Consider the following 144,179-nt stretch of genomic DNA (forward strand, 5'->3'; position numbering starts at 1 on the left):
ATCCATCGTTAATATATTGATGCAAAAACTTAATTACTTTGTGATAAGAAACTTCAGATAATTGAATTCATTACTAAAATTCAATTTTTGAACACATTTTTCAGGTGCAGGAGTATTTGGTCATCTATCAGACTCAAAACTGGGAAGAAAAGGTTCATTAACAGCAGTTTGCATCTTAAATGCCATCTTTGGTTTCCTCACATCATTAGCCCCAGGCTACTTCACATATCTCCTGCTGCGATTCCTGACAGGATTCAGCACCGGAGGCGTTGGCCTCTGCTCCTTTGTCTTGGCCACTGAACCTGTTGGCCCAACAAAACGTGGTGTTGCTGGAATGTCCACATTCTATTTCTTTTCAACTGGAATAGCATTACTCTCAGGCATAGCTTACATTTTTCGTTCATGGCGAGCGCTTTATATTGCTTCATCCATTCCCTCTATCCTTTTCCTTGTTCTGGTCATTCCTTTTATCTCTGAGTCCCCACGGTGGTACCTTGTTCGTGGGAAAATGAACGAAGCAATGAAAATTATGCGAACCATAGCTAAATCTAACGGAAATCACCTTCCTGATGACGTTATCCTTGCACTGGATGATGAATCCAATGATGTTTCAAAAGCAACAGTAGAAAAAGAAGCAATCAGTGGTTCTATTATAGATGTAGTTCGATCACCAATCACTCGAATTCGACTATTTCTAGCAGTTGGAATCAACTTCACCTGTTCTGTTGTGTACTATGGCCTCAGCCTAAATGTTGTCAACCTTGAGACAAACCTTTACCTCAATGTGTTCCTTAATGCAGTAGCTGAAATGCCAGCATTCACAATAACAGCACTTCTGTTGGATAAATTTGGGAGGAAACCAATGGCCATTGGGACACAATGGTTCAGTGCAATCTTTTGCTTTATGGGAAGCCTGATGGGAAATGTAGGAATATGGAAAGTAATGAGAATGTGTTGCGGGATTCTGGGGATATTTGGCATGGCTGGAACTTATAATCTGTTGTTTATCTACACAGCAGAGCTGTTTCCTACAGTGGTGAGAAATGCAGCCCTTGGATGTGCAACTCAGGCAGCCCAAATGGGAGCCATTTTGGCACCATTTGTGGTGGTTTTGGGCGGTGGCTTTCCATTTGTAGTGTTTGGGGTATGTGGATTGATTGGAGGGATGCTTGCATATTACTTGCCAGAGACAGTGAACAAGCCATTGTATGACACAATGACAGGAATGGAAGAGCGGGAGAGTTATAGGGAAGTTGCTTGAAAGTATATTACTTGCCAGAGTTCATTACATTATTGAGCATCTAAAATTCACGTAATGGGATTTTCACAGCTTTTTTTTTTCTTTTTAATCATAGAAGAACTGCTACAGAAATCAGACTGACCAAGACATTGTTCAAGCAGAAACAGAATGTTTTTCCTGTAATTCTTGAATAATAGACCTCAGTTCATCACATGCCTATTGCATTTAAATTCATTTCTAATATTACAAAATTCATAATCAATTTCTTTTTTCTTGCCAGAGATGATAGGCTGCCCCCATTGTAAATCCATCCCTGATCAAGATAAAAAAAATGACAAAGCACGTTCCTGAACTATTCCAGTCATTTACGGCCATAGGAATTATAGCCATTTGAATTACACATGTTCTGTTGATTAGTTCGTTCTGGCCGAGGTCTTACATACTGCAAATATAACCCAACCATCGAGGAACTGAAACGATACGAAGAAAATAACAGTAAAGCATGGTTCAATGATCTAAAGGCAACCATTGCCCTTTCAATCTTAATCTAATCTTAACACTTCAAATCAAAACAGAGAGCCTTGGAAATTGTATAAAAAATTATTAAAATTGTATTAATGGTCATTAAAATTATATCATAAGTTACTAAATTAATAATAAAGTTTACTAAAATTTTATCAAAGTTATTAAAATCAAAATTATATCAAAAGTTATTAAATTTTATTTATATTATACTAAAATCAAAGTTAAATTATTAGTGATTTATTATTATTATTATTATTATTATTATTATTATTATTATTATTATATAAAATTATTTATTGAAATAAAATTTTAAAACTAAAAATTATACTTACAACATGTATGCGCCAAAAATTAATATTAAAATAAAAATTAATTAAAATTAAAAAAATAACCAGTTGTTGAGTTAAAAAATTTAACTGAAAAATATAAAAAATGAATTAAGTGATAAATACCAAAATTGAAATATTAATGAATACCAAACTGATTAATTAAAAAAATAAACGCTTTTAAGATTTTATGCAAACCTAAAGGATACAGTGTAGTTAATGTTAATTGCTTTCAAGAGCTCTAAGTTCTTTCTAACAGCCTATAAATGATTCTTTTGGTTGGCAGTGAATTCTTGCAGCAGCACCAAAGTCTTCTGCCAACCAAAATAAGAGAAACCATTATTCTTGTCCTTAAGGCTATTATGGCAAGTTTGAATGTTTATGTTGCTGTAGGAGTTCTAGCTATTATGGCAATTAGTGGAGCAGTCATGGCACGAGATGTTGATCCAATCAAGGCATATGACTGTGAAAACAAAAGAAAGATGACATGGAATTGTATTAATGAAGTTTTTGCAAGCATATTCAAAACTGGAACTGTCAGTGATGAATGTTGTCATCAACTGGTCAATCTTGGCCTAACATGCCATGAAGCATTGGTGAAGAGAACACTTCAAAATCCTTTGTTCAAAAATAATGATAAATTGGTGATCTTTTCAAAGACTGCACAAATATGGAACAATTGTAGTTTAGTTGGTGATGTTTCACCTAGTCCTTCTCCTCGAGGAATTTAGTACTAATTAATTATGTCAACAAAAGTTATAGTAAAAAATAATCACCATGGCATGTATCAATTATAAAGAAAAAAACGGTTTCTCACTTGTTCTTGATATTAATGAAATTAATTACTTTTAATTAAATGAGTGAAAGATATTGCTTATAAATTTCTTGGTTCTTTTTACCGCTTTCAACATTTTTTTTTTAGTAATACAATTATAAACATCTCTCAAGTTTTGCTTGAATCTAATCTCCTCAATAAGGGATCTTCAAGGCACGTTCTCCACGTCATCTTTATTACGTAAATCTTGAAATATCAAGCAGAATTTCATTGATTTTAGTAATTTTTTAAAATGCATCTATATTTGAAAATAAACTTTTATCGGCTATCACATTTTTTGTTTTCCTGAGATAGATATCACAGAAACTCAAAGAAATTATGTGAAGTATAAAGGCTGCCACTAAATAAAACAATGGCCAATCGGGAATATTAAAATTGTTTCCAAGATAATAATGAGTGAAACAATGTAAAGAAAAAAAAAAATACAATTATAACTCAAAAGCTTTATCTTTTTTTGTAGAGAAAAAAAACTTTTATTTTCTCTTTATTTGTCCTTTTAAAACTTTTGACCCCATAGTTATCTATTAATTAGTCTTTGATGGTCGTTTGTGAAAATTTTTTCGGTAACCGACAGCCTTATTGTTTATTATTAGAGTGTTAAATTTTTTATTTTAGTAATCAAAGTTCAATTGTTAATAATTTCAAATATAAAAAAAAATATTTTTCGTAATTTCTCATTTGCTAGTGAAAATTGTTGTTCCTTTGCATATTTTGTTCTTACAGTAAAATTTATAAATCTTTCAATCAGTCAATTTTGATAATCAAATTAAAAAGTATAGCCATCTTTAAGCAAAAATTTTCATATATTGAACTCTTTGATTTCCACTCCACCATGGTTGAACGCATAATATAATAAGAAATGTATTGGTTAACATCTTAATTTTAAAATTTTGAAGTTAGGAAATTTTATTTCTTATTTGAATTTATATACTAATATAAATCAGCGTTTAATGTGTTAATGGAACAATATTTTTTTGAATTTTTCCTATTACTCATACAATTAATCAAGCATATGCAAAATGTAACTTTACAGTCTCAAAAAAAAAATTTTAAAGTATATATTAATTGTTTAATTGCAAAAAGTGTGCAACTAACATAAGTTTTCAATAACAATAAAAAAATAACCCCAGCTACATAAGTAAATTAGTTTGAATCAATCGAAAAAAAAAGTTGTATTGGTATAAAGCCCAAGAACTCTTTGTCTCTTAAAAAAAAAGTAATCCTAGTATATATAAATATATATAGGTATAAGTGTAGGTATGAGAAAGATGTTATATTATCTATTTTTATCTTCATCATAATAAAAAATTTAAAATCATATACATCTTAATTCTCAAAATTTTAATATCTCATCCACATTCGGATAAAAATAATTAAATTTCCCATCGAATATGAGTAAAATTAACATCCTTATTTATGTATGTCCTCTTGATAATCTATAGGACACATTATTGAATTCTTATGCTTACAAGTTGGAAGTGTGATAAATTAATAGCTAATAAGGAAAAAAGTTATTAATATTGATTGTTTCCAAAAATATATATTATAGGCACTCGTTAATTAAAACCATCTTATATACGTAGTTTTTGTACTTTTTTAATTAAAAAATTATTTTTTATGATTTTTTTAATATCTAAGATGTCATAACTTGAAAATAAAAGAAAGAATTGTAAGTATTAGAATTTAAATTTGTTAAATATCGCTTTTTAAAAATGACTATCAATCTCTATATTTCATGTAATTTCTCAATCTCATTGGTGGGTCCTAAAAGCTTTGTGTTTCTTAGCTTTCTCTACATTAGTTTCCATAAAAATTAATGCCTATCCATTTAAACACCTTCACCCGTGGGAGAAAAACAACATTGGAGCCACTTTTGCCTTAATGTTTCTTCTTCAATTATCAACTATATTATTAAACTTTACTATTAAAATAACTAAACACTGTTTTATTTTATACAAATCTTGGGAATTCTATAACCTACCCTTTCCCAATCTACACCAAAGATAAAGCTATAGCTTCACCAATGTCAATTGTCACAATATAAAAAATATAAATTATTCTATCATAATTCATGTCAACATACGAAACACGAAATATTTTTTTTTTCAAATTAACAGATTGTTTCAAAATTTTAAATTGTGTGATTTTTATATTTTTTTGATATCATTTTAATATTTAAAACTAGCAAATTATGTGTAAATTGAGTTTTGGAATAATGTGTATTGAATTTAAAAATAGGATGATTGAAAGGAATATATATATATATATATATATATATATTTATAGCATTGATTATTCTATTTAGTTGATATTCACAATGTTATTTTCATTTAAACATTAAGGAATTTTTTTTCTTGAACCTCGTTGTATATGTTAATGTATTAATGAATGGCATATTCAAAACTGGAATTGTTAGTGATGAATTTTGTCATCAACTTGTCAATCTCGGCCTAATATGCCATGAAGCATTTGTGAAGAAAACACTTCAAAATCCTTTGTTTAAAAATAATGATACATCAGTGATTTTTTCAGAGACTGCACAAATATGGAACAAGTGTAGTTTAGTTGGTGATGTTTCACCTAGTCGTTCTCCTTGAGGAATATCATATTAATTAATTGTGTCAACAAAAGTTAAAGTAAAAAATAATCACCATAACATGTATCAATTATAAAGAAAAAAATGGTTTCTCACTTATTCTTGATATCAATGAAATTAATTACTTTTGATTAAATGAGTGAAAGATATTGCTTATAAATTTCTTGGTTCTTTTTACTACTTTTAAGATTTTCTTTTTTTGGTAATACGATCATAAGCATTTCTCAAATTTTGCTTGAATCTAATCTCCTCACTAAGGGATCTTAAAGGCACATTCTCCATGTCAACTTTATTACTTAAATCTTGAAATATCAAGTAGAATTTCATTGATTTTAGTAATTTTTGTGAATGCGTCTGTATTTGGAAAGAAACTTTTGCTGGCCATTGCATTTTTTGTTTTCCATAATAATTGAGAGATATATGTCATAAAAAATCAAAGAAATCATGTGAGGTATAAAGGTTGCCACTAAATAAAACAATGACCAATGGGGAATATTAAAATTGTTTCTGAGATAAAAATGAATAAAATGATGTAGAGAAAAAAATATAGTTATAAATCAAAAGCTTTATCTTCTTTTGTAAAGAAAAAAAAAATTTTATTTTCTCTTCGTTTGTCTCCTTAAAACTTTTGACCACACGGTTATGTATTATTTAGTCTTTGATGGTAGGTTGTGAAAATCCTTTTAGTAACCGATAGCCATATGGTTTATTTTTAGAGAATTAAATTTTTAATTTTAGTGATAAAGTTCAATTGTTAATAATTTCAAATATAAAAAAAATATTTTTGATAATTTCTCATTTGCCAACTAAAATTGATGTTCCTTTACATGTTTTGTTCTTATAGTAAAATTTATAAATATTTCAATAAATTAATTAATTTTGATATTCGAATCAAATGGTATAGCAATCTTTAAGCAAAAATTTTCATATATTGAACTCTTTGATTTCCATTTCACCATGGTTGGAAGCATAATAATAATGAGAAACATAACAGTTAACTTCTCAATTTTAAAATATTCAAGTTAAGAAATTTTATTTCTTATTTGAATTTATACACTAGAATAAATTAGGATTTATTATGTTTATGGAACAATATTTTTTTTGAAATTTTCCCATTATTCATATAATTATTCAAGCATATGCGAGATGTAACTTTACAGTAACTAAGAAAATTTTTGAAGTTTATATTAATTGTTTAATTGCAAAAAGTGTATAACTAACATAAGTTTTCAATAATAATAATAAAAAAAATGATCCGCGGCATAAATAAATTAACTTGAATCGATCTAGGAAAAAGATGTATGGCTATAAAGCCCAAAAACTCATTGTCTCTTAAAAAAGTAATCCTAGTATATATAAATATATATAGGATATGAGTAAGGGTACAAAATTAGTGCTATGTTATTCATCATTGTCTTTATATCTGATAAAAAATTTAATCATATGCATTTCAATCCTGAAAATTTAATATCCCATTCATATTTGGATAAAAAAATTAAGTTTTTCATCGAATATGAGTAAAAATAACATTCTTAATTAGGTATGTCCTCTTGATAATCCATAAGTCACATGATTGAATTCTTACACTTACAAGTTGGGACTATGATAAATTAATAGCTAATAAGGGAAAAAAAGTTATTAATATTGATTGTTTCAAAGTATATATAAAAATGTATATATATATATATATATTTATATATATATAAATTATAGGCACCCATTAATCAAAGCCATCTTATATATGTCATTTGTGTACACATTTTTAAGTAAAAAATTATTTTGTGTTTTTTTTAATGCATAAGAGGTCACAACTTGAAAATGTGAGAAAGAATTGTAGGTATTGAAATTCGAATTTGTTGAATATCACATTTTAAAATTGATTATCAATCTAATTGAGTTAAATTTTGAGTTTGATGTATTTAATCTTTATATTTCATATAATTTCTTGATCTTATCGGTGGGACCTAATGCTTCGTGTTTATTAGCTTTCGTTAGCCTATCCATTTAAACACATTCACCTATAAGAGAAAAACAACATCAAAGTTGTTTTTTTCTTAATATTTCTTCTTCAACTATCAAGTATATTCTTAAACTCTACTATTAAGATAACTAAACATTGTTTCCTTCTATACAAATCCTGTGAATTCTATAACTTACCCTCTCCCAAGCTACTTTAGAGATATAGCAATTGCTTCACCAATTTCAAAACACGAAATTATTTTATTATAATTTATATCAACATGCAAAACATGAAATTTTTTTTTTTCAAATCAACAGTTTGTGTCAATTTTAAATTATGTAATTTTTATATTTTTTTTGTATCATTTTAATATTTAAAACTATCAAATTTTGTGTAAATTAAGTTTCGAAATAATGTATATTGAATTTAAAAATAAGATGATTGAAAGGGAAAAAAAAAAATATATATATATATATATAGCATTGATTATTCCATTTAGTTGATATTTGCAATGTTATTTTTACTAAAACATTAATGAATTCATTTTTTTTCTTGAACCTTATTGTATATGTTAATATTTTAGATTTCATTTGGATGGACAGTTGCTATTAATGAGGTGCAATTTTTCTTTTTTACCGAATTAGCCATCCATTCGGGTAACAGAAAATGAAAAATTTTTACTACCCCATAATAAATTTTTTTATTGGACCATAAAGTTCCAATGAAAAAACTCACCACTCATTGCACATTTTCTTTCAAATAGGTTTAATGAAAAATGAATTAAAATTTAAAAAATAACTGCTTATTGAGTTTTAAAAAATTAACTGATAATGTATAAAAAACAAACTTAGTGATAAATACGAAAATTGAAATCTTAATGAATACTTGACTAATTAATTAAAAAAGAGAACGCTGTTAAGATTTTATGCAAACCGATAAATAAAGTGTACTTAATGTTTGTTGTAGCTGAAATGTTATTAATTTCTTTCAAAAGCTTTGAATTCTATCTGATAGCCTATAAATGATCGTTTTGGTTGACTTTGAATTCTTGTAGCAGCACCAAATTCTTTTGCCAACCAAAATAAAAGAAACCATTATTCTTTTCCTCAAGGTTGCTATGGCAAGTTTGAATGTTTATGAGTTCTGGCCATTATGGCAATTAGTGGGGCAGTCATGGCAGGAGATGTTGATCCGATCAAGGCAAATGATTGTGAAAACAAAAGTAAGATGATATGGCATTGTATTAATGAAGTTTTTGCAAGCATATTCAAAACTGGAACTGTCAGTGATGAATGTTGTCATCAACTTGTCAATCTCAGCCTAATATGCCATGAAGCATTGATGAAGAAAACACTTCAAGATCCTTTGTTCAAAAATAATGATATATCGGTGATCTTTTCAAAAACTACACAAATATAGAACAAGTGTAGTTTAGTTGGTGATGTTTCACCTAATCCTTTTCCTTGAGGAATTCCATATTAATTAATTGTGTCAACAAAAGTTATAGTAAAAATTAATCACTATGACATGTATCAATTATGAAGAGAAAAACGGTTTCTCACTTATGCTTGATATTAATGAAATTAATTACTTTTGATTAAATGAGTGAAAGATATTGGTTATAAATTTCTTGGTTCTTTTTACTACATTCAAGAACTTTTTTTTTTTTGGTAATACGGTCATAAGCATCGTTTTCCTTGAATCTGATCTCCTCACTAAGGGATCTTCAAGGCACATTCTCCATGTCAGCTTTATTACTTAAATCTTGAAATATCAAGTAGAATTTTATTGATTTTAGTAATTTTTGTGAATGCGTCTATAATTGGAAAGAAACATTTATTAGCCATCGCATTTTTTGTTTTCCTTAATAATTGAGAGATAGATATCATAGAAAATCAAAAAAATCATGTGAAGTATAAAGGCTGCCACTAAATAAAACAATGGCCAATGGGGAATATCAAAATTGTTTCCCAGATAAGTGAAACAATGTAGAGAAAAAAATTGCAGTTATAAATTAAAAGCTTTATCTTTTTTTGTAGAGAAAAAAAATTTTTTTTTCCTCTTTGTTTGTCTCTTTAAAACTTTTGATCCCACGGTTATGTAGTAATTGGTCTTTGATGGTAGCTTGTGAAAATCCTTTTGGTAACCGACAGCTATATAGTTTATTGTTAGTGTTAAATTTTTAATTTTAGTGAATAAAGTTCAATTGTTAATAATTTCAAATATAATAAAACTTTTTTGGTAATTTCTCATTTGCCAACTAAAATTGTTGTTCCATTACATGTTTTGTTCTTATAGTAAAATTTATAAATCTTTCAGTCAATCAATTTTGATATTTTGAATTAAAAAGCATAACCATCTTTAAGCAATAATTTTCATATATTGAACTCTTTAAGTTCCACTCAATCATGGTTGTAAGCATAATATAATAAGAAATGTATCAGTTAACTTTTTTTGTTTTTTTTTTTCTTTTTGAGTAAGTATTGGTTAACTTCTTAAGTTTAAAATATTAAAGTTAGGAAATTTTATTTCTTATTGGAATTTATACACTAGCATAAATCAAGGTTTAATGTGTTTATGGAACAATATGTTTTTGAATATTTCCTATTATTCATATAATTAATCAAGCATGTGCGAAATGTAACTATACAGTAACTAAAATTTTTTATTAATTGTTTAATTGCAAAAGGTGTACAACTAACATAAGTTTTCAATAATAATAAAAGAATAATCGTAACGACATAGATATATTAGCTTGAATCGATATGAGAAAAAGATGTACTAGTATAAAGCCTAAAAACTCATTGTCTGTTAAAAAAAGTAATCTTAATATATATAAATATATATAGAGTATGAGTACGAATACTAAATGGGTGCTATATTATTCTTTGTCTATATACCTGATAAAAAATTTAATCATATTTATCTCAATCCTCAAAATTTAATATCCCATCCATATTTAGATAAAAAAATTAGGTTTTTCATCGAATATTAATATCCTTAATTATATGTCTTCTTGATTACCCATAGGTCATGTGATTGAATTTTTATGCTTATAGGTTGTAAGTATGATAAATTAATAGCTAACGAGGAAAAAAAGTTATTAACATTCATTGTTTTAAAAATATATATATTATACGCACCCATTAATCAAAGCTATCTTATATATGTCATTTTTATATACATTTCTAATTAAAAATTTATTTTTTGTGTATTTTTTTAATACGTAAGAGGTCGCAATATGAAAGTATAAAAAAAAATTATAAGTGTTGAAATTCAAATTTATTGAATGCCATAACGACTATCAATCTAATTAAGCTAAATTTAAGGTTCAATGTATTTAATATCTATACTTCATGTAATTTCTTTGTCTCTTTGGTAGGTCCTAAAAGCCTTCTGACCATTAACTGTCTTTATATTAGCTTTCATAAAAAACTTCACTAGGCAACATTAGCCTATCCATTTAAAAACCTTCACTTGGAGGAGAAAAACAACATTGGATTCACTTTTGCCTTACTATTTCTTCTTCAACTATCAACTATATTTTTAAACTCTACGATTAAGATAACTAATCATTGTTTCCTTTTATACAAATCTTAGGAATTCTATAACCTACCATTTCCCAAGCTATTCTAGTAATATAGCAATAGCTTCAAAATGTTAATTATCACAAAATAAAAAATATAAATTATTTTATCATGATTCATGTCAACATACTAAACATGAAATTTTTTTTATCAAATCAACAGTTTTTATGAAATTGTGTCATTTGCATATATTTTTCATATCATTTTAATATTTAAAACTATCAAATTATGTGTAAATTGAGTTTCAAATCCTTTGTTAAAAAATAATGATACATTGGTAATTTTTCTAAAGATTGCACAAATATGAAAAATGTGCAGTTTAGTTGATGATGTTTCACCTAGTCTTTCTCTTTGAGGAATTCCATATTAATTAATTGTGTCAACGAAAGTTATGGTAGAAAATAATCACCATGACATGAATCAATTATAAGGAGAAAAATGATTTCACTTGTTTTTGATATAAATGAAATTAATTACTTTTGATTAAATAAATGAAAGATATTGTTTATAAATTTATTAGTTCTTTTTACTAGTTTCAAGATTTTCTTTTACTAATACGTTCATAAATATTTTTCAAGTTTTGCTTGAATCTAATCTCCTCACTAAGGGATCTTTAAGGCACATTCTTTACGTCAACTTTATTACTTAAATCTTGAAATATCAATTAGAATTTCATTGATTTTAGTAGTTTTTGTGAATGCATCTGTATTTGGAAAGAAACATTTGTTGCCCTTCACATTTTTTGTTTGGGTTAAATACATATTTGGCTTTTAAACTTTCAAATTTTGATCACATTGGTACCTAAAGAATTTTTGTCATGTTGGTACCTAAACTTTAATTTCGTAAGTCAGTTTAATCCAAAAGTTAACTTGGTTAGAAAAAAAAGCTTATGTGTTTTAAATGGCCAATCAAATAACACAAGCTGTCAACAAAATTTTTTTTCCTCAAATCATATTTTTTCCTCGTCATGACATATTGGTCACATCAAAAATCAACCTAAAACAAAAAAAAAAAACACATTTATTTTTTAACCTAGATAGAAAAAACTAAAGAAGCTAACTTCTTTGAAAGTTTAACAAGAAGAAAAAGAAGAAATAGTCAACTGAAATAAAGAGGAATTATAGTGTGGGTATTTAAGGTTTAAAATCGTGTGATTTTTTTTTTGCATGTTTAGCGAAGCTACTTCAATCTTTTTGTTTCTTTCTTTAATCCTCTTCAAATGGCAGAGAGTGAACTACCTTAGGTTCAACATCAACAAATCATTCAAGAATTTTTTTTGGTCATTATCAATTAAAAGCTCCAATTTGCACCTCCACTACTCCGTGGAATAAAGGAAAGAAATTTTATGGCTACCCAAAATACAATGTAACAATGTTGGACATTGAATTGGTTTTTAAGTTTAGGTTGTTATTGGAATCTACTTCTTTCAAAATCTGCAACCAAATGTGTCAACTTCTGAATCAATTTTTTAGTTTATAAGTCGATTATAATGTTCTCACTTTTAGACTTTTAACACATGCTGTCACTAATTTAAAACCTCAATTTCAAAAACTCGTTAATTGCCTTAAGCATAAAACCCCTAACAAATTGCACTTGCTAAATTGATTACCCTAAGCTCCCAATTTCAAAGATCAATCGATTATCTTAAACACAAAACCCTTAACATATTACACTTTCTAAATCGATTGCCCTAAATACCACTCTTCAATCACACAAAACCCCCCAATCAAATAAACTTTCATTTTTCATAGAAAGTAGCTTCTTAAATTTTTTTTTTATCTCTGTTAAAAAATGCGTTAATTTGTTTTTGGTTTTATAGTTGATAACTGATGTAGATTTTGAATGACATAGAAAAAAATCGGGTTGAAGAAGTGAAAATTTTGTTGATAGTCGGTGTTATTTAATTGGTTATTTAAAACATGTTAGCATTTTTTCTAATGGAGTTAAATTTTAGGGTAAACTAATTTATGAAATTAAAGTTTAGGTATCAATCTAACAAAAAAATTCTTTAAGTACCAATTTGATCAAAATTTGAAAGTTCAGGAACTTAACTATATATTTAACCTTTGTTGTTTTTCATAATAATTGAGATATAGATATCATAGAAAATCAAAGAAATCAAGTGAGGTATAAAAGCTACCACTAAATAAAACAATGACCAATGTGAATATAAAAAATGTTTTCAAGATAAAAATGAGTGAAACGGCGTAGAGAAAAAAATTACATTTATAAATCAAAAGCTTTATCATCTTTTGTAGAGCAAAAAAAGAACTTTTATTTTCTCTTTATTTATCTCTTTAAAACTTGACCCTACAGTTTTATATTAATTAGCCTTTGATGATATCTAGTGAAAATCCTTTTGGTAACTAACAACCATATGATTTATTGTTAGGGTGTTAAGTATTTAATTTTAATGATCAAAGTTTAATTATTAATAATTTCAACTATAAAAAAATCTTTTTGGTAATTTTTCATTTGCCAGTTAAAATTGTTGTTCCTTTATATGTTTTGTTTTTATAGTAAATTTATAAATCTTTCAATCAATTGATTTTGATATTCAAATTAAAAAATGTAGCCATCTTTAAGCAAAAATTTTCATATATTGAGCCCTTTGATTTCCATTCCACCAAGGTTGGAAGCATAATATAATAAGAAATGTATCGATTAACTTCTTGATTTCAAAATATTCTAGTAGAAAGTTTTATTTCTTATTTGAATTTATACACTAGCATAAATTAGGGTCTAATATGTTTTTGGACCAATATTTTCTCGAATTTTTCCAATTATTCATGTAACTAATCAAGCATATGCTAAATCTAACATTGTAGTAACTAAGAAAATTTTAAAGGTTATATTAATTGTTTAATTACAAAAAAATGTACAACTAACATAAATTTTTAATGATAATAATAATAAAATCCTAACAACATAGATAAATTAGCTTGAATTTATCCAAGAAGAAAATGTATTGGTATAAAGCCCACAAAGTCCTTGTCCTTTAAAAAAAAGTAACCCTACTACATATATATATATATATATATAGGGTATGGGTAAGGTATGATGTAAGTGCTATATTACTTATCTCTATCTCTGTATCTGATAAAAAATTTAAAATTATACTTATCCCAATATTCAAAATTTAATACCTACCCTTATTTAGATTTTGATAAAAAATCAGATTTCTCATAGAGCACAAATAAGATTTACATTCTTAATTATATATGACTTCTTGATGATCTATAGGTCACGGGATCAAATACTTACGCTTACAAGTTAGGACTAGGATAAGTCGACAACTGATAAGAAAAAAAGTTAGGATAAGTTGATAGCTGAAGGAAAAAAAGTTATTAATATTGATTGTTTCAAAAAAAATATATTACTGGCATTAGGTAATCAAACCCATCTTATATATATTGTTTTTGTATGCATTTTCAATTAATAAATTATTTTTTTGTGTATTTTTTAATACATAAGAGGGAGTAGTTTGAAAATTAAAAAAAAAATTACAAGTATTAAAATTTAAATTTGTTGAATGTCACTTTTTAAAAATGGTTATACAATTTAATTGAAGTAAATTTCGGATTCAATTTATTTAATCTCTATATTTCATGCAATTTTTTGATCTCCTTGGTAGGTCCTAAAAGCCTTGTGTTTATTCACTTTTATGAAAAATTTCACCAAGCTATATTAGCCTATCCATTTAAACACCTTCACCAATAGAAGAAAAACAACATTGGAGTCACTTTTACCTAGATATTTCTTCTTCAACTATCAACCATATTCTTAAACTTTACAATTATGCAACTAAACACTGTTTTCTTTTATACAAATCTCAGGAATTCTATAACCTACCATCTTCAAAGTAACTCCAGAGCTATAGCAATATTTTCACCAATGTCAAATATCACCTTGGTCTTGTTTTTTATAACCAGGCAACTCTTATTTGTTGGCTTAGATCAATTTGTTTGTGGCTTGATGCTTTCATCTTCTGAATAGCTTCTTTAGCTTAGCAAGTTAATTATAACCATGTTTTTAAAATTTTTTTTTCATATTTGAAGCTGTTGATCAGAGATTGAATTTTGATCAATGAAATTAAAAGTCTAACACTCTACCAATAGATTACTCAAATGTTGGTAATCCTATTTTCAGTTTTGATTTTGGTTTTGAATGAGGCATTGTTTAATGAGAAGGGAAATTTTGTATGTTTTGAATGTAGTTTGAAAGAGCTGTGAATAAAGAAAAAATGGAGATAACATTTGGGATACCTTCACTAAAAAACCAAGTAAGCAATTCAATATTTATAAAAAAAAAGTTAAGCTTTAATGATGAGTCAATAATGGTTTCGAAATATGAATAAGGTAGTTCCAATAAGATTTCATTCTTGAACAAAAATCCATTTTAAAAGAACAGATTTTACAAAGAAAAAAGCAATTAATTGCAGAGAAGACTTTAAGCATTTTGCCTTTACTTGCTTCTAAGCTTTTGGACAAAATGAAACACTAAATCACCTTCAATGAACCTCATGGTTTCTCAATCTAGGGTTATAACACTGGCATTCAAGCTCTCGAAAGGTACTCAATTCTTATTGTTTTACTTTGCAAGATAGGAAACTCTTCAACTGAACCATACATTGTAGCTCACAATATCCTTTTGTCTCATACTGTTGCTGTTTATCAGAGTTACCAGTGAAATTTCAAGGTATCCCACAAAATATTTCATCAAATATCACTATGATTCTTCAATTAAAATTAGTGAAAATTTTTTTGAAAAAAGACAAAGAGGTCAAATTGGAATGGCACTGGATACAAAATGGTATGAATTGATCTTTGATAAAGATAAGGACAAAAATATAACAAATAAAGCAATGGATTTTGTGATTGGATGGTAATATCTGATGCTAATTTCTAAACTTCATGACATTATAGAATAAATTAAATTTTATGGATCAAATTGTTTGACATAAGTAAATTGAATCAGGTGACTATCCATTTCAATAAGAAGGCTTATGGGAGAAAGGTTACCTCAAGCCTTACCAGAGATGTCCAAAATGCTAGTGGGGTTTCTGGACTTCATTAGCATAAACCATTATACCACATTATATGCCTAGAATGATTGGACCCAAATCCATAAACTAATATTGTAAGATGCTGCATCAGATTCTGCTGTTGTTTCTTTATGTAAGATACTAGAACATAATCTTTTATATAGCTTATTAATGAGAATATGAATCCATACAAATGTAACAGTCACATACATCCCCTTAATCGTAGCTTTTCAGGTAGAACAACAATTAGAGAATGACTATGTCTTGACAAAAACCTAAAATATATAAGTATCATATAAATCTTAGTTGAAAGTACTTTTTCTTTTAGGCAGCTTCGTAATGGATACGCATTATCCCATTGGGCATCAAAAAGTTGGCTAGATATCTAAATGATAAGTATGGCAATCTATCTGTTATAATGACAAAAAATGGTAAGTATAATTCCAGCCTCAGAGTTGCTTAAACTTCATATATACTGCTATGAAATGTCTAACAATTTACATTCCTACAGGTATAGATGATTTAAATTGTTAAAATGGTGTTATTCCACATATAATAAATATATAATTTCTTATAATCTTATATTCATATTGAACCCTTCTATTTACTATTAATTAATTTTAATTTGGATGTTTAACATCGTATCAGAGCCAAGATTTCTTTCATTACTCTTTCCAAATCTATCATGTGATAAACTTTTTTCATCTCTCTCTACATGTGATGGAGACCTGTTAAAGTAGTGTTATCCTACATCTAATGAATATCTAATTTTTTGTAGTTTCATATTTAGATTTAGCCTTTTCACTTACAATCAATTGGTTTTAAGTTGGATACTCTACCCACATAGGTTTGAATCCTGTTGCTCGTGTAACTGTTAAAATGGTGTTATCCCATATCTAATAAATATTTAATTTTTTAATAGTCTAAGCCAAGTTGGATGCTTAACATGTTATGAGAGCTAGGATTTTCTTTTGTTGTCATTTCTAAATCTATCACGTGATAAATTTCTTTTATCTCCACTTATACGTGATAGAAGTATGTTAAAATAATATTATCTTACGTCTAATAAATATCTAATTTTTTATAGTCTTATATTCAAGTTGGAGCCTTTTACTTTTTTTATAGTCTAAACTAAGTTGGATGTTTAACATGGTATTACAGCTAAAATTTTCTTTTGTTACCATTTCTAAATCTATCACGTGAGAAGTTTTTTTTATCTCCATTTATATGTTAAAAGTCTATTAAAGTAGTGTTATCTCACATATAATAAATATATAATTTCTTGTAATCTTATATTCAGGTGGACCCCTCAACTTACTATCAATTGGTTTTAAGTTAAATACTTAACATGAGTAACTCATTTATAACTATAAAACAAGTTTTGAAAGATGACAAGAGGATAGAATATCATAGGGATTATCTATCAAACCTATCAGCTGCTATCAGGTAATGAAAAATGTTGCCTAAGTTGTATCAAATTCCTGCATTTTCAAAATTTGGTTATGCTTTAAATCAGATTTTTTTTCATGAGGCACTGGAGTTGACAAAAAAATGACTAAACACAGGGACGATATACATGATGTCCATGGTTATTTTGTATGGTCATTGCTAGATAACTAAGAAAGGAACTGCGACTATACCATTCGATTCGCACTTTACTTTGTGGATTACAAAAATAACCTTACAAGGATTCCAAAGGCTTCTGTTGAATGGTTTAAAAGTCTACTCAAATTAAGAAGTGAATTGAGCAGTTTGAGAAGCTAGATTTAGAACTTTTTGTTGAATCTTGACACCCTAAATGCAAGGTTGATAGATTGCTGCAGGTTGTATATTCGAGATGATCCCAACAAACAGTCACCAATAGTATTCAAATTCAAGATCTTGTCATCAAAAAAGACGAACCTTAACTTATTAAGCAAACCAATTCTTGGTTAACTTTTTGTTGAATCTGCAACAAGTAAAGGTCACACCATTGAATAGTAAAATACCATGATAGTATGAATCAATCCTTTTTCATCTTCTCCTCATTCCTCTCATCTACTTTTATTGCCAATTCATCTGAACTTATTGCACCAAACAAGAGATGTCAATTAGAAGAAAATTTTTGCTACATGTCAAAAATTTAAACAATATTTTGTGAATATAAAATTTAGCTCAATTAATTTATGTAATTATCTTTAAATATAATATCTTATAAGTCTAAAATTCGAATTTCAACACTTGTAACTATTTTCCAATTCTCTTATTCTCAGGCTGTTACCTCTTACGTAAAAAAATTTTTTTTACAGATGATTTTGAACATAAGGGATTGATGACTAAATTCTAGCTAATTATAAGCCAGAAGTTCAGCAAAACAAGAACCATCAAAATCCAATCAAAAGCTGCAAGTGAAAAGTAAAACCTCCATGATAAAATAACAAAGGAATGAAGTTGTTAGTTATTGTCAAGAAAGTCTATTGTAACAGTTTACAAGCAAAACTTTGGGGTGAGAGAAGGTCTTATAATTGCAAAGTGATCGGACATTTAAGCATACGTTGAAGTTAATATATATTATTAAAAAATTTAATACTTAGAAACATACATTAAAATTATTATAGTAACTTTTTATATTCTTTTTATTTAAATTAATTTATGTAATAAAATATTTAGTATTTATATTTACTTTGTATAAACCTAAAATATTTAATCATTAATGAATATATTTTATTATATAAAATCTAATTTTATAATATATATATATATGTGTGTGTCAAATTAAGAAAAGTTAAATAATAAGTTAGAAATAAAAAAAAAAATCCAATTTACCATAGGAATTTCTTATCCCCATGTAAGTTCAGCCTTCATTTTGTTTTGAAAAGAAAAAAATTTCAATCTTTGCAACAAGTAATAAAAACGAGAAAAAAATTGAAAAAAAATAAAAGTTAATATAAAAGTATAGTGTTTGATTAAATTTGAATTTTTTTATTTGATTCAAATTAAATTTAAATACTAAATTTATATATTAGATTTAGATTAAAATATTAAAAAAATTTAAAAAATAAATTGAATTGAATTATATATTTTTATTAATTTTTATATATTTTAAAAATTTATAAATAAAAATAATTATTTTGTATTAAAATTTATTTATATATACTAAAAATTTATATTAAAATAATATATAAAAATTAATAAAATAAAATTTCAAAAATCAATTAATCAAATTAAATAAAAAAATTTCGATTGAATTTAAATCAAATTATATAAAATATCGATTTAAATTTAAATTAAACTTTAAAAATTTATAATATTATATCAATTTCTAAAAAAATTAAATTGAATTCGATGCACAGGAGCCGATATGACCCATAATAAATTATAAAATCCTAAAACAAAACAAAGCCAAAACGTGTCTGCCTCTGGTTTTTGTTCCCTGTCCCTCTCTCTCTCTTCTTTGATCCAAGCGCACAAACGCAAACCCAACCCTCCAAAAGGAAAAACCCACTTTTGTTTCCGCTGTTTCTTCAGGTTTTTTTTTTTTTTTTTTCTAATAGAAACACACCCAAACCCGAAACAGAACTGGTCTTTTAAATCACACATTTGATCCTTTTCTTACAGTAACCTCAAATAAAACAAGTTTGTTTTGTTTTGTTTTGTTTTGTTTTTTCTTGTTTAATAATTTTGACTATGAAACGTGGATACCCAGAATCTCCATCTTCCTCTTTTGGTCCACCTCAATCCAGATTCAAACATAACCCTGAAGGTAAAATTCTTGCTGGGGTTTGATTCTTTCGAGGGTTTTTGGTGGTTTTTTTTTTATGTGTATTTCATTGTTATTTGGTTAAAATGTTGATTCTATCTGAATTTTGATTGTTAAAGTGAAACATTATGTAATAAAGAATTTATTATTAAAAGATTTGCATTAAAGCTGCCAAATTTGAGTAGCTGCTTAATGAAAGTGAATAAAAAGCTTCAATCTTTCAATATTTGGTGGTTTCTTCATATGCAATTGAATTGTGTGTTCTTTTTTCTGGTTTTTTTGGTTAATGAGTTGATTTTTGGACTTGGGTTTTAAAGGTTGTAAGGTTTGGTGTGTGAGGATAGGAAAAGAATCCACATTTTGATAGCTAGCTTTACAGCTAATAATGGAGAATTCAGTGTAAAACTTTTGTTCAAGAGGCTGAATTTGTGTTGTGGTGTTAGGTGATGCACAATTTTTGGAGGATGAGAACACAAAGATTTTTGCTCGGAAAGTAGCAGATCATTATAGTGCAAGAACAAATCAAACTTTGGAAGAACGAGAAGCAAGTCCTATCATCCACTTAAAGAAGCTAAATAACTGGGTATATCCTTTAATCTCGTGAACTGCATTGTGAACATATGATATGTTTTTGAATTTTTTTTTCATTCATTTTCTTCTTTGATTGGACAGATTAAAAGTGTCTTGATTCAGCTTTATGCTCGTCGGGGTGATGCTGTTCTTGATCTTGCCTGTGGCAAGGTATTTTAGGAGCTTTATTTGTTTTTAGCTTACTCTATTTTCTGCCCAAATTCAACTTATTTTAATTTGTTATTTATTTTTGTCCGTGTATTTTAGGGTGGTGATCTCATCAAATGGGACAAAGCAAAAGTTGGATACTATGTTGGGATTGATATAGCTGAAGGCTCGGTAAAATGCTAAAACACTTGGTTTCTTTTTTCTCTGTTTTTGTTTACTCTATAATCCGGTTTAGTAGCTCAGTTGTGGTCAATCTCTAGTATGTGGGACACCCCTTTGAGTACTTATAATCATAATTATTCTGAGCCATTAATTTCTCTGAGCAGTACCTTTGGTAACAATGATGCCATTATTGAGTTCATTTCCAAATGGACATGTATAAGTTCGTCCTTAGATTTGTTGCACAGTTTGTTTATTCTACTCACGACCTCATGAAATAATTTTAAAATGCAGTTTTCTGAAACATGAGTCGTATGCAGTAGTGGATGGAAGTTTAGATGGTTTCTAGCTTAAAAAGAATGTGTGCTTCTAAGGCCATTAACAGCCTGCAGTGAAGTTTTCTTGCTATATGCTTTTCATCCCCACATCCCCCTCACCTGAAAAAGGAAGTAATTAGGAAAGAGAAGAAAGGGAAAATTTATCTTCTTTTGACATCTATTTATGTCTCAAGCTGCCATATTCATTTTACATTCTCCATTTATGCACAGATAGAAGATTGTCGTACGCGATATAATGGTGAAGCCGACCATCATCAACGTCGCAAAAAGTTCACTTTCCCTGCCCGTCTCATATGTGGGGATTGTTTTGAGGTAATGGAAATGTTGATAGTCACTTTTGAAATGCATCTTCATAGCCAGCTTAATACATCTTCATAGCCAGCTTACTTTGGTCTCTGCTTCTCTGGTTTAATTATCATAATAAGTGGCGTGCTTAGTCATGGCCAATATTGACTAGTGGTGATATATAAAAACAGATATCTCTACCAGTGAAACAGAATTTGCCTTTTGGGGAACTGGACTTGGGACCAACTTATTAGTTAAGGATTATGTGGTTTAGTAGGTGTTAGAAGATATGTTTTAATTTTAATATTTGGATGATTTTCAGATGCGCCTGGATAGAGTTTTGGCAGATGATGCTCCTTTTGATATCTGCAGTTGCCAGGTGACTGAAGTTCTATTGCTGTTTCCTTTTATTATTGGAACACATGCTATTAAATGTCTATTCTGCTGCCTAATGCTAAAATTACCACATAGGTTTATTTTATCAGTTCAAGCTATTTACTGATTTGTTATCTTGTCAATGAATTGGTTATTATTGAAAAGTTTGAGCTTCAGTTCTTTACTATTCTGAAAATATTCTTAATAGAATGCTATGTAGCGGAGGTACCCATACTTACTAATCTGCTTTTTCATACTAGCTCTATATATAACTGAAACCATAATTGTGGTTGTAACGATGCACTCTTAAATTTTGCAGTTTGCCTTGCATTATTCCTGGTCTACAGAGGCACGTGCACGTCGGGCACTAGCCAATGTATCAGCTTTACTTCGTCCGGGAGGCATCTTCATTGGGACAATGCCAGATGCCAATGTGATAACCAAAAAACTTAGAGAAGGTTTAGTCCTGCAACTTTCTTTTAAATTTCTTGTCTTAAAAACAATCTTATAGAAAATTGATTTTTAAATGAAGCAATAACTGAAATTTAAAGTTAAGAATCATCCAATGTATAACTAAACACTTAATGTGATTAACACTAAAATAAGGGGCCTATATCGTCTTGCATATCTGCGTATCCAAATTTCGATGATAGATCTAAAATGACCAAAGCTAGTCTTTCTAGTAAATAACATCATGTAATTTTATGGTTTCCTTAGACCAATTAGCAAAGCAATGACATTGACCTCTTGGTAAACAAATGTTGTATATTTGTTGGTCATGGCAGACTACTTAATGTCATTCTTGATTGAAGATGCTATTTTCACTTTTGACTATGCAGCTGAAGCATTGGCCTTTGGCAACAGTGTCTACTGGGTACAATTTGATGAAGAATTTGCTGACAAGGTGAATGGCATCCTTCTTTGTCTTGCAATTAGATTTCACTTTTTCATAAAAAAATACTGATGTTGACTACAAGTTTTATCTAATTCTGACAACTTTTGTGACATGGTTCAGAAATTTAAATCTTCCAATCCCTTTGGTATCAAGTATAAGTTTCACTTAGAGGTACTGCTTTTGACGATTCCTATTTTAGATATCAGCCTTTCATATTTATAATGGGATACGGTGTTGAACTTTGTCATGGAGTTGTACTTATTATGTTTCATTGTGGGATGTCTTGTTGCAGGATGCTGTCGACTGTCCTGAATGGATTGTTCCCTTCCATGTCTTCAAGTTATTAGCAGAAGAGGTATAATTCTGATCCTAGCAAACTCCTTTTCAAGGAAATGGAGGTTACTAATCCCTTCTTACAAATATTATTGTACTCATAATTCTTTTTCCTTGCAACAATTTTACCGCTCTTCAATATAAGTAGACTTTTGGCATTTTGGGATTTCTTATGTACTATAAATTTGTTATGCTTATGCTTTCTTGTATTTGTTCTTTGCAGTATGATCTAGAACTAGTTTTTGTAAAAAACTCACATGAATTTGTGCACGAATACATGAAAAAACCAGAATATATAGAGCTTATGCGGCGGCTTGGTGCATTAGGTGATGGTAACCAAGACCAGAGTAAGTTTATCATTTACCAGATAGTTCGTTACTTCATTCTCTCATGTCAATCATTCATCTTGCCATTCAGTTTTAGTTTGACACTACTAAATTTTTGTCATTGTTTCGCATCACGATATCCAGGCACACTATCTCCAGATGAATGGGAGGCAGCTTATTTATACCTTTCATTTGTTTTAAAGAAGGTTGGTCCCACATCTTGTATCATTTTATATTATGATCACTTCTCTTATTTGCCATTTGCATTATGCAATATAGACTTTTGCCATCCATCAAATTCCTTTACAATTGAATGTTACTAACTTGTCGGAAAATCTTCATTCCAGCGTGGCCAACCGGACCGGACACAAGCAAATAGTAGAAGAGATAAAGGACAGATGCAAATAGCAAAGGGGGACATCCTTTTTATTAATAGTGATGATTAACAGGACAACCCCATAAATTCCAAAGATTTATAGTTATAGTTCAAACGGGACGATAACAGGGGTGTTTGGTTCATGGAGCAATACCTTGGTGAAGTTGGTCATTGCTCTTTCACAAGCCCTACTGAAATTTTTTCAAGGCTATTCAGTTTTTTAGGTTTACAAATTCTTGTTGTAACATCACTTTTGCGCAAAGCATCCAAGAAATTGCCACCATGATACTCAATTTGTAATTTTGGGGCAAAGAAAAATAGTAGTGAAGAAAAAGAGACTTAATCCGATGGATAGATTAGTTGGATCATGCAATAATTCTTAAGAAATGATATTAAGAGATGATATTTAATAATTTTGACATTCGAATGTAAGAATTTATAACTTTTGTTATTTACTTGTTAAGCTCATGTTGTGGTTTCATTTGTATTTAAACAAGAAAAAAAAGAGAATGATTGAGAATCACACTGGTTGGCCAACAGTCGGTTGGTCTGTCGGTACAATTGGTTAAATGTGTGAGGAAGTATTTGATTGCCTCGAGTATATTAAAAAAATCACATTGGCTGCTGGTGTTAAGCCCTTAGCCTCACTTATTGAAAACGATTAGCGTTTCCACACATGTACTTTAAATTGTACGAAAATTACAATAACACTGGAAAATTTCATTGTCAGGTTGGTAGAATTTGCCATTTTGTTTGATGTATAAAATAATATTATGAATAAAATAAAATTAAATAATATTATTTTATGTTTGATATGGGTAATAATTGAAATAAAATAATTTTATTTTTTAATTAAAATTATTATATTTTAAAATTTATACAACTTAAATTATTCATATAATTTTTGATGATGTAATAGACATGCAAGTATAATTTTATGAATTAAATATATATATATATATATATTTTTTTGGAAGAATGAATAATTTTATATTAAGAACATGATTAATTTTTCATACAATCTTATCTAAATGATTAATTTTTCTTGCAGTCTTATCATTTTCTTTTTATATAAATCAAATATGATATAAAATTATTATTAACTTACCTTATTTATTATCCAAATATGATGAGGTATGAATATTAAAGCAAAAATGAAAACTCATATCTAAATAGAGATGACAAATGAACGGTTCGGATTATACTCGAGTTAGGTTGTGAGATGATTGTAACCGTAAATTGATAAAAAAAAAATTATACCATTTTAAGTTTACATTATTTTAGCTTTGAGTTATTTTGAGTTTAGATCATTTTCAAATTTTACACTAAGTTATTCAATTTCAAATCCTTAGATTGGAATCATTTCATATCTAAATTATTGAGTTTTAAAATTAAATCAATATAATTTTAAATTATTTTAGATTAATCTTTCAAAATTGTTTTAATTTAAATAATTTCAAATTTCAATTAATCTAGGTTCGAACTGAACAAATTTAAATTTTTGACTTTTTTAAATTAAATCGAATTTGAAAACAGATAAGTTAAACGTTTTTTCATATTCAATCAGCTTTAATACATTTATACATAACTAATGTAAGTAAAATTGTATAAGACATCCAACCCTTAGCCACCCATTGATAAAAGTAATTAACTTGATAAGCTAGTAAAACGAAATTTATCACCGTTATCATCCATAAAGGCATCCAAACGAGGATAATTTTGATTTGTAAGATGGGCAATTCACATAAAAGATGCTGCGAAAATTTTACTCTAAGCTAGTTTAAGTAGCACAATCATAATAACCATCACTGCCAGTCCCATCATGCTTGGTCCAATTGTCTTATCTTTAGAGGCATTCATGAACACCTTAATTTAACAAATGCATGCGGCCACTAGTTTATAATAGTTGTCTTTCATGTACAAAATTTAATTCAGTTGGTTTATATAATTATATATTTTTAACGGAAGATGTTCAACAAATTTAATATTCAAATTTTTACAATTAAAATAATTTCCGTACAAAAAAAGTTGATTATTTCTTGGAAAAGCTTTCCTTGAAATATTTAACAATAGTGAAGTTGAAAGAAAAAACAAAACATAAAAACATGAAGGGGTTAAACTAGAATGGATTCATTTAACTTTTCCCTAAGATGATCACAAAAACAATTGTTGTGAACTTCCATGACAAGCTGCCAAATAAGAGTAGTCACCTCCATTTCCTTTAGTTCTTTTTGCTCCATTGCTTGTGGCCAGGCAACCATTTGGGACATTTAGGACTGAAGTAACTTGACACGGCCCTTGAGTTCAAAAGCTCAATAATGGGAGCAAATTTCACGCATCTTGGAGTCTTGTACTGGTTAATTGATGCACCTAAGCTAATGGCATAGTCCATCAGCTTGTCAAATGTCCCTGGCTCAACAATCTTGATCTCAAGAGGTCCAATTGATTTGTCACATACACGCCCTTGGCAGTATACACTGTTGAGGGACTCTTCAATGGTCAAGCAACAGTCCTCAAAGATTGAGGGAGGAATTGGGGTCTTGCCATTGAGGCTAAGTTCCCAGTAAAGCACATAGTGGCCTGGATTTGAAGTGGTATCTGCATAACTAGTGTACTCAGCCAATGTTGCATCAAATGGCAGCAAATTGTTCACTGCATTCTTGACAGCATTTTGAAGCTCAACCTCATCCGTCTTATCTGAATCAATGCTCAAAACCACATTTTTCCTGCATATGAAATTGAATTGTGGTGCCTTGTTCTTGAACCCTGCTACCCTTAGCACATCACCAACTCTATACCGGTAAAGTCCTGCAAAAACATTAGTTTTAACAGCCTGTAGATGCAGACAAGTAAAACTACATTATAATAATGTTAACTTTTTTTTGGTATAAAGGAGGCCATAATCTACGAATAGATAGAGAAAGGGTCAGGTTGCAGTTGATGTGATTTGATTTCCAGATTTGCTAGTTGCCACATTTTAAGAGTTGACTGTATGAACCAACTGAACTAAATTTTGAGCTCAAAATGTTAACTTGATGTATCTAAAAGTTTACCTGCATAAGTGGTGACAACAAGCTCATACTCATGTCCAAGCTTAACATCAACAAGGTCAACCAATTCTTGTTGTTCTTTCTGATTGAGAGATTTGGTCACAGAAATGGAATCAGTAACCCCATTGTTTCTATGAACTGGCAAGAATTCAAAGTAGGCCATGTTGGGAAGGAGAGTATAGGAAACTTCACTTGGCTTGCAAAGAGGCTTCAGATTGACACCAAAATAACATTCACTAGATGCATACATAGTGCAGACAAGAGGGAGGCCATTGCTATAGTAATCAAGAGTGGGAATATACTGTGACATGGTCCCAGTCACAATCACATCCACATACTTTGTGTTAGGCCATAACCTTGCTATGATCCCTTGCCATGAATCTTTTCTACACTCAGCCTCAATAAAATCAGCCAGTTTAGGGTCAGGTTTCAGGATTTTCATGACAGCCTCTATGACAGATTGGTCAGTGATTTGAGCACCAATGGTTCCGGTTCTTATATCATTGCAAAGGAGAGGCCAATGTTTTTCAAGAAACCTGATAGCCCTTATGAAACCAGAGGCAAAAACAGCACCCATCCTCAGGACTTCTTTGTATTGGCAAAGTCCACAAAGCAATTGAGAATACATGCTTTGGAAGGAATCTGGACAAAGAATGGTTTCATTTGGGCTAGTGTAGTTTGTGTAAGGGTCGTATGTTCTATCTTTGAAATGGCTACTTTTATAGTAGCTAGTGAGAACTGGGCGCGCCACAAGGCCACCAGGTGTCTTAGCCTCGGATTTTATGAACAAAAAATACATTCCTTTGCCTTTGTCTAAACCAGGGACAAATTGGCTCATTACAGGCATCAATAGGCTATAGAGCCGTGACCTCCTCCCTAACTCCGCTTCAATTGTTGGCATCAACTTCCGCTCTCCACCTGATGTCCCAGAGCTGAAAACATGGTACCAAAACCACCCATTTAGCTAAAACCAAGCAAAAAGACCAAAGAAATCAGAAATTCAACACGTATAGAAAAAAGGTTGTTTCATTTTCATGTCCTGACCTTGTCAAGAACTCAGAAATGGGCTTGTAACAGAGGATTGGAGAAGTGTCACCATTGGCAATACGGTCAATATGAGGCTGGATATCTTCATAGGTGATGACAGGCATGATTTTTTTGAAAGTCTGTCTATCAGTGTGACCATTGAGGCCATGTTTTCGCAAGTACTCAACATGAGCATTGCGTGAAAGGATCTCTTCCAGGACTTTCTTTTGAACTTCATCAGCTTTTGAAGTCACATCTTCAATGAACTGAAGTATTTTCTTGTTCTTCAGTTCCAAGCTGTGATCTGTAGGCCACTGTGTGTTCTTTGGTGCTACTGGCATGATTCTGGTTTTTTTTGTCCTATTGTTTTTGCACTTTTCAGTGAGGAAAGCGTTTGGAACTTGGAAGAAATTAAGGTTTCAAAGTCTTTTAAGAGCCAAGAAAGAGAGAAACAAAGGCTTTTGATAGAAGAGATGGAGTCTTTTCTTTTGGTTCTGGTGTGAAGGAAAAAGAAGAAAGAAGTTGGGTATATATAAAGGCGGAAATGAAGTTGGCTAAGATTCATTTCTATAGATTAGGAGTAAACAAATGCTATGACAATGAAGGGTATAAATGCCGATTCATATTTTCTTATCTTTTAAAGTTTTTGTTTTTTCCCCCATTTTTTAGCTTGCCTTGAAGAAAAGGAAATTTTTCCTTTTTTTTTTTTGGTCAAATCCCATATGCTTAAATTATTAAAAAAAAGTAAAACATGCAAAATTCAATAAGTGAAATGACTTGAGATCAAGTTTTATCTCTAATTGACCAATTATATGTAAGAAAAAAATAAAATAATAATAAAAAAGAGATAGTACTTAGAAAAAGAAAAGAAAAAGATGGTTCTTAGTGAGCTTGAAAAGTGTGGAACAACTTGTTAACCTAACCTAGAATGCATGCGGAGTGAGAGAATGGACCCATAACTAAATTTTGCACCAATTTTGCTATGACTTTTTTTGTAATGAATTAAGAAAGTATGTCTTGGAAGGAAGCATTTACTTTTGCTAGGGTTACATCAAAAAAGTATAATGGATGTTTGGTTCAAGTGACAAAGATAGTGTGTTTGCTTAAATTTAAATACATAAAAAAATTGTGTAAAAGTAATTTTTTATAAATTCATTAGGTTTAGAGTAATTAAACCTACTTAAATCAATTCGAAAAAAAAAATCGAATAAAATTTAAAAACCCATTACTATTCAACAAAAAATTATATAATTTTTAAAATAATTCAAAGAAACTCCAAGATATTTGAGAAAGAATTTTAACTTTAACATGTGAAATTAATCAAGTTTAACTATAGTTGACTTAGGGTTTTGAAAAAATGATTAAGTATTGATGAAAGTTTTGATTTTGAGTTTTTAACACACTTTGCTATATGTGAAACAAATAGTAGATACTTCCAAGAAGTTGGGTACGTAAGTGGATAATGTGAAACATGCTTATCTATCACTATCTATTTCTCACATCACTTTGCCTCCAATAATTTTTTGTCTTTGGAGATTGGCCAAATAAAAGGCTTAGTGTCAAATTTTTCTCTATGTATATGATAAGTTGATTAAAGTTTTTGTATTACCATTCAAACTTAAAATTTTTGTCCTAACTTTCGAGCTATATCCGAACTCAAACACTTTAAAACTCTTATCACAAAAATTGCAATGAGTTGAGCAAAGTATTAACGGCATTATTTGGCAGCTTTCAATGCATTTTCTCACTTATCTTAACTTATTATGTTTAAATCCAACAACTTTGGCTTGGTACATTGAAGGAGGCAAGCATTTTTAGTTGACATGAAATGGGAAGATCAAAGGGGACATCTCATGATAAGAATATGGTGAAAGAGATATTTTCACAAACCGAAAATCCCACTAACAACCTTTGACAAAAAATAATTATGCAAGACATTTCTTGAAAAACAAGTTTGTTTCACTTGCTTTTTTCATAAGATCACTTTGACAAGGATGTTCTAGCTAGTTTGATGATGGAAGAGTGCTCAAGAACTCCTAGAAAATTAAACTACATTGAACTTGGTAGAATCTATTTGTCCTTGCATTTGGTACCTAACATATCTAAAACTACTTTGTGTGTTTTTTTAGTTCAAATGCAAAAAATATATAGCACACGCAATGTGCTCAAATGTCAACATGGTAGGCTAAATGCCACTTGAGCTAAACATCATTGGTTAACATCCTTAACTAAACATAATAGTCATGTAATGTTTCTCTTAGTAGAATTGTTAAGCTTCTTATTTCATCGTAATTGTTTATAAAATTTATACATTGTATCAACTAATTTGTTAGTAGGATATTAATTTTTAATTTTAATAATTAGATTTTAATTATTGATAGTTTCAAATAAAAAAAATTTGAATTCATATGCAACATAATATAACGTCACTAACATCTCATACCCCCATATAGAAGTTGTTCAGTAGGGAAAGATTTAAATGAAGTTCTTCAGGTAAAATTCGCAAAGTTTTTTACTAAAAATGATTAAATTTTTAAAAATTTAAAATATTTTTTGTATTAGAGGGATTAAATTTTAAATTTCATGCGAATACAAAAGCTAAATTACAAATCGTATAAATATAAAGATTAAATTTCAAATTTCGTAAAAGCATAAGGACTATTTGTATTATTTAATAATTAATTTCATTAATTACAATTGCCATGTCAGCAATCAATATCATGTTATTAAAGTGAATGCCATGTCAGCATGATTAATGGTCACATCAATTAATTTAACGGAGATTAACACTATTATCAATTATATCAACATTATTAAATTAAACTAATATAAAGATCTAAGTTTTTCAAATTATTATATAGGAACTAAAATTCAAATTTTATAGGGCTAATTGCATAATTTGACCTAGATAAAACTAAGGGTATGCATTCATAATTATCATGCGAATTAATTAAAACAAATAAGATTGGTTACATTGTCCATATTACATCTTATAAAGCAGCTTGTTAAACATTATTTCCTGCATGCGTGTTGCTAATTAATTAATAATTATCAAGATGTATGATTAAACCACAAAATCAAATAGAATATCACGTGATATATTCTCTTCAACCCATATTAGTTGAGATTTGATCAACAATTGTTTCAAAACATGTAGGGTAATGAATGTTCATAAAGAGGATCTTAAAGAACGAGGGGAATTTTGATATATATAGTTTTTATCAGCAAATTCGAGCCCAACAACACATAAAGTATCTGAAAAGTTTAATCTTGGGGTAACTTAGATTTTTTTTTTTTTAAAACCAAACTTTTAATGCATGGTTGAGTTTAGGAAACCAAAAATGTGGTCCTTAATATCATGTAGCCATTAGTTAAGGTCGTGGGAAAGGAAAAAAAATTGCTGCCATTTGACAGTTCAAAAACAATGGAGGAGACATTTTTATCAGATCCATAAAGGGAAGAATCATCACTGCATCCTTAAGGCAAGATCTTGTGCGTTGATGTTAATTGGCTGTCGAAAAGATTCAAAACGGAAGGTTAATGTTAAACCATTCAATAATCACATGCAACTTTTTTTTTTAATTTTTGGTTTAATAATGTATCATAGTTTCCTACCTTTAACCCTTCAAAAGGGCTTTGGAGCTTGTGTAATTTCACTTCTTTTACAACGATAATATAACTCGACTGCTAGGGTTTGAAGCTAGCGAATAAAAGATACCTATATGAACATGAAACAAATTTTTAACGTTTTAAGTTCAATTTTTTTTTACAGAACTGTATCTTAGGAGATGATATATATTTATATATGATTAAGATTTTTATCATCGTCCGAAATGAAATCATAGTTTTACATGGTAATATTTTCGGAGGCAAAGCTCAGCTTCCAATTCAAGCAATGATGCAGAATTATTTTCTGTAGTATTCCTTTTTATCTTGATCAAGATGGCAGATATTAGTCAAGTACCCAGATAGTGAGGGAAAACATGCTAAAAGCAGGAAAAACATGGCATTGGCATCTCTCATGGCAAGCTTTCCCACTACTTGCTTTTGTGTGTGTCATCTCAAAATTTCAATGTCCCTACATGTATTAAATTCATGCAATTACTATTGCCTATCTAATTTTCCACATGTCTATATTCAACATTCTCACTGTTTGAATTTCGGCCTAAGAAAAAGAAAAACTTAGATAAATTACCAAATTTAATTGGCAAATTTTGATTAGTAATCTTCCTTTCCTTTGTTTTTTTTTTTTTTTATCCACATTTTTTTGTAGAAAAAGTAGCAAAAAAAAAAAACACTCTATTGGACCGTAAATTGAGAAATTATTGAAAGGCTTTTTGGAATTGGAGTTGGTGAATGTGGTAAGTGAAAATACAGAAATAGTGTGGAGCTTGTGAATGTGGTAAAGTGAAAATTCTCCTATCATTTCTAGTTTTGTAGCTATCATTTTTGCTTCTTTTTATTTAGTCAAGTAAAATTTATTGTCAATATATATGAATTTGAAATTTATTTAATTAATTTATATAATCATTTTTAAAATGTAATACTCAATAAATCGTTAGTTATCAAATTTTAATACATGCAATTTTTATTTTTATTTTTTAATTACATCGTCCTTAGTATCGAAAATTTATTGCGAATATTCTTAATTAATGTATGATGAAGTAATTATTAATCTCCCTTTTTTTTTCACATTTGGACAAAATCAATAAGGAAAGAGAGGGAGTTGAACCTTGGATATTAACCATCTTTTCATAGAGATAACAATAATTAGGTGAAATCATAGAAGTTCGTTAATCTTATCTTGTCCTATTAGACATTATAATCTATACACGCGACATCATTTCAAATTTTTTACTTTTGCACTTTACAAAGAAAGAAGAGCAATTAGGTAATCGGATCATTGGCGATGAATGACATTTGGAATATGAAATTCAATGAATTAACATAACCCTATTGGAATTTCCTTAGGGAACCATAAGTACATCTCCTTTAAATGTTTATTCCCTAAACGATTGATGGATTGGGAAACAACTTCATGCATGATAAGGTCAAATGACATGACTTCATGTTTTCATCTTTTTAGTGCTCTTTGTATCATTTTCTTCTTTTTCTTTGCTTATTTTGCTCACAATTCATAAACATGGATGACCTCTCTTACCGACACAGGTAGCCTGCCGACAATGGCGAAAACCCGTCATCATATGTGGGAAGATGAAAATTGGAAATGGCATTAGTACCAAGATCGGGACATGTCCTTACGATCCCAAAAGGCAGTACTTTATGGATAACATGATGAAGCCATGTTCTCCACATGCACAACCACAAGATCAATGACTCACAACACCATTATACTACAAAAGTGAAAATCGCCATTGAGTTTTCACCCTCCAGAAGAAACTATCAAACCCCCACAATCACACAGCTACATGCAAAAAAAAAAAAAAAATTGACATCATCACATGATTTTTACTGTTGAAATGATCAATTTAATATATTGACAGAATAATACAAATTAAACCTAATAATAGTAAGTTTGTATTTAATACAATATCTGTATAAAAATTTTACGCTCTCAGTACTTAAAAAAAGGTGGATCTAATCGAAAATATTGGCATGAGGAAGTCAAGTCCTTGTCACATAAAAAAAAATTGTTTTAATGATAACTTTACCCTTTTGGGAGAGGGTGACTTTTGTATTTTTCACTTTCATGGTTAGTGATACCCATTAGAGCAGTGAGGTGTTTAACCTTCATGGGTTACTTTACACTTTTTCTTAACAAATGGGATAGTGGTAATCTTTATCCACTTACTGTTTATGCACTTTTGTCGGTCAAAAATTAGGGGACGCTGTTCATGCATCCGTAATATACATATGGTAGAAGAATCCAGAATCATTAGTGTTGTATATGAACTAGTGACTAGCATCAGAGCGCTCCCCAATTATTGTGTCACTGCCCTAAACGATTAGGATTACATTATGGTTAGTCTGAAACATGTTAAATTTTCATATACCGCAGGAGGCAAATGATCTTGCTAACGGCCTTAGCAAATCAGATGTGAATAGAGCTCAAAACCTTTAGAGTGGATTTTCTAGCTGTCAGACTATCCTTATGCATTTGTAGCGATATAAAATCCTTTTATGCTTTGTTTCAGTCAGGTATAGCAACCTTTGCTTGCTTGTCCTTGATGTTAGATGTACTTTCCTCCTTGATGTTATGTGCCAATTCCATACATATATACCAATTCTAAAGCAACTTGGGTTCTAGCTGGACTCAGGTTCTAGACATTTATGGTGTCAACTAGTGACATTGATTCAAAATCTTGTTCAAAAGCTTTGCAGTAATATGATTACTATAGAGAATTCTTATTTAATTCAGGGCCTATAGGATTATAATCATGTTTGTGGTGCATACTACAAAATGGAAAAAAAAAAAAAGTTTTAATACTCACATAAACTTTCAAACTTTATTAAAAATACAAATAAGTCATCGATTTTTTATTGTGTGAAATTAAAATTAAAATATTTTATTTTATTTTAATTATGTCCATTAAATCTTAAAAATGAATGAATAATGCACAATTGACAGAAGTTTTGAAATAATTTTGTCAAATATTTTTCATTCAACTCATCAAAATAAATCTAAACATTTTGTACAAATTAAATCATCCAACTAAAAATTTTTAACAAAAAATTAAATAATTTATAGCACCAAATTTCTAATTATAAAAAAAATAAAAGCTTATAACCTTAATTTCATGTAATAAAAAATCATGGATCATGATTAAGACTAATTGACCATGTTTTTTCTTTTCCAATGCTTTATGATTCTAAAGCAACAATTCTCCATCCTTAAACGTTGGTTTTAATATCACTTATAAAGACCTACAACTTATATATTTATATTTATTTATTTCATATTAAATACATATAAAATATAAAAATTATCGTATTATAATCGTATTAACATACTGAATATGAAATATATTTTTTATTTCTATCAATTTTATATATAATTTTTATTAAAATTTAAAATCATATTTTATTTTTTTATTGTTTTCATATCGTATTATTATCTCACAGTTAAATTTATCAAATATATTTATAAATTTACTTTTCAATGCAAAACTTTTTATGTTTTATTAATTGTCAAAAAAATCAATTCTCGTTGATCAAATCAGAATTATTCATGAATTGAGTTGATATAGACAAATATTGGAGAGAGGGAGAGACAGGCAAGGGAATTCATGTCCAATCCTAGTGAGATCAATTTGCTTAGGTAAAACCTTTAAGCCCATCGTTTCCTGTCTCAGGCCAGGCTAGCGAACGGGTCCCTTTACCAGCGAACACCCGCTTGACCACAAGTACGCATGGAGCAAAAATAAAAGTGAATCTGTTTTAGGTAATGATTGAAGTCATTTGTAATAGGGGCATAGGCTACATGGCTGTGCTGCTCACATAATTAAATGGGATATCGAAAAATTTTAGCATGGATTATAATATGGGTATTTTTCCCAATTGACACATTTTTTTTTAAAGCGGTAAACAATTCTTGAATTTTATTTAATATATATTTTTTAGAATTAATTTAAATAAATTTATTTATCATAATTTCATGAATTTCTAAAAAATTATTTTTTCACAATCTTTTAAGGAATTCAAACTCAAACAATCAAAAAAAAAAAAAAACTTTATTTGCTACGTGAGACAACGTCTGTTGGTGTCATGTAGCACAATGTTACGAGGGATTTGTGCCCTATACATGTTTAGGAAGAAATGTTGGATTTTCTATAGAGTGCTTGGGAAAAAGGAGATATAAGCATGTTAGGACTTTCTCATTATTTTTTGGAGGGGGGATTTGTTTTTTTTTTTTTTTTGTTTATATATTTTTTTCTTTTTCGACTTCTTGCACTTTTGAAAGATGGTATTGAAAGGGAGTGGTGTGTTTGGTAACCGTATTCGCAATTGACCCCACGAATAATTTGGAAAGGGGGTTGAAAATAATTGTCTTTTGTTAAGTATGATTTGGTTTTTATCCAATTTTTGTACATTCATATCATATTTATTATTTGTTAAACACATATAAAATATAAAAATTATCATATTACATTTTGTATTGACATGTCAAATATGAAATATATTTTTTTATTTTATTAAAATTATACAGTTTTTTTAAATTTTAAGCCGTAATATTTTCGTATATTTTTCATATTATTTTCAGATTATATCTTCTATTTGTATTTAAAATTAATAGGTCTATCTCCTCTCTTCTGTTCCCTGTATTTATTCTCCCCTTTCTTTGTCATGGAAGGAGGTGCATGAACACAAAGCACATACAGCTAGCTTTGCTACCTTTTCTTTCCATCTTTCTCTTTCTTTTTGTCTTTTTCTTTTTTTCTTTAACAGAAAAAAAAAATTGAAAACCCTTTGTTCAAGCTGTAATACTCTTTCCTTTTACTGAAAAAAGTTCAGTTTACCAATCAAGTTTTAACCAAAAAAATTGGCTTTAAATTTTGATAAGAACTTTGAATTGAAAACAGTACAGCTTTGTTTCATTACAGAAAACTGAAAACATCATTTGGTATTGGTCCATCCTTAGACCTTATTGACAAATTTGTCTCTAAATAATTCGATGTCTCTCCTGCAATTTGTTGATTTTTTTTCTCTCATCATATAATGTTTATTATTGTCTTTATGTATTAGAGTCTTCAATTATTTACTTGTAAGTTGTAACAGAAATCACACATAATAAAGTACTAATTCTGTTTCACTATTGCCGGCATGACTAACTAGTAGAGAATGAGATTGAGATCTCACTGCTTTAGAAAGTATTGTCGCTGGATAGTTGTCCGTCCAAGTTCGAAAGTTCGTCCAAAAATATTTAAGAATATTAGACTTATTAAATGAGTTTAAATTTAAATTGAAAGCTCGCCTAGGAAATAGGTCAAGATTTGATCATAATTTTTAAGTTTTAGACTTAATGTGATAGTTATTTATATTATTTTTATATTTATAATTATGTTACACAAAAATAATTAATTAATTAAATAAAATGTGTACACATTAATACACTATACTTAAATATACCAAATCCCACTCAAACACCAAATTAAATTAACAATCATCTTTTTAAATTTTATTTTATTGATTATTTATTTTGTCATAATTAATACTTATTATAAGAATTATTTTTATTTGAAAAAAATAATTGAAATCTGAACAGACTTAAGTGAGTATGGACAACTTTTCATTTAAGGCCAGGTTTCTTGGTTAAGGTTTACAGGGAAAAAACCAAAAAAAAACCTGCAATATTATGTTAGAAAGAACTACAAAAGAGTTACTAGAAGACTGAGATCTTGTGATTGTCAATGGTTTTAATTCTGTTTCTCTTGTGCTTTCCCACACAAATTAAGTAAGAAGAGTAATACGTTGTTTTATACATCTTTGTATGTTCAAGATTCCTTTGCTTGTCCTAAGATTAAGGATAAATAAGCTGTCTTCACTCGAACACTGAAACATCTCCATTCCAACTGCATGAAGCAATTACATTAGACAAGATGGGATGGAAAACGACATCAACACAGGACTGCTCGTATGCCTTGATTTTCTTGACGAGCACCGACGATCGGGAGTTATAGAAGTATATCGAACCGTCTGAGGAACCAGATACAAGCTTGTCCCCATCCAAGCTGAAATTGCACTTAACTGGAAATCCAGACACTGCATGACTTTCATACCTTTTATACTTGTCTAGCTTGAAGGGGGGACTTGAAGAGAAAATGGCAATATAATTTCCATTCGATTGAGCCACAAAATAGGGATCAAATGGATGGTACCTCACACAAGGACAAGTGTAGGCTTCTGCATAAACCTGGCACAGAGAAAACATGAATTGCATTACCGTAGAAGATATACCAGAACAATAAAAGTTGTCAAAACTTTGTCCAAATATCTTATCATGCTTGTCTTGAATTCGAATATCCATGTGAAAAGGCCAATGAAAAAGATATGATTAGGGCATGTCGATAACAAATGGCTAACTATGGATATTTTGTACATCTCCTTTTATATTTGAAAGGGTAATAGAAGTGATGAGAGAAACTGAAGAACACGACTTTAGTCCAATGGTTCATCAATCTTACACAGAGGACATAGTATTTTAACATGGCTGATTGATTATGCATCTTTTCTCTTCCATACCAAAAACAAAAAAAAATGCAATAATTTTGTGCATGCATGTGTGTTTTAATTACAGGACTAATGTCAAATTCCAAAGTCATGCAACTAATTAAACCTGACTTAAGTTGATTTAACTCAAGAGACAGTATTCAAACAACTCTCCTAAGAACGACCAACTTGAAGAGCAAAGCTGAGTGCCAAGTCAACAAACAAGCCAATGGTTCACATGTCAAGGTTTGTAAAGCAACTAATTTAAAGTTTGTGCATAGGTTTTCTATGACGCAGCTCAGCATCTCTGCTCAATAGCTTAAGGAAAACTCTTGCTAAACTAGAATTCTTTCTTTTTATTTGATAGAAAATGTACCCCCAACCCCAAATTATAGTCATTAGGCCTTTGTGATTTGTTCTTAAAGACTGACAAAGCCAAACTAGAAGTGTCATATAGGTTCACGCTTAGGGCAAAGCATACCAGACATAAAGGCTATTACTCCCCTTGACTGAGATAAGAGGATGCATTCACTGTTGTCCTTAAAGCAATGGTCACAAATAGAAACAAGGCAGTTTGAGACACGAAGGAAAGGGAATGGAATAAAGGTATAATATACTAATACAAATACATGCTGAAATGACAATTCCTAAAATAGTAGGATCCAATAACTTGACCACACAGTAATAGATAAGCATGCATCACCACTTGTTGTGCGACTCCTTTTTAAAAGATTGTTGAAAATCTCTAATTAAGGTTCAATAACATAAGTTTTGCTAATTAGATACTAGTAGAGAATTATGTCATGACTATACCTACATACTACATACAGTTTTAAATAAAAAAAAAAACGAAATTGATTGTGAGATGAAATAAAAGTTAACATGGAAGAATTGTGTTTCATTTCCATGCAAATAAAACTGATTTAGAATATACTTTAAAATATCTACTCATTGTGGTTTGTGATTTTTTAAGCACCAAAATAAGAAGCCATGCTAAAAATGCATTATAGCAAAAGGCAATATATTTAGGTCGGAGGGTGGCCATATGCTAACCATCTACAAGTACAAAGAAAGAAGAATTGTAAATGAGACTAAGAGGAGGTAATATGAGGTGGAACTAGCTCTACCATAAAAATCCTGGAGATGGAGACTAAATGATATTGAAAGGCGTCTCTAACCTGATTAGACAGTGGCACCTGTCTTAAGATGTCCCAAACAATAATAGAATTTTCACTGACATTACCCCCAGAAACATCACTGGAAGATACAAATTGCTTCCCATCATTAATGAATTCAACATCAAGAATTGGACCCAGACCTCGAACGTATTCATGCACCACCTTGCCAGTTCTAACATCCCACAATCTGAGTCTGCCCTTTGATCCCCCAGAAAGGAATAGGTTTGAGTTATCTGGATTGAATTTGATAACTCCAACAACTTGATCCTCTTTAAAATTCTGTGTTTCAAGTCCCTTTTCAACATCAATCAACCTTGATGAACAGTCATATCCACAAGAAAGAACAAATAACCCCTGCTTTGACCACTTAACGTCTTTCACAGCTGCGTTATGAAAGCTAAACACACGAGCTTTCTTTTGATCTCTGCTCCATACATTCCATATGTGGATTGTTTGATCCATCCCAGCAGAAGCAAGTAGATGAGCTGTTGTAAACTAACTACAATGAACAAATCAATAAGGCCTGTGGCACATGCCATAAGAATGATGCATGAACTGAAACTAGAGTTAGACAGTTAAAGTGGCACTCATAAGTTTGGACCAATAAAAAATACGCACTAATACAGCATTCTTTTTAACTGAAAATTAAAATACAAAGTAAACAGTAAAAAATAAGAGCATACCATGAGTTGGTGACCAACAAACAGCATTAACAGCTTTTGCATGGCCATGCAGAGCGATGGACAACTTTTCAGGAATTTGACTTAGCTGTGTAATGCCCTTTGGCTTATGCTGCATTGATGAGAGAACATAATGTGGTATATCCAAATCTGAAATGCTTCCCAGAACTGCGAACAAGAATTTACTGTGTCAGCTGGCAAAGAGACAAGTTTTTATGATACTAGTAAACTCATCTGGACATTAGTAAATAGCTTATGAGTAGGCAACTTAGCATAATATCCCTTACTGTTACTGACATTACTCCATAAACCTATAGTAAACAATAAGCAGTCTTACACATTCTGACTTCCCCACTTTTCACAAGACCATGATAAGGGACCAAACATGAATACATTTTCTTTGATTCATGATTTTTATGAACAGCTGAATTTTTGTTCTATTTATAAAGGAACATCCAGTGCTCTTCTTCTCTCTTTTTTTCCCCTCTAACTAGCGATGATCATAACAATCAATAAGCTTGCCAAATATTTGGAATTGATTGAATAGTTCTTTCAATAATTTGAGGGCATATATCAAATTTTGTTCTGGTCCTTCGATTAGACACCAAAAACACTCAAAGATAAAGATATTCAACTATCTTCATACAATGCGCCTCTCTCTCTCTCTCTCTCTCTCTCTCTCTCTCTCTCTCTCTGTGCTTTGACTAGACCCTCCATGAGAGAGGTGCCAATCACCAGAACAAACCATGTCAAAATTTTCTTTCTATCATTCAAGGGCTCATATGAAATTGCAATTTGCTTCCCTGACCCTTTTGAAGTTCCATTCTTTAAATTGTGCACACAAAGAAAACACAAGCAATTCTAAACCAAGCCATAGAATATACAAGTAAGAATTATCATTAACGCCAAAAAAGAAAGACCCTTAACGTAAGATCCATCAAAAAGAAAATGGGCACACGACATAGGCAACAACAATAAAAAAATAAAAAATAAAAAAAGGGCATTAGTCTTTGACTAAGATTATCGAATCATACAAGCAATAGAAAATGGAGTGCATGGCAATTGAGCCTAGCATCAACAATCACCTTTACATGAAAATTTCTAACTTTTTCTTGCCACAAAGAGTTTCTCTTTAAACTTTTGCAAAAAATGGGTTATCACCAATTCAATCCAACATTTCTTTACTCGATTGAAGAAAACAAATTAAATTAAGCTTCTAATTGTAAAAACTAACTATTTGATCAGTTACAAGACTACCCATTTCCTCTTTTTACTTATTTTTCAACAAAAAAATAATTTTTAAAACTGTAATTTTAAGCCCCAAAACAAACAAAAACCAAAAGAACAGCCGCTAAAAGCCTGGAAAACAAAAGAAGGTAGAACCAAGAAGTACCTGGCTGAGTGATGAAACGAGGATCCTGGTGATCCGGGTTCGGTTCAGCAGCCAGGGGAACCGAAACAGAAAGTGCTCGCTCCCTCTTGGATATGTATCTACCTGGAACCGGAGCTTCTTCTCTCTTCTGAAGATCCACTGTAGGGAATGGGTATTCGGGTTTGGGCCGTTTCGCAGGGCGGAAAGGAAGGTGGTGATGGTTTACGGGTTTGGATTTGAGTTTGAGTTTGAGTTCGAGTTCGGGTTCCGTTTCATCGTCTGAAGCGTTGGAGTAGGCTTTGCAGAGAAGATCCATTGCTGACCTGAAAAGAGTGTAATTTTTAGTTTTTTTCTGAAATTTTATTGAGATTTTGTTTTGTTTTTTATTAACAGGCTCATTGTCATGGCAAAATGGGCCTATAACTGCTTCATGAGTGTAAAGTCCAAAGAAGACATGGGCCTAAGGTGCTGTAAAAACCCAAGCACTGCTAAATAACCTACAATTTTAACCATTGGGGCCAATGACCATAAAAGTATGGACCTTAACCCATAGCTTTGCTAGATTGGCCTATAATTGTAACCATTATGGGACAATAACCATAAAAGATTCTAATTCCAAGCCCATAGCATTGCTGATTGAGCCACTAATTGTAACCATTGTTGATTTCTTGGCTAATGTCCATCACAGTGATGACTGCATATTGGATTTGGATACATTGGGTTGAATAAATTGGGTTGAGTGAGTCATATCTAAATCTAACTGTTTGTATATTTGTATGATATAAAATATTAAATTTATATATTTAAATATATCAAAATTCGTATCTATATAAAAATATGAAATTTTTTTTTATTTTGTTAAACTTATATATGATTATTGCTAAAATTTTAAATCGTGTCATTTTCGTATTTTTTTTTATATTGTATTCACTTTATGTCATCAAATTGTATTTTAAATTATCTGGTCTACCCATATTCTTGGAATGAGTTTTGGAATTTATAACATTAAAAGAAATTTTTTTTCAAATAAAGGATTTAACTCAATTTGTTCATATAATAAAAAAAATTTCTTTTCGAATAAAAGACTTAAAGAGATAATATTCAAATTTTAATATTTATAATTTCTTTCTTTATCTTTCCATTTCAATCTCTTTTGTACAAAAAAAAAATTCTTTATTTTTATATCAGAGCTGGTACAAAATATGGTTTATTATCATCTTTTTACTTAGGGTGAAAGGGTTTGACATTGAACTAACATAAAAATTTATTACATTTATCATTGAATCAAATGTTTACGTATACTATCCGTTAAATGGTACAATTATCTTTTTTATACAATGAATTAAAGAAGCTTAAATAATCCAAGGTCAGCTCCTTTTGAGGTTTTCTCTTAATCAGTGTGGATCTTACCAGAAAAATGGGGATGGCCGTAAACATCAATCATGACAAGAGAAGAAATGAAGTGTAGGAAGTAGGTCCATCCAATCACTCCTCTTCATATTTCCATCATGAATTCTTTAAAAAACAACGCCCCCTAACTTTTCCCGGCTCCCCATGGTCCTACTCTTTTAAAACTCTTCACAAAAACTTTAATCAGAAGTTTTATTTATAATAAAAGAGCTATAACATAGCAATCCCTTTCTTTTATATAAGAAGAAAAACTACGTGGGTTTCTTTTTATTGATGTAAATATGAGGTCATGCTGTTGACCCATGTCCCTAACCCCCCTAAAAAATCTTCTAGGACTGTTGATTTTACCAAGTAATTTTGCAGCAACAACTGATCCTCCCAAGTTCCAACTGCCAAATGATGGTATTGGGGAGAGTTTTTGATAAGATATCTCTTTTGCCTTATTCATTGTCTTCCAAATGACAAAAGTATGGTTTATAGAAGAGACAACGAGAGAAAATGCTAATCTCAATAATTGAATAATTGTCATTTCAACTATATGTCAAAGACAAAAAAAAAAAAAAAAAAAAAAAGCCTTTGACCTCATAATATATGGCATGAATTAATAAAACGTATAACTCTGAATATTTGATTCAATGATCTATGATGTATAATTTTGTTTAAAAAAGTATTGTTCGAAGCTCATTTTTTTTAAATAAAAAAATTAATAAAACATTTAAATTGTCAAAAGCAAGAATATTGACACAATTAATGGATGGTATATGGAAAAAGAAATGTGGGTATCAATTATTTCTTGTGATTTTTCAACAGGCTTTTACGTTTCTTTAGGGCTTTCTGATCTTATTTTACAACTATTCTCCAAAATATTTATAACCTCAAAGAAGCAAAGGACAAAGAGCAATTATAAAAGAAACCGACCAAGGAAAAGAAAGGACAGAAGTTTTTTCAAAGAAAAAAGTAAAAGAGGACAAGTAATGAAACACGTTCAACCCAAGTCTTGAAATATTGTAGGATTATATATGACAAGGTTTGTCAGAGGTGGGGGCCAATCTAAATGACAAAAAATTCAATTCGATGAGATACAGCTAAAGGAATGTTTCACGAATGAGGGTCAAGATCCATGTCAACCCCACCAGGTGGGATGTTTGAATTAGGTGAAAAGACACATGTCCACTAGTCAAATTTGTTTCATCTCTTCATATCATTCATGACCTTTAATATTTTAAACTTTTTCACGGTTGAAATTGAAAGTATAATTTGTAAACACCATGATATTTCTAACAAAGTCAATGAAGAGAGAGATGGTCGTTTAAGGCACAACTCTTTCAAATCTTTCATTTTGAAAACTTGATCTTATTTTAAATAAAAGTAAACTACTAGTAATAGTTTCATAGTAGATTTTTTCCACATATTTTTTGGTAGGATAAGGAAAAGATGGCTTGCTTGATTCGAACCCAAAGTTTTCTTTCTTTTTTTAAGGCTAGTTTCTTTGTCATTAAGTTAAAAAAATTGAAGGTTTTTTTTTTATATATTAAATTATGTAATAAAAGATAGTATTTTCCTATTTCATAAATCTTATTTTACTCATTTAAAATTTGAAGTTGATATTTTCAAAATAATATTTTAAATTTTAATTTTGAGGTGTAGCTCTTGTTCAAGACAATTTGTAGTGTTTTATGAAAAAGAATGAAAATCATTAACAATTTTCATGTTTATTAATTTGATTGTTGATATCTTATAGAACTTCATATATATCAATAATAACTGAAATTATTGGCCCTAAACAAAACCCTAAATAGAAATTAGTGTTTTTGCCTAAATGATGAGATTACATGTAGCTTTAGGGAGTTGGTAAGGATTATTGGAATTTGGACAAGTTAACAAAGTGGGATTTATATAAAAATTTTGTTGATTAAACAATGTGTAGACTTCTGACTTTGTATTAAATATTATCTTCTAATGAGAATATAGGGTAACTTGAATAATAATAAATTAAAAAACTTATGATAGACTATGTTGTCATTAATTAAATAAATTAATAGATAATACTAAAATAAGAAACTAGGGGATCTTGCTTCTTTTTTTATATAATAAAATAATCTGGTTGAATTATCTCTGGTTGTTAAACAATTTCTATCCATAACCTCTTGTCTTTTGGGGAGAGCCAAAAAAAATTTTAAAGTTGGGAAATGATATTTTGGCTATTATAATAAGGATTGGGGCAGTCCAATTGATCAAAGTGGAAATCTTAGTTGGTTCTTTGGAAACATGAATCATGAGTGGGGTGTAACGGTGATATTATATTGTTTTATGGCAACCAAATAAAATTTAAAAAAATAAATAAATGTTGGCAACAAATTCTTAGAGATAATGTGTATATATATACCTAGATAGATAAGTATTAAATTTCACTTTGAAAATCTCTGAGTTTGAATCTTAATATAAAAATGATGTGGGTAAAATGAAAAGATTATTTTGAATCGCCCAATATATAATTCAATCATATATTCATAAGGATTAGTTTAGTTGGTAAGAAGAAGAGCTACATTCTCTTATTAATCAAGCTTTGATGTGCTAATAAAATTTTAAATGTATCATGTCGATGTGAGAGAATGCCTTCATAATATTATTTTAAGATGACAATAAGTTTAGAAAAAAATCTGTGAATACCCGTTATTGTATAATAAAAAAATTATACATATTAAAAAAATATTGGGATGACTTTCAAATTCATAACATCATTATAATTCATATATGGATTGTTGCCAAATGAATTTTGGTATAAATGATGAAACCAAACTCATCAATCATTAATTACTATGCATCAATGGAACTATTAAAATATCTCCAAGGCAAGAGTCATTCATTTTCAAAGAAATTTCAATTGGTCAAATCAAAGCCCCAAGGCCAAGAATTTAAACCACTCAATTTGCTCCCTTCACATAAGTCAATCACCAAAATTATATCAGTTGACTACTGTTAAATGGTTAGAATTTATTGACTTATGACTTAGCAAACATATAATCTCTTTAGCATGAATCAATCACATCAAAATATATAAGATATATATTTCTAGTGTTAGCTTTGACATGCTCCATTTTATTAACCTTTAAATTTTTTTTGAATTCGAGAATCAATTCATTTGATTCATATAATTATTTTTAAAAAATAATATCTAATAAATTTAAAATTCAAATCTTAACACATATAATTTTTTTTTTTTTATCTTTGAGTTACAACTTCCTTTACAATAAGATCTTAAAAATAATTGTGTCATAATTTTTTAATTTCAACATTCCTCATTAAGAATTAATTTAGAAATATATATTTTATTTTCAAAGAAGATTTTTTTTTTTGGGGGGGGGGGGGTGGAATCGACAAAAAACACATTGACCATAAACAAAATCTATAATATTTTGTTTGAATCTTGTTAGTAGCATTTGTTTTTAGTTGTGTATATTCATTTTGAGAATGACTTATTAATAATAATAAATTAGATAATTTAAAATACAAGATAATGATATAATATAAAAAATAAAAACTAATATGATTTAAAATTTTAATAAAAATTATATATAAATTTAACAAAGTTAAAAAATAAATTTCATATTTTTATGTTGATATAAATTATAACATAATTTTTATAAAATAAATAATATAAATATATAAATGATTAATATTTAACACTAGATAAATACACAAATAATAAAATCTAAATAACAAAACTCCACAAAAGTCAGCGTTGTACTTGAAAGAGTCACTCTCATTAATCTTTCATTGATTCATGTGGCTTGCTTCCCTTTTGATTCTCTCTCTCTCTCTCTTATGCAAGGGATCACTAATTTGTGCCAAACTTTATAGGTGAAAGTCTTCCATTTTGTCTGTTAGCACACCCTAAGCTTACACCAATCTGACATCATATTATATATTATTAGCTTCATATTGTACAAGTCAGAAATTCTTTTTCAATCTATCTTAAAACGAGAAGAGTTACCTCGAGTTAATAATTATTTTTTTTAATAGAGTAGAGCACATGGATATAAATTAATTGAGTATAAATCATTTTTATTATTATTATTATTATTATTATCTATTTATTTAATTTATGAATTTTAAATGAATTAAAATTTAATTCGTTTATGAATTATTCATTAAATATTATGTTCAATTATTTAATAAATCGAATATGATTATATTTTATTATATTTATTATCATAATTTATTTGTCTAATTAATGAGACTTTTAAAATATTATTCATAATTATTTATTAAATTTAATAAATAAATATAGATGAATAAAATTTAAATTTATTTACGAATTGTTCATCAAATAATTTATTTATTTATACTTTTAATAAAGTATTAAATTTTTAATTTTAATAAATATGATTTAATCTCGACAATCTTAAATATCTAAAAAAATACCTCAAACATCCCCCATCCAATTATGTAGAGTAATCTTTGATAGTTTCGAAGTGATATATAAAAGAAAATCTTTGTTATTGTCATCAACTATTGTCTTTCATCTCCTAGGAGAGTTATCATTTTTTTTTTATTAATTAAAATTTCATGTACTAACTCAAATCAAACATTTATTATTAATTTAAAATTTTAAATAGACTCGAATTAAATATTTATCATTGATTTGAAAATCCGATGGAATAATTATCGCAACGGTTTTGGGATCATCAGACGTAAAAGAGTTTTAAAATCGAAGTAAATGGGGGAGTCATCACCAATCTTTTTTAGGGTACGATTGGCCACCCAAAAGTTTATATTTTTAACAAAACTATAAAAATGAGTATAAAGTTTATAAAAAAGATAAAATTTTGGTCTATGAAAAATCAAATTAGGCTCAGGAGTCGGTTATGTGTAGGGAAGGATTAGCACCTCCACAACACTCACAATTTGATACCATTCAATTATGCGCTATTTTCGGTGTTGGATAAAAATGGTTTCAATTTGAAATTTAACACTAATTACTTTCATTCGAAAAAAATAAAATTTTGCTAAAGCTCTTTATTTAAGAATATTGAGAAAATCTTAAAGTTAAAGAATTATTTTAAAATTCTCCAACATATAAGCAGAATTTAAAATAACTCTTTTTGCTTAAGATTTAACACGATAATCCTTAAAATGAAATAACAGTCTTTATAAAAGATAATTGTTAATGACTCTCTAACATCTAGACAGAGTATCAAGAACTATTTCTTTCAGAATGTTATTTTTATTTTATTTTATAATGTTACAATTTTTTTTAAAAGTATTATTCTTTTTTATTATAAAATATTTTATCATCAAATAGTAAATAAAAATTAAAGACAGAATAGTACAAATAATTACTAATGATAACACGCTAACATATGTATGCCAATAAATGTTATGTAGGATAAGATGCAATTTAAAAGTTGGATTCTTAAATATAATGAGACCACCACGACTTTTCAACATCTAGGCAGAGCTTAGGTGTGACTGTTTATATTTAAGATCTCAATTTATTATTATATTTTTTATCTATTAATCTTGTTATTAATGTGAATTAAGAACTCGTGTGAACAACTTAATGAAATGGAGTTTCCTAAATACCCAATCATTTAGACAGCATTCGGGAACAAACCATTTTATGTGAGATTTTCACACGTATCCTTAAAATTTTGAAATAGATTTAAGGTAAAGGTTTAGGGTTTAAGTTTAGGGTTTGGAGGTTTGTGGTTTAATTAAAATGCGAATATCTCTAAAAATCTCTAACATCTAGACGGACTTTCGGAGCATGTTTAATTTTTATAATTTTTTAAAAAATTAATTTAAGAAACATAATAATTTCTTTTAATTTTTTTATTTCAAAAAGTTTTTTTAAATCCTTTTTTATGAAAACTTATTATCAAAATTATTAACTTATTCAGTATTTTTTATAATAATAATTTTTCAATGTCTAGGCGAAATTATTATTCTTGAAATAAGATTTAATTCCCTTCAACATCTAGGTAGGAAAAATAAAAAAAAATATTTCATTATTATTATTATTTAAGCATTTTTAATATATATTTTTAGTTATTATCCTATATTGTTTTCATTTTATTGTTATTAAAAATAATTAGATAATTATCATAATAAATTTAAACATTTATCATGCATAAATATAAAAAAAAAATCCTTAACATAACAAAAATAATAATATATAAAAAAATTAAAAAATTAAAAAAAATTTTTTTTACTTGAATCGGACCAGTCAATGGTTCGGTCAACGCTGGTCTAGATCAGTTTGATCGGTTCGACGGTTCAATCAGCAGTTCGAATCGGTTCGACCGGTTTACTGACAGTTCGTTTGAACCGGCTAGAGGTTGGCTGAAGCGGGTTGACGGGTCGATTTATGCGAATCTCAGGTCAGGTTCGGTCTACGCGTGAATTTTTTTACGCTTGAAACGGCGTCGTTTTGGCCCTATGCTTAAAACGACGTCGTTTTGCTTTTATGTTTTCTTTATAAAAGTCAGTTTTTTTTTTTAGTTCATTTTTCTGTTTTTGAGGAAAAAAAAAGAGAGAAAGAGCCTGGGAAAAGGTCCGGCGCACTCGTCGTCCAGCCACCGAAGCGCCGTGTCTACCGCCGCCTGGTCCACCGTCGACGGTGGTCGTTGGTGATCGAAAACTTCAAAATTGACCAGAAGGTTCCGTTCAACCTCCTGAGCTCATCTCCGGTGCTCCTTTAACCGGAAATGACCTTGATTTGCGTAAATCGAGTTTTGAAGTTTTCGGTATTCTTTTCTTTCTCTTTTTTTTTTGAAAACTAATTGATAACATTCTTTCTTGGTGCAGTTGACTCGGTGTTAGATTCTTCCCTACGGGAAGGACTATGTTTTATTTTTTTATTTTTTTTTATATTTTCGTAGATCTGTTTGGGTATTTGGGGGGTTGTTTAGTTTTTTTTTTTCTTCTGAGAGGTTGTTGATAGGAGTGTATGCTTTTTGGTGTTCTGATGAGGGGATCTCCGAGGGTTTCAGCCAAATCTAAAATGAGGGAGATCGAGTATTTTATATGGTTGAAAATGGTGATAGCGTGTGCTGATGGAGTGAAGGGACTGGACGAGAGGGTGGTATGATGGCTGGGGTAATGGCAGGGCATGACTGATCAGTGGTGCCATGCACGGCACCCGATGGCACCAATAGGGACGGCAATCAAGCTCGTCCTCGACGGATTTCGGCCCGACCCGACCCTATAGGGTTGGGTTTTTTTTTTAATTTCGAGTTTCGGGTCGGGGTCGGGTCGGGTCGGGTTCGGGTATACCTAAAACCTGACCCTACCTGACTCGACATTATTAAAAAATTATTTTTTAATTAATTAATTAATTAATTATTTATATATTTATATAATGATATTTTTAAATATTTATATTTAAAAAATAATATTTTATATTTTAAAAAATAATATTTTATTAATTTCGGGTTGGATCGGGTACGATTTACATATTGTCGGATCGGGTCGAGTTCGGGTATTAAAAAATTCGGGTCGGGTCAAGGTCGGGTTTGATAAAGCATAAAATCAGGTCGGGTTCGGGGCGAACAAAACTCACCCCGAACCCGACCCGATGCCATCCTTAGGCACCAACCCTTTTCAATTTGTTTCTTCTTCTGTTTGGATTTTTTGTTTGTCCTTTTAAAAAAAAAATTTTAATTAATTAATTTTTTTAATTATAATTAAAAAAATATCATTATTATTATTAAAAAATATAAATTCAGACAAAATTCGATGTTTACAGCAACTTATTTATTATCAAAATTTTTTACACTAAACAAGAAACTTAGATGAAATTAATTGGTTGTGAAGTAGTAATTTTTTACAGTAAATTATATTTGTTGTTGAGTTAAACAAAAAAAAGAAAATGAAGAATTAATGGGAAGTTGTGAAGGAGACAAGGGTAAGAATGCAAATGATTAGGAAGGACAAGGGGGAAGAATAAAAATGGTCATTTTCGGGGCTCTGACTCTGATAGAGAGAGAGAGAGAGAGAGAGAGAGAGAGAGAGAGAGAGAGAGAGAGAGAGAGAGGAGAAGGGGAAGGTGTGGGGTCCACGTGTCCTTGCACGCGCGCATGCCTGTTGGACCCCACTGTTGACTTTACGTATCTGTAAGGTCATTTGAAGGGAAGATGACGTACGGTTTGTGATGTTCAAGTAGACTAACTGAACAAGTAGTTGTCTTCTTTTCTCCTGCCGCCTCTCATCCACCCATTTCCATTTCTTTACCCTTTTTCTTTCATTAACTATAAATGTTTTTTCTACTCTCTGTTATTTTAATGATAAAATAATATATAACACTTACATTAATATTACAATAATAGGAAAAAAATTCATTTACCTATGAAAATGATTAAATATAAATATTATAAATTTAATTTTAGTCTAAAATTAAAAAAATATGTAATTTTTATATTAATATAAATAGATACTTATTTTCTATATATATATATATATATATATAAAATTTGCTATATCAAAATTTTTTATACCCTTTCCCATTATCGTCCCTAATCAAGAATCATAATCCAAATTTGTCAGATAGATATGTTGACGTCTTGTTTAGAATTTACAAATGCATAAATTTAAAGATATAAATAAAGGGTTAATGAAGTCTTTTAAATTATATATATATATATATATATATATATATATATATATATATATATACACACACAAAGGAAGTCAAAGCTTAGAGAAAATTAAGAAAAATATTTGTAAGTATCAGAGATTAAATCTTAATTAATTTTGTTAGACTCGATTAAATATTTGGACTAAACTCAAGATTCAATGAAATCTCCTAGGGTTTTTTTTCATATATATATTTGAAGTCATTTAAATTTAAATTATAATTATTAAAATTAAAAGTTTAATACTTTACTAATAATTATGCGGCTATTGACAGTGAAATCTCTTAGTTATTGTAAAAAAAACTAATGCGACATGTGAGAAGCACTTTGATAATTAGGCAATCTAAGATTTGTTAAGAAATCTTCATCGACAATTAATGAAACAAACCACATGGTTTTGATTGAATTTACGGTGTAATAAGCTTTTGAAAATCACTTCAGTTACCAGTCAAATTCCAAAATTTTCTTCATGACTATTATCGATTAGTCTTTATCCTTGAGTCTTGACCCAAAAAAATTAAATTAGAAAAACAGTCAAAACGAAATTGGGATAAGCAGCTTTCATTCATGACATAATGAAGAAACGAGTGCATAATAGAAAATTTTGAGGTAAGAATTTTCAATATTTTCATTCCTAAAATGGAATTGGATTCATACATCACCACCAAAACTATCTGCTTAATGGTCAATAACTAATTATTATGATCATTTTCAAGTGACAATTGCTCTAAAGACTCAGTTTGCACATTCAACAACAATAATTCTTTCATTACTACTCAAACGAGTTGTCAAATATAGATTATTTTGATTTTTCACAAATGGGTGTTAAAATAAAGGATGTAAATATTTCATGATTTTTTCTCGTGTTTTTGTAAGATCGGTTGTTTAGACTTGGCTGAAGTGGTAAGAGTAGGACGGATTTGGATAAAAATATTAGATTCAAGCCGTAAAAGCTCTGTTAAAATGAAAAAATAAATAAAAAATATCGAGCTTAATCACTAATTAATCAAGTCTGCTTTCACAAGCTAAAAACACTAAGGTAAGAAAGAACTATAATTTATGATAGTTAAACTTGAGGACAAGAGATTAACTCCAACTTTTTTTTTGGAGGTTAAGTGTTAATTATGATATCAATAAAAACCTAACTTCAACTATTTTTTTTTTTTTACAAAAAAGGTTACAATTTAATAATAATAAAAAAGAAATTACAAATATTAGAATTTAAATCCCAAATCTATTAAATATTATCTCTTAAAAGTGATTACATAAACCAATTGAACTAAATTTCAACTAAATTATTTTAGCTAAAAGAATAAGTGTTGCTAAGTATAATATCAATCTCCTTATTTAGCTAAAAGAATTAGGGATTTCAAATAAGTTTTTCCTCTATGTATATTAATTTATTCTATAACATCAATCTCCTTATTTCTAAGGAAGTTTTTTGCACTTCTTAGATTTGATCCTACAATCTCAAGACACTACTCAATTTGGCTTAGATAAAAACAACTCATCTAATTTCCATTTGTTTGAATTATAAATTAAGACAAATTTTTATATCTACAAATACAACAAGAATGGGGCTTTAGACAATGATAGTGAAAACACATGCTATATAAATGTGTGATTTGATTGGTTTGTGCTTATGCCGTTGTAATGTAGCCAATGAATTAGTTTTTTATTTGTTTTGGGAATTTGAATTTAATTTCTAATTAGTATTTTTGGTACTATATATGACTAGTTTCTGGTGAAAACAAATTGATGCTAAGTTTGATGACACTACAAATTAATATCCTCACCCACAAAATTAAATCATGATTTATGATCATTTCATTCAGAAACTTTTTCTTGTTAGTTAGCATAGGGGAAATAAAGAAGATATGAACACCATTTTTCATTTTTTTGAAAAGTTTGAAATATTGTAAAAAATTAAAAATTAAATATATTATTAAGTGATGTTATGTCACATATGTTAAGTTATGAGTTTTTTGTAGCCGTATATTTGATCGAGTTGGGTTTGCTCACTTATAGCCTATTGATTTTAGATTGAATTTTTGAGTATCAACACGTGACATACATATATTAAGTAATGTTATCCCACATCTATTAAATTTTTAGTTTCTTATTATCTTATAATCAAGCTAAATTTTTTTTTGTGACCATTACTTATAAATTAGTGTCATTTAAGATAACAAGTAACATAAATTCTTTGCCCCTAGGCCCAATCACATTTCCTGAATTTCTACTAAATTTTTTAATTTTTCTTGGTGCTATATTTGCAAAAATATAACAACTTAAAACTTATGGGTATCTTTAGCAAAAATTGTAGAGGGAATTAAAAATGTCTATATAAACATTATGATTATTATGTATCAAAATAATAAAATTAATTTAAAATTTTACTATATGTTATAAGATAATAGTAATATTTTAAAAAATTAGATGCTATTTTTGTTTAAAATCAAAATTTTGGTGTGTGATTGGTTGATAATTAGCTTAACATTCCTGTAGAAGCTATCTTTTTCATCAATTAATTGAGTTAAAACATCATGCATATACTTTTTTTTTAATAATAGTGACAAAAATATATTCCTCGATCAAAAGATTATAAAGTAATGAAATATGTATTAAAAAACAAAAAATATATATTAGAAAAAGACTATAACATATATAGTTTTAAAAAATCATTTAACTTTAACAGAAAGTTACAAAGCATCTAAAATATAAAAATATAAAAAAATTTCAATTTCAAAGTAACCTTTACTCTTGTCTTATCAGCCCCTGAAATACTTCTTCCTCTATAGTACTTGCAATTAAGCTGTTTCATCCTTTGGCTGATCTGTATATATATATACCTGAGATGCAGCAAATCGTTTTCTATCATTTTATGCAACCATAAAAACCCCCCAAACAAACCTTCCCACACCCAAAGAAATCGCAGTCAAATACATCAAACAAGTTCAGGACAGCAACTATAAGGCAGCAGCTGAGTTTTTTAGCCATGGCAGATGAGTTTAACACGGGAACAAACTGGTGGGATTCATCCAGGAGTACTAATAACCGGTTTGATGCCACAGCTGCAGGTTCTTCTGCTTCATCTTCCGGGCTAAATAATAGCTTGGGAAGCTTTGGATGGGGAGCTGAAATGGTTGATATCAAGGCAGCAGCAAGGTCTTCTATGGATTCTGTCTCTTCTGTTTCAGGTCGTTCAGTTGTTTTTCAGGATACGTCAAAGCTCCAAGGTGAACCTGATCATCCCCCTGGTGATTTACATATGATGGGGTTAGGGCTTTCTTCTCAAGCTATGGATTGGAACCAAGCTTTGCTGTAAGTAGTACTGATTCCTTTTGATTTGATTCTACTTTCCTTTATATTGCGAATATTCTTTGATATTAGAAGTTTTTTATTATAGTTTTGTCGTGTTTTTGACAGCCGTGGGGATAAGAGTGAGAGTAGTTTCCGTTCCATGTTTCAAGATCATAACTTGAATTCAAATGCAAACTATCAGCAAGAAACAGGTGGGATCGGCTCCTCTCAAGTTCAGTGGAGAGAGAAAATGTTTGCTGGGGTTGGAGGAGATGCTTCTGTCAATGAATTTAAGCAAATCAGCAGAGGTTTTTCTCTTGATCAGTCACAGTTTAGTCCCCATGGAAGTTCTAGTGATAGCAGTGTGACATGTCAGGGTTTGCCTTCTAGTTTCCAGATGGATTCAACAGCCTTCTATGGAAATCCTTCAACTATTTTACAAGGACTATTGGGATCAGAAAATCAGACACAGCAATCTTCTTATGAGAATCGTTCAATCAATTATCAATATGGAGCAGCTTCTGCAAGTTATGGAATGAACACTAATGAATTGTTGCCTAATTCTTGGTCTAAAGTCCCTCAATTTTTAAGAAGTTCACCTCCAAAACAACATCTCCATGGTCAGTTACATTTCTCCAATAATGCTCCTTTTTGGAATCCATCTGCAGCAGCTGCCATGACCGATGTTAGGCCTGGGTTTTTCCCATCATTGCAAACCCAATTTCCAACAGGAAATTTTGATGAAAAAACAAAGGTAAAAATATATTTTACCATACCAGTTTTCAATATTAGGGGTTGGAATATTTTGTATTAAAAGAATTTTCAATTTTGTTTCATATGTCAGCAGAATATATCCGAAGTTAGGGACTCAAGCACTGTGGCGAAGAAAAGTGAAAACGAATCCACATCTAAAAGGCCTCGAAATGAAACCCCATCAATGCCAGCTTTTAAGGTACAATCAGTTTGATAAAACTTTTAACAACAGGGATTTGATTTCTTTGTAACTTTCCCTTTTTTTTGGGTTTTTTGTTTCCCATTCAAAGGAAATAGATGAGAATTTCTATAGCTTTGATCATAGGTGAGAAAAGAGAAGATGGGGGACAGAATCACTGCACTCCAACAATTGGTTTCACCTTTCGGAAAAGTGAGTTTTCTGATCAACTTTTCTGTCTTTTTTACTTTACTTTCTTACTTCATAGATATCATTTTGATTCCAATTTCATGAAAACTCATGACTTTTCTTTTATTATATGTAGACTGATACAGCCTCAGTGCTCTCTGAAGCCTTTGATTGCATTAAATTCCTCCATGAACAAGTCAGTGTAAGTTCCATTAACATCAAGTAATTATTATCATAACAATAAAAATCCCTTGAACAGATTCAAACATAATATATTTGCAGTGTTCTGATAATTTTTTTTTATTTTTTCCTTTTCTCTTTTTTATATTCTATCAGGTTTTAAGTACCCCATACATGAAAAGTGGAGCTGCCATACAACAGCAGCAGGTACTAATACAATATTCTCTTTTTCTTGTTATATTTATAATATATTCATCATTCTGTTAATTCATGAAGCATTTTACATTGATGCAGAATGCTGAGAAGTCCAAGGACCCTGAAGGGCCTAAACAGGATCTTAGAAGCCGGGGTTTATGCCTGGTGCCGGTCTCTAGCACGTTCTCGGTGACACATGACTCGAATTTAGATTTCTGGACACCAACATTTGGAGGAACATTCAGGTAGAAAAGATAAGAAATGGTGTAAAAAAGGGCACAGACGGAAGTGGAACAGATTCTCAGCAACTAGTGTATATTCTTATCGGAAAAAAACCCTAGACAAGTTGTTGGAAGATAACAAGGATCAAACTGAAAGGAACAGAAAAAGAAAGAAGCCCACATTTAAATATCTAGTCCAGGATGGAAAAAAAAATTAAAGAAGAAAATGTGAAGACAGAATTGGGAGAAAGTGAAAGAATTGAAAAGGAAATGACTTTTCAAAGAAGAGGCTAAGAGGGCAATGAGCTAGGGCCAACATCAAGCAAAATGATAATGCAGGGATTTGGGCACTCTAGGGGACAATTGGGAAACATATTAATTTCTTTGTAATAATTGAAGAATAATTACTATGATGATTAGGGTATTGGGATAGGAATATTGAGTTGATTTGAATCCAAAGTTTAATTTAGTTAGTTTATTCCATCAATCTTAAGATGTGACACCTAACAAATATTAAAAGACGACATCTAATAAGTTTAGGATTCAAATCTCAACATCTACAATACTTTATCTTATTTCAAATTCTGATTTTTTTTTTTTTTTTGTAAAAAAGATAAACAGTTGATGTTAGGAAAAAGTTTCAAGATTAATTCACAAAAAAAAAATGTTGTAAAATTAGTAGCTGATCAGGTTAGTAGAAGGGAAAAAAATGAAGAAAAAAGAAGCTTTTATTATTATTATTTTTTTTTCTGTTGTAAACATTGTGAATAAAGATGGCACTACCTTTAACTGAAAAGAAAAAGAAATTGAAAAGAACAATTGAATTCTTGAGTTGAGAAAGAAGTGAGTGGGTGGGGATATGTCATTTGATTGGAAATCTCTTACTTTTGATTTTGTTTTTTGTTTGGAATATGTTAGTGGAAGTCAGAAGTTGGGCCTCTCCAGCTCCTCCTTTCAAGCTAAAAATTTCCTTTTTCTATTCTTTTTGAAAATTTATAATTTAATACTGTGATAGAATAAAAAATATATATTTATATAATTATTTAGAACATGCTTTTGTGCTATCCAAGTGAGTGCTCACATTGATGAGCTTCCATTGGAAGGGAAAGAAAAAGCCAAGCAAACTACCCCTATTTTTGAAATAATTAATGTTATAATTGCCTATAAGTTTTTTAATCCCTTCAATGGAGACCTTTAAAAAAAAAATCAAAGATAATTAATAATATATGTGCCCTTCATTAAAGTTTTATTAAGTTTAGTTGGAAAGAATAATTGTATTTATGAATACACTCATTTATTATTGAAAAATTTAAATAATAAAGAGGAAATTTTAATAATTATTTTTTGAAAAATATATATAGCTTCAATGACCTAAATATAAAACAAAAGTTTATGGGAAATTTTTCGAGATTTAAAACTCTATTTGGGAGAATGAGGAGAATGCTTTTAACTGTACTGAAAGATGCATTGAATTCCTTGACGAACATTCTCACCAAACTTTCTAATGGAGCGTAAGCGAGAAGCTAATATAATGCTGTTTATAAACTATTTGGAAATCATGTAGTAAAGATTTATCCTACCAGCAAAGCTAAATTGATTAGTTGCCACACCTTTGTAAAAAAAATTTAGAATTTGGTAATTATTGGGCTATGAATTGGGTGCATTTTGAATTCTATTATAGCTTGGGGAATAGCTTTAGGTTTCCTCATGATTAACAGAGCTAATTGAAGATTTCCATGAAAACCCTACCATTTCAGGAAAAAGGGGAAAGCTTGACATATATAACAAACATTATGAAGAACTTTATGAGATTCTACATTCTAATAATCCTTCTTTCTCTCACTTTCCTTTTCTTCAAAATAAAGCACAAAAGACACTAGAAAAGTTTTTTAAAAAAATTATAATCTCAAAAACCAATCAAATTGGTATATATTTCTTTACTCCTACTCTAGCACCTGCCTGGAACTTATGCACCCAGTGGCTGAAAAAAAGAGCTTTGTAACATATCTTCTACAGTGTTAGTGCTTTGGGATTAGTATTCTATGATGATCAAAATTTTTCTCAACTTTAGTGAAAAAAAATAATAATATGAATTTACCAAAATGAAAGCTTCAAGGGATTGATCATTGTTGTGCTGTGTGATAACCAAATATTTTCAGACTGACATTTTAATCTACATTTCTCATATCTCTAATAAATTTCTTTTTTTTTTTTTACTGAATTGTGCTATTTCTTTCTGTGTCATGCCAAAATGATGCCCATTTATGGTTGATGCCAGCATTTTGTTTCCGCTCACTGTCGAAAACAGCCCCAACGTTCGGCGTTGGCCTTCTAAAACCGAATGGGTTTCAGTTACATCGAGCGAAAGGAAAGAAAAAGGAAAGGAATGAAAATGAAAGGGGGCTCGATCGATTGCAGAAAGTGGGAACGAGAGCAGATGGAGGTCGCGCGTTTGGTCTGGGCGATTGTCTGAGCAGAAGGCGGCTCGATCGTTTTCATTCATTTGGGGACAATTTAGCGGCAATTGCTTTAGCAGCGTTTGTCTGAGCAAACGCCGCGAAATCTTGCTCAATAGTAGCGTTTATTTAAAAAAAATTGCCACTAAACAATATCGATACGGGGTGTTTTGTGTGTTTTAAAAATTATATTTTATATTTTATAGTGTATTAATTTATAAACACCTAACTTTTGATGCTTAATGGCATATTTTGTTATAAATATCGTTATCTAAATATTTAATAATTTTTTAAAAATAAATGTCGTATTTTAAAAAAAAAACATAAAATTTTGTGATATTTATTAATGAAACGCTGTCATTGAATGCTCATTTTCTTATAGAGTTAATTCTTTTATGAATATTTTTGGTCTAATAATATAATTATTGTTATAACGTGTAAATTTAAAAATTTAAACGTTAAATATAAAAATTATAAAGTCGTTATTAATATTTTTTAATTAAATTAAATTGATCATTTAAATATATATATATATAATTTAATGAAAGATTCTTTAAAAAAAATAAATTTTGATTTTTTAAACATAATTAGATTTAAAAATTAATTACATGTGAAAAAAATTTTAATATTCTAACAATATCTATAAATTGATATTAATTAATTTTATTTTATCTTATTTATGTTAAAAATATTTTTAAAATATTAAAATAATATAATTAAGTAAATGATTTAATAAAAAAATCATATTAAATTATAAAATTACTTAAAGTATGATTCTAAAACTCAAATAAAAAATTGTCAATGTAGGCAATCAATTGCTATGCTTATAGGAATCGGCTATCTAAATCTTTCAAGGTAAGCAGTCAATTGCCTTTGGCTAATAAAAGCAAAATATATATACTGTATAAATAAGTAGTCAATTATGAGATTAGGGCAATTGATTACTATGACTAAAAATTAAACCAGTCGGCTATCATTATTAGAATTCTTCTGAATTTTGAATTAGGATGTAACCATTAACCGTTAATAAAGAGAAGTCAACTACTTTGATGAAAGAACCATTTTGAAAAATGATAACAATTGATCACTCACATGTTGAATGCATTATACAAATTGAAAGGAGTCGATTGTTCTACTCTAAATAACGTTCTAAAAATTAAAATTACAAAAAGATAATCGACTGCATTTTAAGTGGACTCATTAAAGGTCAAAATTTCTAGTTTAATGATATCATAGTTAGAACTTTCTTTTCCGTTTATATCCTCTTGGACCCCTTGTAAGCTTGGACCCAAGCCTTTAAGGAGGCCAGGATCCTTTGTTTCTCAAGTATACTTGAGAAACCTAAGCATGTTCTGGTATTGTCTTCTATTATTTGCCCCTGCCTGCATTCGCTTTCTAGCCACATCATGTGGGAAAGTTGCATTACTTGAGATTGCACCAACAACTAATCTCATGTTTCTCAGTTGATTTGAATACGAAATTAGATGAAATAGAGAATAAGATATTTAAAGACTTGATGACTACCTTGAGCCCAATAAAAGAATAGAGGTAGGTGCCATTTGTACAAGAAAGAGAAGGAAGATGACAATGGTAAAAGAATGTATGTGGAGAAGGAACTAAATTTTTTTTTTATTAATACCATTAAATTGTTTTTTAGATTAACACCATTAAATTTTATAAATATAACATGACAATGACATGTCAAAAACATTATACATTGAAAAATAAGTTTGATACTATAATATTTTGAAAAATAAGATCTTAAACTACAATAGTTTGATAAAAAAAAAAAAAAAAACTCCTAGCAATGGGTATTTACTAGTAAAGCATGAACATATGTAAGCAAAAAAAAAAATTTAGGCTAAGCATGTTTTGTTAGTCTATGATTAAATGTATATTTTCAATTGTAAAAGTTCAAATTTTCATCTTACTATCATGTAAATGAATTAAATATAAATGAATTTATTATATTTGTAATCTATTTATTTAAATAATAATTTTAAATTTTTGTTTATGATTGTTTATTAAAATTAATAAATTAATATAAACAAATAGAATCTAAACTTATTTTCAAACCGTTCATTGACATTCTATTCGTTTATATCTTTAATTATAAATAAATCGAATATAAATAAATTTTATTATGTCGTAATTTTTTTATTTAATTAATAAATTTTAAAATATTATTTGTAATAATTTGTTATGTTTAATAAACTAATATAAACAAATAAAAATTGAATTTGGTCATGAATTATTAGTTGGGCATTATGTTTGTTTATGCCACTAATCCTCTAATATTTCCTCTAATCATTCTCAAGCAGAACGCACATGCTAGGTCGATATTAGGTTTAATTCACGAATTGGTAGATTTCTCCATTGGTTTGGCTCTTGTCAAAGCTCACCTGCCATTTAGAAAAGGGTCCCCAAAAGGGCATCCACTATTATTAGCCTGGCCTGGAAAGTGGGGAATAACATTGCGGTTCCAACTGAAGCTCTGAAACAAGCCTCAGTTACAGACAGTTTAGAAGCCTACAAGATCGTTTTCCTCCACAAAATTTGGAGGATACCGTGCAGTTCTTTCTGTCTATATTTAGGTTACAATTTCTTTTGTACCAAAAAAAAATTGCTCGGAGATTGAACAGAGCAAAGATCCAAATTACATTTAACTGTTGTGCCGGACAAGTAATAGTACAGATAAATGAGCAAACTTTACTATTAATCGAAACCAATGTAAGGTGAAACACACATACAACATATATCGAATACATGAAGAAGTATTGTTTTGCAAACTTGGAGAGTATAGGAAATTGAAATTTTAGAGAGGAGAGGGATAAATGTAACGATAAATGGGGATTTTTGTAGTGAATTGAAATCAGGGAGCTACCTTGAGTTTCTTCGCAATGCCAGCAATGTACTTCCCTTGGTGGAAAGCTTGTGCCAACTCAAGTTCAGATGGCATTCTTGATCCATCCCCAGCGTAGGTGCCTGCTCCGTAGGGACTTCCACCTTTCACTTGCTCCATCTCAAACATGCCAGCACCAAAGGTGTATCCAATGGGAACAAAAATCATACCATGGTGAACAAGCTGAGTGATTGCAGTCAACCTGTGATTATTCCAACAGATTCAGATGCAAGTTAGGTTTCCATTGTTGCATTATACGTTTTGGGCATTGTAAGTCTATTATATGATTGTGACATTGGAACTTACGCTGTAGTCTCTTGGCCGCCGCCTTGAGATCCAGTGCTATAGAAGATCCCAGCAGGTTTTCCTGCAAGTTGCTGATTTCTCCATAAACCTCCAGTTGCATCCAGAAAAGCTTTGAATTGAGCAGACATCATTCCAAATCTTGTTGGGAAGCCAAAAATAAACCCGTCAGCCTCAGCAAGATCACTGGGTGTAATAACCGGGACATTACTTTTTGGTGGTGCACTCATCTTTCCAAGAATCTCTTCTGATAGCGTCTCAGGGACCTGTACCACTTATATGCCACAGTTACTTCATTTAACCTATCAATTCTAAACATAATTGCTTATCTATATGAATTTGCAACAACTGGACTTTGCAAAACTTGCTTAAACAAATGAATGTCAGGGATGGCTTACTGTCATGCCAAGAAAGGCAACACAAAAATTAAGCATAAATGCAACAATTTCATTGATAAAGAAAAGTGGACCAAAAAAAACCGCAAGAAGTTCAAATAAGCATCTGACTAAGATTTTGTGCAAGGAAAAAGGTCAAGGGTTCTCAAATGGAGACATCAAAATATCTTCAAATTCGGAAAATCACTAAATAATTAAAAAAATAGATTGATGGAGGAAAATAGAAGCATTAGAAAAGGAGACTGTGCAAAATATATTCATTGCAACCAAGTATGAAACAGTTGAGACCAAGCATAGGTAATGACTTGTGATCAGACATCGAGTCAATATACCAACCTTGAAACTTTAGGACAACATGACCATTAAATTGCAGTCTACAATCTGTTTAAATTTTTCCTATCCATAAATAAAATGCTTGGTGCTTCTAGTTTGTCTATATTACTACAAAAAAAGCAGGTTACTCAACCACAGTAGCACAGTGCACATTCTTACCTGCCATAGTTTTGCTTCAACACCTTCAACAGATGCAGCCCCTTTCTTTATCTCCTCTGCAAGTTTTTCCACATGCCCATACATGGAATAGTATCTGTAACAGCAATGAGAATATTTGATCAAAAGGGTTAATTAAAAATGATTAAGCATAACTAAAGCTGACAGAAAAGAAAAGGATCATAAAGAAAATATTATTAAAAAAAGAACTTAATCAAGCTCAAGAATTAATCATAACTAAATCTAACGTATGTTTTTGGGTAATAAAAAGGAAGGTAACAATTTTTGCAGATTATCTAACTGATAATATCGGCTGCAATAGGTATGTGATACAACTTATATCACTCTCCTAATAGCTTTTTCCTCTCCACACCCACTTCTTCATGCTCTATCCTGGGCAACCTCCTCAGTAATGACACAACAAATTTTCCTAATATCAGAAAATTGTCTCTTATTACAACTCTCCTATAACAGATAACCTGACCATCCTTAATCATTCACCCAGCTTACCTCGACATCACTATTCATCTGTAACGCTACAGGGCTCTTCAGATGCGAGTGTTGACAAAAACTAGGAGTTGATAGCAAAATAAAAATATGACCCAACTAGTACCAAAAAAATGGATGAGTGCATGGTAAGTGTTTCGCAAAAGCATACACAGGTCTATAAACTGCATATAATCAACAGTAATTATAGTAAACCTCTAAGCCTACCAAATTTAAGTCCCATATATAGTACTTCAGGTAAACATGGCAAATGGTCTGAAATTTTATAGTTCAAAAAATGATCAGGTATGTTTAATTTCTTAAGAACTTGCTCTGGCCCCAAAGAAAATTTTATGGCTCCACTTGAGCCCCTGTTTAACCTTACTGTTTATTTAACTCTAGCAGAAATCACACTTATGAAGCAATCAAGTCACATACAAACAAGTAAAGGAGATGACAGCACCGACAGCACCGTCTGATATTAACTCAAACATACATGTAGGGAATAGTTGTGAGGAACATGCGTGATTCATCTAAAACTCATAAATATGTCAGTGAATAATAAACACCCTTCCCCCAAACTCGGCAACCAACCTCCAAATTAACATTCAACAAATAAAAGTTCCGCATACGGCTTAAAGGTCTTAGTTATCAAGTCATCTCAGGCAGTTGAACATAAACCCATTGTTAATGCACACACAATGTCATTTTTTATTCAGTTACGCCTAACAACAATAATAACAAACTAATCCTTATATCCCATAACTTTGGGGTTGGCTGCATAAGAGACCAAAAAAGAAAGCATGTTAGGTCGTTGTTTTGAATCTTCTTGTGCCACTCATTTCTACAAAAAACAACCTTTTCATCTACTTCCTTAACTCTCATATCATCTCTTATTACTTGTATCCATGTCTTTCGTGATCTATCTCTAAAAACCTTGGTCTCTCCTAAATCTAAAAGCTCAGTTATCCTAACTAGTTTATAAATATGCCGATACAGGTATGCATATTAAAAAAAAGACCCAAAAGCACATGAATTTCAAACACATATTTCCAACCAGAACGAACATAGCCGTTCTTAACAACCCCAATCAATATGCAACATGGAGTTCTTCAACAAATAACAAAAACTTAAATCTTTGTTTAATGATATTTACAAAAAGACTGAATCTTGTTAACAATTCAGGGTTTTCTGAATACAAAGCTGTTCTCAATAAGTTCATTTCCTTTCTTTTACTCTCTAATCAGTTCATATTTTCTTTTCCCATTTTTCTAATGTATCAATTCAACAGAAACAGAATAAGATTGAACACTACACTTTAAGCTAAAAATTAACCTTATTGATCATTCCTCAATAATAGCTAAATTGATCTCATTACAACAAAAATTAGATGAAAAAGAATCTGATACTACCGGCATCGAATTTCTACACTTAATTCTTAAAAAAAAAAAAAAAAATCAAAATCGATACTGCAAAACTTTCAGCATCCAACTGGAAATGAATTTTAACTCATATAATTAAAAATATCATTTTTTTTTCATCTCCTGAAATTCCAAGTATACGATAGGAACCTAATTTTTACTCCAATTATCGTAAAATTAATTAAAATTGCAAACTTTCTATTAATTTAAAAGGTAAAAAAAATACAAGAAAAAGAAACTCAATTCTGCAGAGCCAAATCAAAGCAATTTAACTGATTTTTCAAAAATTAATTGTAAAATTAATTGAAATTCCAAACTTTCTGTTAATTTAAAAGAAAAAATACAGAAAAAAACCCAATTCTGCAGAGCCAAATCAAAGCAATTTAACTGATTTTTCAAAATTTTAATCAAAGGGAAGCTAGAAAAGGGAAAAAAATCACAAATCAAACTCAAATTAAGTAAAATCAGTCAAAGATAAAAATCAACAGATTTTCACACCAAAAAAATCTAAAAAAAAAAAAGAGAGGGAAAGAGAATTATAGTACGTACACAACATACACTTTGGTTGCCCAAAAAAATCCAAAAAAAAAAAGAGAGGGAAAGAGAATTATAGTACATACACAATATACACTTTTGTTGCCATTGATGAATTCCAATGAAAATCACTAACTAATTTTTCTTTTTTTTAAACAAATGACGAATGAAGGGAAATGAGAGCTGAAAAGCTGTATTTATAGTTGCTCGGTGGGGATTAATTTAAAGCTTTTTTATTTAATTTCTAATTTTTTTTAATTAATTACTAATTTTGTGATTAATAAAAGCGGCGTCGTTCATAGTAGTTTTGACAATGAGATTGAAAAAAAATATTAATTAATGATGATTTGTTATTACGACGATCGTCATCACATGGTCATTTACACGTAAATAAAACAAAGTCAATTTTAAGCTTAAAAAGTTTCGAGTAGATTTAATAATTTAAAAATTAATATAATAATATAATAGACAATTATATAAAAAATATAAAAATATATTATTTAAAATTTTAATAAAATTATATATAAATTTAATAAAATAAAAAATATATATTTTACTTTTTATATTGACATAAATTATTATATTTAATTTTTATATAAAATATAATATAATTACACGAATTGTTTATATTTTACATAATATAAATATACAAATTACGATATATAATTTTGAATAAAACTCTCTTTTTAATTTAAAATTTTAAAAAAACTATATATTGCTACTTATTTAAAAATTAAATATTTAACTTTTCTCTTAATTTCTCTTAAGAAATTTGTTAGTCAATTTAATATTTTTTATTATTATTATTTTTTTAGTTTGAAATTTTTGTGTTTGGTAATCATCTTAAATTCGGCTAATGCGAAATTGAGTCAAATTAAATCTTATAAGAAAGTCAAACTCTTTTAATATTTATATTTTTTATTCATAAAATTCAAAATCAATAGATTATTTAATGGAAATCGAATTCTTCAACCACTCAAACAAATAGATATTAGTTGTGTTTGTGATGTTTGATTTAATAGTTTTAGGTGTATCCAATTTTTTTTTTTATAGTTGATGGGTTTTGATATGTTTTATAGTAAGTAATTCTATGATGTTAGTTAATATGTGAATTTGTTTGTTTTCAATTAGGGGTCAAAAATGTAAATATAAAACATATTATATCATTATTATTTCATATATAGGTTGAGTTTTTATATTTTATAAATAAAATTAATTAATTTTTAATTATATGTCAAATATATGAAAATCTTTTAATTTTGTTAATAAAATTTTATATATAGTTATTTTCTTAACTAAAGCTTAGGAAAAAAAATAATAACTGTTTCCCAAAGATGGAAAAAAAATTACCTCGTAATATTCTTACCAAAATAAAATTATTTGATTATAGAATTGATATAGAAAATGAAGAGTGTTGTTATGCCTAATTTTTATTTATATAATAAGTGGTCAAATTTATAATATTAACATCGAATTTTATGATTAATTATTTGATAATATTTATTAAAAATTTATTTTTTTTCATAATCTGATCAAAACATTTTTAAATTTTGTTTTAATCTTATCTTTTTCCCAAAGGATTTTAATAATGTATTCATTCACATTCATATAATCCATTTAAAATTTAATTTTTATAAAAATCAAACATAATTAATGAAAAATTATTTATTATCATTTGAAGTAACTCGTATAAATAAAATTAATAGTTTTTTGGTTAAATATATTTTTGTTTTCTTAAAAAATAAAAAAGAAATGGTAGTCAATTTCATAATTAAAAGATAGATGCTTAAGATTTAGCAATAAAGAATTTAAAAAACAATTATGTTTTAAGTATGTGGGGGACAAAGAGAAGGTGTTCTAAAGCATGTGGACAAATCCTGGACGTCACGTGGCGAAAATGGCGAAGGCAAAAGGAATAAAGTAAAATCAAGGCCGTTCGATTTTGATTTGTTTATTTATATTTTGGATATTTTAATTTTTAAAAGTATTAATGGAATTTGGGGTCCAATAAACTGGCAATCTGAATTTGCGAATCGAAATAATGGCTGCGTCAATAAGGGATGACGCCTCCTACGCTGCATGCTGATCCAAACAAATTGGGATTTGAATTCACAAATTTACCCCTATTCCCTAATGGAAATAAACTTTTTTTTAGTTTTTTTTCTTTTTTTTTTGTTATAGTCAACTTGCAGTCTTCAATTTTGAAGTTGATTTCAATATTATTAAATTAATAATAAATTAAAAAATTTTATTTATTGATAAATTTATTCTTGATAATTTATTTTTGATAATTAAAATTATAAAAATTAAATTATTATAAAATTAAAATTTTAATATTCTATTAATGTATTGATGTATATCATTATAATGATTAATTTGTAACCTAATTGAGGTGTCATAATAATTTTTACATGGTTCGAGATTTTATTTATGAAAAAAATCTAATAACAATAAATAAATAAATAAATTTATCAAAATAGTATTATATTTAATTTTTAATTTCTTTGTTTATTAGTGTAAATAATATTTTAAATTTCATTTGAATAGTCGGTGAGAAAATTTTTTTTTATTATAATATTACATCGCTTTAAGGTTGAATTTGTTTTCATCAACTATTCAAATAAAGCATTAATCATTTTGGGTTGCTTGAGAAAAATTTTGATACCTATAGGTTGAATTTGAATCCATAGATATGAAATGCTCTAAAGCAATTTCCCATTTGAAAGCTTAATTGCTGAGTTCAAAGGACATTGCAAAATTAAAAAAAAAAAAAAAGTACTTTTCACAAAAGGTTATAGCTTTTGTGCTTGATATGAAATCCACATCATAGTTTAACACCATTGAGAAGCCAAGTCACCTTTTTCGGTCAACAAAATCCAACTGCCTATCATCCACTTGATGCTACAGTTGTTGATTCATCCAGACTTTTGAAAGCAGAAATTTGATTTTTGTACATGACTTTTTATGATGATCTGTCACATTTTTTCCTGGTTCTTTTATGGTGTCCAAAAACAATCACAAACTTCATAAATACTGAGAAGAAAGCATGGAGTTTTGTCCCTTGAACTGACAGGAACCTCCCTATCAGAAATCATCATCCCTCAAAATTTTTCCCACCAAGAGTTAAAAGTCCAACCCAAGAATGGAAAATTGGCTTTTGCTTCAAGGATCCCTTACCCTGTCACTCTTCCATAATGTTTCAATCTTTTTTTTTTCACCTTGTTGGCTTGTTTACAAAGTTATAAAAATTTGAATCCAGAACTGAACCGGTTTATGCAATAACTCTTACATCAGCAAGTTTTAGATTCAAATCCTAACATTTATAATTTTTTTATTTTTTCTTGACATCTTTTGTACAAAGATATATAAAAAAATTGACAAACTTTCTCCCTTGCTTAACTATAAATTGATATTACCTATACAATTAAGACAAAGACAGATAAAAGGCAGAAGTTGACCTGTGGTGGCAACAAAAAATTGCATATTGCTGGATGCCTCAGGAAGTTCTAAAGCTGACCAGCACTTTCCTGTTATCAGCCACTTGTTTGGACCATCAACTTGTCTTTGTGTGGTTATATCAGGAATGATATCTAAAGAATGGGGAGGCTTGAACAAGTCCTGGAATCCAATTCCAGGATAAGGAATGAAAGCTGCAGTTCACCTTTATTATTATTTTTTTTCTTTGCATTCATTATAGGTGAAAATTTGAATGTTCAGCCTGGAAATGGTCAGCATCCATATCAAATTATAGCATTTGCAATCACATTCAGTCCTGTAACTCCTGTTCATGCAATTTTTGAAGTGATAAAAGTCCATATGTTCACATTCAAGGACGCAAATTGGTGAAGTGCAATAAAACCTCAAGTTTTTTAAGTGGACAATGTTATGCCTTTCACATTAACATGATAATTCTGTCATTTTTCTATCATAAAACTGTTGGAACTGAAATTTCTTGATCTGTCACTAAAATATTACTACTTTGGCACAGAAAATTTAGTTGTACATGATAGATTTTGAAGACTAAGTCTTAAGCAATTCCTAAGTTCTATAGAAGGCCTAGAAAATATGCGCAACATTTTTTTTTATATTTAAGTATATAGGTGTAAATGAATCAAATATGAATAAATTTTATTATATTCGTGATCTGTTCGTTTAATTAAAAAATTTTGAAATATTATTGGTGATTATTATTAAGTTTAATAAATAAACATAAATAAAAAAAAAGAAAACCAAGCTTTTTCACCAATTATTTATCGAAAATTCTATTTGTTTATACCCTAAATGTAAATAAACCAAACATAAATAAATTTTTCTTAATTTGTGATATATACTTTTAATTAACTAACCTTGAAATATATTTCATTATCGTTTGTTAATAAATGAATATAAATGAAAAAATGAATCTATTCACGAACGGTTTGTTTACACCCCCTATTCAAGCACTCAATTTTCAGCACCAGTTGTGTTTAGACTATACTATGAATGGGATTGTTTCCTGGAGTGTGATCTAATCTACTTTGGGTACTTTAACTTTGATTACATTCTCACTTCTTTTCTCATGTTTTAGGCATATGAAGTTCTTAACAATATCAGACCAAGATGTTTATCATGGTTGGTCTTTACTAAAAAATATGTACTGGATCTCGCTAATATATTTATTGGAGGTTTAAAACAACTTAAAACTATTTACCAGAAGATTTTAGAGGTTTGGATTGATATCTTTCACAGGTTTGAAGTATTCAATGGATGCTCAGCTCATTGTAAAATGTAGATCTGCAACATTTTTAAGAATCTTACCTAACTGTTTCAACAAAATGAATCAATATACTGTAAAATTTTGATGGTACATTTATGGCATTAATCAACATTCATGGTTTTAGGGAACGGACCCTGCCATGGGACCAGCATCACGGTTCATGGTTAATGTCATCAGTGATTTCAGTTCAAGTCCAGTCAGAGATCATGCATTATTTTTGTTGCGTTTGCATGACTATGAAGTACTGTGCTCAAATTAAAACAAGCTATTTAATAAAGAACATTAACCCAAATATTAAAATGTCAAATGAAACAGCAAAATCAGATCTTGCTCTCTTCTTGCTAAATCCTCATTGATCAGAAGAGAATGAATCATTGAAAAACAATGCAAGTCCTCGAAAGAAAACTAAAATAAGATAAAATACCCAACTTTGTTTTATTAATATTTCCTTCTTTCTCTCAATTCAACAAGGTATTTTTGTACATGTATTAATCTGCATGTAAAGCTCAAGAAAGTTTGAGTCAGGCTTAACTCAACTCGTTCGTACAGTTATCTTTAAAAGATAGCATTTAGTAAGTTTGAGATTCAAATCCTTCACCTGCTACTTCTTCCTTATCTAAAAAACTAGAGAAAGTTCTTCAATTAGCTAGGATGGTGGTTCGCAATTCATTTTTCCAGGTTTCAGGTTTAATAAATTTCGTTTCTGTATCCAAATCAAACCAGGTCATCAGTTCCAAGATTTATCTGTCAGCTATACTTAGCCAACTTAAACTAATTATTGGATTTAAGCAAAAAATTATAAATTTCTAAGGTTCACGGTACTTCATTCATATGTCAACTTCCCAGCTGGTTGCGCATTTTGTATAAGAAGCTTTTATAATAATGATGAGATTGCGTGGATTGAATTCATAAATTTTAATTATACGAAGATACACTTTAATCCTTCAATCTATATATCTATCCTTGTAATAAACAGAACACTACTATTTTATACTTCATTGAGTTTTGATTTCTGAAAGTCTCTCCAGCAGGCATTTGCACAAAAAACACATGCCCCAAGCTTCAAGTGGGACTGAAATCATCACTGATAGTTTGGAGATACAGATGTAATGAAGCATACAACCATCTATGGAGCATCTAACAGTGATACACTTATTTTGTTTGTCAAAGATGATCCATCGTTAAGGGATGAAGAATTTGCTTCAAGGGATTTCTTGTAAAACAAAAGACCAGATTGTTTAGGCAGAGGCAATTCATTTTCACTTCCCAGCATCAGAACCTAAGATGACATGCTTGGTCTATCCTCAGGATGCTGCTGTACACGTAAAAGGCTAATGTCAATGCATTGAAATACCTCAGATAGATTGCCAATATCTACTAAGAAATCATCATCAAGATCCAATGGCCCACCTTCTGTCCATAAACTCCATGCCTGCAGCAAAATGAAATCCTTTTAGCATTTATTAGTTCAAGATAAGTAACAAAACTGTCGACGCTTACTTGTTCAATAAGGTTTCCGCTGTGATTTGGATGATAAAACCTTCTAGTTCTTCTTCCACTTATTATCTCCAACAATAGTATACCAAAGCTGCAAACATATGATTTAACTGAAAACAGCCCATCAATAGCATATTCTGGTGCCACATAACCATTGCACGACAGTCTCAGAAAAATATGCATTTCTATGGGGATTTATATCAAATTATGTTGCATAAACACTTACTAAGTTCCAACCACTCTGTTTGTATTGGCTTCAGTCTGGTCTCCTCCAAAAGTTCTTGCCGTGCCAAAATCTGAAATTTCCGAGTTCATCTTGCTATCAAGCAGAAATTACTAGCTTTTCGATCTCTATGAATACTGCTCAATCTGGAATCTAGATGAAGATAGAGTAGTCCCCTAGCAATCCCACAGATAATTTGGAAACGCTTGGACCAATTTAATACTTGGCGTCTTGTTTGATCTGCCAAGTATGCATTCATGCTAATATCTACTAAGAAATCATCATCAAGATCCAATGGCCCACCTTCTTTCCATAAACTCCATGCCTGCAGCAAAATGAAACCCTTTTAGCATTTATTAGTTCAAGATAAGTAACAAAACTGTCAACGCTTACTTGTTCAATAAGGTTTCCGCTGTGATTTGGATGATAAAACTCTCTAGTTCTTCTTCCACTTATTATCTCCAACAATAGTATACCAAAGCTGCAAACATATGATTTAACTGAAAACAGACCATCAATAGCATATTCTGTTGCCATATAACCATTGCACAACAGTCTCAGAAAAATATGCATTTCTATGGGGATTTATATCAAATTATGTTGCGTAAACACTTACAAAGTTCCAAACACTCTGTTTGTATTGGCTTCAGTCTGGTCTCCTCCAAAAGTTCTTGCCGTGCCAAAATCTGAAATTTCCGAGTTCATCTTGCTATCAAGCAGAACATTACTAGCTTTTTGATCTCTATGAATACTGCTCAATCTGAAATCTAGATGAAGATAGAGTAGTCCCCTAGCAATCCCACAGATAATTTGGAAACGCCTGGACCAATTTAGTACTTGGCGTCTTGTTTGATCTGCCAAGTATGCATTCATGCTAATCCTGCATCTTATTTGCTAATTGAAGAAGCAAAATTGAACTTTTTTTTACAATGTAAAATTGAAAGGTTTTTAATGATTCAAACCAAAAATGAATGTGTCAAGGCTTCTATTAGGCATGTATTCAAAAACCAGCATTCTCTCCTCTCCTTGAATGCAGCATTCAAGAAGTCTTACAAGATGCTGATGCTGAAGTTTCACAATCAACATTACTTCATTCTTAAACTCTTTCAATCCCTGTCCAGAACTCTTTGAAAGTCTCGTCACAGCAATTTCTTGTAAATTTGCTAGTGTCCCCTAGAAAATTACAACATTTGTAATGAGCTCTTATAATAAAGATGAATTTTCTGTACTACCAGTTCACTAATATACGGCAACTTTTACCTTATAAACAGATCCAAAACCTGCTTCAGTTAGCTTGTTATTAAAGGAAAAAAATCAGTAGCTTGAGCTATCGTACCTAACTTGATTACTGCAAGGTCCATATCTTCGTTCTGGCCTTGATTCTCCTTTTTCCTCTTATAATCTCCAGCAATAATTAATATAACAAAGCTAAAGAAGCTCACGATCAAGAAGTAAATTCGGCTTTTGATTTGATCTCGTAGTTTAGGTAAGCAATCTATCAAGAACTGGAATTTTTGCTGTCAATGGTAAAACTAAAATCAGAAAAAACATTTTTCAACAAACAACAAAAGGAAATATTAATAAAAAAAAAAAAGTAAATTTGGCAAAATTTTAAACATGCACGAAAACAATATGAAAAAACATACGAAAGTGACATGGTTAATATTTTAGTAAAACCATATATGGGATTATCAAAAACAAAAACGGTGTTTAGTGTTTGTGATACGAAAATTTTCATATTTTATACAAATATACAAATTGATAGGTTTAATAAAAGAAAGCTAAGAATTGAAATCTTGTAGTTTTAACAAGAAACAAGTATATTTACCTGATGTGAAGAGATGTTCAGTCAGAAGAAAAGGTGAAAGTATATCCTTAACATTAGGATCATCCCATTCCACCGATTCCGACCATTCTTTTGGATGTAAAATGATTTGATTGACATGAGGATGAGGAAATGGTTGTCCATTTTCAAGTAAGGGAAGAGATAAAGGGATCCTTTTTAACTTCGGACAGTCTATTACCTCTAGATGTCGAAGAGAATTTGTAGGAATCATAACTCCATAATTACAAATTCTTTTCAACTCCGGTAATATGAACAATGAAAGTTTCCTTAATTTGGGAAGAATAAATGTCATGTTGGCAGCCCTTCCTTCACCTATATCATTTTCTTTTTCCTGTTCTGATCCTACTATTTTCTTCATTTTTTCACAAAGGCTGACATCAATTTCCTCTAAGTTTTGAAGAGCCTGCAACAGCTCAAGTGAACACAACTTCTTCATACTCGAACAGTTTCTCAAATAAAAACTTTTAAGAGAAGAGAATATGGCTGGTGGTGTTGGAGTGTGACATGCAGATGCAAATGCTGGTTCTACTCTAGCAAGTTCGTGCAAGTTGCACAAACCCTGAAGCTGTAGCTTCTCAATGTTCTGGAGTGAGTTGGATGGAGATAATGACTGATCAATCACACATTCTATCCCTTCACAGTTCCTAACGTGACATGTCTTCAACTGATTTCCATCATGCACCAAACAAATATTGCTTAAGCTTTTCAGATCATGGCATTCCTCAATACTAAGATAATTAAAGTCATTTGGGAGCACTACAAGACCTTCTCTTCCCATCTTGCAGTTGATAAAACATACCTCTTTATTATTAAATTTAGGGTTTTGATAAAACCAGGACCCGTCATCGAAGTAAAAGTAGTCAGGCTTAGGTGATCGTGATCCCACTGCAAGCAAGTAATTGTTAGGCCCTTGATCCAATATCGACTTGGTGTATTCCTCAAAGTCTTCCAAATGGTCATAACTGAGCATCAAACTGAACATTTTGGATCTCCCAAACGGTCATAACTGAACATCAAACACTCAAATATCTTGGTATCTAATCCTTGTACACTTTTGACCCGTTCGCGTAATTCATTTAGTGCATTCCTCCACTCAAAAACATCATCAACTCCCTTCATGCTACCTGCTATTGTCACAATGGCAAGTGGTGAAGCACCACATTGCTCAACAACAAGTTTCACAATGTCTAGTAAAGTTGGATCTTCTAAAATGCGATGGCGCCCCACGTTGTTTAAGAATAGGTTCATAGACTCGTCACCTGAAAGGGGCTGCACTTTGACCACCTCACACCCCATAGATTTGCCGACCTCAATTGATCTGCTAGTGAGTACCAGTTTGCTCCCATTATGAAATGTTGGCTCTGGAATTCCCTCATCGAGTAGAGAAAATTGTTACTAAACATCGTCACATGCCTCTTTCTTTCAAGATTTTTATCAATTCAGTTAGTCGTTCTATTTCATTTTCATGAAGAGACTTATCCATTGCTCGTGCAATATCTTCTTGCAATTTGACAACATTAAGTTCTTTTGATACAGTGACCCAAACCGCTTTCTCAAACCGGTTCTCCTCCAACAGCTGATTGTTGATGTGTTTCATGATGGTAGTTTTCCCCATGCCACCCATTCCACATACTCCAATCATTCCAACCTCAACACCCATCAAATAATGCCAAATTAGTTCTTTTACTTCGCTTTCACATTCTACATTTGTTGTTGGTAATGTCACCCCAGCAGCTGGAGGCCCATCAATTGCCACACCTTCAGAGAAACTACCTTGTTGGTAAATTGCCTTTACTTCTTCAATCTTACGGCAAGCAAGTTTTCCAAGGCGAGCACGTGAGAAGTATGACACAACACGAAACTTTTCTTCGATCATTTGCATTTCAACATTCATACGTTGAGCATCTTCAAACCATTTCTCCACTTCTTTCTTCGCCACCTTCCTGCAATCAATCTCTGCTTCCTTTCTTAGTTCTAGGTCTTGCTTTCGAATATTCAGATCATTCACATTTTCTTCAAGTTTTCAGTGATGATCTATGTATTTACAGTTTGGACCCCCAAAGCACTGCATCACTTCAAGGATTGGTCCTACATACTCCATGTATATAAAACTACTTCCTGCAATGCAAAAGCAATGTATACCAAAATGTTTGCTTGAGTTGTTGTGTATGTTTGAGGCATGTAACAAAGACAACAAAGCAAGAAAATTAAGTGACATTGAAGTGGTAAGGGTAAAACTATGTCTAATCTATATAGCATGGCCTTGAAATTAGAACTGCTTTTCTTTCATCCATCTAATTCATTTATACAAATTCATATTATCAACATGATATCACTCATATAAAATTTTTATTGAAAAACTGAGGAACTTTTCCCATATTATAAATCAAACACTTGCAAAACAATCAACTTAATTTGGATTTCCATTAATTTTGTTCTTTTTTTCTCCAATCCAATATTATAATTAAAATATTGTGTAGACAACAATATAATCCCAAAAGGAATCTAATTAATCAAAATTTGCTAGAGCAAAGGAGAGAATAGAATGAACTAGAGCTTAACTCAAATGGTTCATGCAATCATCCTATGGCATCTAGGATGTTTGGATTCGAATCCCATCATACACAATCCCTTTCTTATTGCTGCTGACTTTTCTTTTTAAAAAATAGAATGATGCTATGGACTAAAGATAATAGTAGGGGAAAGGATATCAAACCTGTTTCCTTCTTCAAATTATTTGGAAAGATAACTTTGAAAAAGTTATGAACAACAAAAGCCCTTTGCTCCTGGATAAGTATTAATGGATGGAAAAAGAACTGACATGAAAGAAGGAAATCAGTAGTGTTTTACAAATAATTAAAAAAAAAAAAAAGAAGCCTGAAAGAGAAAAGACTGTTTATCACCTGCTTCAGTGAGTCAGTTTACTGATACTTCTATATTCCTCAGAAGATCAAGCACAGGAAAGAAATTCAAATAGCATGTAGATGATCTCCTTGCAAAATCCCAATCCTCTGTGACAACTGAGAAGAGAATCAATTTTGAAGCAGAAAAGAAATTAAAAAAGTGCAACTCAATTTGCAATGTCATCAGCCATACCAGAGGTTTTAGAGTCACTTTGCTTGATTTTTTTTTCATTTTTTTTCACAATAAAAAAAGAATGAATTGCACAAAACGTGACAAAGCACGTGTCAATTATTGGGGCCACTTGTGCTACCAACTGTCAATCAAGGATAATTTTCTTTCCTTTTTTTTTGTTTTTTAAAAAAAGCTGTCAATCAATGTTTAAGAACTCAAACTTAGACCTATTCTTTCCTGGACCATCCAACAATGACTGAATTAAATTCTCTTGATTTCATGGATCATCAAGGCCATTGCAAAGGATGTACTTACAGCTTCAAAGTCAAATTGTGCCTTGGAAAGGATTCCGATAGACAGAAAACACATAAAACACATGTATAAAATTAAAAATGGGAACATATCTGCTATTTTAGAGATATTTATACTCAAATTTTATTAATTTTTATGATACTCAAATTTATTAATTATTTGATTAAATTTATATTTCATTATCCAAACTCTAATCCGAATAAATAAGCACTACAAATTAAATATCCAAATACCTGATTATAATGAAATTATACTTTTGAAAATTGCAAACTATCATCAAGTCCAAATTTAACTTCCAACAGATGATAAATTACAGTATAAGTACTTAGGACTTGAGAAAGGATAGGAAGTAAAGATTCAGTCGCTTTTTTTTTTTTTTTGAAATTTAGAGAAAATAGACAAAAGCACTTAATTTTTAGCAAAAACAGATTTTGCCACTATAATCAACTAATAGCCTGATTATTGATGAATCAGTATATCTGCATACTTCAACAAATGAATAAATGAAAAACAAAAAAGTGAGAGCCAATGCAAATTTCTTTTTCTGTTCTTAGTATATATTCAAAAATTTCATTACAACAAAAGAAAACAAAAAGAAAAAACGAAAGGGCCAAAATATCAATGAAAATCCTTGAATTCTTGTTCAAAAGCTTCTTCAAACAAAAACCTAGATGCTTCCATCAACTCAGGGCTCAACCTGAACATCAACACACAAAACTCCATCTGATTAAGTGCCCCATCACCATCAAAATCACCTTCTTTTATCATTGACCTTAAATCATCATCTGTCAAGCCCTGTAATCCCAACAGGGCTGAATTCTTCTTCAAGCTATCAAAAGTAATGACCCCCTTTTCACTATCCATCAACAGGTTGAACCCATTGCATAGTTCCCCTATCAGGCCATCGCCTCCAAGCTTGTCAGCCATCACAGGCAAGAAATCCTGGAAACCTGATGATGAGTTTTCTGAAGCTGATGGAGGAATTGCTGCCATGTTTGACGTAATAAGAGAAACAAGTACCCAAAAAAAAAGGATATGGGAAATTTTGGAGAATTGTTATTTGAGGAATGAAGTGCCTGGGGAGCTTGGAATGGAATATATAGAAAAGGGTTAATGGACATGAGTTGAGATTTCCAAGAAAGGCCCTGTACAAACAACTAAGATACAGGTAATGTGGTCGCGAGAGGAATCGGTCGATCCGGGGTGTTGGAACTGCTGACTCCAAAGCTTCTCGGAAGGTTGGATAGGGATAGAATTGTCAATATATGGGAAAGTAGAGAGTGGTTTCTCTTAATTTTCTCGTGGATTAAGAGGAATTGGAAATCTTCAAAGTGTAGAGTTTGAATTGCCACTCCAAGCAAGCTGAACCTCTTTTTGTCTTATAAATAATAAATAAATAAATACTTTTAGTAATTTTGGTTCTGAATTAAAAATGAGTTGAAAATGTTAAGACTGCATGAAAAAAAATCGTAGTCTGACTTTTAAAAATAAAAAAAAATTATAAATAAGAATCAGAAGTAAATTCGAGTTTTTTATTTGAAATTATTTGAATTAAGTTTTTAATAAATAAATTTAAATTTTTTTATTAATATCCCATATAAATATTGACATTTGTTAACGATTGAATAGCACTTAAAACCTTATTTAAAAATATAAAAAATTATTGGGACAATTTCAAAGGGACAAGACCATTATTTTTAACTCTCTTTGATTTTTTTATTCAATTAAAAATTAGTGGGTTGTTGGTGGTCATTCAATTGTGTTCTAAAAGACACCTTTTAATTGACCATAAACAGGGAAGTTTCCCAAAGGAAGGTCCCATGAAAATCAATGCGTATCATTCTTTCCCCATTTGTTTGTTTTCCCAGGTAAGACCTTTCTGGTTTTTTCATGGTAACTCAGTGTTTGCTTTACAGTTGGTCTTTGGTTGACTAAGAAACTATGCAACTAGAGGAGGCCCTGTCTGCCTGCTTGCCTGCCTGCGTGAGGCGGTGGTCAAAGCTGCCCTTTTTCCAATGCCTGTGTGGACTGTAAGAAACTCTGGAACTGCCCAACAGGAGGAGGCCTTGCCTGCCTGAGGCTGTGGTCAAAGCTGCCCGGCTGTTTTGCCAATGCCTATGCTCATACCCTTGCAGGCACTCTTCTTCATCATTAATTGAATTTGAAAATCTTAATTCAATCACTAATGACTCATTTAGACCCTCTAAATTACAAATTCATTCTATTTTGAACAAAATGTTAAAATTATTCCATGAGCAGAAATAATTTTTCTTTCCTATATATATTTTTTATTCATTGAAGAGGGGATAAGGGTTGGGAATGATAGGCTTAAAATTCTCATTTACATGTCTTTTTAAATATTCTTAATCATTTCAAAAACATATCCTATATATATATATAATTTTTCAATTACGATTTTTATCATACAAATTATAAAAAGATTAATTATTATAAAGTTTATTGATTGTTTATTTATCACAGATTAAATTGATTATAGTTGATGGAATATAGTCTAATAATATACCAAAATCATGCTTTGATTTTGACAAGATTTCATGGCAAGCTTTGCCGGCCAATTTGCAAATTATTTGCTGTATACTTATAATTATGATAAGATGTATGTAAGACAAAGGTGTAAAGACAAAGCATCCTTGATAACGGAAGTTGATTGGATTGGTAAAAATAAAATATTTCGTTTATAAAATTTAAGTTCGATTTGTATTGTAAATAATAATCTTTTGGTTGACAATCGATAAGTCTAATATATGTTCTTGCTAAAATTTGCTACATACCTAACCTTGAACTCACTTGAATTTTTTTTTAAAAAGACAAGTTGCCAAACTTTGGCATTGAGCCTTTATAATTTCTAATCGTAGAAAAAGTAGGCAAATTGCGGGTCTTCAACCTTCATTTCAACCAACCAATCGGGAGAAAACTCTTCTTCTCTAGAACACTAGGATACTTCTGATCAAGACACCAACCTTGGTTGATTTCTAAGTCATTGTTCAATGTCCGCATCTGGAATTGAGAGTCTAATTTTTTTTTTTAAGATTTATTAGAACAGTCCTTAAATATCCAATGGAAATCAATAGACAACTTATAACATGGAATTTTCCCCAACATGTTTACAACAGCTACCAAGGTTGCCCTGTCTGATGCCTTGCCCTGAACACATAAAAGACTGACTTGTGAATTCCTCTCCAATATAGGATCTATCAGTTCAAGTGCCTTGCCCTCTCTCCACAAATTCCATGCCTAAAACAATTGCATTACCTCTAGTAGCTGGATTCCAAAGCTATAAATATCAGATGTTTCTGAAAATTGAACTTTTGTTGCATACTCAGGTGACATATAACCACTGCATTGGCCTAAAGGAAACTTGTTGGTACTTACAAAAGGTTATCTAATTGTGCAGAAGTTCCATTTTGTGTTTTTGTGATGTTCCCATCACTTCATTTTTAATGATATGAGTTTCACTCCCTTTAAAAGTTCTAGCTATTCCAAAGTCTGAAATCTTGGGATTCATCTCAGCATCTAGTAGAAATATTGCTTGCTGTTAGATCCTTGTGGATGGTTCTCCTAGGGAAATTTTGGTGCCCCTTTTCCTGAGGCAATGATTCATTGTTCTCTTGCCCTTGTGAGAAGTTTGGAACAAGAATCTCAATTTTCTTCACCGCAAGGATCAGAGGCCATAAAGTTCATTTTTGAAGCCAACCATTACATGGCATTGGTCCTAAGATTTTGCCTAAAGCATGATATTAAATGTCTGGAACAATGCAGTTGGTAATTGGTATAAACTGAAACTTCTGTCTCCAAATTAAAAAGGATAAAAATGAATGGATCTGTTATAACTCAGAAGACATGGTAACTTAACTGGTATATGCCTCCAAGTAGCAGTTTATGAACTACAGCCTACAGATGAGCTGCACTCTGACAATTTTGCATGAGATTTTCATCTTTTTAAGGTCTGGCTCTGCCATTTTCTTTTTATCTTAGAATGTTTTGAAGCTTTGAGTAATTTGAAATTCAATTACATATACATTGAAACACCCTCGAAACTCAAATATCTTGACAACTACAGAATGCATCTATGCCTTACTCCAACCAGGTTAAACATATGCAAGTTAGTGCAGTTAAACAAGTTAAACATATGCCCACAAGTAATACAAAAACTCTCAAACTACTTATATTTATCGTCCCTCTAAGAACGTAGAGGTTGTTGGGAATATTGACTCAAATCCCATAAGAGATTTGTTTGAGATTTGTTTGGGATTTGTCAGATATTACTTGATGGACAAGAAGACTTGCAAAAGAAGAATTCCAAGAGAAAGAGGATTCTTAATAGGTAAGTTTGACTTGCAAGAGAAAAATTCTAAAAAGAAAGGGATTCTTAATAGGCAAGTTTGACTTACAGGAGAAGAATTCTAAGAGGAGAGAGATTCTTAATGGGCAAGTTTGTATGATTATAAATAGGTGAAGTCTCTACAGGGTTAGGTATGAGAATGAGAAAAAGATATAAGAGAGTTGTAGGGTTTTGTGGGATAGACACCCCATAGGAGTATTGGGGCTCTACGTCTTATGGGTGTGTATATTTGTTTGTGAGTGGACTAGAAGAGATTGAGAGGGTCCACATAGGTATGATGTATGGGAGCATATGGGTATGTGTTTGGTTATGTTGAAAGGGTGTACAAGGGTTTGGGTTTGCGTTTGTTTGGGTTGAGAATACTCCATAGGACTAGAGGAGATTGAGAGTGTCTTATGAGTATTGATTGTTTGAGTGAGGTTGATGATATGATGTATGTTTGTAATTCTCTACAACTAATGGATCTTTTTTTTCATCCGTGGATGTAGGTCAGTTGGACCGAACCACGTTAAATTATTGTCTCGTGTTTGATTTATTATTAGATTTCGCTTCCGCTGGTGTGATTGGATTGGAGGCTTTTAGCCCAACAAATGGTATCAGAGTTGTGGTGTTCCCCAACAGAGGTAATTTTATTTACTGAATATGATGAAGATTCTATCCCAAGAGGATTCCTTTCTGTGTAGAAACCAGGTTGCTTTGGCTGAGGCAATGGACCATCACTCCCCAACATTAGAATCACTGAAGCCATGTTTGGCCTGTCTTCTGGTAGTTGTTGAACACACAGCAGTCCTACATGGATGCATCTTAACACTTCTGATACAACACATGAGTTCAGCAAAAATTTATTGATTAGGTCCAGTGGCTTCCCATCCATCCACAATCTCCACGCCTGTAAAACATCAAGAAGATCTTAGTTACTGACAACTCTCGCCTGCAAGTAGACCTGACAATTTTAAATAAAAAAATAATATAAAATATATACCAAAGCGACATGAATTAAAATTTTAGTCAAAAATGTATATGGGTTTGACAAAAATAAAAAAAAATGTGTTTTGTGTTTGATGTACTGACACCAATTGTGACATGAAAATTTTCATGTTTTACACATTTTAAACACAAAATAGTTGATAGGCATAAACTAATTACCAGGTCTACCCAAAAGGTTGCAAAATTACTAAAAAATACTTCTATCCTTACAACAGAAAAACCACCTTTTATTATCAAAGAGGAAATGAAACTGGTTAGTTATTTGAAGAGGAAACAAATTTAGTAATGGTTCTTTGACATGATGTTAAAACAGAAGATCCTTGTCTTTATGCTTAGATGTCCAAGCAGGTTAAGATGGTGATTTGAGTGATGAAATCCTCTATTTCTCTTCCCACTCAATATTTCTAGTAATAGAACACCAAAGCTAAAGACATCTGATTTCACCGAAAAGAGTCCATCAATGGCATATTCAGGTGGCATATATCCACTGCAAAAAACCATTGCAGAAAAGAATGAGTTTAAAAACTGTAAGATCAAAACAAAGTAAATCATAGACAATTTTAGGTGGACGTACTATGTTCCAACAACTCTTTTTGTATTTGCCACACTTTGATCATCTCCAAATGTTTTAGCCATACCAAAATCTGAAATTTTTGGATTCATTCCATTGTCTAGCAACACATTGCTGGCTTTAAGATCTCTATGGATAATTTTCAGTCTTGAGTCTTGATGAAGGTAAAGAAGCCCCCGTGCAATCCCACAAATGATGTGAAAGCGCATATGCCAATCTAGTATTTTGATTCTTTTTCTGTCTGTCAATATGGCATTCAAGTTAGTAAATTTCTATTTGAAGGAAACACGAGCTTAACTCAAATGGTTCTGGTGTATCCAGCAAGTCTGGGTTTAAATCTCACCATCTGCAACCCCTTCCCCTATTCTCACGCTGCCTACCAAAAAAATTCTATTTCTAGGCTTCTGAAAAAGGAAAACATAACAGAAAATGAAAGGAATATCTTGAATTCAGAACAGGTCATACCAAAAATAAAATAGTCCAAACTTCTGTTGGGCATGTACTCATAAATCAGCATCCTCTCATCTCCATGAATGCAGCAACCAAGAAGCTTCACAAGATTTCTGTGCTGAAGTCTTGCAATCAAGATAACTTCATTCTTGAATTCTGTCTGTCCTTGGCCAGAGTTTCCTGAAAGTCTTTTGACTGCTATTTCTTGTCCATCTCTCAAAGTACCCTGGAAATCATTCAATAAAAAAAAAGGTTTGATTATCTTCTGTGTGCCAATATGATATCTACAATTGGCATATATTACATTACCTTGTATACGGGTCCAAAACCACCTTCTCCAAGCTTGTTATTACTTGAAAAGTTGTCAGTAGCTATTGCTATAGTATTGAAATCATATCTTGGAAATTCCATGTCATCATTTGCATCTTCATCCATCCTGTCTTCACTTTTTGTTGACACTGAAATCATATGGAACAGATCAGGTATAAGTCACATTATATAAAACTCTTTCCATTCATGTAATGTTTGAATTTAACAGGAACTAGCCAATGCTTTTCTATAAACATAAAAGCGTATTAGCTATCGGTTATGTTACCTTCGATTTGATGCTTCTTCTTCCAGATAAACAATAGTAATCCTATTATCAGACATCCGATGACTAATATTAACAGAATTTTTATGATCCTTACTCTCTTTTCATTTTTATGCCTCTGCTTCTCAATATGATCTGGAACAAACAGCACCATGTCAATGAAACATAATATGACTTGTTGCATATCTCCTCAAAATGATATGAAGTTATACATCCAAAACAAAATTGATAGCAACTTGAACCAAATACAGATTACCAATAACGCAGCTAAAAAACCCTTCTGTTGCTTTAAAGTTACAGAAAATCTAATTCAACATAGATAAATGTTAGTTTAGTTATGTCAACAGTCGCATGGACCATTGGTAGAATGTTAGACTCTTAATTCTAGTAACCAAAGTTCAAATCTCGGCAATCTCAAGTACCAAAAAAAAATTGGTTTGGTAATCTTAGCAACCAACAGGAAGAAAGGGAAAAGAAAAAAATAGTACCTAATTCTGAAGCAGCCATCCGTATGTACAGTTCCTGTACACCTTCATTGAATTCCCTTATATCTGTTAAATCATTGAACCAAAGCAAGCAGCCACTCCCGCCTCCCCTGATATCAGAATTTGCATAGGCAGTGCAAGAACAGTTTTTCAAACACATTTCCCTGCACATATCTAGGCTCATGGTTCCATTAAACCAAGAGAATGAAGTATCAGGTAATTTTACTCTGATATGCTTTAGAAAACCATCTTGACTTCCACAATTTAGTGCAGTCCTTCGAACACATCCGTCAGTCCAATCTAATAAGCTCCAAACTCTTGGAAACTTGGGTACAAATCCTTCTAAGCATTCACAAAAAGGAAAACTTTGGCTGTTGCATCGACCATATGGACCACATAAAGCATAGTTATCACAGTTATCCATCATAATGGATAAGAAAAGAAACCAAGTTTGTGTTCGATCAATCCAGACGAAACGTTGCAAAGGACCTGATTGGGTCACAATTAGCCTTGAGACAACCGAACTGTTATATAGTTTATATGAGTAGTATACTTCTTTCTCATTGAATATGAATTCAAAGCTATATATATTGTTTTTCTTCAGCTCAGGAGTTCCAGTAAACCTGAGTCCATTCCATGGACCAAAACGAAACTGAAATTTAGGTCCTTTCATTATAACTAGTTGTGGAAATCCACGAGAATCTATCCGAAGTGAAAACTCACCTTGAGCGGGATCATCTGCATTCTTCCAGGATGACAAAGACGTTTCTTTACCTGTAATGAAATCCTTTCCAAGTTTCATTCCTGGAAGTAAGGTATCTGATGGATAATCAAAACTTTGCCATAAAATGTTCTCATCCCCATCTCTGACCACAAGGTTTCCTGAGTCCAAGAGCTGTGCAACTGGATTCTGCGGAGGTCTTGATGTATTGGATGACCAAAATATGATGTTTGTGTTGTTACTAAGTAGAAGAATTCCTTGGCTACTGATACTGAAAACTCCTGATGTACCGGAGAACGGAGTTTCTCTGTTGGCTACCCATACCACTGTTCTGATTGTTACTTTTTTGGTGTTGTACCAAATTCCGAGGTATCGGCTTGTGGAATTACCAGGACTGAAGAAACCAAGTTGAAAGATTCCATCTGCTGATATTAAAGTGTCATTGTTGCTATCTTTTATTGACTGACCTGGTGTAATGGTACTTTTTGCACCAGAAGTTGTTACCAGGCAGAGTAAGTAAATGTACACTAGAACCATTGCAACCATTGATTCCTATATTCACTTCAGGCTGTATCATTCATCGTTTATGAACAGCAGGAAGGTATGATTTGCAACAAAATGCAGAAATACTGGCTATAAAGTAAAATTATAAGAATTGTTGCTTCAATGGAATATGCTCACGTGGTATGAAGCCTTACCTTAGATATGAAAATCTTGCAATAATGCATTGGGATAAATATGACCAAGTTATGAAAATTAATCAATAAACTTGATGATTGACTTCTCTATATGGTCCCGTAAAGTCCACTTACCATGGTTGCCATACAGAGGAACTGCATCTCCTTCAAATTCTTAGTAAGTACAAGAGTGTAAGAATATATTAATTTGATACCGACCGATGACCGCTTTATATCATTTGTGGAGACTCGCATCTAATTTGCGCGATATTTACGAGATATTATCCGTTTTAATTTAAAAGTCTCATGATTTTATTTCACAAAAAATATCTTACAAGTTTAAGTTTAAATCTTTATATATATATATATATATATATATATATCATTTTTTATCCACACGTTCTTTTAATATGGATTGAGGATGTTACAATATCAATCTCTCTCACTACTAGGAGTCTTGGTCTTTTTTTTTTTTTTATGTCTATTATCTAGTACAAATCTCCTTTTAATTGTATAGTCGATCTTATAGTCATTAGCGTGCTTTCACTTCATGTCCCTGATGCATTTAGAATATCATTCTTATTGCAATAAGCCCCTAGGAAATGGAAGAAGAGATTGCACCCTTCCAAAATTGAATCAAGGCTCTTTCTATTTAGATTGTTCCTGGTGTACGATACGCATGAGCCCAAGTTCTATAAAAAGCTGTAAAATCTATATATGAGAAGTTATTAGGAACCCAAGAACAGAACTAGGGCAAGTTCTCTGTTTCAATGCTTTAATGACCTGAGTTGCTATGTTGGAAGAATTACTATCATCTGTGTGATTGTATATGACACCTACTGCTCTTCACATAGTTTTAATGCTTCAGGTGGTTGAAACTATAGTTTGTGTTGTTGTCTCTCATGGACTGCCGTGGTGGATTAGGGTTACATATATCACATATTGTTTTAATCCTCGGTGAAAATAGCCTCCTTGAAATGATTACTGCCTTCTCCTTCTGACTCATCTACTCATCTAAGGATGAAAATTTACAAGAAGCAGTCCTCCATAATTTTAATGAAACTATTGTTTGAAGATTTTTTTTATATAAAAGTAACCGCAGTACGAAGAATAGAGAAAGAAGCTGCATGTTTTGATATTTGAATCTTATATTTATTCAATATCACTTTTTAAAAGTGATTACATAAATTAATTTTTTTAAGTTTCGAATTTTTATTATTTAGAGATTTGATATAAAATTTTCATGCAAACTTGTTTTGTTTATATGGTCTTATTCTACTGGATAAATATTGTAAGCCAAGACTATATATAGTACTTAAATCAGGAAAAATACATCTCCATTGGAACTTAGGATGATAGGATGGTACTTAGATGTTTCACCATCGTCAGTTCTTCACTCTTTTGACATATAATATTGCAGGGTGCCAAAAGAAATTGCATCTGTCACGCCCCGAGATCAAGACGTAACACGGCCGTATTATCTTGAAGAAAACTCCAAAGTAATACGAAACCTTCTTTCTTAAACATTCTAAAATTTTTCAATAAAATAATCTACCAAGTAAAATTCATATATTCAATCCAACTGATGATACATCTTTATATATCTAAATAAAAATCATATAAAATACAAATCTGCCTCTTAAAATCTCATTGACCAACATATTCTCTGACAATTAAGTAATCTTACCCATTTCATCTTCTAGCTTCACACAAGACTAACCAAACTTATCACTTAGTCATCTATAAAGAAAAAGTAAAAGGGGAATGAGTAAACCACAGCTCAGTAAGTATAGGCTCACACGCCTTACCAGATCAAGCATCGTTTTCTTAAACATCATATAGATCATTCAAAACATTCATCAAATCATAATATCAAAACATTTCAAGATTATCGTTTTGTCAAATATTTCATAAATTCATAAATCAAAGTCAAAATATGTCACTTTATAAATCATTGCAAAATATGCTATCATTCAAATATCATAATCAAACCAAATCATGGATCAATCATTAAAATCATCATAAATCATCATTATCATTCAAATCGTTAGCTACGGTCACTGCTATAACCCGTGACATTGGCCGTATCGACAATTTCATTCTCATGATCATTGCTAACTATTATAACCCGTTAGCCAGGGCTTACGCTATCTACTATTACCCGTTAGCCAGGGTCGTATGATCATGTTTTTGCTAACTACTATTACCCGTTAGTCAGGGTCGTAGAACTAGTTCTGGTGTCGATGATCTCACTTCCCAGGGATATAAAAACATAGCCATCACAAAATCATTCTTTAAACAAAAATCATTTTCTCACTTCATTCATAAGCATGATCCATCATTTATATAGAAAAACACAAAATAATCATATGCTTGATCATATTTTCATACATCAAAAATAATAAAATAAGATATTCATTCATTTAGAAACATACATATATTCATAGATTCGAAAACAAATAAAGTGTGTGAGATTCTACTTACCTCCATTCGATTCCACCATTTAGTTTTTCTCTCAAAATAATTAATGACCTATCCAAGATCATTTCAACAGATCAGAATTTAATCAACCTTTTTTGAGACCATTTATACAAAAATCAACTAAGTTACACAAAGGATTAACTTAACTAATTAATACTGGTAGCCTGACCTCTTTTCATTAAAACAGTCATATCTCAACATATACAAATCGGAATTATGATCTCTTTAATGCGTTAGAAACTAGACATAATAAGCTTTCTAACCATATATGGCACACCTCGTAATTCCTTGTAGATTAATTATAACAATTTTTGAAATCCACGTCATATACTGGTGCTAAACAGCCTGTATACCTTCTAATAAAAATTATATATTTATTCACAGAAAACTCCAAATTCAATTCCGCTTGTTTCATTGGAAAGTAGACTCAATAAGCTTTTCAAATATATATGGCTTAATCTGTAAATCCTTGTATACAAATTAAGAAGAATTTCATAATTCAACCCTGATGCTGTTGTCTTACAGCCTGCATATCCTTAAGTTAAAATTAGACAACTCTTCATAGAAAACTCAGATTTGACTTTCGTTTGTTTCATTAGAAATTAGATTCAACATGCTTTCCAATGATATATAATAATCACAGCAATAATCTATCCATTAATGCAAAACTCTATTTTAATTTATTATTACAGATTACAATATCTCATCCAAAAATAAAATTTCTCCTTCAATCTTTAAAAACTCAAATCCTTACTTTCAACCTTCAAACTCTATTCAATAATCATCAATAACTCTTAAGAACATGAAATAAACAAAGCCCAGTAATTTACCCATATAGATCATCAAGATTAATGAAGGATTTCATGATTTTTCTTGATTTTTCTCTCAAAACTTCAACTCCAAATAATAGCAATCAACTTGATATTTCTTCTTAAATAAAAAGAGGACATGTACTTACCTTTAAGGAATTAACTTGATTATAACCTCTGATTGTGAATCTTCAATTTAATTTTTCATATTCTCTAACCTCAAGAAAAATGAAGAAGAAGAACTCTATTTTTTTTTTATTTCACGATAATTTTTTTTTATTAAATAATGTCTTAATAAACTGATGGACTTTAATATTAATCTAACCTAATTATTATTTAGGTTGAAATATTACAGCATAGAAGTTGACTGTTTAGTTTGAAGCAAGTGGCTCACACAACAGTCTAGTTGGTACTTTACCCAAAAATGAAGGTCCCAGGTTGAAATCAAAGAGAGGACTCTGAAAATATAATACTTATGTTCAGCAAACAGTCATAAAACCAATCCATTCTTTAAATTTTACTAAATTTGGATTCAAGTTTGAGCATCATATAAAGTACCATGTGCCATCATACTCCTTTCTCTTATTTTATTTTATTTTATTTTTTTAATTTGGATTAAAATAAATAGAAAAAAGGGAAAACAATTTTCCTTGGCCTATTCTACTTAATCTGATCCATGCTTCACGTTGTCTCTACGACTTTTACCCAATTCTTTCAATTCTTCCACACCGTTCACTTTCAATTATTTGTCCTTCATAACTATTTTACTTTTCGTATAGCGTGGAAGAGGGAGAAGGAGAAAAAGAAAAAGGGGGAAAAGACTAAATGGATTCTTGGAGATTAAAAGCCATTGGAAAGGTTTCATTTTTTTTTTTTTTTTATAATTTTTTATTAATTTTCTCTTGAACTTTATGGGTAGAAGAAAGAAACAAATGTGTTTTTTTTGGGTAAATTTAATTTAGGTCCTTAAATTTTAAGTATAATTCAGTTCAAGTTCATTAGTTCAAGTTCTATAAAAAGCCGTAAAATCTATATATAAGAAGTTGTCAGGAACCCAAGAACAGAACTAGAGCAAATTGTCCGGTCCACGTGTCATCATCTCCTCTCTCTCTCTCTCTCTCTTTTTTAATTTGGGTTAAAACAAATAGGAAAAAAAAAACAATTTACCTTAGTCTATTCTATCTAGTCCGATCCACACTTCACGTTATCTCTACAGCTTTTATCCAATTCTTTCAATTTTTACATCTTTCACTTTCAATTGTTTCATCTCCATAATTATTTACTTTTCACGTAGCGTGAAAGAAGGAGAAAGAGAAAGAAAAAGGAAAAAAAAAAAAAGATTTGATTTTTTAAACAATTTTTGAAGATTTTAAAGTTATGATTGATATATAAGATTATTAATAAGTTAAAATAATAATTATTTTATATTATATTTAATTTATATTTTAAAAAATAAAAATTATAAAAAAAATTAATATCATCTTAATATAAGATTATTTAAATTTTTTAAATGAAAAAAATTATTTTTAATTTATAAAATTAAATTTATATAGCCAATTATTTTTTTAAAAATTACATTAATAATTTAAATTATATAAATTTTTAAAAAATAATTTTAATAAATAAATTATTTTATTTTAATTTTTATAAATATCAAATATAAAATAAAATAATATTATTTAATTAAATTTTATTTATAATATTATTTTATCTTATCATATTTTATTTTATGTACCAACATTACTTAAAACTATTGGAAAGATTTTATTTAAAAAAAAATTATTAATTTTCTCTTGAACTTTACAGGCAGACGGAAAAAAGAAAAAAAAAAATTTTTTTTCATCTAAGGTTACCTTTATCTAATATATTCCTTAGCGGCTGGCACTACCGTTGGTGCACCCATTTCTTTCCTGGCTCCAAGCATAAATACAAATAACAATAATAATTATTACTAGAAGTTTATCTTTACTCTTCATGAATCCCTCGTATTATCAAATGTTGCCATGACACATTGAAAATTTTTAACTCTCTTTTTGCCTCGTTGATTTTGAAATTAACAAGTGCTTTTAACACTTTAACTTCAAGTATTTTTGATAGTATGCTTGAATTTGAAGGGATTGATAATGAAATGACGGAAGCATTGGGACGACAATGTTCGTCATCTAATAGATGAAATAAAGGTTAGGAAGCTAGCTAGAGATTTTTCTTGGCTAGGCCTTTAAAGTTCCAACTTAGAGCCTATAAGCTCATAGCTTGCTGACATATCTCCTGCTATGTAAGCTTAAATCTTTGGATAGATTTTTTTTTTTTTTTTTTAATAATATAAATGGGCACTGTGGGCTCTGAATGGGATAGGTCCTCATTTGTCTTTTTCTTTGCTTTTTTTAAGTCAACAAGGATCATATTTTTACGGTTAAAATTTATTTTGATGTATTGGTAGGAAGAGGAATAACTAAATTTATTGTAGTATAATCTCTAATGACATCAATTTTTAATTTTATTTGTGATTTGATATTAATATTTAATTTTATTCAAATTTTATACTTGATTTAAATATTTTTATTTAAGTTAATTTAAACATTAAATCAAAGTAAATTTTTTTAAATTTATTTTAAATTAATTATTTTATTATTATTATTTTTTAATTTACATAGACCAAAACTTAATCCAATTTGGATCAATTGCTTAAAAGCACAAAGGCTAATATCAAAATTTGAAAGCTTAATTTTAAAAACTCAAATCTAACAGTAAAAGCACAAACTTCAATCTTAGACTTAAATTAACAATTTTATTTTTATTTTTTAGAGTTAATTAAATTAATTTTAAAAAGTGAAAAAGAAAAAAGAGAAAAAAGACAAATGCTAGTGTCTGGCAATGCGAGGGAGCAACAAGCTCCATTACTTGGTTTGTAAGCCACAATAGGCTAAAATTATTTACAAATTCTTCAGAAAAAACAAAGGGCTTATTGTTAATAAAGAGGGGGATTCGACTTAACAAGATAGATAAAAGAGCAAAAATTCCTAGCAAAACTTAAAAAAAAAAAAAAATTTCATAGCCGAACCCTAGCTTTTCTCAACTTACCTAACCTTGCCACCAAAACCGCTCCTGTAACCACCATTTGTAGCCCCAGCTTTTTGGCTGAACCACAGCCGAAACTACCACCGAAACAAACCCCCCTTATCCATAAATCGACCGTATCTCTTCCCTTATTCAAACCCGAAATAGACCACCATCACTAACCCTCTACCCCAACTAAAAACCTTCCCTAACACCCTAACCATAATAGATCACCATAATCACCAAAATAATCTTAGTCATCCCACAACCCTTCCCAAACTTGCCACAACCGAGCCTTCATCAAAGCCCCATCCTAATCCGTAAAACCCATACTTGAAATATTTCCCCATAAAGACTGAGACCCTAACATCTAACCAAGAACCAGCCCTGGTCGAAACCCATAGCACACCCAGAAAGAAACACAAAAAAATAAAATAAAATAATAACAATAAAAAAATCAAACACATCCTTTGGATTTAGGGAAAAACAGTGCCAAAAAAAAGAAAGTAAAAACAGAGGAGGTGGCGTCGACTTAAGGGAGTCAATGGTGGTGAGAGAACTTTTGGCTGATCGACAACGATGAAGAGGAAAGATAAAATGAGGAGATTAACGTACTAAAAAGGCAGAAGGATCAAACGATAAAGGAAGAGATTTCTTTGTTTGAAGTTTCGGGTTTTCAATTTAGATCTAGAACGATAGAGATTGATTTGTGAAAATCCAAGCTCGGATCTGTAACGAAGATATTGTGAAGAAGCCGTGGCGAATTTGGGAGGAAAGAGTTGCCAAGTGGTGGCAATTGATAATGACACTGACGCTGACTAATGGTAGCTAAGCACAACTTTTTGGATTTAAAGGGCAATGTCATAATATTTTTGTAGAATGAGAAAACTTTTTTAGTAAGAAGAATGAAGGAAATGACAAAAAAAGCTTGAGTTTTTATAGCTTAAAAAAAAAAAAAAAGGTTGAACGGGATCAACCCGGTCCAGGGTGACCCGACCCTCATCCTACCAGTCCAACCCAAGCTCCCTGATCCAGCCCGATCCACCATCCATAGAGCTCGGTTTGCTCCAACTCTTGGCCCAACTCTGGGTTTTTTCTTATTTGGACCACTTGATTGGATATATTTTTCTTTTCTTATTTTATTTTATTATCATGTTAGTAATTGGTCCTATTGGCAAATTATATGATTTTATGACTTATTAAATAGGATGATATTTTTAGATAAAATAAGATAATATTCTTTTAATAAAAAAATAATTTTAGAGGCTTTACCTTGAAGAGAAATCTATATAATTATTTTTTGTTAAGAAATATTGTTTTTACACAATGTTAATTAGTAAGGTAATAATTTCAAGAAAAAACAATAAAAAACTTTTTTAGAAAAAAAAAGAATAATATTTTTTAAAAAAATGATTTTGGAAATCTTACTTAAATATTGGAGAGAATTCAAATAATGTTTTAAAGGATTAATTTTCTTAAATCTGCTTAAATATTGAAAAATTAAAGGAAATTCTCTTTCACATAAAATAAATAAAAAATAAAATTTATTTCACCATTGATTTTCTTTTCAAAAAAGAGATAATAAAAAAATAGGATTAAATTAATAAATGAATATGAGATAGGTCAAGTTTGGTTAATTGTTTGTATTTACATCATATACTTATTTCTTGTTACATTATGAATTTGTAATAATAGTGTGAATTATTGATTTATAAATTTTGAAAATTAGTTTTTTTAATAATAGTTAATATTTTTATGTAAAAATAATGTATGAAACATTACCTAAATATTAGAAGGCTTTTCAATAATTACTTTTTACGAAAGAATATTATACCAATTTTTAAAAGATATCATAAGAAATTTAAGTAAAAAAATATTTTTTGAAATTCTACTTAGATATTTGAGAATTAAAAAATATTTCGATACTAAAGATTCTCATCTTAGTCTTAAATAAGAGGTTTTATTCTTAAATAAAATGAATAAAATTTAAATATGTGTGAGATAAATTTAATTCATTATCTGTATTTTAATTTGTATTTGCATTATACATTTGCTCTATATGATATACGTTTGCTTTTCATTACTTAAAAAAAAACCTAATAAATGGTGGTTTTTGGAGATTTGTTTTAAATAAAAAAACTAATATTCCTAAGTTAAAATAATTTTTGAAACTCTATTTAGATATTAGAGGATTTCTTAATAATTATTCTTTATAAAGAAACATTATGTAAAATTTTTTAGGGATTAGTATGAAAGTCCCAAGAAAAGAGATATTTTTCGAAATTTTACCTAAATAAATGTTTTGATGTTAAATATTTTCTTCTTATTCCTAAATACAATGTTCTAAAAAAAGGATAATAATTATAAAGTTTAAAATGTGAAGAAATTATTTTTAAATATCAAAATTAAAACCACTTTTATCAATAGTTAGGATAATATATGATTAATTGGTACCAAGGTTTATGGGCACTGTGGGTAGCTAACTCATTCTCACGTGTAACTGACTTCTGAACCCAATATTTTTTTCGTAAATCAAAATATTTTTTTGATAAACCATAAACTTATTTTATTATTTTATTGAAAAGATAAATTTTTAGACAACCAATTGCACTTAATAAAAAAAATTAATGATGACTCCTCCTATTTTGAAACTTTTAAAATTTTCGTTTAGCAGTCTTTAAAATCACTATGATACTTGGTGCATATCTTCACTATATATACATATATATGTAAATATATATATATGCAAGATAACAGAAAAATACTATATGCAAGCATTAATTTTGAGATTTTGACAAAATATTTCTCAGTGAGGATAATAGAAAAATAGTATATGCAAGCATTAATCTTTCTCTTCATTCTTGCATTTTATGTATATCTCTTTAGTGATTTTTATGCTCTGAGTAATGATTCTCTGAGCTGAGATTTATCACATCTCTAGTTTTTGTCTTCTTCGTTCGTGTTTTTGTTTCATCATAGATAAGAGTTGCTTATTTCTCATTGGGAGAATAGGTTATAATGCGAATGCCCTTTATTAGGCATATATAGTACTCAACCTTGAAACACAACATTTTTTTTTCAATTAAAGACCCCATATCAACTTTCAAAAATGTAATCCTTATCATTTTTTTTTTTCAATGAAAATATATATTTTTATTGTAAAACTGAGGACCATGTTTCTAATTTAAAAAACATAATCTTCGTTAATTTTTTTTCATTCAAAGATTATGTATCAACTTTCACAAGCTAATTTTCATGACATTTTATTTCAATCAAAGAGAACATTTAACTTCTTTTTTCTCAATCAAACTCTATACGTCCATTTTCATAAATGTAGTGATAATTTTTTTTTTTAATCAAACACTACGTTCTTAATTTTATTATATATAATATCATGGGATATCTCTTTTCATTTAACTGTTCAATAAATTTTTTATCACACGAATAAATTGTCATAACACTGATAAATAACTGATAACAATCATCCCAATCTAACCTAATATTTTTTATTTCAAGAAAAAAATTTCAATCAAATACTAAGTTTATGATTCAAAAAAGTGATCTTTTATAATTTTTTTTTTTCAATCAAAGATTACGTATCAATTTTCATAAACATAGTTTTTGAAAAAAAAAATTTTCAATCAAAGAGAACAATTTCACTTTCATAAGCATAGTGATAAACAATTTTTTTTTCCAATCTAATATTACATTTTTGCTTTCATGAACATAGTAATTATGATTTTTTTTTTCAATCAACCATTACATTCTTGATTTCATGACATATAATATAACCACCGGACTGCTTTTTCTATTTAACCCTCCGTAGAAATTTTTTATCACACGAATGAGTTGTTTTATCACAAATGAACAACTCACAACTCATAACAACCACCCCAATTGAGATAATTGAAATAGGAAAAAGAAAAAGAAAATATGGGAGAGTCTCACGTGGCTAAAACCAAAGCAAAATCAACAAAAAGTCAAACTTAGTAAATATTTTTTTCAATCAACCACTACGTTTTTTATTTTATGACATATGATATAACTACCTAATTGCATTTCTCATTTAACCATTCAATAAATTTTTTATCATATGAATAAGTTGTTATAACACCAATTAACAATCAACAACAAATCCTCAATCCAATGTTTTCATCCAAAAAAATAATTTTATCGAAATAATTGAAATAGGAAAACGAAAAGATGGGAGAGTGCCACGTGACTAAACCAAAGTAAAGTCAGTGGAAAGTTAAATTTAACATAATTTATCTAATGAAATTTATTGAAGATTCTCAAATTTTTAACAAAATATCAACTATTATCAAAACCAAAATTATATTAAAAAAATTATCAAATTTATTTATATTATACTAAAATCAAAATTAAATTATTAATATTTATTATTATAATATTAAAAATTTATTTATTGAATTAAATTTTTTAAAATAAAAATTACATATACATCACGTACATATAAAAAACTAATAAAGAATAAAATCCAAATCTTTTAATAGCTTTTCTAGATAGTTGAATCTTATTCTCCCACTTCAAAAACATATCAAATATTGGAAAAATAGTTTTCAATTACCATTTTGATCATACAAATCGTAAATTGATTAATTATTAATCAATTCATTAATTGTTTATTTATCTCACCTTAAATTGATTAATATGCAAAGTATAGTTAATGGAATGTAGTCTAATAATATACCAAAACCATGCTTTAACTTTGACAAGATTTTCATGGTAAGCTTTGATGGCCAATTTGCATATTATTTGCTGTATATTCATAATTATGATTAGATGTATGTAAGATAAAGGTATAAAGACAAGCATCCTTGATAATGGAAGTTGATTGGATTGGTAAAGATAAAATATTTCATTTATAAGATTTAAATTTAATTTTTATTTTCAATAATAATTTTTTGATTGATGATTCGAAAATATAGTATATGTTTTGGCTAAAAGTTGATGCTTATTCTAATCCTTGAACTCACTCGAAATTTTTTTAAAAGATAAGTTGATAAACTTTGGCATTAAGCCTTTATAATTTATAATCCTAGAAAAAATTAGCAAATTGAGGGTTTTCAATCTTCATTTCAACCAGCCAATTGGAAGAAAACTTTTCTATCTAGAGCACCAGAATACTTCTGATCAAGACATCGACCTTTTGTTGATTCTAAGTCATTGTTCAATGTCCAAATCTGGAAAACAGGGACTAAATCTTTTTTTTTTTTTTTGAGAATTATTAGAAAAGTCCTTAAATATCCAATGAAAATCAATAGACAACTTATAACATGGAATTCTCCCCCAACGTGTTTACAAAAGCTACCATGGTTGGCCTGTATGATGCCTTGCCGTGAACACATAAAAGACTGACTTGTGAATTCCTCTTCATCAATGGATCTATCAGTTCAAGTGCCTTGCCCTCCCTCCACAAATTCCATGCCTGAAATAATTGCATTATCTCTAATAGCTGGATTCGAAAGCCATAAATATCAGATGTTTCTGAAAAATAGACCTTTTGTTGCATTGTTGGGTGACATATAACCACTGCATTGGCATAAGGGAAACTCGTTGGTACTTACAAAAGGATATCTAATTGTGCAGAAGTTCCATTTTTTGTTTTTGTGATGTTTCCATCACCTCATTTTTAATGATATGAGTTTCATTCCCTTTAAAAGTTCTAGCTATCTCAAAGTCTGAAATCTTGGGATTCATCTTAGCATCTAGTAGAATATTGCTTGCTGTTAGATCCTTGTGGATGGTTCTCCTAGGGAAATTTTGGTGTCCCTTCTCCTGAGGCAATGATTCATTGTTCTCTTGCCCTTGTGAGAAGTTTGGAACAAGAATCTCAGTTTTCTTCACCGCAAGGATCAGGGGCCATAAAGTTCATTTTTGAAGCCAACCATTACATAGCATTGGTCCTAAGATTTTGCCTAAAGCATGATATTAAATGTCTGGAACAATGCAGTTGGTAATTGGTATAAACTGAAACTTCTGTCTTCAAATTAAAAAGGATAAAAATGAATGGATCTGTCATTACTCAGAAGACATGGTAACTGGTATGTGGCTCCAAGTAGCAGTTTATGAACTACAGCCTACAGATGTGCTGCACTCTGACAATTTTGCATGAGATTTTCATCTTTTTAAGGTGTGGCTCTGCCATTTTCTTTTTTATCTTAGAATGTTGAGGCTTTGAGTAATTTGGAATTCAATTACATATACATTGAAACACCCTCAAAACTCAAATACCTTGACGAATACAGAATGCATCTATGCCTTACTCCAACCAGGTTAAACATATGCAAGTTAGTGCAGTTAAACAGGTTAAACATATGCCCACAAGTAATACAAAAACTCTCAAACTACTTATATTTATCTTCCCTCTAAGAACGAAGAGGTAATTTTATTTACTGAATATGATGAAGATTCTATCCCAAGAGGATTCCTTTCTGTGTAGAAACCAGGTTGCTTTGGCTGAGGCAATGAACCATCACTCCCCAACATTAGAATCACTGAAGCCATGTTTGGCCTGTCTTCTGGTAGTTGTTGAACACACAGCAGTCCTACGTGGATGCATCTTAACACTTCTGATACAACACAAGAGTTCAGCGAAAATTTATTGATTAGGTCCAGTGGCTTCTCATCCATCCACAATCTCCATGCCTGAAAAACATCAAGAAGATCTCAGTTACTGACAACTCTAACCTGGAGGTAGACCTAACAATTTTAAATATGAGAATGATGAAAAAAAGATATGAAAACAACAGGATTTAGAATTTTAGGCAAAAACGTTTATGGGTTTGATAAAAACAAAAAAAAAAGAGTGTTTGTGTTTGATGTGCTGACACCAATCGTAATAAGATAATTTTCGTGTTTTACATATTTTAAACACAAAATAGTTGATAGGCATAAACTAATTACCAGGTCTACCCAAAAGGTTGCAAAAGTACTAAAATATACTTCTATCCTTACAACACAAAAACCACCTTTTATTATCAAAGAGGAAATGAAACTGGTTAGTTATTTGAAGAGGAAACAAATTTAGTAATGGTTCTTTGACATGATGTTGAAACAGAAGATCCTTATCTTTATGCTTACATGTCCAAGCAGGTTAAGATGGTGATTTGAGTGATGAAATCCTCTATTTCTCTTCCCACTCAATATTTCTAGTAATAGAACACCAAAGCTAAAGACATCTGATTTCACTGAAAAGATTCCATCAATGGCATATTCAGGTGGCATATATCCACTGCAAAAAACCATTGCAGAAAAGAATGAGTTTAAAAACTTTGAGATCAAAACAAAGTAAATCATAGACCACTTTTAGGTGGACGTACTATGTTCCAACAACTCTTTTTGTATTTGCCACACTTTGATCATCTCCAAATGTTTTAGCCATACCAAAATCTGAAATTTTTGGATTCATGCCATTGTCTAGCAACACATTGCTGGCTTTAAGGTCTCTATGGATAATTTTCAGTCTTGAATCTTGATGAAGGTAAAGAAGCCCCCGTGCAATCCCACAAATGATGTGAAAGCGCATATCCCAATCTAGTATTTTGATTCTTTTTCTATCTGTCAACATGGCATTCAAGTTAGTAAATTTCTAATTGAAGGAAACACGAGCTTAACTCAATTGCTTCAGGTGGTATCCAGCAGGTCTGGGTTTAAATCTCACCATCTGCAACCCCTTCCCCTATTCTCACGCTGCCTACCAAAAATATTCTATTTGTAGGCTTCTGAAAAAGGAATACATAACAGAAAATGGAAGGAATATCTTGAATTTAGAACAGGTCATACCAAAAATAAAATAGTCCAAACTTCTGTTGGGCATGTACTCATAGATCAGCATCCTCTCATCTCCATAAATACAGCAACCAAGAAGCTTCACAAGATTTCTGTGCTGAAGTCTTGCAATCAAGATAACTTCATTCCTGAATTCTGTCTGTCCTTGGCCAGAGTTTCCTGAAAGTCTTTTGACTGCTATTTCCTGTCCATCTCTCAAAGTACCCTGGAAATCATTCAATAAAAAGAAAACAAGGTTTGATTATCTTCTGTGTGCCAATATGATATCTACAATTGGCATATTATTACATTACCTTGTATACAGGTCCAAAACCACCTTCTCCAAGCTTGTTATTACTTGAAAAGTTGTCAGTAGCTATTGCTATAGTATTGAAATCATATCTTGGAAATTCCATGTCATCATTTGCATCTTCATCAATCCTGTCTTCACTTATTGTTGGCACTGAAATCATATGGAATAGATCAGGTATGAGTCACATTATATAAAACTCTTTCCATTCATGTAATGTTTGAATTATACAGGAATTAGCCAATGCTTTTCTATAAACATAAAAGAGTATCAGCTATCAGTTATGTTACCTTGGATTCGATGCTTCTTCTTCCAGATAAACAATATTAATCCTATTATCAGACATCCGATGACTAATATTAACAAAATTTTTATGATCCTTACTCTCTTTTTATTTTTATGCCTCTGCTTCTCAATATGACCTGGAACAAACAGCACTATGTCAGTGAAACATAATATGACTTGTTGCATATCTCCTCAAAATGATATGAAGTTATACATCCAAAACCAAAATGATAGCAACTTGAACCAAATACAGATTACCAATAACCCAGCTAAAAAACCCTTTTGTGGCTTTAAAGTTACAGAAGATCTAATTCAACATAGAGAAATGTTAGTTAAGTTATGTCAATAGTCGCGTGGACCATTGATAGAATGTTATACTCTTAGTTTCAGGGAATAGGGTTCAAATCCCGCAACCTCGAGTACCAAAAAAAAAATGTTAGGTTGGTCATCCTTTGCAACCAACAGAAAGAAACGGAAAAGAAAAAGAGAAATAAATGGTACCTAGTTCTGAAGCAGCCATCCGTATGTACAGTTCCTGCCCACCTTCATTGAATTCCCTTACATCCATTAAATCATTGAACCAAAGCAAGCAGCCACTTCCTTCTCCCCTGATATCAGAATTTGCATAGGCAGTGCAAGAACAGTTTTTCAAACACATTTCCCTGCACATATCTAGGCTCATGGTTCCATTAAACCAAGAGAATGAAGTATCAGGTAATTTTACTCCGCTATGCTTTAGAAAACCGTCTTGACTTCCACAATTTAGTGCGGTCCTTCGAACACAACCGTCAGTCCAATCTAATGAGCTCCAAACTCTTGGAAACTTGGGTACAAATCCTTCTAAGCATTCACATACAGGAAAACCTTGGCTATTGCATCGACCATACGGACCACATAAAGCATAGTTCTCACAGTTATCCACCATCGTGGATAAGAAAAGGAACCAAGTTTGTGTTCGATCAATCCAGACCAAACGTTGCAAAGGACCTGACTGGCTCACAATTAGCCTTGAGACAACAGAACTGTTATATAGGTTATATGAGTAGTGTACTTCTTTCTCATTGAATATGAATTCAAAGCTGTATACATTGTTTTTCTTCAGCTCAGGACTTCCAGTAAACCTGAGTCCATTCCATGGACCACCACGATAATAAAATTTAAGTCCTTTCATTATAACTAGTTGTGGAAATCCACGAGAATCTATCCGAATTGAAAACTCACCTTGAGCTGGATCATCTGCACTCTTCCAGGATGATAAAAACGTTTCTTTACCTGTGATGAAATCCTTTCCAAGTTTCATTCCCGGAAGTAAGGTATCTGATGGATAATCAAAACTTTGCCACAAAATGTTCTCATCCCCATCCCTGACCACAAGGTTTCCTGAGTCCAAGAGCTGTGCAACTGGATTCTGTGGAGTTCTTGATGTATTGGATGACCAAAATATGCTGTTTCTGTTGTTACTAAGTAGAAGAATTCCTTGGCTATTCATACTTAAAACTCCTGATGTACCAGAGATCGGAGTTTCTCTGTTGGCTACCCATACTACTGTTCTGATCGATACTTTTTTGGTATTGTACCAAATTCCGAGGTATCGGCTTGGGGAATTACCAGGACTGAAGAAACCAAGTTCAAAGATTCCATCTGCTGATATTAAAATGTCAGTGTTGCTATCTTTTATTAACTGACCTGTTGTAATAGTACTTGTTGCACTAGAAGTTGTTAGCAGGCAGAGTAAGTAAATGTACACTAGAACCATTGCAACCAGTGATTCCTACATTCACTTCAAGCAGTATAGATAATCCATCGTTTAAGAAAAGCTTGAAGGTATGATTTGCAACAAAATACAGAAATACTGGCTCTAAATTAGAATTATAAGGAATAATATAGTTTTGGGCTGATCAAGAAATTTTCAGCCATTGTAGCCAGCAAAAAACTAAGAACTGTTGCTTTCAATTCAATTTCCTATACTGGCTTATGAAACCTTACCTTAGATATTGAATCTTCTAATTAAGGCAGTGGTACAAACATGACCAAGTCATGAAAATTTAATCAATAAACATCATATTGTCAAGTTTGTGCGGTCCAACAGCCAAAAAAGTCCACTGTTGCCATGCTCAGGGACTACATCACCTTCAAATTCTTAGTAACTACAAAAGTGTCAGCATATATTAATTTGATTGTTCATACTTAATTTCAAACTCTGTCACCACAACAAGTCTTGGTCTTTTGTTTTTTTGTTCTATGTCTATTATCTAGTACAAATCTCGTTTTAATGGCCTTGAATTTCTTCGGTGCAAGTCTCTTTCATTGTATAGTCGATCATACAGTCATTAATGTGCTTCTTACTTCATGTCTCTGATGCATTTAGAAGATCATTCTTATTGCAATAAGGCCCTTGGAAATGGGGGAAGAGATTGCAACCTCCCAAAATAGAATCAAGGCTCTTTCTACTTGGATTGTGTTTACATCTTTCACTTTCAATTATTTCTTCTCCATAATTATGTACTTTTCATAGAGCGTGAAAGAAGGAGAAGGAGAAAAAAAAAAAAAAAAGAAAAAGGAAAAAGGACTTGATTTTTTAATCCTGTGAAAGTAGGATACTCAAAATTCGGGGGTCCCAGAGTTTTGCAGAACGTTCTTGGTGAAAAAAATGTAAATAAAATATCCCATTGAATTCAATTTGGTCCATGAATCTAATAAATAACAAAAATTCTTTATCTTTCTCAATTCGAAAATCTAGAATTTGAATGATATTCAATCACTACTATATTGGATTTCATTATTCCTCTTATATTGTATTTAAAGTATTTAAAATTTTTTACAGATTTTAAAATTATATTTGAAATATAAGATTACTTATATGTTGCGATAATAATTATCTTATATTATTTTTAATTTATATCTAAAGAGAAAGATAAAGATTATAAAAAAAATTAATATTCTCTTCGCATAAGACTATTCAATGTTTTCAAAGTGAAAAATATTATTTTTAATTTATAAGATTAAACTTATATGTTCAATTATACTTTTATAAATTATATCTATAATTTAAATTATATAAATTAAAAAAAAAAGATAATTTTGATAAATAAATAAATAATTTTATTTTAATCTTTACATATATCAAATATAAAATAAAATAATATTATTTAATCTACTCTTATTTATAATATAATCTCATCTTATTTTATCATATTATGTGTACCAAGCATGACCTAGAGCTATTGAAAATGTTTTATTTTTTAAAATTTTTTTATTAATTCTGTCTTGAACTTTATAGGCAGATGAAAGAAAGGAAAAAATGAGTTTTTTTTTTTTTTAATCCACAGTAACCTTTATTTCATATATTCCTTAGCGGCTGAAACTACCGTTGGTGCATCCATTTCTTTGTTGTCTCCAAGTATAAATACAAATAATAATAATTATTACTATAAGTTTATCTTTACTCTTCATGAATCTTTTATATTATCAAATATTGCTATGACAAATCGAAAACTTTTGGATACACTTTGGTTATGGGTCAAATCATGAATTTCAGGATAATTTCTATTTAGTGTAATGATACCATATTCCCTTATTTGGTGGTGTTTAATATTTTTGGCATTAGTTGGACAATGAAAAAGTGTTTTCAATAAATAGAAAGAGAGAGATATATTTAGTAAATTTCTTTGTCTGTGAAATTTCAATATTTTAATCATAAAGATGGGAAAAATATTGGAATGTCATGGTTATAATGCACTTAATTCAAATTATGAAAAATAAAATAGAGCATATATAATTATTACTTCAAAAAGAATTCATTTTATTTTAAGTTCAATCCAGTTATCATTCTTAACTCTTTTTTTCGTCTGGTTGATTTTGAACTTAAAAAGTACTTTAACACTTTAAGTTAAAATATTTTTGGTATTATACTTGAATTTTAAGGGATTGATGAAATGAATGAAGCATTGGGATGACAACATTCAACATCTGATAGATGAAATAGAGGATAGAAAGTTAGCTATAGAGTTTTAATTGGTTATATCTAGGAGTGTAAATGATACATTAATACTCGCAAGCTATTCGGGTTCGATTCGAAAAAAACTCGAATTCGGTTCGATTATTATCGAGTCGAGCTCGAGCTCGAGTAGCTCGACTTATCGATCAAGCCGAATTCAAATATTATTATATCTGACTTGAGTAACTCGTGAGCCTAATCGAGCTTTTATATTTAAATATATTTTTATTATTTTAATTAATAAAATATTTCGAATCCGAGTTCGAGTTTGAGTTCGAGCATGAATAATCGAATTCTTATCGAGTATACGAATCGAGCTTATTTTTACATATTAATGAGCTTAATCGAACGAGCTCGAGTAGCTCGAATTCGATCACGAATCAAGTTCGAGCTTGAAAAATAAAACTCGATCGAGCTCGAATCGAGTATTAAACCTCGAGTTGTGAGTCGAACTCGAGCTTGAACTTCTCACTACTTAGCTTAGCTCCGCTCGTTTACAGCCCTAGTTATACCTCTAAAGTTCAACTTTAGAGCCTATAAGCTTATAGCTTGCGGACATATCTCCTGTTTATGCAAGATTAAAATCTTTGGATAAATCTATTTTTTTTTAATAATATAAATGGGCACTGTGGGTTCTGAATGAGATAGGTCCTCATTTTTTTTTTTAAAGTCAACAAGGATCATATATTTACCGTTAAAATTTATTTTGATGTAAAGCAAGGGGGAGGGATGACTAAATTAACGGTAGTACAATCTTTAACGGCATCAATTTTCAATTTTGTCCGTGCTTTGGTATAAATACTAAATTTTATCAAAGTCAATTTGAGTGTATTCAATTTTTGTGTTTTATTTGAATATTTTTATTTAAGTTAATTTAAACGTTAAATCAAGTTGAATTTGTTTAAATTTGTTTTTTATTATTATTATTTTTTATTTTGCATAGATTGACATCCAATCCAATTTAATTTAAATCAATTAGGGCATACAGCTTAAAAGCTTAAATCTAAAATCAAAATTTGAAGACTAATTTGAAAAACCCAAATCTAATAGTGAAGGCCCAAACGGCTAAATTAAGTTTTTAAGCCCACTTTTATTTTTATTTTTATTTTTCAGAATTAATTAAATTAATTTAAAAAATAAAAAAACAAAAAAAAAAAAAAGAGAAAAGAGAAAAAAAGACAAATTGTAGTGGCCGGCAATGCCAGGGAGCAACAAGCTCCACTACTTGGTTTGTAGGCCACAACAACAGATAAAATTATCTACAAGCCAAAATTATCTACAAATTCTTTAGAAAAAATAGAGGGTTAGTTGCTAATAAAGAAGAGAATTCGACTAACAACACAGATTAAAGGGAGAGCAAAAATTCCAAGGCAAAACTTTCAAAACTATATTTTTTTTCATAACCAAACGCAAGCTTTTCTCAACTAGCTTAGCCTTGCCACCAAAGCCGCTCCTGTAACCACCATTTTATAGCCCCAGCCTCGTGGCTGAACCACAGCCGAAACTACCACCGAAACAATCCCCCCTTATCCATAAATCGACCCTGCCTCTGCCATCATTTAAACCCGAAACAGACCACCATCACTAACCTTCTACCCCAGCTAAAAACCTTCCCTATCACCCTAACCATAGTAGATCACCATAATCACCGAAAAAATCTTAGTCATCCCACAACCCTTCCCAAACTTGCCACAACCAAGCCCCCATCGAAGCCCCATCTAAACTGTAAAACCCATGCCTGCAATGTTTCCCCACAAAGACTGAAACCTTAACATCTAACCAAGAACCATCCTTGATCGAAACCCATAGCACACCCAGAAAGAAACACCATAAAATAAAATAAAATAATAACAGAAAAATGAAACACATCCCTTGGATTTGGGGAAAAGCAGCACCAAAAAAAAAAAAAAAAAGAAAGCAAAAACAGAGGAGGTGGAGTCGGCTTAAGGGAGTCAGCGGCGGCGAGATTTTTTGGCTGATCAGCGACGATGAAGAGGAAAGATAGAAGAAGAATTGACGTACTAAAAAGGCAGAAGGATCGGACGGTGAAGGAGGAGATTTCTTTGTTTGAAGTTTCGGGCTTTCGATTTAGATCTAGAACGATAGAGGTTGATTTGTGGAAATCCAAGCTCGGATCTGTAATGAAGACGTTGTGAAGAAGCTGTGGTGAAATTTTGGGAGGAAAAGGACACCGAGCGGTGGCGATCGATGACGACACTGACGATGACCAATGGTAGCCAACCACCGCTTTTTGGGTTTAAAGGGGGCTACACAGTCCAGCATGACCCGACCTGCGTTCTTGCAGCCCAACCCAGGCCTCTTGATCGAACCCGATCCACGATCTATGGAGCCTACTCTGCTCCAGCTCCTGGCTCAACTCTGGGTTTGTTCCTATTTGGACCACTTGATTGGGTATATTCTTCTTTTCTTTTCTTATTTTATTGTCATGTTAGTAATTAGTACTAATGGTAAATAATATGATTTTATGACTCATTAAATAGGATGATATTTTTAAATAAAATAAGATGATATTTTTTTTAAAAAAAATAATTTTAGAGGCTTGGAGAGAAATCTACATAATTATTTTTTTATTAAGAAATATTGTTTTTACTCAATGTGAAATAGTAAAGTAATAATTTCAAGAAAAAAAAAAAAGAAAACTCTTTTAGAAAAAATAGAATAATAATTTTAAAAAATGATTTTGAAAACCTTATTTAAATATTGAAGAGAATTCAAATCATATTTTGAAGGATTAATTTTTCTAAATCTGTTTAGATATTGGAGAATTAAAAGAAATTACCTTTCACAAAAAATAAATAAAAAAATAAAATTTATTTCACCATTGATTTTTTTTCCAAAAAAATAGATAATAAAAAAATAGGATTAAATGAATATGAGATACGTCAAGTTTAGTTAATTGTTTGTATTTACATCATTTACTTATTTCTTGTTACATTTTGAATTGTAATAATAGTGTGAATTATTGATTTATAAATTTTAAAAATTAGTTCTTTTTAATAATAGTTAATATTCTTATATAAAAATAATTATTAAGACTCTTCCTAGATATTAGAAAGCTTTTTAATAATTATTTTTTACGTAAAAATATTACATCAAATTCTAAAGAATATTGCGAGAATTCTAAGTAAAAAAAATATTTTTTAAAATTTTACTTAGATATTAGAGAATTAAAAAATATTTTGATACTAAAAATTCACATCTTATTCTTAAATAAAAGGTTTTATTCTTAAATAAAATGAATAAAATTGAAATCTATGTTAGACAAATTTAATTTGTTATCTTATTTTAATTTTTATTCGTATTATATATCTATTTTATATGATAAGTGTTTGCTTTTCATTACTTAAAAAAAATAATAAATGGTGGTTTATAAAGATTTGTTTTAAATAAAAAACTAATATTTTTAAGTTAAAATGATTTTTGGAACCCTATTTAAATATTGAAGGGTTTCTCAATAATTATTCTTTAGAAAGAAATATTATGTAAAATTTTTGAGAGATTATTATGAAAGTCTCAAGTAAAGAGATTTTTTTTTAAGTTTTGCCTAAATATTGTAGAAGCAAAAATGTTTTGATGTTAAATATTTTCATCTTATTTCTAAATAAAATGTTCTAAAATAGGATAATAATTATAAAGTTTAAAATGTGAAGAAATTATTTTTAAATATTAAATTTAAAACCATTTTTATCGATAGTTAGGATAATATATGATTAATTGGAATCAAGATTTTATAGGCATTGTAAGATATTAATCTTTCTTCACGCGTAATTGATTTTTGAACCTAACTTTGTTTTCGTAGATCAAAATATTTTTTTGATAAACCATAAACTTGTTTTATTATTTTATTGAAAAGATAAATTTTAGATAATCAATTGCATTTAACAAAAAAAAAAAAATAGTGATAACTCTTTCTGTTTTGAAATTTTTAAAATTTTTGTTTAGTGATCCCTAAAATCATTACGACATTTGATGCATATCTTCACTATACATACATACATACATATATATATATATGTAAGATAACAGAAAAATACTATATGCAAGTATTAATTTTGATGTTTTGACAAAATACTATATACAAAGTATTAATCTTTCTGAGTGAGGATAATAGAAAAATAGTATATGCAAGCATTAATCTTTCTCTTCATTCTTGCATTTTATGTATTATCTCTTTAGTGATTTTTACGCTTTGAGCAATGATTCTCTGAGCTGTGATTACTTTGTGCAGGACTAGGATTTATGACATCTCTAGTTTTTGTCTTCTTTGTTCGTGCTTTTGGAGTTGCTTATTTCTCATTGGAAGAATAGGTTATAATGCGAATGCCGCGTATATACTCAACCTTAAAATACAACTTTTTTTTTTTTCAATCGAAGACCCTATATCAACTTTCAAAAACGTAGTCTTTATGATTTTTTTTTTTTTTTGTTTACAATGAAAGACTATATTTTTACTTACGAAAACATATATTTTTGTTTTAAAAATTGAGGATTATGTTTTTAATTTAAAAAAGTTATGTATCAACTTTCACAAGCGTAATCTTTATAAAATTTTATTTCAATCAAAGAGAACATTCAACTTATTTTTTTCCCAATCAAATTCTACATGTCTACTTTAATAAACGTAGTGATAATTTTTTTTTTTCTAATCAAACACTATGTTCTTAATTTTGTCATATATAATGCTATCGGACATCCTTTTTCATTTAACTCTTCAATAAATTTTTTATCACACGAATAACTTTTCATATCATTAATGTATAACTCATAATAACCATCTCAATATAATGTTTTTTATTTCAAGAAAAAAAAAAATTCAATCAAGTACTAAGTTTATGATTCAAAAAATGTGGTCTGGAGTAATTTTTTTTTTAATTAAAGATTACACATCAACTTTCACAAATATAATTTTTGAAAAAAATTTTTCCAAATCAAAGAGAATATTATCTCTTTCATTAACATAGTGATAAACGAACTTTTTCTTTCCAATCTAATATTACGTTATTACTTTCATAAACTTAATAATAATGATTTTTTTTCAATCAACAATTACATTCTTGATTTTATGACATATAATATAACTATCAGACTGTTTTTTTTATTTAACCTTTCAATAAATTTTTTTATCACATGAATGAGTTGTTATATAATGAATAACTCAAAACTCATACCAACCACCTTAATTGAGATAATTGAAATAAGAAAAAGAATAAGAAAAAAAAAAGGAGAATGCCACATGGTTAAACTAAAGCAAAGTCAACAAAAAATCAAACTTAGCAAAATTTTTTTTCAATGAACCACTACATTCTTTATTTTATGACATATAATATAACTATTGAATTGCTTCTCCCATTTAATCATTTAATAAATTTTTTATCACATGAATGAGTTGTTATAATACCAATAAACAACTTACAACAATCCCTCAATCTAACGTTTTTATCCTAAAAAATAACTTTGTTGAAATAATTGAAATAGGAAAGAAAAAAAGATGGGAGACCGTCACGTGGCTAAACCAAAATAAAGTCAGCAGAAAGTTAAACTTAACAGAATTTATCTTATAAAATTTATCAAAGATTCTCAATCTTTTAACAAAATATCAAATATTATCAAAACCAAAATTATATAAAAAAAAATTATCAAATTTACTTATATTATACTAAAATTAAAAATAAATTATTAGTATTTATTATTATTATTATTATATTAAAAAATTATTTATTGAATTAAATTTTTTAAAATAAAAATTACATGTGCATCATGTACATATCAAAAACTAATAAAGAATAAAATCCAAATCTTTTAATAACTTTTCTAGATAGTTGAATCTTATTCTCCCACTTCAAAAACATATCAAATATAGGAAAAATAGTTTTCAATTACCATTTTGATCATACAAATCGTAAAATGATTAATTATTAATCAATTCATTAATTGTTTATTTATCACACCTTAAATTGATTAATATGCAAAGTATAGTTAATGGAATGTAGTCTAATAATATACAAAATCATGCTTTGACTTTGACAAGATTTTCATGGTAGGCTTTGGTGGCCAATTTGCATATTATTTACTGTATATTCATAATTATGATTAGATGTATGTAAGATAAAGGTGTAAAGAAAAGCATCCTTGATAATGGAGGTTGATTGGATTGGTAAAGATAAAATATTTCATTTATAAGATTTAAATTTAATTTTTATTTTAAATAATAATTTTTTGATTGATGATTCGGAAATATAGTATGTGTTTTGGCTAAAAGTTGATACTTATTCTAATCCTTGAACTTACTCGAAATTTTTTTAAAAGATAAGTTGATAAACTTTGGCATTAAGCCTTTACAATTTATAATCCTAGAAAAAATTAGCAAATTGAGGGTTTTCAATCTTCATTTCAACAAGCCGATTAGAAGAAAACTTTTCTATCTAGAGCACCAGAATACTTCTGATCAAGACATCAACCTTTTGTTGATTTCTCAGTCATTGTTCAATGTCCAAATCTGGAAAACAGGGTCTAAATCTTTTTTTCTTTTTTTTTTAAGAATTATTAGAAAAGTCCTTAAATATCCAATGAAAATCAATAGACAACTTATAACATGGAATTCTCCCCCAACATGTTTACAAAAGCTACCATGGTTGGCCTGTATGATGCCTTACCGTGAACACATAAAAGACTGACTTGTGAATTCCTCTTCATCAATGGATCTATCAGTTCATGTAGAGACCCACACTCAACTTGTGAGGTATTGTTCGCTTTGATCCGAAGGTCTCACGATTTTATCCCACAAAATGTGTCTCACAAGTTTGGGATTAAGTCAAGTCGAGTCCATCCACAGGACCAAGATCACATCAGATCATCGTGTAGCACTTAGTGACTCCCACAGCTCCACCGTGTAGCACTTAATGACTCCCACGACTGCGGATTGGTGATCGCTCTGATACCATTTGTAGAGACCCGCACTCAACCTGCGAAGTATTGTCTGCTTTGACCCGAAGGTCTTACGGTTTTGTCCCACAAAAAGCGTCTCACAAGTTTGGGATTAAGTCTCTACATATATATATCATTCTTTATCCACATATCCTCTTGATGTGGGATTGGGGGCGTTACAATAATCTTTAAGAAAGAAGACTTCGTATTACTTTGAGATTTTCTTCAAGGTAATATAGCCGTGTTACGTCTTGATCTCGGGGCGTAACAAAAGTGGTATCAGAGTCAGGTTACCAGTCCGCAGTTGTGGGAGTCATTAAGTGCTATACGGTGGAGCTAAGGTGGGGAGATTGTAACGCCCCCAATCCCACATATCCCACATCAGGAGGATGTGTGGATAAAGAATGATATATATTTGTAGAGACTCGCACTCAAACTGCGAGATATTGTCCGCTTTGACTCGAAGGTCTCACGGTTTTGTTTTACAAAATGCGCCTCACAAGTTTGGGATTAAGTATTTACATATATATATCATTCTTTATCCACACATCCTCCTGATGTGGGATTGTGGGCGTTACAATCTCTCCACCTTTAATGCTTGACGTTCCTGTCAAGCCAAGTCCATCCACAGGACCAAGATCACACCAGACCATCGTGTAGCACTTAGTGACTCCCACGACTGCGGACTGGTAACTTGACTCTGATACCATTTGTAGAGACTCGCACTCAACCTGCGAGGTATTGTCTGCTTTGACCCGAAAGTCTTACGATTTTATCCCACAAAAGACACCTCACAAATTTGAGATTAAGTCTTTACATATATATCATTCTTTATCCACACATCCTCCTGATGTGGGATTGGGGCGTTACAATTCAAGTGCCTTGCCCTCCCTCCACAAATTCCATGCCTGAAATAATTGCATTATCTCTAATAGCTGGATTCGAAAGCCATAAATATCAGATGTTTCTGAAAAATAGACCTTTTGTTGCATTGTTGGGTGACATATAACCACTTGCATTGGCATAAGGGAAACTCGTTGGTACTTACAAAAGGATATCTAATTGTGCAGAAGTTCCATTTTGTGTTTTTGTGATGTTTCCATCACCTCATTTTTAATGATATGAGTTTCATTCCCTTTAAAAGTTCTAGCTATCCCAAAGTCTGAAATCTTGGGATTCATCTTAGCATCTAGTAGAATATTGCTTGCTGTTAGATCCTTGTGGATGGTTCTCCTAGGGAAATTTTGGTGTCCCTTCTCCTGAGGCAATGATTCATTGTTCTCTTGCCCTTGTGAGAAGTTTGGAACAAGAATCTCAGTTTTCTTCACCGCAAGGATCAGGGGCCATAAAGTTCATTTTTGAAGCCAACCATTACATAGCATTGGTCCTAAGATTTTGCCTAAAGCATGATATTAAATGTCTGGAACAATGCAGTTGGTAATTCGTATAAACTGAAACTTCTGTCTTCAAATTAAAAAGGATAAAAATGAATGGATCTGTCATTACTCAGATGACATGGTAACTGGTATGTGGCTCCAAGTAGCAGTTTATGAACTACAGCCTACAGATGTGCTGCACTCTGACAATTTTGCATGAGATTTTCATCTTTTTAAGGTGTGGCTCTGCCATTTTCTTTTTTATCTTAGAATGTTGAGGCTTTGAGTAATTTGGAATTCAATTACATATACATTGAAACACCCTCAAAACTCAAATACCTTGACGAATACAGAATGCATCTATGCCTTACTCCAACCAGGTTAAACATATGCAAGTTAGTGCAGTTAAACAGGTTAAACATATGCCCACAAGTAATACAAAAACTCTCAAACTACTTATATTTATCTTCCCTCTAAGAACGAAGAGGTAATTTTATTTACTGAATATGATGAAGATTCTATCCCAAGAGGATTCCTTTCTGTGTAGAAACCAGGTTGCTTTGGCTGAGGCAATGAACCATCACTCCCCAACATTAGAATCACTGAAGCCATGTTTGGCCTGTCTTCTGGTAGTTGTTGAACACACAGCAGTCCTACGTGGATGCATCTTAACACTTCTGATACAACACAAGAGTTCAGCGAAAATTTATTGATTAGGTCCAGTGGCTTCTCATCCATCCACAATCTCCATGCCTGAAAAACATCAAGAAGATCTCAGTTACTGACAACTCTAACCTGGAGGTAGACCTAACAATTTTAAATATGAGAATGATGTAAAAAAGATATGAAAACAACAGGATTTAGAATTTTAGACAAAAACGTTTATGGGTTTGATAAAAACAAAAAAAAAAGAGTGTTTGTGTTTGATGTGCTGACACCAATCGTAATAAGATAATTTTCGTGTTTTACATATTTTAAACACAAAATAGTTGATAGGCATAAACTAATTACCAGGTCTACCCAAAAGGTTGCAAAAGTACTAAAATATACTTCTATCCTTACAACACAAAAACCACCTTTTATTATCAAAGAGGAAATGAAACTGGTTAGTTATTTGGAGAGGAAACAAATTTAGTAATGGTTCTTTGACATGATGTTGAAACAGAAGATCCTTATCTTTATGCTTACATGTCCAAGCAGGTTAAGATGGTGATTTGAGTGATGAAATCCTCTATTTCTCTTCCCACTCAATATTTCTAGTAATAGAACACCAAAGCTAAAGACATCTGATTTCACTGAAAAGATTCCATCAATGGCATATTCAGGTGGCATATATCCACTGCAAAAAACCATTGCAGAAAAGAATGAGTTTAAAAACTTTGAGATCAAAACAAAGTAAATCATAGACCACTTTTAGGCGGACGTACTATGTTCCAACAACTCTTTTTGTATTTGCCACACTTTGATCATCTCCAAATGTTTTAGCCATACCAAAATCTGAAATTTTTGGATTCATGCCATTGTCTAGCAACACATTGCTGGCTTTAAGGTCTCTATGGATAATTTTCAGTCTTGAATCTTGATGAAGGTAAAGAAGCCCCCGTGCAATCCCACAAATGATGTGAAAGCGCATATGCCAATCTAGTATTTTGATTCTTTTTCTATCTGTCAACATGGCATTCAAGTTAGTAAATTTCTAATTGAAGGAAACACGAGCTTAACTCAATTGCTTCAGGTGGTATCCAGCAGGTCTGGGTTTAAATCTCACCATCTGCAACCCCTTCCCCTATTCTCACGCTGCCTACCAAAAATATTCTATTTGTAGGCTTCTGAAAAAGGAATACATAACAGAAAATGGAAGGAATATCTTGAATTTAGAACAGGTCATACCAAAAATAAAATAGTCCAAACTTCTGTTGGGCATGTACTCATAGATCAGCATCCTCTCATCTCCATAAATACAGCAACCAAGAAGCTTCACAAGATTTCTGTGCTGAAGTCTTGCAATCAAGATAACTTCATTCCTGAATTCTGTCTGTCCTTGGCCAGAGTTTCCTGAAAGTCTTTTGACTGCTATTTCCTGTCCATCTCTCAAAGTACCCTGGAAATCATTCAATAAAAAGAAAACAAGGTTTGATTATCTTCTGTGTGCCAATATGATATCTACAATTGGCATATTATTACATTACCTTGTATACACGTCCAAAACCACCTTCTCCAAGCTTGTTATTACTTGAAAAGTTGTCAGTAGCTATTGCTATAGTATTGAAATCATATCTTGGAAATTCCATGTCATCATTTGCATCTTCATCAATCCTGTCTTCACTTATTGTTGGCACTGAAATCATATGGAATAGATCAGGTATGAGTCACATTATATAAAACTCTTTCCATTCATGTAATGTTTGAATTATACAGGAATTAGCCAATGCTTTTCTATAAACATAAAAGAGTATCAGCTATCAGTTATGTTACCTTGGATTCGATGCTTCTTCTTCCAGATAAATAATATTAATCCTATTATCAGACATCCGATGACTAATATTAACAAAATTTTTATGATCCTTACTCTCTTTTTATTTTTATGCCTCTGCTTCTCAATATGACCTGGAACAAACAGCACTATGTCAGTGAAACATAATATGACTTGTTGCATATCTCCTCAAAATGATATGAAGTTATACATCCAAAACCAAAATGATAGCAACTTGAACCAAATACAGATTACCAATAACCCAGCTAAAAAACCCTTTTGTGGCTTTAAAGTTACAGAAGATCTAATTCAACATAGAGAAATGTTAGTTAAGTTATGTCAATAGTCGCGTGGACCATTGATAGAATGTTATACTCTTAGTTTCAGGGAATAGGGTTCAAATCCCGCAACCTCGAGTACCAAAAAAAAAAAATGTTAGGTTGGTCATCCTTTGCAACCAACAGAAAGAAACGGAAAAGAAAAAGAGAAATAAATGGTACCTAGTTCTGAAGCAGCCATCCGTATGTACAGTTCCTGCCCACCTTCATTGAATTCCCTTACATCCATTAAATCATTGAACCAAAGCAAGCAGCCACTTCCTTCTCCCCTGATATCAGAATTTGCATAGGCAGTGCAAGAACAGTTTTTCAAACACATTTCCCTGCACATATCTAGGCTCATGGTTCCATTAAACCAAGAGAATGAAGTATCAGGTAATTTTACTCCGCTATGCTTTAGAAAACCGTCTTGACTTCCACAATTTAGTGCGGTCCTTCGAACACAACCGTCAGTCCAATCTAATGAGCTCCAAACTCTTGGAAACTTGGGTACAAATCCTTCTAAGCATTCACATACAGGAAAACCTTGGCTATTGCATCGACCATACGGACCACATAAAGCATAGTTCTCACAGTTATCCACCATCGTGGATAAGAAAAGGAACCAAGTTTGTGTTCGATCAATCCAGACCAAACGTTGCAAAGGACCTGACTGGCTCACAATTAGCCTTGAGACAACAGAACTGTTATATAGGTTATATGAGTAGTGTACTTCTTTCTCATTGAATATGAATTCAAAGCTGTATACATTGTTTTTCTTCAGCTCAGGACTTCCAGTAAACCTGAGTCCATTCCATGGACCACCACGATAATAAAATTTAAGTCCTTTCATTATAACTAGTTGTGGAAATCCACGAGAATCTATCCGAATTGAAAACTCACCTTGAGCTGGATCATCTGCACTCTTCCAGGATGATAAAAACGTTTCTTTACCTGTGATGAAATCCTTTCCAAGTTTCATTCCCGGAAGTAAGGTATCTGATGGATAATCAAAACTTTGCCATAAAATGTTCTCATCCCCATCCCTGACCACAAGGTTTCCTGAGTCCTGGAGCTGTGCAACTGGATTCTGTGGAGTTCTTGATGTATTGGATGACCAAAATATGCTGTTTGTGTTGTTACTAAGTAGAAGAATTCCTTGGCTATTCATACTTAAAACTCCTGATGTACCAGAGATCGGAGTTTCTCTGTTGGCTACCCATACTACTGTTCTGATCGATACTTTTTTGGTGTTGTACCAAATTCCGAGGTATCGGCTTGGGGAATTACCAGGACTGAAGAAACCAAGTTGAAAGATTCCATCTGCTGATATTAAAATGTCAGTGTTGCTATCTTTTATTAACTGACCTGGTGTAATAGTACTTGTTGCACTAGAAGTTGTTAGCAGGCAGAGTAAGTAAATGTACACTAGAACCATTGCAACCAGTGATTCCTACATTCACTTCAAGCAGTATAGATCATCCATTGTTTAAGAAAGGCTTGAAGGTATGATTTGCAACAAAATACAGAAATACTGGCTCTAAATTAGAATTATAAGGAATAATTTAGTTTTGGGCTGATCAAGAAATTTTCAGCCATTGTAGCCAACAAAAAACTAAGAACTGTTGCTTTCAATTCATTTTCCTATACTGGCTTATGAAACCTTACCTTAGATATTGAATCTTCTAATTAAGGCAGTGGTACAAACATGACCAAGTCATGAAAATTTAATCAATAAACATCATATTGTCAAGTTTGTGCGGTCCAACAGCCAAAAAAGTCCACTGTTGCCATGCTCAGGGACTACATCACCTTCAAATTCTTAGTAACTACAAAAGTGTCAGCATATATTAATTTGATTGTTCATACTTAATTTCAAACTCTGTCACCACAACAAGTCTTGGTCTTTTGTTTTTTTGTTCTATGTCTATTATCTAGTACAAATCTCGTTTTAATGGCCTTGAATTTCTTCGGTGCAAGTCTCTTTCATTGTATAGTCGATCATACAGTCATTAATGTGCTTCTTACTTCATGTCTCTGATGCATTTAGAAGATCATTCTTATTGCAATAAGGCCCTTGGAAATGGGGGAAGAGATTGCAACCTCCCAAAATAGAATCAAGGCTCTTTCTACTTGGATTGTGTTTACATCTTTCACTTTCAATTATTTCTTCTCCATAATTATGTACTTTTCATAGAGCGTGAAAGAAGGAGAAGGAGAAAAAAAAAAAAAAAAGAAAAAGGAAAAAGGACTTGATTTTTTAATCCTGTGAAAGTAGGATACTCAAAATTCGGGGGTCCCAGAGTTTTGCAGAACGTTCTTGGTGAAAAAAATGTAAATAAAATATCCCATTGAATTCAATTTGGTCCATGAATCTAATAAATAACAAAAATTCTTTATCTTTCTCAATTCGAAAATCTAGAATTTGAATGATATTCAATCACTACTATATTGGATTTCATTATTCCTCTTATATTGTATTTAAAGTATTTAAAATTTTTTACAGATTTTAAAATTATATTTGAAATATAAGATTACTTATATGTTGCGATAATAATTATCTTATATTATTTTTAATTTATATCTAAAGAGAAAGATAAAGATTATAAAAAAAATTAATATTCTCTTCGCATAAGACTATTCAATGTTTTCAAAGTGAAAAATATTATTTTTAATTTATAAGATTAAACTTATATGTTCAATTATACTTTTATAAATTATATCTATAATTTAAATTATATAAATTAAAAAAAAAAGATAATTTTGATAAATAAATAAATAATTTTATTTTAATCTTTACATATATCAAATATAAAATAAAATAATATTATTTAATCTACTCTTATTTATAATATAATCTCATCTTATTTTATCATATTATGTGTACCAAGCATGACCTAGAGCTATTGAAAATGTTTTATTTTTTAAAATTTTTTTATTAATTCTGTCTTGAACTTTATAGGCAGATGAAAGAAAGGAAAAAATGAGTTTTTTTTTTTTTTAATCCACAGTAACCTTTATTTCATATATTCCTTAGCGGCTGAAACTACCGTTGGTGCATCCATTTCTTTGTTGTCTCCAAGTATAAATACAAATAATAATAATTATTACTATAAGTTTATCTTTACTCTTCATGAATCTTTTATATTATCAAATATTGCTATGACAAATCGAAAACTTTTGGATACACTTTGGTTATGGGTCAAATCATGAATTTCAGGATAATTTCTATTTAGTGTAATGATACCATATTCCCTTATTTGGTGGTGTTTAATATTTTTGGCATTAGTTGGACAATGAAAAAGTGTTTTCAATAAATAGAAAGAGAGAGATATATTTAGTAAATTTCTTTGTCTGTGAAATTTCAATATTTTAATCATAAAGATGGGAAAAATATTGGAATGTCATGGTTATAATGCACTTAATTCAAATTATGAAAAATAAAATAGAGCATATATAATTATTACTTCAAAAAGAATTCATTTTATTTTAAGTTCAATCCAGTTATCATTCTTAACTCTTTTTTTCGTCTGGTTGATTTTGAACTTAAAAAGTACTTTAACACTTTAAGTTAAAATATTTTTGGTATTATACTTGAATTTTAAGGGATTGATGAAATGAATGAAGCATTGGGATGACAACATTCAACATCTGATAGATGAAATAGAGGATAGAAAGTTAGCTATAGAGTTTTAATTGGTTATATCTAGGAGTGTAAATGATACATTAATACTCGCAAGCTATTCGGGTTCGATTCGAAAAAAACTCGAATTCGGTTCGATTATTATCGAGTTGAGCTCGAGCTCGAGTAGCTCGACTTATCGATCAAGCTGAATTCAAATATTATTATATCTGACTTGAGTAACTCGCGAGCCTAATCGAGCTTTTATATTTAAATATATTTTTATTATTTTAATTAATAAAATATTTCGAATCCGAGTTCGAGTTTGAGTTCGAGCATGAATAATCGAATTCTTATCGAGTATACGAATCGAGCTTATTTTTACATATTAATGAGTTTAATCGAGCGAGCTCGAGTAGCTCGAATTCGATCACGAATCGAGTTCGAGCTTGAAAAATAAAACTCGATCGAACTCGAACCGAGTATTAAGCCCCGAGTTGTGAGTCGAACTCGAGCTTGAACTTCTCACTACTTAGCTTAGCTCCGCTCGTTTACAGCCCTAGTTATACCTCTAAAGTTCAACTTTAGAGCCTATAAGCTTATAGCTTGCGGACATATCTCCTGTTTATGCAAGATTAAAATCTTTGGATAAATCTATTTTTTTTTAATAATATAAATGGGCACTGTGGGTTCTGAATGAGATAGGTCCTCATTTTTTTTTTTAAAGTCAACAAGGATCATATATTTACCGTTAAAATTTATTTTGATGTAAAGCAAGGGGGAGGGATGACTAAATTAACGGTAGTACAATCTTTAACGGCATCAATTTTCAATTTTGTCCGTGCTTTGGTATAAATACTAAATTTTATCAAAGTCAATTTGAGTGTATTCAATTTTTGTGTTTTATTTGAATATTTTTATTTAAGTTAATTTAAACGTTAAATCAAGTTGAATTTGTTTAAATTTGTTTTTAAATAATTTTATTATTATTATTTTTTATTTTACATACCCAATCCGATTTAATTTAAGTCAATTAGGGCCTACGAGCTTAAAAGCTTAAAGTCTAAAATCAAAATTTGAAGACCTAATTCGAAAATCCCAAGTCTAATAGTGAAGGCCCAAACGCCTAAATTAAGTTTTGAAGCCCACTTTTATTTTTATTTTTCAGAATTAATTAAATTAATTTAAAAAATAAAAAAACAAAAAAAAAAAAGAGAAAAGAGAAAAAAAGACAAATTGTAGTGGCGGGCAATGCCAGGGAGCAACAAGCTCCACTACTTGGTTTATAGGCCACAACAACAGATAAAATTATCTACAAGCCAAAATTATCTACAAATTCTTTAGAAAAAACAGAGAGAATTCGACTTAACAACACAGACAAAAGGGAGAGCAAAAATTCCAAGGCAAAACTTTCAAAACTATATTTTTTTTCATAGCCAAACGCAAGCTTTTCTCAACTAGCTTAGCCTTGCCACCAAAATCGCTCCTGTAACCACCATTTTATAGCCCCAGCCTCGTGGCTGAACCACAGCCGAAACTACCACCAAAACAATCCCCCCTTATCCATAAATCGACCCTGCCTCTGCCATCATTTAAACCCGAAACAGACCACCATCACTAACCTTCTACCCCAGCTAAAAACCTTCCCTATCACCCTAACCATAGTAGATCACCATAATCACCGAAAAAATCTTAGTCATCCCACAACCCTTCCCAAACTTGCCACAACCAAGCCCCCATCGAAGCCCCATCCTAAACTGTAAAACCCATACCTGCAATGTTTCCCCACAAAGACTGAAACCTTAACATCTAACCAAGAACCATCCTTGATCGAAACCCATAGCACACCCAGAAAGAAACACCATAAAATAAAATAATAACAGAAAAATGAAACACATCCCTTGGATTTGGGGAAAAGCAGCACCAAAAAAAAAAAAAAAAAGCAAAAACAGAGGACGTGGCGTCGGCTTAAGGGAGTCAGCAGCGGCGAGATTTTTTTGGCTGATCAGCGACGATGAAGAGGAAAGATAGAAGGAGGAGATTGACATACTAAAAAGGCAGAAGGATCGGACGGTGAAGGAGGAGATTTCTTTGTTTGAAGTTTCGGGCTTTCGATTTAGATCTAGAACGATAGAGGTTGATTTGTCGAAATCCAAGCTCGGATCTGTAATGAAGACGTTGTGAAGAAGCTGTGGTGAAATTTTGGGAGGAAAAGGACACCGAGCGGTGGCGATCGATGACGACACTGACGATGACCAATGGTAGCCAACCACCGCTTTTTGGGTTTAAAGGGGGCTGTTTAATTTTTTTGTAGAATGAGAAAATATTTTTGGTGAGAACAAAGGAGGAAATGACAAAAAATTACTAAGTTTTTAGTGTTTGAAAAAAAAGGGAGAAAAGGTTGAACCGGACCTACACAGTCTAGCATGACCCGACCTGCGTTCTTGCAGCCCAACCCAGGCCTCTTGATCGAACCCGATCCACGATCTATGGAGTCTACTCTGCTCCAGCTCCTGGCTCAACTCTGGGTTTGTTCCTATTTGGATCACTTGATTGGCAATATTCTTCTTTTCTTTTCTTATTTTATTGTCATGTTAGTAATTGGTCCTAATGGTAAATAATATGATTTTATGACTCATTAAATAGGATGATATTTTTAGATAAAATAAGATGATGTTTAAAAAAAAAAAAAAAAAGTTTAGAGGCTTGGAGAGAAATCTACATAATTATTTTTTTATTAAAAAATATTTTTTTTTACGCAATGTGAAATAGTAAAGTAATAATTTCAAGGAAAAAAAAAAGAAAACTCTTTTAGAAAAAAATAGAATAATATTTTAATAAAATGATTTTGAAAACCTTACTTAAATATTGAAGAGAAATCAAATCATATTTTGAAGGATTAATTTTTTTAAATCTGTTTAGATATTAGAGTATTAAAGAAAATTACCTTTCACAAAAAATAAATAAAAAAATAAAATTTATTTCACCATTGATTTTTTTCCAAAAAAATAGGATTAAATGAATATGAGATACGTCAAGTTTAGTTAATTGTTTGTATTTACATCATTTACTTATTTCTTGTTACATTATGAATTGTAATAAAAGTGTGAATTATTGATTTATAAATTTTAAAAATTAGGTCTTTTTAATAATAATTAATATTTTTATGTAAAAATAATTATTAAGACTCTCCCTAGATATTAGATGACTTTTCAATAATTACTTTTTACGTAGGAATATTACATCAAATTCTAAAGAATATTACGAGAATTCTAAGTAAAAAAATATTTTTTAAAATTCTCCCTAGATATTGAAAAATTAAAAAAATATTTTGATAATAAAAATTCACATCTTATTCTTAAATAAAAGGTTTTAGTCTTAAATAAAATGAATAAAATTGAAATCTATGTTAGACAAATTTAATTCGATATCTTATTTTAATTTTTATTTGTATTATATATCTATTTTATATGATAGGTGTTTGCTTTTCATCACTTAAAAAAAATAATAAATGGTGGTGTATGAAGATTTGTTTTAAATAAAAAACTAATATTTCTAAGTTAAAATGATTTTTGAAACTCTATTTAGATATTGGAGGGTTTCTCAATAATTATTTTTTATAAAGAAATATTATGTAAAATTTTTGAGGGATTATTATGAAAGTCTCAAGTAAATAAAATTTTTTTTAACTTCTACCTAAATATTGTAGAAGCAAAAATGTTTTAATGCTAAATATTTTCATCTTATTCCTAGATAAAATGTTCTAAAATAGGATAATAATTATAAAGTTTAAAATGTGAAGAAATTATTTTTAAATATTAAATTTAAAACTATTTTTATCAATAGTTAGGATAATATATGATTAATTGGTATCAAGTTTTTATAGGTATTGTAGGGTGTTAATCTTTCTCCACACGTAATTGATTCCTAAATTTAATTTTGTTTTCGTAGATCAAAATATGTTTTTGATAAATCATAAATTTGTTTTATTATTTTATTGAAAAGATAAATTTTTAGATAATCAATTGTATTTAACAAAAAAAAATTAATGATGGCTCTCTTTGTTTTGAAATTTTTAAAATTTTTGTTTAGTGATCTCTAAAATCATTATGATATTTGATGCATATTTCATTATACATACATACATACATATATATGTATATATATATATATATATATATATATGCAGGGTAACAAAAAAATACTATATGCAAGTATTAATTTTGATGTTTTGACAAAATACTATATACAAAGTATTAATCTTTCTGAGTGAGGATAATAGAAAATTAGTATATGCAAGCATTAATCTTTCTCTTTATTCTTGCATTTTATGTATATCTCTTTAGTGATTTTTACGCTTTGAGCAATGATTCTCTGAGCTGTGATTACTTTGTGCAGGACTAGGATTTATCACATCTCTAGTTTTTGTCTTCTTTGTTCGTGCTTTTGGAGTTGCTTATTTCTCATTGGAAGAATAGGTTATAATGCGAATGCCGCATATATACTCAACCTTAACATACAACTTTTTTATTTTTTCAATCAAAGACCCTATATCAACTTTCAAAAACGAAGTCTTTATGATTTTTTCTTTTTTACAATGAAAGATTATATTTTTACTTACGAAAACATATATTTTTGTTTTAAAAATCGAGGATTATGTTTTTAATTTAAAAAAGTTATGTATCAACTTTCACAAGCGTTATCTTTGTAAAATTTTATTTCAATCAAAGATAACATTCAACTTCTTTTTTCCCAATCAAATTCTACATGTCTACTTTAATAAACGTAGTGATAAATTTTTTTTTTTCTAATCCAACACTATATTCTTAATTTTGTCATATATAATGCTATCGGACATATTTTTTCATTTAACTCTTCAATAAATTTTTTATCACACGAATAACTTGTCATATCATTAATGTATAACTCATAATAGCCATCTCAATATAATGTTTTTTATTTCAAGAAAAAAAAAATTCAATCAAGTACTAAGTTTATGATTCAAAAAATGTGGTCTGGAGTAATTTTTTTTTTAATTAAAGATTACACATCAACTTTCACAAATATAATTTTTGAAAAAAATTTTTCCAAATCAAAGAGAATATTATCTCTTTCATTAACATAGTGATAAACGAACTTTTTTTTTCCAATCTAATATTACGTTTTTACTTTCATAAACTTAATAATAATGATTTTTTTTCAATCAACAATTACATTCTTGATTTTATGACATATAATATAACTATTGAATTGCTTTTCCCATTTAATCATTTAATAAATTTTTTATCACATGAATGAGTTGTTATAATACCAATAAACAATTTACAACAATCCCTCAATCCAACGTTTTTATCCTAAAAAATAACTTTGTTGAAATAATTGAAATAGGAAAGAAATAAAGATGGGGAGACTGTCACGTGGCTAAACCAAAATAAAGTCAGCAGAAAGTTAAACTTAACAGAATTTATCTTATAAAATTTATCAAAGATTCTCAATCTTGTAACAAAATATCAAATATTATCCAAACCAAAATTATATAAAAAAAATTATCAAATTTACTTATATTATACTAAAATTAAAAATAAATTATTAGTATTTATTATTATTATTATTATATTAAAAATTATTTATTGAATTAAATTTTTAAAAAATAAAAATTACATGTGCGTTACATACATAGCAAAAACTAATAAAGAATAAAATCCAAATCTTTTAATAGCTTTTCTAGATAGTTGAATCTTATTCTCCCACTTCAAAAACATATCAAATATAGGAAAAATAGTTTTCAATAACCATTTTGATCATACAAATCGTAAAATGATTAATTATTAATCAATTCATTAATTGTTTATTTATCACACCTTAAATTGATTAATATGCAAAGTATAGTTAATGTAATGTAGTCTAATAATATACCAAAATCATGCTGTGACTTTGACAAGATTTTCATGGTAGGCTTTGATGGCCAATTTGCATATTATTTACTGTATATTCATAATTATGATTAGATGTATGTAAGATAAAGGTGTAAAGAAAAGCATCCTTGATAATGGAAGTTGATTGGATTGGTAAAGATAAAATATTTCATTTATAAGATTTAAATTTAATTTTTATTTTAAATAATAATTTTTTGATTGATGATTCGGATATATAGTATATGTTTTGGCTAAAAGTTTATACTTATTCTAATCCTTGAACTCACTCGAAAATTTTTTAAAAGATAAGTTAATAAACTTTGGCATTAAGCCTTTATAATTTATAATCCTAGAAAAAATTAGCAAATTGAGGGTTTTCAATCTTCATTTCAACGAACCAATTGGGAGAAAACTTTTCTAATCTAGAACACCAGAATACTTCTGATCGAGACATCAACCTTTTGTTGATTCCTAAGTCATTGTTCAACGTCCAAATCTGGAAAACAGAGACTAAATCTGTTTTTTTTCTTAAGAATTATTAGAAGAGTCCTTAAATATCCAATGAAAATCAATAGACAACTTATAACATGGAATTTTCCCTCCACATGTTTACAAAAGCTACCATGGTTGGCCTGTATGATGCCTTGCTCTGAACACATAAAAGACTGATTTGTGAATTCCTCTCCATCAATGGATCTATCAGTTCAAGTGCCTTGCCCTCCCTCAACAAATTCCATGGCTGAAATAATTGCATTATCTCAAATAGCTGGATTCCAAAGCTATAAATGTCAGATGTTTCTGAAAAATAGACCTTTTGTTGCATTCTTGGGTGGCATATAGCCACTGCATTGGCATAAAGGAAACTTTTTGGTACTTATAAAAGATATCTAACTGTGCAGAAGTTTCATTTTGTGTTTTTGTAATGTTCCCATCACCTTATTTGTTATAATATGAGTTTCACTCCCTTTAAAAGTTGTAGCTATCCCGAAGTCTGAAATCTTGGGATTCATCTCGGCATCTAGTAGAATATTGCTTGCTGTTAGATCCTTGTGGATGATTCTCCTAGGGCAATTTTGATGCTTTTTCTTCTGAGGCAATCATCCATTTTTCTCTTGCCCTTTTGAGAAGTTTGGAACAAGAATCTCCATTTTCTTCACTGCACGGATCAGGGGCCATAATGTTTATCAATCCTTTAAGCTCTTGCCTAAAGCATGATATTAAATGTCTCGACAATGCAGTCGCTAATTGGTATGATCTGAAACTGAAACTTCTGTCTCCAAATTAATAAGGATACAAATGAATGGATCTGTTGTTACTCAGAAGAGAGGGTAACTTAACTGGTATATGCCTCCAAACAGCAGTTTATGAGCTACAGCCTACAGATGAGCTGCACTCTGACAACTTTGCATGAGATTTTTATCTTCTTAAGGTATGGCTCTGCCATTTTCCTTTTGTCTTAGAATGTTTTGGGGCATAGAAAAATTAGAAATTCAATTCGATGTACATTGAAATACCCTCAAAACTCAAATATCTTGACAACTACAGAATGCATCTATGCCTTACTCCACCAGTTTAAACAAATTCAAGTTAGTGCAGTTAAACAGGTTAAACATATGCTCACCGGTAATCCAAAAACTCTCACACTACTTGTATCTATCGTGCCTCTAAGAACGTAGAGGTAATTTTATTTACTGAATACGATGAAGATTCTATCCCAAGAGGATTCCTTTCTGTGTAGAAACCAGGTTGCTTTGGCTGAGGCAATGAACCATCACTCCCCAACATTAGAATAACTGAAGCCATGTTTGGCCTGTCTTCTGGTAGTTGTTGAACACACAGCAGTCCTACATGGATGCATCTTAGCACTTCTGATACAACACAAGAGTTGAGCAAAAGTTTATCGATTAGGTCCAGTGGCTTCTCATCCATCCACAATCTCCATGCCTGAAAAACATCAAGAAGATCTCAGATACTGACAACTCCCATCTGGAAATAGATTTGATAATTTTAAATACGAAAATAATATAAAAAAAAATATGAAAGCGACGGGATTTAAAATTTTAACCAAAAACTTACATGGATTTGATAAAAAAAAAAAAAAAAGGTTTTTTGTGTTTGATGTGCCGACATCACATGTTAATTTTTGTGTTTTACACATTTTAGACATAAAATAGTTGATACACAATCGAATTACCAAGTATACTCAAAAGGTTGCAAAATTACTAAAAAATTCTTCTAGCCTTACAACATAAAAAACCACCTTTTATTATCAAAGAAGAAATGAAACTGGTTAGTTATTTGAAGAGGAAACAAGCTTAGTAATGGTTCTTTGACATGATGTTAAAACATAAGATCCTTATCTTTATGCTTACATGTCCAAGCAGGTTAAGATGGTGATTTGAGTGATGAAATCCTCTATTTCTCTTCCCACTCAATATTTCTAGTAATAGAACACCAAAGCTGAAGACATCTGATTTCACTGAAAAGAGTCCATCAATGGCATATTCAGGTGGCATATATCCGCTGCAAAAAACCATTGCAGAAAAGAATGAGTTTAAAATTTAAGATCAAAACAAAGGAAATCATGGACCACTTTTAGGTGGACGTACTATGTTCCAACAACTCTTTTTGTATTTGCCACACTTTGATCATCTCCAAATGTTTTAGCCATACCAAAATCTGAAATTTTTGGATTCATGCCATTGTCTAGCAACACATTGCTGGCTTTAAGATCTCTATGGATAATTTTCAGTCTTGAGTCTTGATGAAGGTAAAGAAGCCCCCGTGCAATCCCACAAATGATGTGAAAGCGCATATGCCAATCTAGTGTTTTGATTCTTTTTCTGTCTGTCAATATGGCATTCAAGTTAGTAAATTTCTATTTGAAGGAAATATGAGCTTAACTCAGTTGGTTCAGGTGGTATCCAGCAAGTCTGGGTTTAAATTTCACCACCTGCAACCCATTCTCACCTGCCTACCAAAAAAATTCTATTTGCAGGCTTCTGAAAAAGGAAAACGTAGCAGAAAAGGAAAGGAACATCTTGAATATAGAACAGGTCATACCAAAAATAAAATAGTCCAAACTTCGGTTGGGCATGTACTCATAGACCAGCATCCTCTCATCTCCATGAATACAGCAACCAAGAAGCTTCACAAGATTTCTGTGCTGAAGTCTTGCAATCAAGATAACTTCATTTTTGAATTCTGTCTGTCCTTGGCCAGAGTTTCCCGAAAGTCTTTTAACTGCTATATCTTGTCCATCTCTCAAAGTACCCTGGAAGTCATTCAATATAAAAAGTTTTGATTATCTTATGTGTGCCAATATCTACAACTGGCATATTATTACATTACCTTGTATACGTGTCCAAAACCACCTTCTCCAAGCTTGTTATTACTTGAAAAGTTGTCAGTAGCTATTGCTATAGTATTGAAATCATATCTTGGCAATTCCATGTCATCATTTGCATCTTCCTCCATCCTGTCTTCACTTTTTGTTGGCCCTGAACTCATACGGAACAGATCAGGTATGAGTCACGGTATATAAAACTCTTTCTATTCATATAATGTTTGAATTTAAAAGGAATTAGCCAATGGTAATGATAAACATAAAAGAGAATTAGCTATCAGTTATGTTACCTAGGATTTGATGCTTCTTCTTCCAGATAAACAATAGTAATCCTATTATCAGACAGATGATGACGAATATTAACAGAATTTTTATGATCCTCACTCTCTTTTTATTTTTGTGCCTCTGCTTCTCAATATGATCTGGAACAAACAGCACCATGTCAGTAAAACATAATATGACTTGTTCATATCTCCTCAAAATGATATGAAGTTATACATCCAAAACAAAAATGATAGCAACTTGAACCAAATACAAATTACCAATAACCCTGCTAAAAAACACTTTTTTGCTTTAAAGTTACAGAAAAGCTAATTCAACATAGAGAAATGTTAGTTTAGTTATGTTAACAGTCTACACGACTGTTGGTAGAATGTTAGATTCTTAATTTCAATGACCAAGGTTCAAATCCCGGTGACTTCAAGTACAAAAAAAATGTTAGTTTGGTCATCTTTGCAACCAACAGAAAGCAAGGAAAAGAAAAAAGAAATAAATGGTACCTAGTTCTGAAGCAGCCATCCGTATGTATAGTTCCTGTCCACCTTCATTGAATTCCCTTATATCCATTAAATCATTGAACCAAAGCAAGCAGCCACTTCCTCCTCCCCTGATATCAGAATTTGCATAGGCAGTGCAAGAACAGTTTTTCAAACACATTTCGCTGCACATATCTAGGCTCATGGTTCCGTTGAACCAAGAGAATGAAGTATCAGGTAATTTTACTCCTCTATGCTTTAGAAAACCGTCTTGACTTCCACAATTTAGTGCAGTCCTGCGAACACATCCGTCATTCCAATCTAATAAGCTCCAAACTCTTGGAAACTTGGGTACAAATCCTTCTAAGCATTCACATACAGGAAAACCTTGGATGTTGCATCGACCATATGGACCACATAAAGCATAGTTATCACAGTTATCCATCATCCCGGATGAGAAAAGGAACCAAATTTGTTTTCGATCAATCCAGACCAAACGTTGCGAAGGACCTGATTGGGTCACAAATAGCCTTGAGACAACCGAACTGTTATATAGTTTATATGAGTAGTATAGTTCTTTCTTATTGAATATGAATTCAAAGCTATATATATTGTTTTTCTTCAGCTCAGGAGTTCCAGTAAACCTGAGTCCATTCCATGGACCACCACGAAAAAAAATTTTAGGTCCTTTCATTATAACTAGTTGTGGAAATCCACGAGAATCTATCCGAAGTGAAAACTCACCTTGAGCTGGATCATCTGCACTCTTCCAGGATGATAAAGACGTTTCTTTACCTGTGATGAAATCCTTTCCAAGTTTCATTCCTGGAAGTAAGGTATCTGATGGATAATCAAAACTCTGCCATAAAATGTTCTTATCCCCATCTCTGACCACAAGGTTTCCTGAGTCCAAGAGCTGTGCAACTGGATTCTGTGGAGGTCTTGATGTATTGGATGACCAAAATATGCTGTTTGTGTTGTTACAAAGTAGAAGAATTCCTTGGCTACTGATACTGAAAACTCCTGATGTACCGGAGATAGGAGTTTTTCTGTTGGCTACCCATACTACTGTTCTGATTGTTACTTTTTTGGAATTGTACCAAATTCCGAGGTACCGGCTTGTGGAATTACCAGGACTGAAGAAACCAAGTTGAAAGATTCCATCTGCAGATATTAAAGTGTCATTGTTGCTATCATTTATTGACTGACCCGGTGTAATAGTACTTTTTGCTCCTGAAGTTGTTAGCAGGCAGAGTAAGTAGATGTATACTAGAACCATTGCAACCATCGACTACTACATTCAATTCAGGTTGTATCATTCATCGTTTATGAACAGCAGGAAGGTATGATTTGCAACAAAGTACAGAAATGCTGGCTATAAAGTTGAATTATAAGAAATGTTGCTTTAACGCAATATCCTCTATTGGCGCATGAAGCCTTTTGTTAGGTATGAAAATCTTGCAATAATGCAGCGGGACAAACATGACCAAGCCATGAAATTTAAATAATAAAATTCATGATTGTCTTCTCTATGTGATCTCGTAAAAGTCCGCCGACCACGGTTGCCATATTGAGGAAATGCATTACCTTCAAATTCTCAGAAAGTGCAATAAGTGTAAGAATATATTAATTTGACATCAATCTCTCTCACCACAAAAGTGTAAGAAGTCTTGGTCTCACCAGAAATCATTTTTTAATGGCCTTGAATTTCTTTGGCGCTAGTCTCTTTCATTGTATAGTCGATCTTATAGTCAATGTCCCTGATGCATTTAGGATATCATTCTTACTGCAATAGGGCCCTTGGAAATGGAAGAAGAGATTGCACCCTTCCAAAATTGAATCAAGGCTCTTTCTACTTGGGTTGTTCCTGGTATACGATACACATGAAGCCAAATTCTATAAAAAGCTCTAAAATCTATAAATGAGAAGTTATTAGGAACCCAAGAACAGAGCTAGTGCAAGTTCTCTGTTTCAATGCTTTAAATGACCTGAGTTGCTATGTTTGAAGAATTACTATCGTCTGTGTGATTGTATATGACACCTACTGCTCCTCACATAGTTTTAATGCTTCAGCTGGTTGAAACTATAGTTTGTGTTGTTGTCTTTCATGGACTGACATGATGGATTAGGGTTACATATATCACATATTGTTTTGATCCTCGTTGAAAATAGCCTCCTTGAAATGATTACTGCCTTCTCCTTTCATCTACTCATCTAAGGATGAAAATTTACAAGAAGCTGTCCTTCATAATTTTAATGAAACTATTGTTTGGAGATTTTTTTATACGGAAGTGACCGCAGTCTGAGAATAAAGAAAGAAGCTGCATGTTTTGAGATTTGAATTTCATATCTACTCAATACCACTTTTTAAAGGTGACTTCATGGACTAACTTTTCTAAGCTTTGAATTCCTATTATTTGGAGATTTAATATAAAAGTTTCATACAAACTTGTTTTGTTTATATGTTCTTATTCTATTAGATAAATATTGTAAGCCAAGACTATGTATAGTACTTAAATCAGAAAAAATACATCTCTACTGGAACTTAGGATGATAGGGTGGTACTTAGATGTTTCACCATCGTCAGTTCTTCACTCTTTTGACATATAATATTGCAGGGTGCCAGAAGAAATTGCATCAGAAGTTGACTGTTTAGTTTGAAGCAAGTGGCTCAGACAACAGTCTAGTTGGCACTTTACCCAAAAATGAAGGTCCCAGGTTGAAATCAAAGAGAGGACCCTGAAGATATAATACTTATGTTCAGCAAATAGTCATAAAACCAATCCATTCTTTAAATTTTACTAAATTTGGATTCAAGTTTGAGCATCATAAAAAGTGCCATGTGCCATCATACTCCTTTCTCTTATTTTATTTTATTTTATTTTTTTAATTTGGATTAAAATAAATAGAAAAAAGGGAAAACAATTTTCCTTGGCCTATTCTACTTAATCTGATCCATACTTCACGTTGTCTCTACAACTTTTACCCAATTCTTTCAATTCTTCCACATCGTTCACTTTCAATTATTTGTCCTTCATAACTATTTTACTTTTCATATAGCGTGGAAGAAGGAGGAGAAAAAGAAAAAGGGAGAAAAGACTCGATGGATTCTTGGAAATTAAAGCCATTGGAAAGGTTTCATTTTTTATTTTAATAATTTTTTATTAATTTTCTCTTGAACTTTATGGGTAGAAAAAGAAACAAATGTGTTTTTTTTTGGGTAAATTTCATTTAAGTCCTTAAGTTTTAGATATAATTTAATTCAAGTTCACTAGTTCAGTTCATTAATTTAAAAAATAAATATTCTGCCTCAAACTTTTCAATTAATAGGACAATGGGGTTCTTATATTAGTTATCTCTTAATTATTTCAATAAAAGTCTTATTAAAAGATAATTTTACTTTTTAAAAAATTAATATCCCCAAATATTCATATAAAGTAATGATTTATATAAATAATTTTTTTTATTTTTTCTTAAAATATATAAAATATATTAATAATATATAAAAATTTTTTAAGTGTAATATATAAAATCAAAATTCACAACTATAAATAAGCTAATATGTAAATATTTATAATAAAATGAATATATTAAACATGTAACAATAGGGAAAATATGAAATTTTTTGGAAAGATTGATTTTGGAAAATTTTTGGGAATTCGACAGCAAGATGACACAATAAAAACAAAGACAACCAACAAAAACAATTAAAAATAATTGTTTTGTTAAAAAATTCTTTTTTAGAGTTTTTCAATTTAAAATTTTATTGGTATTATGCTCAGTTTTACTTTGGACAATGATATAAAACGGTGGTGTCGATTATCGATTTTTTGGTATTTGTGATTTTTGAGATAAATTTTTTTTTTTATGATTGTTGAATTTTTCAATCATTAGTTTTTAAAAATCCCATTGAAATATAAGTTTATTGAATAAAACTTGTAGATAGAACTAAGAGGAAAACAAGGATGAGAGAGAGAAGAGAAAAAAGGAAAATTAAAAAAATGATTTTTTGTTTTTATAACAAGTTAAAATAACACCATTTAAAAAAATGAGCTTGGTGCAACTCATATGTTGACTCATGTATTAACTTTATTACAATTCGACCTACTTGCATTAAAAATTTTTTTGCGTTTTATTTGAGTTTTATTTTATTTGTTTTAGGTCAAAATTTAAATTTGATAATTAATTGATGTATAAGAATCAAATTCGAATGCATATTAAATATTAAAGTAAAATGACTAATTTCATAATTTAATCAAAATATAGGAAGAAGTCGTATAATTTAAAAAAATTGATGTGACATCAGACCTGATAATTTATGTATTTGTATCATATAAAATATTGAAATTTGTGTATTAATGTCGTGTTTTATATAAAAATTATATGTCATAATTAATGTTGATATAAAAATATAAAATATATTTTTTTATTTTGTTAAATCTAAATATAATTATTACTAAAATTTTAAATCATGTCACTTTCATGTCCTATATTCGTATCATATTTGTGTCATGTTATCATATCATATTTTAGATTACTAAGTTTACTTGACACCTAAGCAAAGTTAATAGCCATGTGAGCAAAAATACTATATCAAAAAAGTCAAAATATCATGTCATCAATTTTAATGGAAAAAATTTGAATCCTTAATAATTTGATTAAATTTGACAATTTATTAAAGTATAAGGATTCAATTTGAACACATTAAGATAAACAAATTAATTTCATCATTTAACTAAAGTACATAAATCTATTATATAATTTGACCTAAATTCAAACATAAATCTTTAGTTACTCAAATTGTTTCTAATTTTGAATATGATTCTTTTTAATTTTATAAATTGATTATTGTATAATAACTTATTTTTCGCAATCTTCACCACCATCATAATATATCAATTTTTTTTTACCAAACATACTACTGTCATTTGTAAGTCAAAATCAAAATATATTTATCATAACTCATAAGTAAAACTTTTTTATAGAATTTAAACAATAAGAAGAACTTTAAATACTTTAATTTATATAAAAAATATAGTTATGAACAATAATCAAATGCATCATATTATTTTCAAAATTTTTTCAAATATCTCTAAAATTGAATTCATACTCGGCATCATCAAGTAAACAAAATCATCATTAATTATTAAGATCTAATCAAAATATAAATAATTTTTTATACTTGTAAGATTTCAAAAATCCTTTTTAACAAGAACATATATATTATAAGACAATTACTCTTTCAAAATAAACTTCTTTTTCATTTTTTTTTTTGGCCAAATTTTGAAACTGCCCAACTGCAGGAAGCCTTTCCTGCTTGAGGCTGTGGTCAAAGCTACGTTGCGGCTTTGCCAATGCGTCTACTTGTACCCTTGTGGGCACTTTTCTTCATCATTAATTGTATTTGAAAGTCTTGAATCAGTCACTAATGATTCATTTAGACCCTCTAAATAAGAAATTCATTCTATTTTGAGCAAAATAGTTAAAATTATTGGATGAGTAGAACTCATTTTTCTTTCATATATATATTTATCTATTGAATCAAAGGTAAGGGATGGGGAGGATGGGATTAAATGTTAAATCCCAACATTAAGATATAATATAATTATATTATCTTAAAATAAAATTTCAAAATAATACGAATTTTTTTTTTTAATTATTCTAAAATTTTTTAATAAAATAATTTGTCCGAACAAAATTTATTATTTTAATTTAATTAATGATAAATATTTATATATAAAAATATAAACTAATAAAAATATAAAACTATTTTGTAAGATCTCATTAACCAACAATATTCCAATGTTTAAGTAATCTTTTTGATTTGCTCTTTTAATTTCTCACAAAATTAAACAACTTATCACTTACTCATCTGTAAAAAAAAAATATAAAAAAAATTAATAAATCATAATTCAACAAGTATAAACTTATATATTTTACCAAATAAAATATTATTTTCATACATATTATATGTATTATTTAAAATATTAATCAAATCATAACATCAAAATATTTAAAAAATAATCATTATTGTTTGGAGATTAAATATAAAATTTCCATACAAACTTGTTTTGATTATATGGTCTTATTCTTCTAGATAAATATTGTAAGCCGGGACCAGTACTTAAATCAGGAAAAATACATCTCTACTGGAACTTAGGATGATAGGGTGGTACTTCGATGTGTCACCATCTTCAGTCCGACATCAATTATTGCAGGGTGCCACAAGAAATTGCATCAGGAGTTGACGGATTAGTTTGAAGCATGTGGCTCAGATAAACAGTCTAGTTGGTACTTTACCTAAAAATTAAGGTCCCAAGTTGAAATCGAGGAAAACGAGACTGAAGATATAATGCTTACGTTGAGCAAACAATCATAAAATCCAATTTCTCTTTAAAAATTCAAATGGTTGTCAATTCGCATAGATGCACATGCACAAGTAGGTTGTACATGAACACCTCCAAAAATTGAAAAAGAAATAATTTTAAATAAAATTTGATTTTAAATATTTTTTATTGATAAAATTGATAAACTTATTAATAATTTTTATATATTATAAGTAGATATCTCTAAAAAAAATCTTAATCCACCTGTCGATAGTCATAACTTATTGACTGATAAAAATCCCCTAACTTGAAGCCTAAGCCATATGACTAACATAAAAGTAATGAATAATACCATAATTTTAGGGCAAAGGGAACAATGATAGCTATTAACGAGAGAGAGAAAAAAAGAAAAAAAAACTTCCTGCCCTTTTTGTTGGTAATGATAGCTAGCAATGCCTTGCAATAGTTTGCCATAATTGTCTATATTAACTATGCTGTATAACTAATGCATTGTCAGACTTCCAAATATGAAATTCTTAATTGAATTACTACTAATATCAAAGTCTAATGGAAGATGTCTGCTGAATAACATAGCAGGAATGTTTTATCTAGCTTCTAGCATGGTTATGGAAACTGCATTTTCTGTAATTGATTCTTCTTTACTTGTAGTTGTAGCACTAAAATTGTTGCAGCTTTTCCTTTGTATGAAGAAACCAGGTTGTTTAGGTTGAGGCAATGTTGCTTCTTCATTTGTCAGCTTGAAAATAACAGATGACATTGGTGGCCTGTCTTCTGGGAATTCTTGAACACACAACAAACCAACCTGGATAACTCTGACCACTTCAGACCTAACACATGATTCTTCCAGGCTTGTGTCCATCAGTTGCAAAGCTCTATCTTCATTCCAAAGCAACCATGCCTATGCGAATCTTGCATCGTTAGTTACTCAGTGGAACAGATAGAGGGAGAAGGAGGATGGAGAAGAAGAAGAAATGAGATTTCATTGTTATGACTTACATGACCTAGAAGATTGTAGCGGTGATCAGAATGATTGTATCCTCTATTCTTCTTACCACTTACTATTTCTAACATAAGCACACCAAAGCTGAAAACATCAGATTTGACTGAAAATGTTCCATCAATTGCATACTCAGGAGCCATGTAACCACTGCATTAAAGCATATTACATAACATACACTGTAGCCTGGCAATAAGAGAAGGGACAACAGATACTGGAATTTGAACCCCAAACGTGCTAAAAAGAGGTAGTAGTAACTTACTATGTTCCAACAACTGTCTTTGTTTTCGTTTCCTCATCATTGCCACCAAAAATTCTTGCCAAGCCAAAATCTGAAATTTTAGGGGTCAGATTGCTGTCTAGTAAAATATTGCTTGCTTTGAGATCCCTGTGAATAATTTGAAGTTTAGAATCTTGGTGGAGATAGAGTAGCCCTCTTGCGATCCCTAGAATGATATCAAACAGCTTTTGCCATGATAGTTGAGCTCTTCTATTATGATCTGCACAAATAATTCCATGTAAATGTCAAAATTATGTCTGGCATATTCATTTGACAGTAAATATAATGTATAGGAAATCAATGCAACTGATTAATGGATGAAAGGTCAAGAGTCTGAAACCAAAGATAAAGTAATTCAAGCTTTTGTTGGGCATAAACTCATAGATTAACATCCTTTCATTTCCTTGAATGCAGCAACCCAGCAGTCCAACAAGATTCCTGTGTTGGAGTTTGGCTATCAAAACTACTTCATTCCTAAATTGCTCAACACCCTGTTCTGAGTCCTTTGACAGCCTCTTAACTGCTATTTCCTGCCCTGTTGGAAGATTTCCCTGCATATTGTCCAACCATATCGGTATAGTGTTTGTTAGATCTGTCAATTAGTGTATCCGTATCTTGTAAATAATTGATAATTTGTATATTCGTATCATATTTTATACAAAAATTATGTATTACAATTTGTATTGACATGAAAGATACAAAATATATTATTTTTTAATTTTTGTTAAACACATATATGATTTTACTAAAATTTTAAACTGTCACTTTCGTGTCTTTTTTTATTTTTTTGGTCGTGTCATCTTCTTGTGTTTTAAACTGCGTATGTTCTAGCAAGCAGCTAACTAATACCTAGTCCATGTTTCCTTACCATGTAAACAGGGCCAAAGCCACCCTCTCCAATGAAATTGGCATAAGAGAAATTATTAGTGGCACTTTCTATGGTTGACAAGTCGAACAGGGGCACTTCTGCTTCGTCTTTCCCACCTTCCAGTCTTATTAAATGAAGTAATCCATCTGTAATTCATTGAGTTTGATCTCTTAAAGACTGTAAATATGTTTGAAGAAAATCAGCGAGGTTGGATGAGTACTCTTACCTCTTTTCTTTGATTTCTTCCAAATTATGCAGAATACCAGGCCCAAGATAACTGCACTAGAAATGATTGACACCAGTAGGATACGCCTTAATCTGACCCTCGTACTTGAATCAACGGTTGATCCTGGAAAAGACAGTGTCAATCCATGGCAAATTCAAATTGCGAAGTAAGGTATCCATGAACACTCTAAAGATTGAAAAACAAAAAAATTGAAGGAAAACACGCCAAAATTTTCTGCTGGGCACACTTCCCCTGATAAAATTAATAAATCCATGACAGTTTTTTATATATATTTTAAGTTAGATGGCCCAAAAAAATCTTAATCCGCCACTGGTGTCAAGAAACTGGATTATTAATAGGGGCAGTGTTTTGAGAAAGTGGTACATACCAAGATTTGAAGCCAACAGTCTTACATAGACATCTTCTCCTCTGTACATTTCTGAAACTTCTCTGATATCCATGAGGTCACCAAACCACATCAAACAGCTGCTGCCTCCTTCACTCGTATTCATATTAGCATAAGCTGTACAAGAACAGTTCTTCAAGCATTCAGCCTCACACTTCTTGAGGCTCATACTTTTATTCAACTGAACTTTTAACAAATCCGGTACTTTAACCCCCACAAGCCTTAGAAATCCTTCTCCCTTTCGACAGTCTAGTGATGATTCTCTTACACAGTTCGTAGACAATGACTTATTTGTTCCTTTTCCTTCTTGTGATTTGGGGATGAAACCTGTTAAACACTCACAGGTATCTGATCTCCTACTGCTGCATATACTATTAGCACCACAGAGTCCATAGCTGTCACATTGATCAAATGGAGCTGAGTACAAAGCATCCCATTCATTGCTCCCTTGATTCAATATAAGACGCTGTAAATAACCTGACTGATTCAACCATAATCGCATGGTAATTGCATTGCTGACAGCTTCATAAATATAATATACCTCGTTCTCATTAGAGATGACAATCGGTTTGAAGACTAAATTTGGGACTGCTGGAACAGCTCCAAATCCAATTCCATTCCATGGTCCTGTACGGTAATTTGTCATTAATCCTCTTTCTATGACTAACTGAGGTAACCCATTTATGTCAATTCTGTAGGTGAAGCTTCCAGGAGATGGATCTTCAGCACTTTTCCATGATGACAAAAATCTTTCCTCACCAGTCTTTAAGTTCCATCCTATTTTCATGCCTGCCAAAAGTGTGTCAGATGGGTAATCAAAGCTTTGCCACAAATAGCTTTGGGTCATGCTTTTGTTCTCCCTGAGAACAAGGTTTCCTGTATCTAAGAGCTGCGCCACAGGATTTTCTGCTGGCCCAGACAAATTGGAAGACCATATGACATTCCTTGTCTGGTTCAGAAGGACAAGATTTCCACTGTCACTTACAGTTAAAACCCCTTTCCCATCAGCAATTGGGTTGTTTCTGTTAGCAACCCAAACAACTGCTCCAGGGCTGTTCTGGAACCATATACCCAGGTATCTGTTTTTGGAGTTTCCTGGTGAGAAGAAGCCTAGTTCAAAGGTTTGGGATGGGGAAACCAGTGTCTCACCATCACTCACAGATCCTTCAACAGTTAAAATATCAGCTTCCTCTGACAATTCCAGGAGTGACAAAATTACTAAAGAGCAGAACAAAGCGAATATAAGAGCCCTCTCCATTTTAAAGTCTAGTTTTCTTCTAAACAAATTCTCTCCTGGCCTGCACAAATTGCAATGGGTGTCAAGATAAAGTGATGTTAAATGATGATTTGAAGTGCATCCATCACCATAAATGAAGAATCAGACTTCTTGGTTTTGAAGTCCATTATAATTCTTATCTTAATTTATAGCTAAATGATGCTTGACTTCCAAGTCTTGCAAATTTTAGGTCTATTCCATCACATCAGATTTAGAGTTTCCGTCTCCAACGGGCATTCGGGAACCAAGTTTTCAAAGCAATGTTGTCACTTCTACTGACCTGATAGCAACTTTTGTAGCCATCGCTGTATTTTTCAAGTTTTGGGAGAAAGGTTAGTGAATTAAAGCTGGTTGTTCAGCCTTCAATGAGGCATCCATGTGAGTCTTAGATGTCTCATTGTCTGCATATCAATTCCCAGACTGTTACTCTCCTTGCAAGTTGATTGTTATTTCCACTTGAGTTTTCACTGAACCTTTCAAGACTGAAATACTATCAGATTTGGACAAGAATAGCCACCAGATAGCAACAAATTCCTACATAATTAAAAAAAAATTGAAGATAAAGGATTTATAATTAATAACAAAAAAGAAAAGAAAATAATAATGGAGCTATGTATGGGGATATTTCTTTATCAGAGTGGCTTATAATTTTCTTACTTGGAATTGTCAAATGAGATAAAGAAAAGTCAGTATAGAAGTTTCAATTTCTTTGAGATATATTGAAAAGTCAGCATTGAAGCCTCAATTTCTTTGATTTACTCTTCCAGAAATGAGACTATGTATGAGAGTGTTGCATCATTTCCAAGTGATACTTTTTTTCTCTCAAACATCTTCTGCACTACTAAAGACTTCGCTAACAGGTGTTTGTGCCACGAATCTCAGATCGGTAAGAGAAGCGGTGACCATGGTTTTTGAAATCATGAGTCTTTGTGGTGAAAATGTGGATCTATAACAGGTGGTATCATAGCGAACCTAATTCTTCAATGATGTGGACTCTCTCTCTTCTGTAGGTGAAAGATTTAATATAATGAGAGCGTTTTATAATTGAGTAGAGAGAATGTCACGAATTACAAATTAGTAAAAGAATGGGGTGACTGGGCTTTAAATCATAAATTTTCTTCCACCTAATAGCCCTTTTTTTTTTTTGTTGAAAATGTGAACCCATGACAGTTGCACTTAGTGCTGCAAACCCCTTAAATCATAATTTCATCCTTGTCCATCTTTGCCAAAAAAATTAACCCAAGATCACTGTTAAAAAGTTTAATTCTTAATCATGGTTTTGTAATACAGAATGTTGTGATTGTCATATAAAACCATGAGGGCCATGACTCTTGAACTGATAAACTCAGTTAATCAATCACTCAGATGAATTTTGAACTTTTATATTCTGCTGCACTTTCTTTAACATAAAAGGCAATCTCAAAGATGTGAGATCTTCAATTGCCAAACCAATCAAACATCATTTGGCAATTTCATCGAGCATCCAAAACTGAGATTGTTAGTTTGTTTTCAGAGCAGATCTCTGGCTTGCTCGGACTTGAATTTCGGATTGGATCAACCATACTTCTGACATTTGAGAAAGCTGGTAGAGCCGGAGAAGGTAAGAAGGTAAGTTCATTACTCAGCATCAAGACAACATCAGACATAGTTGGTCTGTCTGCTGGACGTTCTTGAACACAGAGAAGTGCAATGTTAATGTATCTAATTGCTGCATTGGCAGAAGAACTATCTTGCATTACCAAATCCATCAACTCCAGAGGCCTACTGCTTGTCCAAAGATCCCATGACTGAAAATAAAAGAAAAACAGTTACATGAATACACGAATTGCCAGGTCTAGTATCAGTCATCATAGAAACCTAGTAGGTTTTATCTATATACTTGAAAAATATGTCAATTATGGTCTGAAAACTTTAGAATTATCCTTAACAGATTGTAATAAATAGTAAAAAATAAAAACGTACATAAATGATATCACTCACATATCCTAGAAGATTAAGAGAATTGCTCTGATAGAAACCAGTGTTCTTCTTGCCACTTAAAATCTCTAACAACAAAACTCCGAAGCTGAAGACATCTGATTTCACTGAGAAGACACCTTCAAAGGCATACTCGGGAGCCATGTAGCCACTGTATTTCATAAGAAATCAAATTATTTACATGTTTCATGATTAAGAATAGATGCAGTGCTGATTCTATGATTTTAATATGGTAATCAGGAAATGCAATCCATTAAGGGAATGTTTCTGTTGCAGAAATACCACAGCATAGGCACCAAGTGAAAGAACATGGATAAAACTAGAGCAACAACATGGCAAATGTTGCTGGTGCAGAAAGTTCCTGATGATGCATTGATGATCTGTATGAGAGGATCCATATACATGCCAAAAACTTACTAAGTACCGACAATTCGATCAGTTGCTCGTGGTTCACTGCCTCCCAAAATTCTTGCCAACCCAAAGTCTGAAATTTTTGGGTTCATGTCTTCATCCAACAAAATGTTGCTGGCCTTCAAATCCCTGTGGATAATTTGTAGCCTGGAAAATTGATGTAGGTAAAGAAGACCTTGAGCAATCCCTTCAATGATTCGAACACGAGTTCTCCAAGCTAGTGTAAAAATATTTTTGGTATCTTCATGGATTTAAAACAGCAAAACAAAACAAACAATTAATTAAACTTAAACTATTCCTGATATAATAATTAAATGACAAACATGAGAAGTTTATGTTTGTGCTGAAATAACAAGAAGTTACCAAAGAGGAAAAAGTCTAAGCTCTTATTGGGCAAATACTCATAGACAAGAATCTTTTCATCTCCTTCAATGCAGCAACCAAGAAGTTTCACAAGATTCTTGTGTTGGAGTTTGGCTATGAGCATTGCCTCATTTTTTAACTCATCCCAACCTTGTCCAGACTTTCTTGAGAGCCTTTTTACTGCTACTTCATTCCCTTTTAGTAATTTTCCCTGAAACAGAAAATCCTTTGAGTTTCTCAACAGAAATCTAATTAATATCTGTAGTTTTTATAACAATAAAACTTTTGCACTACTTGCAAACGACATTGTTTTCTTTCATAAAAGCTTATATCATTTGAATTTTTCTTCATGAGGCTTTTTGCATCCAATTTATGAATTTTACCTTGTATACAGGTCCAAAACCACCCTCTCCAAGCTTATTTGAGACGGAGAAGTTATCGGTAGCAGCAGACACGCTTGAAAAACTGAATAGTGGAATCTCCACTTCCTTCTTATGTTTTTGTTGTCGTTTTACCACAGGTTGTTCATTTTCCATAAGTGCTGGGCTAATACTTAGTTCAAATGACAACAGATTCTCTCCTGCTGGTTAAGAATTGAGGAAGCATGGGTGGATACATAAGGTTACTCGGATTTGAGTGCATAGGCATTGACAGGTTCGTGCATTTAGGGCTCCAAAAAATGAAATTCTAACAATATATTAATCTATTATTTGAAAAACCACAAATAAATTTAATCTATTGTTAGATAAACCAAGTAAACTGCAGATCCTTATTGTTAGTGCTGCTGCATTGGAAAGATCATTTGCATGTAAGTTTGGTCTAATGACCTCAAAACAATTCAAGCTAGCCCTTTAAGATGATGGTGTATTGTGCATGTAAGAAAGCACATTAGGCAAATGAGGACAAAAAATCATGCTAAGTTGCTTCTATATTGCTAGAGAAAAACTTTCACCTTTTCTTTTGTCCTTTTTCATCTTCACTATCCAAATGAGAATGGCTGAAGTAAGAATTGTCACAGAAATTGTCACCGATATAATAATTGATCGATTCCTCTTACTTCGTGTGTGTTCTGCATGTCCCAAAACATACAAGTAGCTACTCAGAAAAATCTTGGGTAAGAGGGAATGAGCATATGAAATTCATGTGAAAGCAGAAAATTTTAAAGAGAACCACTATCCTTACTTCCTGTCTCCAAATCAGTAGCCGCGAGTTTGAGAAAAAAATCTGTTCCCGAAATATCATTAGCTGAAAGTTGCTGCAAATTAATAAGATCTCTGATCCAGATGGAGCAATTTTGATTGATATAAGAAAAACCAGTACAGGAGCAACTACTTAAGCATGATGACCTGCATTCATCAATACTCTGAACCTTTTGAGTCAGCTGTTTCTTGGGCACTACTACTTTAGACAGCTTAAGAAATCTATCCCCTGCACCCGTGCTATTGCCACATTGTAAAACAGTTTTCCTTTGGCACCCATCTCTATAGTCTCCTTTCTCCCAAAACTTGGGTGCGCTTGGTTCAAATCCAGGTAAACAGCTGCAATATGGTGATGAAACATTGGTGCAGCTCGTATTGGCTCCACAATAAGCATAAACGTCGCATAGTTGTCTAGGTTGAGAGTTGAACAGATTCCACTCATTGTCTAACCATACAAATTGTTTCAACTGTCCTGTTGCATCAATAGTAAATCTACTAATGATGTCTTTCCTATAGAGGTCGTAAGTGAGATAAGACATGTCAAATTCGGAAACAAAGTTAAAGTTGTAATTGTTCAATCTCGTTTCTGGAGGG

At 30.6% G+C, this 144,179-nt stretch overlaps 12 protein-coding genes and 3 pseudogenes across 18 annotated transcripts in view; 4 read left to right on the forward strand and 11 right to left on the reverse strand.

The window, feature by feature from the left end:
- Nucleotides 1-1,451, forward strand: part of LOC111288570 (organic cation/carnitine transporter 4-like) — a 4,430-nt gene extending 2,979 nt beyond the window's left edge. The window contains exon 2 of the mRNA XM_022879506.2: nt 105-1,451. Coding sequence (XP_022735241.2) covers nt 105-1,261 — 1,157 coding nt within the window. The 3' untranslated portion in view covers nt 1,262-1,451. The remainder of the gene's footprint in view (nt 1-104) is intronic.
- Nucleotides 1,452-8,634: 7,183 nt separating this feature from the next.
- On the forward strand, nt 8,635-17,933 carry LOC111288876 (putative beta-glucosidase 41; annotated as a pseudogene).
- Nucleotides 17,934-19,496: 1,563 nt separating this feature from the next.
- Nucleotides 19,497-24,158, forward strand: LOC111288362 (mRNA cap guanine-N(7) methyltransferase 1-like). The gene is made up of 13 exons (XM_022879239.2): nt 19,497-19,855; nt 20,296-20,435; nt 20,525-20,593; nt 20,690-20,761; nt 21,298-21,399; nt 21,695-21,751; nt 22,067-22,205; nt 22,587-22,651; nt 22,763-22,813; nt 22,935-22,997; nt 23,199-23,322; nt 23,446-23,507; nt 23,649-24,158. Exons 1-13 carry the CDS (start codon nt 19,780-19,782, stop codon nt 23,745-23,747), a joined length of 1,119 nt encoding a protein of 372 aa, XP_022734974.2. The 5' UTR covers nt 19,497-19,779; the 3' UTR covers nt 23,748-24,158.
- Nucleotides 24,159-25,648: 1,490 nt separating this feature from the next.
- On the reverse strand, nt 25,649-28,254 carry LOC111287539 (indole-3-acetic acid-amido synthetase GH3.6-like). Its single transcript, XM_022878162.2, has 3 exons — nt 27,772-28,254; nt 26,731-27,659; nt 25,649-26,485 (listed from the first exon to the last, which is right to left on the reverse strand). Exons 1-3 carry the CDS (start codon nt 28,092-28,094, stop codon nt 25,899-25,901), a joined length of 1,839 nt encoding a protein of 612 aa, XP_022733897.2. The 5' UTR covers nt 28,095-28,254; the 3' UTR covers nt 25,649-25,898.
- An 8,836-nt stretch (nt 28,255-37,090) lies between these two features.
- LOC111288388 (Transducin/WD40 repeat-like superfamily protein) lies at nt 37,091-41,500 on the reverse strand. The gene is made up of 4 exons (XM_022879268.2): nt 41,172-41,500; nt 39,782-39,946; nt 39,099-39,583; nt 37,091-37,624 (listed from the first exon to the last, which is right to left on the reverse strand). The coding sequence occupies exons 1-4, from the start codon at nt 41,464-41,466 to the stop codon at nt 37,253-37,255; spliced, it is 1,317 nt and encodes a 438-aa protein (XP_022735003.2). The 5' UTR covers nt 41,467-41,500; the 3' UTR covers nt 37,091-37,252.
- A 12,414-nt stretch (nt 41,501-53,914) lies between these two features.
- LOC111288009 (transcription factor bHLH123-like) lies at nt 53,915-56,763 on the forward strand. 3 transcript variants are annotated; one of them, XM_089759668.1, is made up of 7 exons: nt 53,915-54,520; nt 54,626-55,253; nt 55,344-55,451; nt 55,578-55,643; nt 55,756-55,815; nt 55,956-56,006; nt 56,094-56,763. In XM_089759668.1, exons 1-7 carry the CDS (start codon nt 54,195-54,197, stop codon nt 56,241-56,243), a joined length of 1,389 nt encoding a protein of 462 aa, XP_089615794.1. In that variant the 5' UTR covers nt 53,915-54,194; the 3' UTR covers nt 56,244-56,763. The 3 variants fall into 3 exon arrangements, with proteins under 3 accessions (XP_089615794.1, XP_089615792.1, XP_022734481.2); XM_089759666.1 differs by having other exon boundaries at nt 53,921-54,520; nt 55,756-55,821; XM_022878746.2 differs by having other exon boundaries at nt 53,925-54,520; nt 55,347-55,451; nt 55,756-55,821.
- Nucleotides 56,764-61,360: 4,597 nt separating this feature from the next.
- On the reverse strand, nt 61,361-65,432 carry LOC111287741 (putative NAD(P)H dehydrogenase (quinone) FQR1-like 1). The gene is made up of 4 exons (XM_022878423.2): nt 65,288-65,432; nt 62,764-62,857; nt 61,880-62,142; nt 61,361-61,775 (listed from the first exon to the last, which is right to left on the reverse strand). Exons 1-4 carry the CDS (start codon nt 65,308-65,310, stop codon nt 61,544-61,546), a joined length of 612 nt encoding a protein of 203 aa, XP_022734158.2. The 5' UTR covers nt 65,311-65,432; the 3' UTR covers nt 61,361-61,543.
- Nucleotides 65,433-70,917: 5,485 nt separating this feature from the next.
- On the reverse strand, nt 70,918-77,281 carry LOC111288877 (putative disease resistance protein At4g14610; annotated as a pseudogene). The gene is made up of 9 exons (XR_016341579.1): nt 76,427-77,281; nt 76,240-76,339; nt 73,506-75,641; nt 72,938-73,069; nt 72,294-72,850; nt 72,071-72,177; nt 71,681-72,002; nt 71,458-71,564; nt 70,918-71,389 (listed from the first exon to the last, which is right to left on the reverse strand). The product of XR_016341579.1 is annotated as a putative disease resistance protein At4g14610 (transcript).
- Nucleotides 77,282-77,429: 148 nt separating this feature from the next.
- LOC111287152 (calcium-binding protein KRP1 pseudogene) lies at nt 77,430-78,045 on the reverse strand (annotated as a pseudogene).
- Nucleotides 78,046-81,158: 3,113 nt separating this feature from the next.
- On the reverse strand, nt 81,159-85,611 carry LOC111288878 (G-type lectin S-receptor-like serine/threonine-protein kinase At4g27290). The gene is made up of 7 exons (XM_089759669.1): nt 84,362-85,611; nt 83,877-84,008; nt 83,591-83,739; nt 83,297-83,507; nt 82,835-83,072; nt 82,599-82,747; nt 81,159-82,164 (listed from the first exon to the last, which is right to left on the reverse strand). Exons 1-7 carry the CDS (start codon nt 85,158-85,160, stop codon nt 81,812-81,814), a joined length of 2,031 nt encoding a protein of 676 aa, XP_089615795.1. The 5' UTR covers nt 85,161-85,611; the 3' UTR covers nt 81,159-81,811.
- Nucleotides 85,612-98,328: 12,717 nt separating this feature from the next.
- Nucleotides 98,329-102,489, reverse strand: LOC149519178 (G-type lectin S-receptor-like serine/threonine-protein kinase At4g27290). Its single transcript, XM_089759672.1, has 7 exons — nt 100,991-102,489; nt 100,495-100,626; nt 100,209-100,357; nt 99,910-100,120; nt 99,447-99,684; nt 99,208-99,358; nt 98,329-98,772 (listed from the first exon to the last, which is right to left on the reverse strand). The coding sequence occupies exons 1-7, from the start codon at nt 102,243-102,245 to the stop codon at nt 98,482-98,484; spliced, it is 2,427 nt and encodes an 808-aa protein (XP_089615798.1). The 5' UTR covers nt 102,246-102,489; the 3' UTR covers nt 98,329-98,481.
- Nucleotides 102,490-113,116: 10,627 nt separating this feature from the next.
- LOC149519179 (G-type lectin S-receptor-like serine/threonine-protein kinase At4g27290) lies at nt 113,117-117,705 on the reverse strand. Its single transcript, XM_089759670.1, has 7 exons — nt 115,781-117,705; nt 115,283-115,414; nt 114,997-115,145; nt 114,698-114,908; nt 114,235-114,472; nt 113,996-114,146; nt 113,117-113,560 (listed from the first exon to the last, which is right to left on the reverse strand). The coding sequence occupies exons 1-7, from the start codon at nt 117,033-117,035 to the stop codon at nt 113,270-113,272; spliced, it is 2,427 nt and encodes an 808-aa protein (XP_089615796.1). The 5' UTR covers nt 117,036-117,705; the 3' UTR covers nt 113,117-113,269.
- Nucleotides 117,706-124,952: 7,247 nt separating this feature from the next.
- LOC111288879 (G-type lectin S-receptor-like serine/threonine-protein kinase At4g27290) lies at nt 124,953-130,531 on the reverse strand. The gene is made up of 6 exons (XM_089760221.1): nt 129,224-130,531; nt 128,486-128,661; nt 128,198-128,408; nt 127,744-127,981; nt 127,507-127,657; nt 124,953-127,078 (listed from the first exon to the last, which is right to left on the reverse strand). The coding sequence occupies exons 1-6, from the start codon at nt 130,521-130,523 to the stop codon at nt 126,788-126,790; spliced, it is 2,367 nt and encodes a 788-aa protein (XP_089616347.1). The 5' UTR covers nt 130,524-130,531; the 3' UTR covers nt 124,953-126,787.
- A 5,437-nt stretch (nt 130,532-135,968) lies between these two features.
- On the reverse strand, nt 135,969-139,760 carry LOC149519180 (G-type lectin S-receptor-like serine/threonine-protein kinase At4g27290). Of its 2 annotated transcripts, none has more exons than XM_089759675.1 (7): nt 138,342-139,754; nt 137,954-138,076; nt 137,728-137,873; nt 137,200-137,410; nt 136,842-137,079; nt 136,579-136,729; nt 135,969-136,480 (listed from the first exon to the last, which is right to left on the reverse strand). In XM_089759675.1, the coding sequence occupies exons 1-7, from the start codon at nt 139,615-139,617 to the stop codon at nt 136,166-136,168; spliced, it is 2,460 nt and encodes an 819-aa protein (XP_089615801.1). In that variant the 5' UTR covers nt 139,618-139,754; the 3' UTR covers nt 135,969-136,165. The 2 variants fall into 2 exon arrangements, 1 of the variants encoding a protein (XP_089615801.1); XR_016341580.1 differs by having other exon boundaries at nt 136,409-136,480; nt 136,579-136,646; nt 138,342-139,760.
- A 1,096-nt stretch (nt 139,761-140,856) lies between these two features.
- Nucleotides 140,857-144,179, reverse strand: part of LOC111288880 (receptor-like serine/threonine-protein kinase SD1-8) — a 4,528-nt gene continuing 1,205 nt past the window's right edge. For 2 of the 3 annotated variants that reach the window (XM_089759674.1, XM_022879831.2), the window contains 7 exons: nt 143,569-144,179; nt 143,339-143,455; nt 142,770-142,969; nt 142,387-142,597; nt 142,030-142,264; nt 141,616-141,763; nt 140,857-141,422 (listed from right to left, as the gene is read on the reverse strand). The exon at nt 143,569-144,179 is cut by the window's right edge. In XM_089759674.1, the coding sequence (XP_089615800.1) occupies nt 141,108-141,422; nt 141,616-141,763; nt 142,030-142,264; nt 142,387-142,597; nt 142,770-142,969; nt 143,339-143,455; nt 143,569-144,179 (1,837 nt within the window). In that variant the 3' untranslated portion in view covers nt 140,857-141,107. The remainder of the gene's footprint in view (nt 141,423-141,615; nt 141,764-142,029; nt 142,265-142,386; nt 142,598-142,769; nt 142,970-143,338; nt 143,456-143,568) is intronic. The other variant, XM_089759673.1, reaches the window with a different exon arrangement.

Source organism: Durio zibethinus, chromosome 4, assembly GCF_047325235.1.
Source record: "Durio zibethinus cultivar Kanyao isolate XHJ-2024 chromosome 4, ASM4732523v1, whole genome shotgun sequence".
Taxonomy (NCBI): domain Eukaryota; kingdom Viridiplantae; phylum Streptophyta; class Magnoliopsida; order Malvales; family Malvaceae; genus Durio; species Durio zibethinus.

What these genes read in the sequence shown, in the direction of transcription:
- LOC111288362 (XM_022879239.2), top strand. Translation starts at nt 19,780, where the DNA reads ATGAAACGTGGATACCCAGAATCTCCATCTTCCTCTTTTGGTCCACCT. An exon ending in ATTCAAACATAACCCTGAAG is followed by an intron (nt 19,856 to 20,295) that starts GTAAAATTCTTG and finishes TTGTGGTGTTAG; the next exon opens with GTGATGCACAATTTTTGGAG. An exon ending in TCAAGTTATTAGCAGAAGAG is followed by an intron (nt 22,998 to 23,198) that starts GTATAATTCTGA and finishes TGTTCTTTGCAG; the next exon opens with TATGATCTAGAACTAGTTTT.
- LOC111287539 (XM_022878162.2), bottom strand. Translation starts at nt 28,094, where the DNA reads ATGCCAGTAGCACCAAAGAACACACAGTGGCCTACAGATCACAGCTTG. An exon ending in ATTTCTGAGTTCTTGACAAG is followed by an intron (nt 27,660 to 27,771) that starts GTCAGGACATGA and finishes CCATGTTTTCAG; the next exon opens with CTCTGGGACATCAGGTGGAG. An exon ending in TGTTGTCACCACTTATGCAG is followed by an intron (nt 26,486 to 26,730) that starts GTAAACTTTTAG and finishes ATGTTTTTGCAG; the next exon opens with GACTTTACCGGTATAGAGTT.
- LOC111288388 (XM_022879268.2), bottom strand. Translation starts at nt 41,466, where the DNA reads ATGGATCTTCTCTGCAAAGCCTACTCCAACGCTTCAGACGATGAAACG. An exon ending in TCGTTTCATCACTCAGCCAG is followed by an intron (nt 39,947 to 41,171) that starts GTACTTCTTGGT and finishes TCTTGTTCGCAG; the next exon opens with TTCTGGGAAGCATTTCAGAT. An exon ending in AGGTGCCACTGTCTAATCAG is followed by an intron (nt 37,625 to 39,098) that starts GTTAGAGACGCC and finishes TCTCTGTGCCAG; the next exon opens with GTTTATGCAGAAGCCTACAC.
- LOC111288009 (XM_089759666.1), top strand. Translation starts at nt 54,195, where the DNA reads ATGGCAGATGAGTTTAACACGGGAACAAACTGGTGGGATTCATCCAGG. An exon ending in ATTTTGATGAAAAAACAAAG is followed by an intron (nt 55,254 to 55,343) that starts GTAAAAATATAT and finishes TTCATATGTCAG; the next exon opens with CAGAATATATCCGAAGTTAG. An exon ending in TGGTTTCACCTTTCGGAAAA is followed by an intron (nt 55,644 to 55,755) that starts GTGAGTTTTCTG and finishes TATTATATGTAG; the next exon opens with ACTGATACAGCCTCAGTGCT.
- LOC111287741 (XM_022878423.2), bottom strand. Translation starts at nt 65,310, where the DNA reads ATGGCAACAAAAGTGTATATTGT. An exon ending in TTGAAGCAAAACTATGGCAG is followed by an intron (nt 62,143 to 62,763) that starts GTAAGAATGTGC and finishes TAAGTGGTACAG; the next exon opens with GTCCCTGAGACGCTATCAGA. An exon ending in GGCGGCCAAGAGACTACAGC is followed by an intron (nt 61,776 to 61,879) that starts GTAAGTTCCAAT and finishes GAATAATCACAG; the next exon opens with GTTGACTGCAATCACTCAGC.
- LOC111288878 (XM_089759669.1), bottom strand. Translation starts at nt 85,160, where the DNA reads ATGAAACTTGGAAAGGATTTCATTACAGGTAAAGAAACGTCTTTGTCA. An exon ending in GAAGAAGCATCAAATCGAAG is followed by an intron (nt 83,740 to 83,876) that starts GTAACATAACCG and finishes ATATGATTTCAG; the next exon opens with TGTCAACAAAAAGTGAAGAC. An exon ending in AAAAGAGTTGTTGGAACATA is followed by an intron (nt 82,748 to 82,834) that starts GTACGTCCACCT and finishes GGTTTTTTGCAG; the next exon opens with TGGATATATGCCACCTGAAT.
- LOC149519178 (XM_089759672.1), bottom strand. Translation starts at nt 102,245, where the DNA reads ATGGTTCTAGTGTACATTTACTTACTCTGCCTGCTAACAACTTCTAGT. An exon ending in GATGGCTGCTTCAGAACTAG is followed by an intron (nt 100,627 to 100,990) that starts GTACCATTTATT and finishes TGTTTGTTCCAG; the next exon opens with GTCATATTGAGAAGCAGAGG. An exon ending in TTTGGACTATTTTATTTTTG is followed by an intron (nt 99,685 to 99,909) that starts GTATGACCTGTT and finishes CCATGTTGACAG; the next exon opens with ATAGAAAAAGAATCAAAATA.
- LOC149519179 (XM_089759670.1), bottom strand. Translation starts at nt 117,035, where the DNA reads ATGGTTCTAGTGTACATTTACTTACTCTGCCTGCTAACAACTTCTAGT. An exon ending in GAAGAAGCATCGAATCCAAG is followed by an intron (nt 115,146 to 115,282) that starts GTAACATAACTG and finishes ATATGATTTCAG; the next exon opens with TGCCAACAATAAGTGAAGAC. An exon ending in AAAAGAGTTGTTGGAACATA is followed by an intron (nt 114,147 to 114,234) that starts GTACGTCCGCCT and finishes GGTTTTTTGCAG; the next exon opens with TGGATATATGCCACCTGAAT.
- LOC111288879 (XM_089760221.1), bottom strand. Translation starts at nt 130,523, where the DNA reads ATGGTTGCAATGGTTCTAGTATACATCTACTTACTCTGCCTGCTAACA. An exon ending in TTTGGACTATTTTATTTTTG is followed by an intron (nt 127,982 to 128,197) that starts GTATGACCTGTT and finishes CCATATTGACAG; the next exon opens with ACAGAAAAAGAATCAAAACA. An exon ending in ATCTTAACCTGCTTGGACAT is followed by an intron (nt 127,079 to 127,506) that starts GTAAGCATAAAG and finishes GATGTTTTTCAG; the next exon opens with GCATGGAGATTGTGGATGGA.
- LOC149519180 (XM_089759675.1), bottom strand. Translation starts at nt 139,617, where the DNA reads ATGGAGAGGGCTCTTATATTCGCTTTGTTCTGCTCTTTAGTAATTTTG. An exon ending in GAAGAAATCAAAGAAAAGAG is followed by an intron (nt 137,874 to 137,953) that starts GTAAGAGTACTC and finishes AATGAATTACAG; the next exon opens with ATGGATTACTTCATTTAATA. An exon ending in CTTGAATTACTTTATCTTTG is followed by an intron (nt 137,080 to 137,199) that starts GTTTCAGACTCT and finishes TTATTTGTGCAG; the next exon opens with ATCATAATAGAAGAGCTCAA.